Here is a 144,179-nt window from a genome sequence, read left to right as displayed (position 1 = left end):
CTATTGAACTCTGATTCTCACATTGGAATGTGGTCCTTCCAGAGGGGAAGAGAAATTCTAAAGCATACCAAAAATCATCCAGAAATCTGGTACACTAGATCTGAGGAAGTTTGAGAAGTGAAATTTGCTGTAGAACTTCATTTATGTTGACTAGCCAGACTTAATTCATTAGAGGAAACTTACCACCTTACTACTTTTAGGCCTTGCAAATGACTAGCCAAGGAGAAACAGAGTGCTTTCTTAGTTTAGAAGAGGGGAAATCGTAACTTATCTAAATCCTACAACAAACATCAAAGGTCTCTTGCAAAGAAAATGAGGAAGATATCTGGGGAGAGTCTTTTGAAGCTGCAGTGAAAACTGGACATCTGCTGCTCCAAGAATCATGGTTAGTACATTCACTAAATGATCATATTTTACACTCAGATATAATGATGGTTTTCTCTAAAGTTCAGCAAAAGATAGGTCTGAATTTCTAAAATGTTTTGATTACTGGTTAGAATTCAACCTCAGACATCTTTCTTATGCTTAGAGTGAAGACACAGGGAGTCACCTACATTTTCGCAGAGTGACTAGACCACCAACCCATGTGTTTCTCCCTTAAAAGTTCATGTAAACTGGTATTTGTATTTTCTTTCTTTTTTTCTCTTTTTAAACTTTTTTTATTGTATAGCATAATATATATTCACAGAAAAGAAATAAAAAAACAATAGCTTTCAAAGCACTCTTCAAAAAGTGATAGGACATATCCCAGAGTTTGTCATGGGCTACCATATGATCCTCGCATATTTTTCCTTCTAGCTGCTCCAGAATATAGGAGGCTAGAGGGCTTAAATATGTTTTTATCACCACAATTGACTTTTTTTTTCCTTCTTTTTTTGTGAACAACAACATATATACAAAAAAGCTATAAATTTCCCAGCACAGCACCATAATTAATCGTAGAACATGTTTCAGACTTTGACGTGGTTTTCAATTTCACAATTTTAAGTTTTTACTTCTGGCTGCTCTAAAATACCAGAGACTAAAAGAGATACCAATTTAATGATTCACCATTCATATTCATTTGTTAAATCCTATCTTCTATGTATAAATCCATCATCACCTTTTATTTTTCCATACCTACCATTAGGGTTGTTTGGGCTATGGCAATTCTAAATGTTTGATATTGGAAGGGTCTGTCACTAATATGGGGTAGGGAGATGGAACTATCTGATGTTCTGGAGAGGCTGGGCTGGGTTTCAGGATTTATCTGGACCAGGGACCCATCTGGAGGTTGTAGGTTTCTGGAAAGTTACTCTAGTGCCTGGAACCCTTGTGGAATCCTATATATTGCCCTAGGTGTTCTTTAGGATTGGCTGGAATGGTCCTGGTTGGGGGTTAGCAAGTTATGATAGGTAGCAAGGTCTACCTGAAGCTTGTACAACAGCAACCTCCAGAGTAGCCTCTTGACTCTATTTAAACTGTCACTGATACTTTATTCATTATACTTCTTTTCCCCCATTTGGTCAGGATGGAATTGTTGATTCCATGGTGACAGGTCTGGATTCATCCCTGGGAGTCCTCTCCCACATCACCAGGGAGACTTTCACCCCTGGATGTCATGTCCCATGTAGAGGGGAGGGCAATCATTTCACTTGCAGAGTTGGGCTTAGAGAGAGTGAGGCCACATCTGAGCAACAACAAAAGAGGTCCTCCAGAAGTAACTCTTGGGCATACCTATAGGTAGTCTAAGCGTCTATGCTACCTACATAAGCTTCACAAGAGTAAGCCTCATGATCGAGGGCATGGCCTATTGATTTGGGTGTCCCTAGAGTTTGACACTGTATCAGGGGGTTTCCTGATGGTAAGGTTTAATAATTCTGTAGTCTTTCTCCCCTCCCTCAGGGGACCTTGCCAATACTTTTTGATTATCTGGTTAATATACTGTGGGATGTTTCCAGGCATTACAATAATCTATACAGGATTAAAGGACCTCTTCTCATTCTGTGCTGTCTGTGTTTCAGTTGTTCAAATGAGCTATTGGTATTTGTATTTTGATCATAACATGAATGCTATATTTACCCATTTAAAAGCAAACATCTAGATACTCCTTTTTGTTTTTGTTTTGAAACGCTTTAGGATCTAGAGCACTGAAAAAGTCATCTCAGTGGGAAAAAACGAAACAAAACAGAAAACAGAATAGTTCGGTATTACAGTCCAGGGCCAAATTTTGGGACAAGAAAGATTTTTGTTTGTTTCACAAGTGTGGAGGTTATTCCCAAATGCTAGAAACAATTATGCTCTGTCATTGATCAGCAAACACTTCTGAGTGGCTACTGTGTGTACTTAGAGGGGTATTTTTTTCAAAATGTTTGCAAAATATCTCTTCCAGTCTGTTTGGATCCTGTGCTGTCCCAGTGATTTTATTTTACATTTGTAATTTGAGCTACATTTCAGTGTTGATTTATTACATGTATGAGAATACCCTTTGCCAGGGGTTATAAAAGGGAAAGACAAGCCCTTTACTTATTCAGCAGTGTTATAACAGTGACTCTCAACTTTGAAATTGTCCAAGCTTAGAGCATGATCTTGCCAATTTCTGTACAACTTATTTCAAACTTTTCCCAGCCCCGGATATTTGAACATTTGCATAGTAATTTTTCCTACTTACTTTTATTGCTCTTGGTCCCAAGATTATAAAGTGAAGCTGCTCAGAGTCAGAAAACTTCAAGTAACCAATTGAGGACCCTAGGCATAAATTTAAGGCATCCTATGTTACTTTATTTCCACATATATATTTGTGCTTGTCATTTGACAGCATAGAGCACCAAATGAAGTAAGTGGAGAATGACTGAGATATGAGGGTGTGTGCACTGCACATTCAGACCTTATCAGCTCCCAGATCAGTTATCTGTTTGAAGAAAATTACATTGCATCTGTCAATAGATTTAATAACTCAGTGCCTGTGATTTGAAAATAGATAATCACACAAATTCAGGAAGCTAGACCATATGCCATTCCAGTTTTCTATTCTCTTATTCACCTTAATTTTCTAGATGAGTGAAATTATCTAGTCCTGGACTCAAAATGGCATATACGGAAATAGAGCCTGCAGGAATCCAGTCGCCTCTGATGTTAGCCTGGGGCAGGTTGTGGCTGCAGGGTTATGTCTGCGACCCTGGCATCTAATTGAAATGGGCAGAGTTTGGAAAATTGTAAACCTGGATAATGCAAGTGATTAGTGGATGGAAAATAATAAAGGGCGGATGTGGAATCACTGGGGGACTGACTACTGAGAGACTGTGAGGCTGTGGAAGCTAAGAAATCAGGACCTAAGGAATAATTCTGCATCTCTAGATATGAACCATGAAGGATAGAGACTAAATGTTAGAGCTTAGTCGGCGTTACCTTTTCCTGGAAACAGTTGATCTCTCATTCCTATTAATCTGGGGTGATATTTCTATTTATTGAACCAGTTTTCTACTCTCAAATAATATGGTTATTGTGTCAGTAATGATTTTAGCTATGAGTATGGGATGACAATTTCAAGACTTAAACAACTACGTGTACCTCATTTTCACATATCAAGAAGACCAGACATAGGCAATTTGGGGTAAAAATTTGACTGCTCGGTGATATTACCAAAGACCCAAAACCTTTCCACTTTTCCGCTCTTGTCCTAATGCTTGCTTGCAGGTGGTTTCCAGGTGTCCCTGCATCTGTGGACTTCCTCATCCCTGAACAAGGAAGAAAGGGAGAGTCTGTACCATTGGCACCTTCTCCTTCACATCAGGAGAAGCAAAACCTGCCCTAGAGACCCCCACTAGTCCTGTGCTTTTATCTCATTAGCAGAGCTGCATCACATAGCCGTCTTGAACTTAAGGCTGGGAAGGTGAACATCTCACTTGGGGCTGGGTGCACAGTGCCTGAAAATAATTGGAATTTTGTGAACAAGGAGGGAAAAAAGAAGGATGATCAGAAGGGTAACAAGCAGGGAATACCATAACCATCCACCTAAGATTTACGGTGGGACAAGAGTAAGTGTTAGACAACTGTGCTGTTTCCTATCAGCGTGAGGAAGGGGTGGTCTCAGGAATGCTGGTGGTAGGAGTCATGGAGGCAACCAGTGCAATCCATCTTCACATGTTCTTTTTAATGTGAATGGACTTGGATCTTTTTGGAATTTGTATCAGATCAAGCAAAACCACAAGGATACAGCACAGAGAGCTGACTTTGCAGGAACAGGAAACTGAATCCATATTTCCAACCTGGTTCTTGTCTGGGATTGCCCTCTGGATTTCTATAAAGTCTAAAGTGAGCTTCAATCTTCCTCTCTCTCTCTCTTTTCTTTTCCAAATTTATTGTCTTTTTGGAGCTCTGGTTTCTGTGGGCTGGGAGTAATAATGAAACCATGTTCTTAGAGGAGGAGTTGCCATATTAACAGCATATCACCTTTTACTTTAATCCCATAAACAAGAACTGGAAAACAGGATAACTCATTTATTAGGTGAATTTTTCATCTATACCACGTTACTATAATTTTTTTTTTCCCCCTTAGAGGTTCACAGAGTTTGATCTCTATCTAATATATCCCCAGAAAAGCTAAAGAGGGAAGTTGGAGGTGGAGCTTATTGTCTGATTTTGCAGATATGGATCCTGAGACACAAAGGCTTTTTCCAGAGTAACAAAGCAATGTCACCACTGCAAATGTGACTACAGAACTCTTTCCATTCAGTCACATTGCCTTGCTGCAAATAGTAGTCTCTCTGAAAGCTAAATCATTATTTCAAATGAAGACAAGGCCTTTTGTCAAGTATTTCCTATTGAAATAATGAGTTCTGGAGTGATCAATTAGAGTGCGCAAAAGGCCACAGCCAGCAGATTTTCAGAATGTTGGGCTTTTATTGGAGATTCATAAGGGTTGGGTGATGTCACCATTTTTTGTTCCTGCATCTTTTAAGTGAGAGGGAACTTGTTTCCAATTTCCCATTTGTGCCCTTCAGTCTTGTACCCAACTACTGACTGACCAGATATTGGTGTTTAAAATTGCAATGTTTGAGTGCCTTATTTTTTTTCTTTCCTTTATTCGCTCTTTCTAAACCTCTTTAGGGGGTGCCGCTAATTCCCAGCACTGTTACAGGGGTGAGAATACAAGGCAGACAAGATTGCTTCTCTCCCAGGTCTTCCCTTCTAGCAAAAGGAGAACACAAAAAGCAAATACAATTTGTACTTCAGGTGAGCCAAACTAGAAATGCAGTGAGCAGAAAGATAACTTTGGAGTTTTTCCTACCACTTTTCCCGTTGGACCTGTTGCTTGGACTATTTCATCTCTGCCCATTGATGAAACCCAGAGCTGGTCATTTATTTTTTGCCCCAGTCATTTTGGTCACAAGAACAGTCTCCAAAATGTTTGAAAGACACTGCTCTAAAGTGAAGACGAGGTTGGTATGCTGAAGGAACAGAAAAGCGAAACACACCATTGTGGCCTAACTTAATGGGAGAAAGTGGGGAGTGGGAGGAGAGGACAGAGAAGGGGGTGCTGGCCAGGCCACGGACCAGGAGTGGAGTGTCACACCCAGTGTAAGAGGCAGCACTGGAGAGTTTTGAGCAGGGAAGTGACATGACCTGATGGATGCATAGTTAAGAGATGGCAGAATTTTGTGTGGGAATGGACTACGGGGGAAGCAAGAGAGGGAAACGAGTTGAGGAGGCTTTTGAACTGGTCCAGGTGAGGTGTGATAGTGAAGTGGATGGAACTGGAGATGAATAAGGAAGATGCAAGTCCTTCAGGTGAACCCTTCTTTCTTACAGTCCATGAGACCTATCTCAGGGACAGCTGCAGGAAGTACTTAGGAAATAGCATGGATTCATTAATGACTTTAAAGAATTGTAGTTTATATGATTTGGAGAAAAATGTCTTTTTATGGGCTTAGTTAACTTGTCTAATATCTCAAATCCCCTTTTAGGTCTTAGAATATAAGTATATGGTAAAGACATAAAATCAGTCTAAGGTAAACTTCTCCCTTACTCAGATCTCTTCTAATTGTCACACTTTGGGCACAATTCAGCCTTCAGTTTTTATGCATAGGAAAGAAACTTCTTTAAATATTGCAAGGATATGGGGCAGTGCAATGGTGGCTCAGTGGCAGAGTTCTTGCCTGCCATGCCAGAGACCCAGGTTCGATTCCTGGAGCCTGACAATGTCAAAAAGAAAAAAAATTGCAAGGGTGTGGTTTACTCTATTGACTTAAAATTAAGTAATTCTTCTCCCCTCCCCTCCTCTTTCTTTCTATCTTTTCCCTTCCTTCCTTCCACCTTCCCTCTCTGTGCCGCCCACCCTCACCTCTCTCTCTCTTTCATAAAGAAACAAGTGACTAGGAAATTAGAGGACTTGGTTTCATTTACTTTGGGAGAAAATCCAAGGGGTGGTACCATCATTTTTCATATTTATGTCTATACACATATTTGTAGAAAATTATTTTGAGGATGGAAAAAGGAGATTCAGTGATCATTTTAAAGAAACAATCCCTGACAAAACCATAGACCACCACAACAACTGGCATAAAACATTAGCACAGTGTATGGTTTCAAAGCAGAATTTCTAAAGTAAAAACCATGATTAAAGTTAGAATAATATGAGCCGTGTGCAGCCCTATCTGCCCTGGTATAAGACTCCCGCTTTCAGTACTCGACTCTGCTGCTTCCAGATTCTGCAAAGTGAAAATCCTCCAAGAAAGAGGGCTCTTCCATGGGGTGGGGTGTGTGGGGCATGGGTGGGGCCTGATCTTATAAACCAGCGAAAGCCAGCAAACACCTCTCTATTCTTAATGTTAAAAAACTTCAGTGGGAGCTTGAGGTAATACATTTTCTGACATTAAAAAAAGTCTTGATGGGCTTTTTGACAGAAAGATACTAGTTTAATTTTTCTCATCCTTCAGACTCCTTCTTCAAAAAAAATATTTTTTTTTTTGGGGGGGGGTGCATGGTCTGGGAATCGAACCTGAGTGTCCTGCATGGAAGGTGAGCATTCAACTCCTTCTTCAAAATTTAAGGTGAAGGAATGAGGGTAAAATCTTTTTTGACTTTCACTTTTCTCATTAGACTTTACTGTCTTCTCTAGTCTAAACATTCTGCACCCTGTTTGCCTCTTACCCTTCTGTCTGTCTCATCCTCTTTTACTTTCCTTTATAGCATGTGCTTTCATTTCTTCCTCTGTTCTCCTTCTGTACCGCGCAGCACCCTAGAACCTCTTCCCCTTCTCTGTCTTCTTCTCCATTCCATTGTGATCCCAAGCCGGGTAGTGCTGGTTTGAAAGGATTATGTGTCCTAGAAAAGCCAAATTTTATTGCTGATCCATCTTGTGGATCTTTGAATCCCTATTCAGTACTGTAGGTTGAAAGCTTGATTAGGTTATCTCCATGGAGATGTGACACACCCAATTGTGGGTATTAACCTTTGATTAGAGGGAGATGTGACTCCACCTATTACAGGTGGGTTTTGATTAGTTTACTGGAATCCTTTAAAAGAGGAAACATTTTTGGAGAAAGCAGCAGAGCCACGAGATCCATGAGTGTCACAGATCCACGAAAGTCCACGCAGCCAGACCTTTGGAGATGAAGAAGGAAAACATCCCTGGGGGAGCTTCATGAAACTAGAAGTCTGGAAAGGAAGCTAGCAGGTGTAGAGAAACCCTGAACTTCATTGGTCTTTCTTGAGTGAAAGTAACCTCTTGTTGGTGCCTTAATTTGCACATTTTTATAGAGTTGCTTTAATTGGGCAGTTTCATGGCCTTAGAACTGTGAGCTTGCAACTTATTAAATTCCCTTTCTTAAAAGTCATTCTGTTTCTGGTATTTCACATTCCAACAGCTAGCAAACTAGAACACAGGTATTATTAGTTGAAAATAATTGCAGATGTTTGTTTCTTTTAGCCTTCTGAATCCATTTTGAGGAAGATGGATGTGGAAGTTACTCCAAAGTTACAGATGAATTCAAGTCAATGGAGCCTTTTGTTGATCCATGAGCAGCCCAAGGACAAATTAGCTGCCTCCTGCTAAAATAGAAACAGCAATAGATTGGTTCCTGAGTAGGTATGATGGGCTGTCACACCTGTAACCACAGAACACCCACCTGCAAGGAAATGGACCCGATAAAATAAATTTTAAGGTCCTTAAACTCCATTTAGCCATCCATGTTTCCAACAGTGAGGATGCTCCTTATTACACATTCTGGCCAGGGAAAACAGGCTCCTTATAAATGAACTAATTCTTCCACCTCTCTGTGAATATCTGGGTCCAGTAAGTCTCTAATGAGATTCAAAAGCCCTCGCCCAGGAGTATGTAAGTATCCCTATCCCTCTTGGGAAGGGATGTGTTAGGCCTTACATGCAATCCAAAAGAAAGACTGCCATAAACTGAGCTTGCTACTGGAATGGCCCCACTATCCCATTTTGGACCTCTGCTCCAACCTCACAGTCCAACCTCAGTTTTTGTTTCTGGCCCCACTGCCGTGGATGCAGTTCCCTCTTTGACATAGGCTGCCTGCCTGTGTTCTGTTCATGCTGTCTCGGGAAATGACCAGTTGCCAGCGCTCTCCTCTGCTAGTGAGCTGACTTCCTTTGGGCCAGATCCAACACAACTCTAGGAAACTCATTCAAAAGAAAGGAAAAAAAAAAAAAAAAAAAAAAAACCAATGAGTCTTGTGAGATTTTTCTTTTCCTTTAAGGCTTCTTCTTTGTGAATGATCAAATCATTCCAGTGTCCTCAGAGGCCTTAGGGCTATGATCCAGACTGGACTTCTCTCCCGCTTGCAGGCAGCAGGCTGGCTGGCCACAGGCCCTTTTCTTTGGTGCACTCTTCCAGGGCGCTGCTTGAGATTTCTCCTAAGATGTTCCTATTTTTTCAAGGCAAATGAAACTTCATGGATCATTTCTTCCTTCTTTGCTAGAAGCAAAGCCCGGCCCAAGGGAGGGTGTGGGAAATGTAGAAAGTCACTTCTCAGCACCCACAGAGGAAAGTGCTGACCCAGCCAGAGGCACGGGGGACCTGAGCTGGGTGCTCAGAGCGGACTCTCCTGCACGTACCCCTTAGGTAGAGCATGATTCCTTCTGATCAATTGCTGCGTGTAAGGAATGTAACAATCTCACGTTCCCTCTCCTTTCTCTCACTCTTGAGCTCTCTCTCTCTTTTTTAAAATAGGAACAGAGAGTTTTCACATCTAGCCCAGATGCTACTATTTTTCTGTTATGTGCACATATTGAGTTGAAATGCAACAGATGTTTCCAAAGGGTTTAAAACTAAAATCCTCGCTAAAGACCATGACAAACAAATCACACACCTAACTTTAGACCCTTTCTTTGCTCAAACTCTTGGCAGAAATATTTTTTAGGGTCAGGTGGGGGTGGGGTGGAGTGAGGAAGAATTCTGTAATAAAATGGTAATGAAAAGACAATAGCGATAATCATGATTATTTACTGACTGAGCTGGAGTTTTTAATTATTCAAAATCCTTTTCCATCATCTATTTTATTTGACACTCAAAACTACTGCAGGGTGACAGGTCTAATTGCCCCCATTTTACTTATGGAGATATGGAAGCACAAACCGAATAAGGGAATTGTCTGAGAATTAAGCTGATCACACTGGAAGATGAGAACTTGGTTAGATGATGAAATCCTAAAATCTTTGGGCAAAAAAAATCTTGAAAAGAATTTCTTCAATAACCGAAATTTCTCAGCCTTTACCAACAAAAGAAGTCCTAGTATAAGTACCACCCACATTTTCTTGGACTCCAGCCCTTCCTCCTTTATTTTTTAGGAGTTCCCAGGGTACCTCACATGTGTTCATCAATGGTTTTCTTATTCTCTGTCCCCTCTTAGATGTCTGAAGCCACACGTCCCCAACCTTGCAGCAGAGCCTTTTGTGCAAGCACCTTTCCTTGCTGAGCCCTTCAGGAAGACTCAGTCCCTGGCCTTAGTCCCCTTTGACCCCTTAGAGTGAATTGTGCAGGACACAGTACCAATGGGACAGCCCTTCTATCTTCCAGAGAACCCTGAAGTCCCTTTTACCAACAGTTCTCTAGTTTTTACATAAAGCCTTTCTCTCCCTGGGGTCTGAGCTTGGGCCAGGTCACATACCCTCTTATTGTCCTCTCCCTTTCTCGGGCCCATCAGTTAGTATGACAAAGCCTGATTTGGGGTCACTGGGAGCACCCCACTCTGCTTGCCATTCTGCTTGAGCTCTTAGATATTTAAAGAACTTGAAATGGAGTGAAATGCTGCCAGAGTAGCAGAAAAACTTGCATGCTTCCAAATTCAGGTTTTGTCCTGGCATCTGTTAGGTCTTTGCTGACACTTCTCCCCACAGGGCCAAATATTAGCTCAACTCTGCAATTGAGATGTGAGCAGCTCTCTCACACAACTGTCTAGTTGAAGACGGGACAGAACCAAATGGCAAGCACTGTGGACTCCTTATCATTCCTCCTATCTCAGAGTCTGTGCACACCAGCTCCTCCAAGGGGGAGGCTCTTTGCTAGCATGGCCCGATGCCCCATTTCCTTCATCCCTCTGTACCAAAGTAGCATTGTCAAGGAGACTTTTCTTAAATACAGTATTTAAAATTGCCGCCTCCCAGTTCTGGCCCTAACAACCCAACATCTGCTTAATTTTCCTCCATAACATTTTTCAATTTAGAATATTCTAAATTAAGTGCCGGGTTTTGTCTGTTTGTCTTTTGTTTTTGTCTGGTTTCTTCCATTAGAACATAAGCTCCATGAAGTCATTCATTTCTGTTTGTTTTGATCCCTGTTTGTTCTCAGCTCCTAGAATAGTATCTGAAATGTAGTAGGTGCTCAAAAATATTTTCTGAATAAATTAAGAGGTAAGAGGCAGGGAAGACAATAAAGTAAACAATTGTTTTTGGAGAAATCAGAGTAACCAATATGTTATCTAATGGTCTCTAAATATAAGAATTGAAAGACTCCCATCATCAAAGACCAGTTTTCTTAAAATGGCATTAAAAGCTAAGAATAGAAGGTGGAGCTTGTCCTCATCAGTAGGACTATCTTAGTTCTTTTGCCATAGCGGGCTGATGAACAGAGGCTTTTAGCCACATTTCTCAGGACAACGGTCCAATCTTTCATTGCTGCCCCCAGTCTGATGGCTAATGTATTCCTCAAGTCAAAATTTATCTGTGAAGTTAAGAAGGGTATGGAGAAAATAAAAACTCTCCTCCAAACCCATGCCCTGCCCTTTTTTCAACTCCATCTAATAATCAAGAGTCCAAACAATGAGAACGTTTAAGTGCTAGACATAATTTCTTATAATAATTATTGATGAAATGGAAGTACCTTCAGAATCATCAAATAAATATCAACTTGTCGTTGGAGTAATTTTTAGTGTAGGGACTTTTTATTCAAAGTGTGGCCCATGTACAGGCAGCAGCATCGGCCTCACCTGGGAGTTTGTTAGAAATGCAGAATCTCAGGCCTGCCCTGGCCTACTGAATCAGAATCTGTATTTTAACATGATCCAAAAGACTTAAATGCACTGTAAGGTTGCAAAAGCACTGGCTTAGAGCATTCATTCATCCAAACAATATGTTATTTCCCAACCATTAGGCACATTGACCTTCACTGTTATTTCAGAGATTCAACATGTGTCCTATTCCATAAAAGTAATTTTTGAATCTTGGCACCTAAAAATGATTATGACAGTTACTTTCATTTTTCTCTAGAAAGCCAGTTTATTCAGAAAGATTTGCTAATTTTCAGACTGGAGGTTTTTGAAATCAGGGCATCAGAACCAAGAGTCCGTGCAATTTAAAATTCAATGGTAACTTGTAGAAATGAAGAACTTGAAACGCAACCAAAGCAAAAATGGTGCTTTGAATTTTAAGCATCCTTGTTCTGTGCTCTCAGAATATTTAGACCCCTGTTGGGTGTTGTCAACCTAATGAAAGGAAAGCGCATGAAGTGGATTAATGTCATTCAACATGTCTATTTCCTCCCTAACCCCACCCCACCCCTTACCAAACTAATTCCAGCACTACTTAGCTCCAAATTCCTTCACTGTGTTATCCCCATAACTGATAGCTGCCACTGTTCCTCAAGAATGCAACTTGGAGTTCAACTGATATTCATTTCAGATCATTGCCATTCCCCTCTCCCCCATTCCCCAAGCTCTTCTAATAATATACACGCACATACACACAAGTAACATCAATAAAATTTTCTCTCTGTGGAGCTGAGATGCCAAGTCTAATCAATTGAGTAATCAACTTTAGCTTGCATGTCATTTTATTGGACTAATTTCTGTATGATATATTCATGGAGCATAAGTGAGGTGTAAATAATTTTAGATTAATATTTTAAGAAATATTTCATATAGGCCACTTGCCCTAATGGAAATACGGCTGCCTCTGTCTTCAAGAATGACCAATTCTTGAGTCATTTTCCCTGTGTGGGATCAGGAACCCTGAGAAATCAGAACTTGAAGTTTAATGATCGCTGTAGTTCAATCTTCTCATTTGACAAATGGGGAAGTTGAGGATTCAAAAATTTAACTGATCCACCCAAGGTTACATGGCCTGTTGGTGTCAAGCTGAGAGGAGAATTGGGTGGTACTGCCTCACTGAATTACATGGACACAATAGGAGTGGTGCTGGCTGCCAGCCTAGACTGGATGGCCTTTATTTAAAAATACAAGCAGGTGTGCAGCAAGTGTCTTCTCACTTAACCTGCTAGTTGACAACTCCTGTTGTGGGAAGCACCCGTCACACTAAAAAATGAAAGCATTTCAAAATAAGCAAATGGCATCGGGGGTTTCTATCTCTGATAGTGTTAACGAGTGGCTGAAATTGGCCCTGAAACATCCACAAAGTATTGGTGACCTCTCCCGGGAATGCCTCCACAGCACTTTGACTTCTTGTGAACAACTCTTTCCTATTCCTGTTGCCTTAAAGACAAAGCATAGAAAAACCAGGCTGGATGCCTCAATTTGGGCCAAATGACCTGTGTAATAGCAGTAGTTGCAATTGATTCCAGAGGACACACACTCTTTGCCTTTTCCATTTTTACATTATGAGGCAAATGGGAAGAAGAATGAATATGTGGGGCAGGGAGTGAAAAAATCACTGGATAGACAGCAGCCTGGATACATGAGCCCTTAACCCAGGGCAGATTAAAGCACTTTTTGACATGTAATAGAACTGAGATCAGACATCACAATTCTGAGCATCATTAGAGGATGTACCACAGGGGGTTCTTAGCATTAATCAGAGGTGATTATGAGGCCCTTGCCATGTGTGAATATCACTCATGCATACAGACTCACAAACCTTCTCCAGCAAAATGATGGAAGGGGCTGAATCATAAAATGATGATGGTAAACTGCTGCTTCAGGACAGCTGTTCACTGTTGTTGGACGAGCTGGACTTAAAGGCATAAATGAGTGAGAGGAGAGAGAGAGAGAGAGAAGGGGAGAGAATTTGTTTTGTTTGTATTTGCATGATATGTCTCGTGCTTTAGAATCAATTTGAACTCGGTCATATCTGAAAAAAGAGGGGAGATTTTGATTCCAAATATGATCAAGTACATGGCTTATTAAACTCTAAGTTTAGAATTTTAGATAGTAAAGGCAGCGGTCAGGGAAGTTTTCCAGTTTACACAGGTGAGCAATAAGCATCTTTCTGGACCCAAATGCATCATGTTCTGCTGTCTCCATAGGGTGCCTGGCCTGGGGGTGACATGATGGGGGGGACAGGAGGCTGGTGTGAGGTCGGGCTTGGCAATTGGCAGCTGCCCCTCCACACTGGACAGGTTGAGGCACTGGGTGTGCAGGGAAAATGAAACACACTCCTAATATCATTTTCCGGAAAATAAATAAGTTATGGACCCTATATTTGTTCTACTAGAGAATAGGGTCAAGAATCCTTTGTCAAATTTGTTTGTGAGTAATTACAAGGTGGATGAAATATAATCTCATTTACATTTCATCAAGCCTCTTCTCTTCCCTTTTTGTTTTGTAAACTACTCTTCCAATCCAGATACTTGGTGACAATCCTATGTATGCCTAAGTTTTTAAACTCATACACATTTTTAAAAATGTCCCCCATATGTTTTTTATTCAATTATACTAAAACATTTTAAATATTGTGTTTGTAAAAGTAAGAAGTGCCAGATGAACCATTTATAGGCTTTTGCAAATATATTTTCCTCTTAGAAATGAGATGTAGTTATTTGTCAAAGGAAAGACTTAAAAAGACCAGTTTGCCTCAAAATTTTATAACCTAGAATATTAAAAGTGACTAGAATTACCTCTCCCATCATTCAGCTTCCACTGCATCCTTCAGTTCCAAATAGAGATATGGGGTTCTCTCCAAACCCAGGCTTCCAATGGCAGTGAGACTTGGCATTTGCTGTATACAGCATTAACTCCCTCACTCAAATGTATCAGTATTAGTTTCTTTGTTCATAGAATTTTCACCCAAGCAAGAGCAGGGACTGTATCCTTTTTTTAAAATTTCTAGATGTTTTATTTTTCCAACCTCTTCTGAATAGACTTAGAAAGTGCCATTGGTCATTGACCACAAGTCAGCAAGTTGCTTCATTTTGTGGCTCTTCATTAAGCTCACTTTTTCTCTTAAGTGGAATCCTGAGCCTCAGGCCACTCAAACAGTGCCTGGCTGGACTCTTCAGGTAGAAAGTAGAAATTCTCTTTTTCACACCAGTGGCCATCAGTAGACATTCAAATATCTATTGAATGATAACCTCAACTCAGTTGTGGTCATGGTTGCAAATCATGTGAAGTCATAGGAGAGGAGCTTTGTGCAGAAAGTCAGGACACCTTTAAATTAGGGATGGTTGCCAGATTTAGCAAACAAAAATGCCAGACATCCAATTAAATTCGACTTTCAGATAAACAATATTCTTTTTTGGTAAGCATATGGCACATACGTATAATAAAAATTAGCTGTTATTTATCTGAAATTCAAATTTAACTCAATCTCCCATTTTTTATCTGGCAATTCGAAATTAGTAGAAAGGAGTAAGACCATGTTATGTGGCCACTGGGGTCAGAGTATGGTCCAACACTAAGACTCTTGTGGCAGGAGGACTTGTCATGAGAAGAAATGCATCAGGTTACCTTACTGGAATCAAAACTGCATAGGGAAAAATCTAATCAACTGCTCTAGATGAAGGTCCAAGAGTTCAAGCTCTGCTGAGGAAGCAGATGCAACAAAGAGAAAGCGTGGTTAAAAAAACAAATCTAAATCAGATGACCAAGCTTGACAGCTTTCTGTGTGAGGATGTTCTCCATTACCCATGTGTGTCTTTCTTCCTTTATTCTCCCTAAATTGCCCATAAAGATGGATGTGGCTTGCTATCTAGTGATGCTGTAGGAAGTTGAGCCTTAATCAAGAAAAGATGGCCATTTGTCTTGGGCACTAATACTAACCAGTTTCTCTTCTGGTTAGCATTTAGATGGTGTCACAGTCTTTCTTATGCAGCCAGGACTTAATGTACATAACAACCTTGCTAAATCTGTCAAGGAAATAGGCATCGACCCACAAATAGGGTCCCATAAGTTCTGGGCACCTTGCTTCATATAGTCATGCTGCTGAGGTCAGAGGATGAGGGAGACACTGGGGCAGGATCCAGGAACCCTGGAACCCTGGAGCATTCTGCTTCACAATCCATTTCTCAGTTTTCTTGCCCTCACAGTAGAGATAATAATCCTGGCCCTTCCTCTCTAAGCAGATGTGCAAGTCACCTCACAGGAAGAGAACACTAGATAAGCACAGCAAAAGTTATTTCCCTTTTCTCATTTCTGCTGCCCTCTTCTTATTGGTGGAATGGCTGCGTGACCCCGTTAGCTCAGGACAGTCCAGATTTATGCCTGTTGCCCCAGCGTAATCACTAATAGTGCCCCTTTCACTCTCAACTCGGAAGATTTATAATGTAACTTGAGTTATGAAAGCCATGTTGGGAACCTCCAACTCAGGCTATATTTGACAACAGAGAATATTTGGAATTAGGATCTGGTAATTTTAATTTGTCGGAGGTCACATAATTACAAAATAGCTACTAAGCATCCAGCCTTCCGATCTCAAGCTCAGCACTGTTTCTCCACCCAGTTCCACTTTAACTCAGAAAGTTGATGATGACATTCCAGAAGATCTTTTTCTCTCCTTCCTATAATCTCTTAGAACAGGGTTTCTCAACCATGACACTATTAACATTTGGAGCCAGATCATTCTTTGTTGGTAGAGGGGCTGTCCTGTGCATTGTAGGATGTGTGGCAGTGTCCTCAACCTCTACCCACAAAGTGCTAGTAACAGCACCTCCCTCCCCAGTGTAACAAACAAAATTGTCTTCAGGTATTTCTAAATATCCCCTGGGAGGCCAAAATCGGTCCCACCGAGAATCACTGCTCTCACAGAAAGGGGCTAAGATTTCCAGGAGATAAGCTTTGCTTTGGCTGCTTTCCAGTGGTCATAACTGGAACAAGGCCTATTGTTTTTCACATGCGACTCATACTCCACGTGAACTAGGTGGCAGCCAAGGACTGGGAGAGTCAGACAAATGTGCACAAATGGTGCTGCTTACACTGTTTATTAGCCTGACTGGTCCCCAGGCAATGACATCTGCATGTTACAATACTGGAGAGATCTCAACTAGGTCTTTATGAAAGCAACAGAGGGTGCATTGATAATTATCAAGCTCATCTCTTGTAATGAGGACACTATATGGTTTGAGATCTGTCCTTATATCTAAACCTAAGAAACTGGAGATACTTAATGGAATAGTTGATGCCTGTCTGGAACCTCCTCTGCCCTGAGCAAGGATGTCTGCTTCATGCTTCCAGGGACTTTGTGCCATTAAGTCTTTGTATTTGCTCATCCCTTACAGAATCTACAAGCTTTAAGTCTGGGATTCTTATCAACCAATGTCTAGTATGCGCTTCAAATGCCATCAGTGCTTTCCATAACTGAGAATCTGAGTACTGTCCCCGTTCTTTTGGTGAGATGAGTGTCCTCTACTTTATTTTATTTTATTTTTTATTTTTTGGCATGGGCAGGCTCTGGGAGTTGAACCCGAGTCTCTGGCATGGCAGGCAAGAACTCTGCCACTGAACCACCATTGCACCACCCAAGTGTCCTCTACTTTAAAATCCGTTTGTCAAGGGGTAAAAATAACCTAGCTGGCCTTTTGGAGTAAGATCTGATTTCTCACTGTAGAAAAACATGGATGTTATTTGAGTGCCTGCAAATCTTGGAAATAGAGAGAAAGGGTATCACTGTATGTCACTTTATGCTTATAATATGGGGCAGAGGGAACATCAAGCTTCTGTAGGGTACCGCCTATGCTTGTTGGTCCTCTTCAATTCTAGATTAGGGTGGAGGAATATAGAACAGGTCTCAAGTTCCTTAGGGGCGTTAACATTGATAAGGAATTATGAATAATTAACCTGGTCACTCACCAATAACGACAATAACAATAAAGAACTATAGTGTTTTGAAGGTCAGTTAGTTTGGGAGAAAACAGAGACTATGGGTTAGGTGCAACAGTGCTTCATAGAGTTTCCCAACTTTAAAAGTGTTCTGTGCCTTTACAGAACTTGAGAATGATAAGCCATCATCTTGCTCAGCTGAGCTGAACATTGGTTGTCAATTCTGAAGAATCTCTAAGGTAGGAAATTCTAGTAGCTTCATTTTTTCAACCTGCAATTAACATCTTCAAATACTAAAATAGATTGGTACCCAGCAATGAAGTGTGCATGTTGGAGAGAGAAAGAGATTGTCCACAGGAGTGAGAAATGGAGTTGCAGCCAGGAAAGGAGCAAGTAAAAAAGGATTTGGATATATTTACCCCATGAACCTGCACAGCCAGGCTATGAGTTTGCTGTGGAAGGGACACTGGAACATGGAACAAGTACCATGGGGCCCTCAAGCCAAAGTCTTCCAACTGAATAAATGAGCTAATTGTATGATATCAGCCAGTAGATGTCTCTTTCTGTTATAACCCTTCTGATCATTACCTTGGCCATCAGACAGTTCTGCTACATTACTCGACTGTACTGCCGAGAGAGAATCAACGACATTGAAACTACTCCATTGCTTTTATGAACTGGCTCTGGGAGACTAGAGTCCATTTCCATTACTGAGATGTGTTGTGTGCCTAACCAAATGCTTTTGGAAGCATATAATTAGACATTGTAGGCTGTGATTGTTTAAAGACGTTACACAATCAGGTTTTGGACTTTGTGCTGTGAAATGTCTTGTCACGTGAAAATTATGCTTACTTTAGAGAGTACCCTGAACTTATTTTAGTTGAAAGTTTGTACGGGGCAGGACTTCCGTTCTGGAATTCATACTACCTAGTGGCAATGGTAATGTCTTAACATTTGGGCAATCCTTTAGACACAACCTGTGGGCAGTCTGGGTAATCTCAGCTTCACACATTCCCTACCTCAGGGGGAAAAAATAATCATACCTTAATCATGTCCAAGAAACCAGGTGGGTGCTTTTGAAACTTAAACCTTCTGGTTCTTAAAATGCAAGCACCAACATACATAGTTTGTATGTGCTGATACAAAGCACATTTGAAACCTGAAAGCGTTTAAGAGTTAAACAATACAGTATCCAGTATCTGGAATAAATTACTGAAAATGCTGATAAAAAGAGAATGTATTTATTATGCATTTTAAGGCCCTAAGGAGAGCCCTAAAGTAAAAAGATCTTTTTCAGATGAAGTATATAAATGGCTTGGTGAGGATGAAAGGGAAATATATAAGGAGATCTTGTCTAGATCTTCCCAGGTGGTCAAAAGTAGAGATCGGGTGAATTTTAACTCAGGTGACACCACATCTGAGGAAGGAGATGATGGTTAGTGCCCATAGAGTCCTCATCATACTTCTAGAAGGTTCTAACTCAGGGATGACCTCATTAGGGAGTTGCTGTCTATAAGGTATAAATGCATTGCAATGGGAAAGTGGTTTCTGGGAAGACAGGGTTCAGGAGTTGATTTCTCGATGCCAACCTTGATATTCAAAGTATGGACCATGGATCAGCAGCACCAGCAATTCCTGGAGCTTGTTAGAAATGCAGAATCCCAGGCTTTACCCCAGACCTGCTGAATCAGAGTCTACATTCTAACAAGATCCCGAAGTGATTTGTTTGCACTTTAAATTTGAGACCTTCTGGGCCCTACCACAAATACACCAAAGACAAAAGTTATGTCGAGTTATTTTTTTTATTCATTCATCTACTTAAAGAGCCTTTTCTTGAATGTCTGTTTTGTGTGAGACTTAGGGCCAAGCCCTGGGAAGACACTACTGAATAAGACAGACAGGATTCCTGCCATCACATTTTATTTTCATATTTACTTAATATAGAATTACATTATGCTACCTATGAACTAGGCACAATTTGAAGTGCTTCACATATATTAACTATTTTACTTATCATAACAACTCTGTGAGGCACATACTTTTTTTTTCATTTCAGAGATAAGGAAATGGAGGCACAGAGAAGTTAAGAAATTTTTCAAGGTCATCTAGTTCATTAGTGGCAGAGTCAGGATTTGAAGCTGTACAGTCTGGCCTTCAAGTCCGATCTTTTAAACAATATGTTATGCTACCAAGAAATAAACTATTTACAACCTATGATTTTCCTTTTAAGGAAATAAACAGGATTTTGTGATTGGAAAAAAGGAGGAGGGAATAACCTTAGATAGGCTGGTCAGGGAAGGTCCCTTTGAGGAGATGATAGTTAAGCTGAGATCTGTAGGAGAAGAAGGACCCAGCCATGTGAAGAGACCTCAGGAGTGAGCCCAAAGCAGATGGAATAGTAAGTTCAAAGGACCTGAAGTAGAAGGAATGTGGTCCAGCCCTCATGGCTGGAGCCAGCAGGTGGTGGAGAGATCAGAGGCTCATTGGCTCAGGAGGCAGACAGGGTGAGAACCTGGGTCTTGGAGGCCGGGAAGGAGTTGGGAAATTATCCAGGTGTCCTGGGAAGCCATAAAGGGCTTGAGCAAGATTGAGGTGACCCAATTTGCATATTTAAAAGGTCACCCTGATTGCTGAGAGGAGAGTGGATTGTAGAGGGTAGGAGTGGAAGCAAGAGAACCTGCCCAGAGCCTATTTGAATGGTGCCATGCAGATGGGCATGGCTCTCAATGCCAGTGGAGAAGAGAACACAGATTCCAAATCTGATGTGGAGCCAGGACCAATAGGATTGATTCCTTGGATGTGTGTATACCTGTGTGTATATGTGTGTGTGCGTGTGTGTGTTTCTGTGGGACACACAGTAAAATGGAGGAATTGGATTGCACCAGGGTTTCAAACCTGAGCATGTTGGTAGTGCGGCACTGCTGTTTACTGGGGTGGGGAAAACCCGGGATGAGCAGGTATGGGTAGGTGGGAATCACATATGCCTCACATGATATGTTCAAAGTGAGATGCTTTTGGGACTTCCAAGTAGAGATATCAGAGAGGCATCTATATATTTCTGGCATTTAGCTTTGGATCTGGAACAAAGCCAGCACCTAATCAACATTTGCTGAATGAATTTCAAGAGATCTCCTGATACTTCATCTCATCTTCATACTTCATACTTGATCTCCTGGTATGAAAAGATGACACTCCCTAGGTGTTTACTGTTGCCTGAAAGTTACTTTAGCAAAGATCAAAGCTTTACAGAGTTGGGAATGACATAAAAATGTAAAACCAAAACCAACAAGCAAAGAAACCACAGGTTTTGGAGAGTTAACACATTAACTTAATTTACACTGATGCTACATGACAGACACCAGGACCTTCCTGAAAGCAGATTTTTATAAATAGACTTTGGGGATTACAATGGAGAATAGGGCCAAGATGTAAGTGCCTTGTAAGTGTGTTTTATTGCATAGTGTGTGCAGTGGCCAGCACAACTACTCAAAGAATGCTATTTTGGACAAGATATCCAATATATATTTTGCCCAAGGCCAACACTTTTCCATTAAAGTAAGTTCTATGACTACAAATTCTGTTGAGAATTTGAACATTGAAAGTCATTCACCTCCTCAATAGCCACATCATACACACTCCATACTTGATTGTTGTTCTAGTTTGCTAGCTGCCAGAATGCAATATACCAGAAACAGAACAGCTTTTAAAAAGGGAAATTTATTAAGTTGCAAACTTACAGTTCTAAGATCATGAAAATGTCCACATTAAAGCATCAACAGGAGGCTACCTTCACTCAAGAAAGGCTGATGAAGTTTGGGATTTCCCTCTCAGCTGGAAGAGCACATGGTGAAGTCTGCTAGCTTTCTCTCCTGGCTTCTTGTTTCATGAAGCTTCCCTGGGGGTGTTTTCCTTCTTCATCTCCAAAGGTCTCTAGCTTTGTGGTCTCTAAAGGTTTTTCCAAAATGGCTTGAATGGGTGGAGACATCTCCATGGAAACCATCTAATTAAAAATTACCACTCACAGTTGGGTGGGTCATATCTCCATGGGAACAATTAAAAAGATTCCACCCAATAGCACTGAATGAGGATTAAAGAACATGGCTTTTTGGGGGGTACATAATAGCTTCAAACCAGCACAGTTGTATTCTTAGCTTATCTAGTCAATGATTTCATACATATCACTGCTGCAGAATTATTCACACTACACTGAGATGTACAGTTTTTTAATTAAATATATTTTGATACTTCCTGAGTTTTGATTGGTGGAATGAAAAAAATACATCCTAGTTTTAGTGCCATCTGATTTCAGTTTTAGTACATTCTATAACTGGTCCCATTCAGTTGAATGAAATTGGTTCATTTAGTTTCCTCCCTCCCCTTCTGTGTTCTTTTAAAATGGTGTCTGAGATTGTCATAGCCTTTGGAGGGAGCAGTCTGTCTACAGTCTTCCTTGGGTGAGTGTTGACTGGTGTCCACTGCAACATGGTTTAGCTGGTTGAATTCTCTGGGCATTTTGCAGCTGATGTCGACTGATCTCTTCTTGACCCTTGCTGCCTCTGTAGACCTCTCCCAGTCTCCATCACATCCTCTGAAGTATTCCTGACCCAGGTCACCTAGCCCACAGTCTGTAGGGCCACATTGCTTCCTGGAAAAGCCCTAATCAGGGTCTATACTGTATAGGAACCAGTGGATTCTTTAGGAGTCCTTCTTGGCAATTTGACAATGACAATCTGCCCCATTAGCTCTCAAGGGGTGCCCCCTCTCCCTACCTCAACATGCTGGATTAGGTTGTGCAGAGGACATGTATGACTACCTACTTTCTTACCTCTGTGCCCTTTCTTCACCCACACATGCCTCCAAAGAAGAGGAGGCTTTGCCTTGACATCTCTTTTCTCTTAAAATGTCACTGTCTTCCCTATTTTAATGAAACTGAAATGGAAAAGGGTATGAGCATAAGGAAACATATGTTGGAAAATATTTTTCAAAAGATACTGCCTATAAATGCCTGGAATCTATAAGTGCTAATGAGAGGTGGTACAGTATAAGGCAATGGAATGTCTCAAGATATTCTTGACGACAAAGTGCATCCATCTAGTAGTAAGAAAATTGGCCCCTGGAGGAAGAATATAACATTTCTTTGTTCTTTTGTTGCCATATTCACTGATGAATACAAGCTCACCTCTCCAGCAACTTTGAGCAATGTCTAAGAGACTGAAATCGATTCAATTGAGCAAGTACTTCTGTAACCTACTGTGTGCCCTGGAGGAGAAAAAAGATAAAAGGTAATTTTACCATTCACAAATAACCTACAAAAGTCTTAGGGAAGCCTGACTAGTATTTATGAAGCAACAGACAAACCCAAGTGGAAGATTTATTGGTGCAAGTGGAGGGCATGGATTGTAACTGCGAGAAGAACTTCAAGGAGTGGGAGACCATTTTGGGCTTGGAGATCTCTAGAAATGATGGTCCATATGCTGGTGTTCTAGTTTGCTAGCTGCTGGAATGCAATATACCAGAAACAGAAAGGCTTTTAAAAGGGGAATTTAATAAATTGATAGTTTACAGTTCTAAGGCCAAGAAAATGTCCCAATTAAAGCAAGTCTATAGAAATGTCCAATCTAAGGCATCCAGGGAAAGATACCTTGGTTCAAGAAGCCCAATGAAGTTCAGGGTTTCTCTCTCAAGTGAAAGGGCACATGGAGAACACAGCCAGAGTTTCTCTCTCATCTAGGAATGCACATGGTGAACACGGTCAGGGTTCCTCTCTCATCTGGAAGGACACATGGTGAGCATGGTGTCATCTGCTAGCTTCTTCTCCTGGCTTCCTGCTTCATGAAGCTCCCCAGGAGGCATTTTCCTTCTTCATCTCCAAAGGTTGCTGGCTGACAGACTCTGCTTCTCGTGGCTACGTCGTCCTTCTCTGCTCTCTCTGAAGCTCATTCTCCAAAATGTTTTCTTTTTTATAGAACTTCAGAAATGAATCAAGACCCACCCAAATGGGTGGAGACACACCTCTACCTAATCCAGTTTAACAACCACTTTTGATTAAATCATATCTCCAGGGAGATGATCTAATTACATTTCAAACATATAATACTGAATAGGGATTAGAAGAAATGGCCGCCTTTACAAAATGAGATTAAGATTAAAACATGTCTTTTCTAGGGTACATACATCATTTCAAACCAGCACAGCTGGGTATTGAGAACGGCTGTGTTGTAGAGAGGCAGCAGAGTGTGGGTACCGATTCACCTGTTTGTGTGGAGGTAGGACTAGGAGCAGTAAGAGCCAAGACTTTGAAGAATGACTGAAGATAACCATGCTATCCATAATGGCAGCCATTAGCCATATGTGGTTACTGAGCCTTGAAATGTGGCTAATCCAAAATGAAATGTACTGTAAGTGCATACTACATACCAGATTTTGAAGTTTTAATATGAAAAAAAATACAATGGCTCATTAATAATATCATATATTGATCTTGTTTTAAACTGATAGTTTTGGATATATTGGATTAAAGAATACTATTAAAATTAATTTTCCCTGTTTCTTTTTATCTTTCAAAAATGAGGCTAACAAATTTGAAATTATATTTGTGGCTTACATTAACTTTCTGTTAGCCAGCGTTGGGAGAGAGAAAGATGTCAAGGAAGAGATTGCCTTATTGAAGAAATAGTCTCTTGTAATCTTTTTTAATGTTAAAAAACTTCCAAAGATTCTACAAAAAAGTAAGCTTTCATTATTGATTTGGTAATATTTCTAAATGAACCCATTTTGTTTAAACCTCCAACAGTTTCATACATATGAAAAAACCCCACAGATATGGGTAATAAAATGCTTTGTACATAAGAACCCATGATTCTGTGCACTGACCCAGAGATCCCCTAGAAGTCTACTGCTGTAACTTTGGAGCTAAAGCTGAGTAATGACCATTGGAGGAGTTGGAAGGAGAAGGCTGGCTGTATATTGGGTAGAACCTGGGTGTTAGGCATAGGAATTTGGAGTTTATTTCCTAATGAGTAAGGAATCATATAACCCCACTCTTCTACCCTTCCCTTTGATTGCCGAATGAGTGTAGCTTTTTGATGTACCCTTGTTTTGTCCTGGTGCTGAGTTTCACTGTTCCTGCAGCTTGGATATTGCTGTAGGTGCCCTTGATCTGTGGAGTAGGAAATTGAGGGGAATTCTAAGAGATAGGGTCAAACCTTTTTGGGTGTCCTCAAACCTCTTTTAGAAACACTGTCCAGTATCTGGTCAAACCTGTCAATTGTGGAGGCTTGGGTGACAGCTATGGAGTTGCTGTTATCTTGTAACCAGAGACCCCATTGCCCTCTTGTCTTCCAAAGATCTTAAAATCCCCTACCCATCCTCTGTTAAATGCCTAACTCCCATTTTCAATGGCCAGCTCCTTCCTGGAAGACGCAATACATTCAATTTACCAGTCAGATAAAAGATAACATGACCCTTTGTCCAAAACTTGTTCCTCTTAAGGCTGCTATCTGGGAGGCAAGTGTGAGTGGCGCTGTCCTCAGAGTTGCAAAAGACATGCCACTGCAGGGTGTCATATGAGGTTGGTGATAATTATTGTCAATAAGGCCCATGCTGGAGGGGTTAAAAGGAGACATTATCAATGCAGATGACCTTGCTACTGTTTAGGACCCAGAGATTTATTCTCTGAATTCTTCAAGCCTTTCTCAGGAGATTTCATCCTGTAAGTCATGCTGACAGATTTATCCTGAGCTCCTGTCATCGATGGCATTTTCTCACTAAGCAGGTAGTAGGAAAAAGCTGAGGAAGGTAACTGCCAGCTGAGAGGTCATTGGTGAATCGGTGCCATGAAGTGGACATAAATTCTACATATTCTACAAAGCCTTAGCTATTGCTTGTGCCTTATCCTAGATTTTTCCTTTGTGATAGTATTTGCTGTCAGCATTAGCATTACTGTATGTAGTGGTAATTAGAGATTTAGACATTGCCAATACAGCCTGTGAAAACCACAATTCCTCTCCCAGGTGAGGTGATAAGGAGAGGTGGTGGTGGTGGTGGGGGTGCTTACATCCACTGAAACAGGCTGGGTAAAATCCCATGATAGCAGACTTCCAGCTAACACTTCAAGATATCCTGTCCCCACCCCCAACATCACCACGACCCATGGCCAATAGAAAAGAGTCTTATTTGACCTTTGTTCGACACTTGTGGCAAAAGATTTGTAGGGAGGGAGCTAAAGAATAAAAGAAATAATAGAATTTGAGTTCTACGAAGTCCTGTAAAAGTGTTGAGCTCAAAGTTTTTCAGCCTTTCTTTTGCTATGTGATCCTTAGTTCAAGCCAAATCATTATAGGTAACATTTGTTTAGTTCAAACTATAAATCCTGAACCGAACTAAATGTTTTACACATATTATGTCATTTAGTCTTCATGAAAACCTAGGAAGTAGGTGTAATTATTGTCATTTCCACACAAGTGAATCAAAACACAGAAGGATTAAGGAACTTGCCCAAGGTCACACAGCTAAGAAGAAGTGGAGCTGGGGTCAGAGCCTGGGCAGCTGGTGTCAGAGCTGGTGCTACACGAACTTGACATGATGGGGAGACTCTTCAGAGACATATTCTTCAACACTATGCTGTACTGGGGGAATAAATTAATGGAACACACAAAAAAATCAAGGCACTACTGTTTGAAGCTGGGGTAGAGTGGGGCCCAGACTTGACCTACCCACCCCTCACCCCTCCAGGGCCTTTCTGATCTTATTTGTTTCCTTGTGTTCATAGTTGATGAAATTGAGAAGTTGTATTTGAAAGGTGCCGGGCATTGTCCAGGGTCATCTTGATTCCTGGGCCACTGCTGACAAACAAACCTCCAAACAGCAAGAAATCCAATTTCACCTGGAATCCTGTAGACCAGGTTTTTCAGGACTAAGAAGTAGTTGAGTGGGCCAAGACCAAAGAATAAGTAGGGTGTTCTGCAGAAATGCAAAATTATGGCAGAACGAGGAACTCGGTACCAACTTTCCAAGGCCCTGCCAACAGCTGATGTTTATGCCAAAGCCTGCATCTCCCAAGGTGCTGCCCACTAAATATTTGAGGCTCTATTCCTAGAATTTTCTCAGACAGCCTCAGTTGTCACCAGGACTGTGCCTTGAAGGTATTCTCTCTGCCTGGCTGACATTTTAAAGCCTGGTTTCTTTTGCCTGGGTGTGCAAAGAACCCTTCAAGAGGAGCTACTCTTACTTTTTAACAGAAAATCCACTTTTGCAGTTCTTCCTCCTGTTATTTCTTCTCCTCCTTCTCAATAAAATTGACTTGATGGTTTTTTATTCAAACATTCTTAAGAGTACTTAAATCTATCCTGAGTTTGGAAGGGTTTGCCCAAGTTATCAGTTGCCAAATTCAGCCTGGTTTACTTCATCAGCCGAATCAGCTGCCCTGCCTGCTCTGCATGACCCAAAGGATTAAAGCCTGAACACCTCCTTCCTGGCCTGGGGAGGGGGTTGAAAGGGGCCCTCGGAATATGGAGGGTGGAGGCAAGAGCTGGGGAGATGGTGGGTTCTCTTTTGTATCCCCATGCTCTGATTCAGAATATGGACACTTGTCTTACCAAGGGCCAGGTCAGGATACAAAGATAAGAGCTAATGGTTTTATATATCTAAAAGGATGAATTATTTATCAAAAACTTTCAAAAGTTCGTTCATACAACCTGTGCAGTCATACAGAGCCCCGTGCTCAGAACCCTGGGCTTGCTTTAATGCTCTGCTGTCACCATCTTGACATTCTTCATAATTTTTGAACAACGGGCTCCACATTTTCATTTTATACTGGGCTCTGCAAATCATGTAGCTTATCCTGCCTGTCACTCAGTTTGAGCTACATGTGTTTGTAGTGAGGATGGGGTGGGAAAGCCATGTTTGTAAGGGAATTATGCACTCTCCTTTGCAGTCTTGTTACAAACAACTGTCACAGAAGAAAATACGTTTTATTTAGAATTAAAAAAAAATCTGTGCTGCATGAGACCCATTGGGTTATGTTGGATTGGAATATACTGACTTTGGTATCTCACCTTTATGAATTAAAAGCTGAGCCATTTTTCAGTGCCCTGTGCTATTTGGGATGATACATCCTGAGACTCCAAAATATGACCTTTTCTAACCAGTACTTGCCTTGCTGGTAATCGAGTTGCTGTGGGTCAGGCACAGTCACTTCATCTGTTGTTTTCCCCTTGAGTACAGAGCAAGACTCTATAATGAAGTGAGTAGGGTGTTTCCCTGCTATTTTTCATCATTCTATATTTAAAATAGATCATCAAATTACTCCAAGAAATTTCAGGTCATTACATTCAAAAGAGCCAGTGTTATTTTTCAAGGTAAATGTTGAGAAATGCCAACGACATAACAAATTAGTTTATGTGTATAACCTCTAGTAAAGTCATAATAAAAGATATTTTGAGCTTTTGAAAGAAAAAATTAGGTAGTAAATGTTCCATTATATAATCACAATTATTAGTAAGATTATCAACATAAGGCTTAGGTATTATACTGATGAAAAATAACAAGAGAATTAGAGAAAAATCTAAGTAGCTAAATTAGAAAATAAAAAAAGATAATGTAATTCCTAATCTGATTTGTCAAGGAAGGTAAAAAAAACCAGAGGTTTACTTTATTCTGCAATTTAAAGTCAGGCCAAGGGCCATTATGCTCTATGATCTATTCTGTAACTATTATTATTGATGGATATATGCCAAGGACTATGCATGGGTGAGTAGGTTCGACCTGTCACCTGCTCTCTCAGCCTTCTCAGGGAAGCACTGTGTGTTGACCCTTATTCTGGTATGTTTTGCAATGTGCTCAGGAGTACTTGAGGGTTCTTCAGCACAGATATTGAAAAGTCAAGTGTCTCCAGGGAGCTATGCAGGCTACCAAAATGTGTGCTGCACCCTGGGTGGGGGACACATCCAAGCTCCAGTGGGCAGCCCTACTCAGTGCCTGACAGTAGTTGATCGGAAAAAATGCCTTCAGAAGCTCTGTTTCAAAAAGAATAGGACATCTTCGCTGGGAGATTTAGAATGTTTGCTACTGAATCAAACACTTTAAAGTTCTGCTGTGCACAAAGCAAATGAACATAATCATGGCTTTCCCAGCTCTGGCCAGAACCCTGCTATGTGTACTCGTGGGTGCCAGTATGGGGATGAGGGCAGAGGGAAGGGCAGGCATTTTAGGGATGTTATTTTCAGCCCTCAAATTGTTTTCGTAAACTAGAGTAAACTAATCCCTTCTTAAATTAGGTTATGGGGACAATCTTTATTCTCATTCTGATTTAGTTGACACTGGTATCATCAGGTTCCTTCCTCATGGATTCCATTTTCCTAACTACAGAAAAGAAAGGAAAACTGCCTGATCTTCACTTCACATCAAATACTAGAAAATAAAGGAGTAGATATAGAAATTTCCAACAAAGAAGTGTGCAATGAATCATTACCTTTTGGAGAAAGAAGGAAAGAATACATGTACATAACTTTTGGTTATTATTTGGCTTAATTGACAGAAAAGATGCACATATCATCCTGCCATGTTTCCTGGAATGGGCACTGTTCTGGTTTGCTAGCTGCTGAAATGCGATATACCAGAACTAGAATGACTTTTAAAAAGTGGAATTTATTAAGTTGCAAGTTTGCGGTTCTAAAGCTGTGAAAATATCCCAATTAAAGCAAGTCTATCAAAGTGTTCAAATTAAGGCACCAACAAGAGGTTACCTTCACTCAAGAACGGCTGATGAAATTCAGGATTACTCTCAACTGGAAAGGCACATGGTGAAGTCTGCTAACTTTCTCTCCAAGCTTCTTGTTTCACACAGCATCCCCCTGGGTGTTTTCCTTCCTTATCTCTAAAGGTCTCTGGCTTTCATGGTTCTCATGGCTTTCTGGACTCTCAAGCTCTCTCCAAAAATGTTTCCTCTTTTAAAGGATTTCAGTAAAATAATCAAGACTCACCTGGAATGGGTGGAGTCACATCTTCCTCTAATCAAAAGTTAATACCCACAATTGGATGAGTCACATCTCTGTGGAGATAATCTAATAAAGTGCTGAATAGGGATTAAAGAAACGGCTGCCTCCATGAGATGGGTCAGGATTAAAACATGGCTTTTCTAGGGTACATCATCCTTTCAAACCAGCACAGGCACATTCTAATGAGAGAATGACCTAAGTGACTATAGATGTCCCTCACTTTCCACCCTGAAAGTCTGAAATAAAAATGATTGGATTCTTAGAATGTATGGACTATTTTGCTTTTTGGTGAGCTGGTTGGACAAAGTCAAGAAGTATTTATCAGGGGGAAGAGAGAAATGAGACAAAATAAAATTTTAGTGGCTGAGAGATTTCTAATAGAGTCGAGAGTTTATCCTGGAAGTTATTCTTATGAATTATACAGAGATCCCTTTTAGTTTATGGTGAATTATAGTGGCTTGAGGGAAGTGCCTGAAACTGTTGAGCTGTGTTCCAATAGTCTTGATTCTTGAAGACAATTATATAATTATATAGCTTTTAAAATGTGTCTTTGTGATTGTAAAAGCCTTGTGTCTGATGAGTAAAAAAAATAAGGACAAATAATAAATAAATAATGGGTGGTAGACAAGGGGTAAAAAAAAATTGGGTGTATTGAAATACTAGCAGTCAATGAGTGGGAGGGGTATGGGATATAGGATGTAAGTGGTTTTTCTTTCTTCTTTTCATTTCTTTTTCTGGAGTGATACAAATGTAAAAATGATCTTGGTGATGAATACACAACTATGTGATGATATTGTGAGCCATTGACTGCAAACTTTGAATGGACTATATGTGTGTGAAGATAGCTCAATAAAAATATTAAATAAAAATTTTTTTATCAGATTAGCAAATAAAAAGCTTTTAAAGCCACTCTCATTTACCTCTGTATTTTAATCATTTCAGTGTAAAATTTATAGTTTTGACTATTAAATTTTATGGTGTTAAATAACCAGAATATTGAAGTAAGCTGGGGTCTCCCAATATCAAATTTCATAGATTACCCATCTTTCATTATTCTCCAAAGGAAATTTAAATTGATTTATTTCAAAGGAAACATGTAGCTGTGTGTGTATGTGTGTGTCCTTTTCCAAAGAGCTGCTTTTGATGTTTATAGGCTCAATGCTATGGCCAAAGTTCACTAAATAACACCTACCTCAGGGATGCTAAATTCTTGCTATTTTCTCTAAATTTCTCCCTTCCTCTTTGCTTCGGTTTTTTTTTTTTTTTTAACTTTTTTTATTAATTAAAAAAAATTAACAAAAAACATTTAGAAATCATTCCATTCTACATATATAATCAGTAATTCTTAATATCATCACATAGTTGCATATTCATCATTTCTTAGTAAATTTGCATTGATTTAGAAAAAGAAATAAAAAGACAACAGAAAAATAAATAAAATGATAATAGAGAAAAAAAACTATACGTACCATACCCCTTACCCCTCGCTTTCATTTACCACTATTTCAAACTGAATTTATTTTAACATTTGTTCCCCCTATTATTTATTTTTATTCCATATGTTCTACTCTTCTGTTGATATAGTAGCTAAAAGGAGCATCAGACATAAGGTTTTCACATTCACAGAGTCTCATTGTGAAAGCTATATCATTGTTCAATCATCATCAAGAAACATGGCTACTGGAACACAGCACTACATTTTCAGGCAATTCCCTCCAGCCTCTCCACTACATCTTGAACAACAAGGTGATATCTACTTAATGCGTAAGAATAACCTCCAGGATAACCTCTCGACTCTGTTTGGAATCTCTCAGCCATTGACACTTTGCCTCCTTTTACTCTTCCCCCTTTTGGTCGAGAAGGTTCTCTCAGTCTCTTGATGTTAATTCTCAGCTCATTCTAGGGTTTTTCTCAGTCCTTTGATGCTGAGTCTCAGCTCATTCCAGGATCTTTGTCCTACGTTGCCAGGAAGGTCCACACCCCTGGGAGTCATGTCCCACGCAGAGAGGGGGAGGGTGGTGAGACTGCTCATCGTATTGGCTGGAGAGAGAGGCCACATCTGAGCAACAAAAGAGGCTCTCTTGGGTATGACTCTTAGGCCTAAATTTTAAGTAGACTTGACCTAACTTTTGTGGGGTTAAGTTTCATGTGAACAAACCCCAAGACTGGGGGCTCAGCCTATAACTTTGGTTGTCCACGCTGCTTCTGAGAATATCAAGAATTCAACTTTCGGAAGTTGAATTTCTCCCCACTTTCACCATTCCCCGAAGGCAGCTTGCAAATACTTTTCCAGTCACTGAGCGAATCAGTCTGGGATTCATCAGGGCATCACGCTGGACAAACCAACAAAATCTCATGTCCTACCTGAGATTCCAAGTAATTATGGTGTTCAATCAAACTATCTGCATGAGTTATATTAGGAAATGCTCTAGTCAAAATCTAAATTTTGTAACAAATAAACATTTTTTGCTTTAGTCTCAAACATAATGTGACATTTTAAAGTATTAGTTATCCTCTATTTTCAGCACCCTGCAATAATGACAATCCTTTGTTGTTCCTCATACAAAAACATTTAAAAATTTGTACATTGTACATTTCACTATAATTATACACTCTAGGCATTCCTAGATTATACCATCTCGATCTTTAACATCTATCTTTCTTTCTGATTTCATTTATGTCCCCATCCCTCCTCCCTCTATCATTCTCACATGCAGCTTCATTCAGTGTTTTAACATAATTACTTTACAGTTAGGTAATATTGTGCTGTCCATTTCTGAGTTTTTGTATCAGTCCTGTTGCACAGTCTGTGTCCCTTCAGCTCCAATTACCCACTATCTTACCCTATTTCTATCTCCTGATGGTCTCTGTTACCAATGACATATTCCAAGTTTATTCACTAATGTCGATTCATATCAGTGAGACCATACAGTATTTGTCCTTTAGTTTTTGGCTAGTCTCATTCAGCATAATGTTCTCTAGGTCCATCCATGTTGTTACATGCTTCATAAGTTTATTCTGTCTTAGAGCTGCATAATATTCCATCGTATGTATATACCACAGTTTGTTTAGCCACTCTTCTGTTGATGGACATTTTGGCTGTTTCCATCTCTTTGCAATTGTAAATAATGCTGCTATAAACATTGGTGTGCAAATGTCCATTTGTGTCTTTGCCCTTAAGTCCTCTGAGTAGATACCTAGCAATGGTATTGCTGGGTCATATGACAATTCTATATTCAGCTTTTTGAGGAACCACCAAACTGCCTTCCACAGTGGTTGCACCATTTGACATTCCCACCAACAGTGGATAAGTGTGCCTCTTTCACCGCATCCTCTCCAGCACTTGTCATTTTCTGTTTTGTTGATAATGGCCATTCTGGTGGGTGTGAGATGATATCTCATTGTGGTTTTGATTTGCGTTTCTCTAATGGCCAGAGATATTGAGCATCTCTTCATGTGCCTTTTGGCCATTTGTATTTCCTCTTCTGAGAAGTGTCTGTTCAAGTCTTTTTCCCATTTTGTAATTGGGTTGGCTGTCTTTTTGTTGTTGAGTTGAACAATATCTTTATAAATTCTGGATACTAGACCTTTATCTGATATGTCGTTTCCAAATATTGTCTCCCATTGTGTAGGCTGTCTTTTTACTTTCTTGATGAAGTTCTTTGATGCACAAAAGTGTTTAATTTTGAGGAGCTCCCATTTAATTATTTCTTTCTTCAGTGCTCTTGCTTTAGGTGTAAGGTCCATAAAACCACCTCCAATTATAAGATTCATAAGATATCTCCCTACATTTTTCTCTAGCTGTTTTATGGTCTTAGACTTAATGTTTAGATCTTTGATCCATTTTGAGTTAACTTTTGTATAGGGTGTGAGATATGGGTCCTCTTTGATTCTTTTGCATATAGATATCCAGTTCTCTAGGCACCATTTATTGAAGAGACTGTTCTGTCCCAGGTTGAGTTGGTTTGACTGCCTTATCAAAGATCAAATGTCCATAGATGAGAGGGTCTGTATCTGAGCACTCTATATGATTCCATTGGTCAATATATCTATCTTTATGCCAGTACCATGCTGTTTTGACCACTGTGGCTTCATAATATGCCTTAAAGTCCAGCAGTGTGAGACCTCCAGCTTCGTTTTTTTTCCTCAAGATACTTTTAGCAATTCGGGGCACGCTGCCCTTCCAGATAAATTTGCTTATTGGTTTTTCTATTTCTGAAAAATAAGTTGTTGGGATTTTGATTGGAATTGCATTGAATCTGTAAATCAATTTAGGTAGAATTGACATCTTAACTATATTTAGTCTTCCAAGCCATAAACATGGTATGCCCTTCCATCTATTTAGGTCTTCTGTGATTTCTTTTAACAATTTCTTGTAGTTTTCTTTGTATAGGTCTTTTGTCTCTTTAGTTAAATTTATTCCTAAGTATTTTATTCTTTTAGTTGCAATTGTAAATGGAATTCGTTTCTTGATTTCCCCCTCAGCTTGTTCATTGCTAGTGTATGGAAACACTACAGATTTTTGAATGTTGATCTTGTAACTTGCCACTTTGCTGTACTTGTTTATTAGCTCTAGTAGTTTTGCTGTGGATTTTTCAGGGTTTTCGACGTATAGTATTATATCATCTGCAAACAGTGAGTTTTACTTCTTTCTTTCCAATTTTGATGCCTTGTATTTCTTTTTCTTGTCTAATTGCTCTGGCTAGAACTTCCAACACAATGTTGAATAATAGTGGTGATAGTGGACATCCTTGTCTTGTTCCTGATCTTAGGGGGAAAGTTTTCTATTTTTCCCCATTGAGGATGATATTAGCTGTGTGTTTTTCATATATTCCCTTTATCATTTTAAGGAAGTTCCCTTGTATCCCTATCCTTTGAAGTGTTTTCAACAGGAAAGGATGTTGAATCTTGTCAAATGCCTTCTCTGCATCAATTGAGATGATCATATGATTTTTCTGCTTTGATTTGTTGATATGGTGTATTAAATTAATTGATTTTCTTATGTTGAACCATCCTTGCATACCTGGGATGAATCCTACTTGGTCATGATGTATAATTCTTTTAATGTGTTGCTGGATTCAATTTGCTAGAATTTTGTTGAGGATTTTTGCATCTATATTCATTAGAGAGATTGGTCTGTAGTTTTCTTTTTTTGTAATATCTTTGCCTGGTTTTGGTATGAGGGTGATGTTGGCTTCATAGAATGAATTAGGTAGCTTTCCCTCCACTTCAATTTTTTTGAAGAGTTTGAGAGGGTTGGTACTAATTCTTTCTGGAATGTTTGGTAGAATTCACATGTGAAGCAGTCTGGTCCTGGACTTTTCTTTTTGGGAAGCTTTTGAATGACTGATTCAATTTCTTTACTTGTGATTGGTTTGTTGAGGTCATCTATTTCTTCTTGAGTCAAAGTTGGTTGTTCATGCCTTTCTAGGAACTTGTCCATTTCATCTACATTGTTGTATTTATTAGCATAAAGTTGTTCATAATATCCTGTTATTACCTCCTTTATATCTGTGAGGTCAGTGATTATGTCTCCTCTTCCATTTCTGATCTTATTTATTTGCGTCCTCTCTCTTCTTCTTTTTGTCAATCTTGCTAAGGGCCCATCAATCTTGTTGATTTTCTCATAGAACCAACTTCTGGTCTTATTGATTTTCTCTATTGTTTTCATGTTCTCAATTTCATTTATTTGTGCGCTAATCTTTGTTATTTCTTTCCTTTTGCTTGCTTTGGGGTTAGTTTGCTGTTCTTTCTCCAGTTCTTCCAAGTGGACAGTTAATTCCCGAATTTTTGCCCTTTCTTCTTTTTTGATATAGGTATTTAGGGCAATAAATTTCCCTCTTAGCACTGCCTTTGCTGCATCCCATAGGTTTTGATATGTTGTGTTTTCATTTTCATTCGCCTCGAGATATTTACTAATTTCTTCTTTGACCCACTGGTTGTTTAAGAGTGTGTTGTTGAGCCTCCATGTATTTGTGAATTTTCTGGCACTCTGCCTATTATTTTTTTTTTTTTTTTTTTTTTTTTTTTTTTTTTAAAGGAAAGACAGAGAGAAGGAAGGAAGGATAGAAGGAAGGAAGGAAGGAGGAAAGGGAAACATTTTTAAACATTTTCTTTGTTTTATTGTATTCTGTTTCTCCGTTTTTGTTACATGGGGTGGGGCCGGGAATCGAACCGAGGTCCTCCGGCATAGCAGGCAAGCACTTTGCCCGCTGAGCCACCGCGGCCCGCCCTCTGCCTATTATTGATTTCCAACTTCATTCCTTTATGATCTGAGAAAGTGTTGTGTATGATTTCAATCTTTTAAAATTTGTTGAGACTTGCTTTGTGACCCAGCATATGGTCTATCTTTGAGAATGATCCATGAGCACTTGAGAAAAAGGTGTATCCTGCTGTTGTGGGGTGTAATGTCCTATAAATGTCTGTTAAGTCTAGCTCATTTATTGTAGTATTCAAATTCTCTGTTTCTTTATTGATCCTCTGTGTAAATGTTCTGTCCATTGATGAGAGTAGGGAATTGAAGTCTCCAACTATTATGGTAGATGTGTCTATTTCCCTTTTCAGTATTTGCAGTGTATTCCTCACGTATTTTGGGGCATTCTGGTTCGGTGCGTAAATATTTATGATTGCTATGTCTTCTTGTTGAATTGTTCCTTTTATTAGTAGATAGTGTCCTTCTTTGTCTCTTTTAACTGTTTTACATTTGAAGTCTAATTTGTTGGATATTAGTATAGCCACTCCTGCTCTTTTCTGGTTGTTATTTGCATGAAATATCTTTTCCCAACCTCTCACTTTCAACCTATGTTTATCTTTGGGTCTAAGATGTGTTTCCTGTAGACAGCATATAGAAGGATCCTGTTTTTTAATTCATTCTGCCAGTCTATGTCTTTTGATTGGGGAGTTCAGTCCTTTAACATTTAGTGTTATTACTGTTTGGGTAGTGCTTTCCTCTACCATTTTGCCTTTTGTGTTTTATATATCATATCTAATTTTCCTTCTTTCTACACTCTTCTCCATACCTCTCTTCTGTCTTTTTGTATCTGACTCTAGTGCTCCCTTTAGTATTTCTTGCAGAGCTGGTCTCTTGGTCACAAATTCTCTCAGTGACTTTTTGTCTGAAAATGTTTTAATTTCTCCCTCATTTTTGAAGGACAATTTTGCTTGATATAGAATTCTTGGTTGGCAGTTTTTCTCTTTTAGTAATTTAAATATATCATCCCACTGTCTTCTTGCCTCCATGGTTTCTGCTGAGAAATCTACACATAGTCTTATTGGGTTTCCCTTGTATGTTATGAATTGCTTTTCTCTTGCTGCTTTCAAGATCCTCTCTTTCTCTTTGACCTCTGACATTCTAACTAGTAAGTATCTTGGAGAACATGTATTTGGATCTATTCTCTTTGGGGTGTGCTGCACTTCTTGGATCTGTAATTTTAGGTCTTTCATAAGAGTTAGGAAATTTTCAGTGATAATTTCTTCCATTAGTTTTTCTCCTCCTTTTCCCTTCTCTTCTCCTTCCAGGTCACCCACAATACATATATTTGTGTGCGTCATATTATCATTCAATTCCCTGTGCCTCGCTCATATTTTCCCTTTCTTTTCCTGATAGTTTCTGTTTCTTTTTGGATTTCAGATGTTCCATCCTCCAGTTCACTAATTCTAACCTCTGTCTCTTGAAATCTACCATTGTAGGTTTCCATTGTTTTTTTCATCTCTTCTACTGTATCTTTCATTCCCATAAGTTCTGTGATTTGTTTTTTCAGACTTTCCATTTCTTCTTTTTGTTCATTCCTTGCCTTCTTCATGTCCTCCCTCAATTCCTTGATTTGGTTTTTGATGAGGTTTTCCATTTCTGTTTGTATATTCAGAATTAGTTGTCTCAGCTCCTGTATCTCATTTGAACTATTGGTTTGTTCCTTTGACCGGGCCATATCTTCAATTTTCCTGGTGTGATTTGTTATTTTTTGCTGTTGTCTGGGCATCTAATTACCTTAATTAGTTTATTCTGGAGATTGCTTTCACTTATCTTAGCTAGGGTTTTCTTGCTAGATGAGTTTGTTGTCTCTCTGTTCATTGACCTTCAGTTCAGCTTTTTCTGGGCCTCTAGCTTAAGTTTTGTTTAACAGAGGGTAATTTTTCAGTTCTTGTTTTCTTGTTTCTAGTCCTGCTTGTAAGGTGCCTTTTCCCTCCCCACCCTTAGAAGGATCTACATAGGTATTACAGACTCCAGCTGGGTTTTCTGGACTAAGCTGGCCTCCTTTCAGGGGGAAGGAATCACCTGCATCAGTTTTCCCTGAGTGTGAGACCCAGCAGGTTGAAAGACTTTCCTGTGAATTCTCTGGGCTCTGTTTTTCTTATCCTGCCCAGTATGTGGTGCTTGTCTGTCTGCGGGTCCCACCAGCAAAAGATGTTGTGGCTCCTTTAACTTTGGAAGGCTCTCCCTGCTGGGGGCCTGATGGAGACAGAGGAAAGGTGGTAGGCTGGTTTTAATGGCTTCAAATTGTGAAGCCCTGGGGTCTGAATTCCTTGAGAGAGGGATTCCACCTGAGTTGCGTTTCACCCCTCCTGTGGGGAAGGTTCAGGTGGGAGACAGCCCTGAAAGCAGCCTGTTTCTGCATATGCTTGGGGCAGTTGCCACCTGTGTAATCCTGCCGCTGAATCCAGAGGCAGCCAAGCCTCCATAGAAACAGCCACAGAAGGCTCTGTTTCATCCCCTTTCCTCTTTTTTGGTTAGCCCAATAGGTGACCTCCGCCTTGACCAGTTTTGCCTGAGCTGGGGGCCTAATTTTAGTAGTCAGAATTTGTTTATTAATGCCACTATTGGTGTTTGGTTGGACTCAGTCTCTGCTACTGTTAGAGTTTCTTTCCTTTCCCTCTGGGAAGCCACCTGTGGGGAAGGGGCACCGGGCGCCAGCTGCTGCGGCTTAGGGAACTGCGCGCGGCTTGGGGAACTCACTGTTCCGGAGCCTCGCAGCCGGTCCAGCTGGTCCAGACTGGGGTATGCTGTGTGTCTGGTCACTGTCGTGGCTCCGGGAGCTGTTCTGTACTGTTTCTGGTTATTTAGTAGTTGCTCTGGAGGACGAACTAAAACGTGCGCACCTTACTAAGCTGCCATCTTGGCCCCCCTTTGCTTTGGTTTTATGCTATACCTCCTCACCAGTTTGTTTGTCTCCTAAGACTCTAATCAATAAGGCCAAGTTTAAATCATTCTTTTCAGATCCTGTTAATGATTTGCCTCTTTCTCTTTAATTTTACTATTTCAAATCATCTTTTCTGGATTATTATTTGCCCTCAACTATTTTTCTCTTCCCCTGCTTACTTCTTTCATAACTCAAAAACTTTCTCAATTTCTTGCAAATTAGATTACTTTTTCTACTTTCAACCCCACTTAATTAAATGATTTCTCTCATTTTTTAAGGTTATTTCCTTGTTTCCAGCCCATTTTTTGCCTTGTTCAGCCAATGGCCTTCATCATTTCTTTGCCTCATCCTTTCTCCTGAGAAATCCACTCACAATTCCTCCTTTCTCCTTTTCTTCCCTCCCATCTCCCCTCTCCTTTTCTCTTATCTAGACTTCTTCTGAGCTGTTTTCAAGAAGTGTTTAAGGCAGATTGCAAAGATATTGACAACATAGTAAAATAAACTAAAAAATTACAAAGTGAGGCACAAGGAGAAATCCGAATAGAAAATGTTACATGAATGAGGGTTGAGATTAGTACACAAACTTGAGCCATGCAGTCCTGATTCCCCTCGAGAATCTTCCCTGGAAGCTGCTCAGAGAAGGCTTCCCAGGGACTAGGGGTCAGAAGGCACTGTGGCTGCCATTTTGTTGGTGCCATTGCTGAAGACCAAAGGCTGGGATGAGAATAACTGGCCTGTGACAGTGTCCAAATGCCAGTTACTTTATTACCGACACACAGCCCTTGTTGACAACTGCTTTTTAATAGGGACATCCCAGTTGTGAAGAACCGGTTGCATTGTCACCCCTCATGTGCATTGAAGCCTCATCACAAGGTAACCCAAGAGTTGGCCATGCATTATCCTCAACTGATATCATGTCACCTCTGCAGGGCTGTGTCTCCCTCTCCTTTTCTAGTTTTTAAATGCCCTGTGGGAATGTTCCTGAGGTCCCTTCCACCAATTCCCTCAGGTTCTGGGCTGGAAGCTGAATCTGCCCTTGGTGTTTTTTGGGAACATTGCAATTTCTTGGTGGCTGGTTCTACTATTGAGCTTGATTTCTTTAAGCATCTCTTCTGCTTCCTCCTGGAAATTTATGCCTTTTTCTGGCATTTGCCCCTGTCCTCTGTGAACACTTGGGTGGTGAATTCATTTAACTATTATTATTTTTTGCCTCTTCTGACAAGAAATTTTCCTTGCCATTTCTCTGAGGCCCTGCTCTCTCTTTCTCTGACCTCTTGTTTCTTACATACTTAAAAATGTCTTATTTATTTCAACCTCTTCTGTAATTTATCTTCCATTCATTCTCCATCTTTGCTTTTTTTTAATCATTTTATACATGATCTTGATTTTCCCCTCTAAAAGTTGAGGCCCTCCTCTATCTTATACTTTATCACTTACATCGATGCCCATTCCTTACCTCTGACTGGTTTTCCCCCCACTGACTTCCTCTCCCCTCATCTCCTCCCACTCTCAGGCCTTTTGTATTTATTACCATACATTTCTTATTGACTAGAAATCACTTGTCTTACTTTTTTACTTTTTTTCCCTTCCATCCTATTGCTTTATCAGACCATCACTCTTGTCATAATTTTTCTACCAACTAAACTATTCTGACCTGAGATGATTTGCCACTAACTCTAGCCCAGCTCCAGTTATGACACAAATTGTCATCCTTTCCTTCTTTCTCCCTCCTTGCAAAAAACAGCCTAGTTCATTCAAGTTCCTATCCATCATGTTGAGAAATCACTTTACAATCATATGGATGACTTATGGTTGCAAATAAAAAGTCCTCAGTGTCTCACTCCTTGCAAGTTTTTACTTTTCCAGCACAATTTGGGTAAATCCAAGATGTTAAAATTGTTAGGTAGCACCAATTGTCATGAAAATCCACCTTCCACTTCTGGAATATTTCTTTGTTAGTTCTCAATAGGCCTGAGAATGATCATATAGAAATATAGGGCTTAGACTCTTTCTTATTCTGATTTATGAATATAAGCTCACATTTTTTAAAAAGAAAGATCTATTGTATTTCAGTTGATTCTGTTTCTGGGTTTTTGTGTGGGCATGTGTAGGTTGATATGCTGCCCATCACCAGGGCTACTTTCTGCATTGTTCACGATGACATTGTCCCAAGCACATCCTCTCATGTGCAAAGCCAGGGCTCATCCATCTATGGCCTGATCTTGCTCCAGAGCTATTACAGAACTGCTCTGCTTCGGAATAAGAAATAGGTCTAAATATACCTTGGTGGGGTATGCCTTACCCAGATAACCTTTGTGATTCTATTCATTTCTTTATTCACTCATTTCAAAGACTGTCTGAAGAAAGAGACTGAGCTGAGAATGTAATCACTTTGACCCAGTCCATGTCCCCACAGGTTAGTAGAACTAATTTTTCCAAGGACATGGTACACCCTTATTTATTATATCTTGACTTTATTATTTTTGACTTGATAAGAAATTTATTCAACTGTGATTTTCCCATACATAGTCATTAAAGCACCCATTGCTTGTAGAAGGGAGTCTGTAGCTGTGGGTTTTACTTTAGGTGCCACTCTAGGTAATCTTAGGGTAAATGACTTAAACTTTGGTGTCTCCTTCAGTATATATATCTTGTGGATAGTGTTTTAATCCTTTATCTCTGTCTCCCAGTGATGCCTTGAAACATAAGATGCATTTATGCTGATAGATTTTAAAGCCTTGCCTGGTAGATTTCCAATCACCAATTCTTTGCAATCTCTACTCTCTGAAGTTTTCTGGGATTTCCAGCAGATGGTCTCTGACATGTTAGATCTAACCTGTCCTATTGTCTTGCAGAGAGTTATAAAAGCCAGAGACTTTTTTTGGAATAGTCATTTCCAGTTTTTCTGATTACCAGTCTCATTTTCAAAATGAATACCTTTGTGATATCATGTCAAATCATCTGTTATTCTATGAAGGATACCTTGTGTATATACAATGCAAGGTCATTCTTCTCAATCCTTGGATTATTTCTTAAAAGTGAGTGTTTGTAGGACATTGTCAGGACTTTGGAGAAGTTTCTCTTTCCTCCTCCAAGGAAATCATTAAACAACTTCCACTTACTTGTTGCAGTTTCTAACTTTTTTTTTTTTTTGCAGGAAAGCATTTTATTCCACAATTAAATAGAAGGCTTTGTATGAAAATACACTTTGAAGAAGTAACATAGATTTAAATTTATAACAAGTTTTAAAAGATTGATAGTAGATTCTTGCCAGGGCAGATTTCAGATGTGGTTATGTGATGGAGAGAATACCTACCACTGGAAGGTGGGAAAAAGGCTTAGAGAATGGGAAAGGGATGGACACAGAAAGGAGAGCTTTGCGAGTGGAGAAAGCTGAAAATAGATTCTGCCAATCTTTAAATTTTGTCTCCATGCTTTCTTAGTCCCTTTCATCTCTGGATCTCAGCTGCTTTTTGAGAGCCCCAATTTACTTTTCAGGGCCCCTGATTCTGTAGATTCCATGGCACTATACTTTCCTCTGGCCAGAGTTTGACAACAGTTGAGACAAGATCTGCAAAGCAGTGTGGTAGAGATTGGTCCAATGCTATGGTAGAATCATCAGAGAATAACCCAGGCTTCTACACCCATCTAAGCCTGGGGAATGTCGGAGAACTCCCATCTAGTGGCTTCTGCTCTTGCCCCTGCCCCTCAGCACAGAAGTTTTAGTTGAGCAAATGCAATTGGAAGGGCCAGGATTTCCCTACTTACCACTAAAAATGATATGGGTTATCAGCCAGCTATTATCATAATAATGGTCCACCATAAACTACCCACAAACCAAGTGACATACGAAATTAAGCATTTATTTCTTGCTCACATGTCTGAGGCTGGCTGGTCTTGGCTCAACTGGGTTCAGTTTGATGCATGATTGATTAAGACCTACTTCATTTGTCTCTTGTTATTCTGGGACCTGCAGCTCCCAGAAGCCATGCTTATGGGATGGCAGATACATAAGATTACAAACCCACTGGGCAAGCACATTTCAAGCAGTTCTTCCTAAGTACGACAAGCCAAAGTAAGTCATGATGACCAAGTACAGAGTCAAGGGGTGGGAAAGTCCGCTTTGCGGGCCAGGAGGCCACAGCAAGGTGGGCCTGTTTATTACCAGTATGGGGGACTGGAAAGTTGGGACTAACAATTAAATATACTGCGGGCTGTGATCAAATGACATCAAAATTATTGGACATCTTCAAAAATTAAGACACTTAAATGGGTGGTTAGACTTGCAAAGGGCAAATGTTAATCAGAATATTGAACATTAACTTTTACAGTAACTTGTAAAATGACAGAATATTTGATATTATTGCAAGCTCTTTTGCATTCAATCTTATTTGGGATCTCAGACCAAATATAAAATATATAATGCGTGTAAGTGTGTGTGTGTGTGTGTGTGCATAATTTTTTCATTTAATCATCTGTTGAGCACTTACTGTAAGCTTAGCATTTTTTTTTTTTTTTTTTTTTTTAAGAGAGAGGGAGGAAGGGAAGGAAAGACAGAGAGAAGGAAGGAAGGGAGGAAGAAAGGGAAACATCTTTAAACATTTTTCTTGTTTTATTATATTTTGTTTGTTTGTTTGTTTTTGTTTTTTACATGGGCTGGGGCCGGGAATCGAACCGGGGTCCTCCGGCATGGCAGGCAAGCACTCTTGCCCGCTGAGCCACCGCGGCCCGCCCCTAAGCTTAGCATTTTATGTACATTATCTTATTTAATCCATACACCTGTTCTAATGAATATGGTATTTTGATTCCCTTTTGCATGAGAAGACTGAGCCTGAGAGAGCTTGTACAACTCGACCAAAGTCACATAGCTTGGTAGAGGCAGAGACAAACCCTGGTCTGGTAGCTTCCAAGCCTTTTCTCTTATCAACTGCACTATGTACTGCCTCCTGAGTGTGTAGAATCAATAGCCCAGTGAAGGAGATAGAGAAACAGACACATTAAATGAATCCCCAGCTGACACGATGCACTAGACATGGTACCAAGGCAAACGTTGTCAGTCCCACAGTTGCTTCAATGCTGGACTCTGTTGGGCCACCTAGATTTGTTTATTTTTAAACCATGTTGTTGTCTTGTCCCTTCTTGCTGCTGCCTCGTGCTCTGTGGGTTCTCAGTCCTCCCCTAGAGCTATCAGGAGGAGACTCCATCACAACGCTCGGCTTCCCACCTCTCCACCAGTTTGGGTTTATTTCTGTTTAGACACAGATGTGGCTGGCAGTGCTGTTGACAGTTACATGCTGAATGCATTTCGGGTTGTTCTGCCCTGCAAAAGGAAATCGAAGTAGAGGACACTCTCACTGTCTTTAGGAGGCACGTTCTAGAAAGCCCGAGAACAGACAATGCTGGGTATTACCTCTGCCGGGGCCTGCAGAGCAGGGGTGGAATGGTGGCACAGGGTTGATGCGTGTTTACGTACGTTCCATCATGAAATGGCTTTCTAGGACACTCTCAGAGGGGATAGAAGTCACAGGGCAGCCTGAGGGAATGAATAAATTGGGCAAACAACAGCTCAACTCACCATATTTGGGTTATTGGGGCTTTTGTGTCCACATTGATGAGTTATTTCTCTTTCACTATACCTCCTTCTTTTTCTCTGCTCAGAAGTTGCAACTTCTGAGGCACCCACCTTACTTTGCTAAACTTTGAGTAACTTTGGAAGTCAAGGGCTCTCCCCGTCTGCCTTATTAATAACTCCCAAGAGCTTATCCGTGACAGAATGTTGTTCTGAATACCAGGCTGTTCTCGGTGTGAACTGCTCTTCTCTGCTGCCCAAAACCGAAGGCAAGGAGGCAGCCTGAGGCCAGGATTTGGATAGAAGAACCTGGAGGGGTCCAGGCATCAGTGTCACTGAGGCACCAGGGCCTAGGAAATCCTGGTTTCCAGTGTTGCAAGGTTAAAAGAAGTAGGGACATGAGATGAAATGCACACACGTGTAATAGAAAGGGGCCTGAACTGACAGTGGACAGACTCAAGAGGTTGTTCTGTTTCCACCACTCATAGCTGTGTAGGTTTGAGCAACCCAGACTCTCTGAGTTTTTGTCTTATGCAAAAAAGTGACAGGAGAGCCTAGAACTGCTTGCCTTAAAAAGTTGTTTTGAGGGTCAAATGAGGTAAAATATGTGAAAGCATTTCTTAGGCTAACAAGTACTGTATAAATATAAGGGTTTAATATTCCTTCTTAATCCTGCCATTCCACTGCCCTCTTCTCTCAAAGAACAGAAAAATGTTGGCACAGGGTAATTTTCACAGTTTGAAAGGAGGAATTAGTTGTTGCCTTTGCATCCTTCCCCGCTAACATCTGTCACCCCAGCTCTGACAGTTGCTTCCAAGTTTCCACCATCGAAAGCAACAAAACAGGACTGGGTCAGCCCCCGATGCCTCAAACCTTATTTAAAATACTAGCATCTCTTCTCCTTCCATATGCTTGGAAAGGGGCCATGAACGAAGATAATCTTTCTATCCTGTTTTTCTTCTGATTTGGTTTCTTTCTATCCCCCACCTTAATATTAACAAATTATAAAACACAACCAGAGCACCAACACAAGAACAGCATTTGTAACCCCTTCCCCACCTAACACATTATTCCCTTTTGCCCTAAACTTTTCAGGGGATTGTTTCACTTTTACAAACCCCGTCCAAGAAGATTTCCCATTCAGTAATATTAATAATAACATATTTTTGGACTTTGACTTGAAATTACATTAAGTGCCAAAAAGCTCTAGTTGCTATTCTGTTGAAATAATATCAGGTTTCCTGTGATGCTTTACATAGCTATCATCTCTGTGACATGATACGTCCATGATTTATTGACCTACTAAAAGTGCTGTCATTGACTTGTCATAATAAACTTTTAAAATATTAAAGCTTAAAAAGTTGAGCAATAGCTCAAACCAGTATAGAGCCTCAATTTGGTTGTGGATTTGTGCTTAGTAATCTGAAGTTTGCCTTTTACTCCTTTAAAATGAAAGCTCTGCCTTGGTCCCCTTCCATCCTTTCCCTGTTCTCTCCGTTCCCCAGGGTTAGTTGTCACCAAGCAGGCTGGCAGAGAGTACGGGACAGCATGTAAGAGACTCCAAACATGGGAGATTGACAGCCAGCTTCAGCCTGAGGGTCAATGCTATGTCTGAAAAAGCTTTCTGGACTCAGCAGAGACAAATCCAAACAGCATGATCAAGACCCAACTAACTACCTTTGTGGACAGGCATTGTATCCACTGGGGAAGGGTGGTTTAATTTTTTTTCAGAAAGGGACAAATATACAATCCTATGTATTAATTTCTTAGAGCTTTTTAAGCCAACTATTACAAACTGGGTGGCGTAAAAAATTTATTCTCTCATTGTTCCAAAAACCAGAAGTCTGAAATCAAGATGTTGGCAGGGCCATGTGCTCTCCGAATTCTCTAGGGGAGGATCCTTCCTTGCCTCTGCCAGCATCTGGTAGTGCCAGCCATTCCTTGGTTGCATCACCCGCCAGCTATATTGAATTAAGGGAACACCCAAATCCAGTATGACTTCATCTCTAACTAATTACATCTGCAAATACCCTATTTCCAAATAAGGTCACATGCTGAAATTCTCGGTAGACATGAAGTCTGAGAGAATACTACTCAACCCAGTACAGTACACCTGGACTCTGAGTTTGTTTTCCATGCATATGGGAGCAGGGAGGAATTTTTACATGGGAAATATTCGGGCACAACTGAGACACTTGCAGTCAACTGGAAGGTTTGCAGTCAAGACACAGTATCCATTTCAGGAACCTGTACCTCTAAGCCCTGGCATGCTTGTTGGCTTTTAGACTCTACTCCTTCAGACTGACCCTGATGGCCTGACTACGATTATCCATTACAATGCTCATACTCGGGCTCTCATCTCCTCGGGCTCAGCTGATAAGCTGGTGCAGATGGGAAACGGCCATGAGAACCTCCTCAAATAATACACATGTACTTAAAAGAGTGTTTGAAGAAATCCAGGTTATCTAATCCATTTGTCATAAAGGAAGACAGACAAAGGTACAAGTCCTACATACATGGGCTCTTTAGATGTGAGGTAGTTGTGGGATAAGGGACCAAGGAAAGTAAGAGAGAGAAGGGAAAAAGCTAAAGAGGACTGAAAAAAGTTCAAACGAAAAAGTCAAGTGATAAAACAATCTCAAATAAGGAAACGCAATGAAGCATTTATGGGCATTTCATTTTATACACTGAATAAACACATACAACCAAAACCCTAACAGATTGATTAGCTGTCTCCAAATTGCCCTTGAGACTCTAACCTGAATGCAGTCTTTTTGACTAGGTACAATTTTATTATATGAACTATTAAGAACAAATTTGTATTCTTTACCCACAGAAAATTCAACTGTATAGAAGGTTTTGGTGAGAGAGATTTTTAAAAATCTAGAAAAATTTTAAATCATTTGTAATGATAATTCTTTTTAATTTGAAGGGAACAGATTTTGAGGAGAAACAAATTGCATATCTGTAACAGTACATAATGCATATCTTTGATGCTCCATTGCATTTTAAAGTCACTTTCATGTTAAAAGCATAAATATGCAAATATATAAAAATATATAAAGAATTCTGAATGTTCACAAAATGATCATGTTCCATTCATTTGGAGGTGTGAAGACAACCAACAAAAAATGAGTGTGCCTAAAACAAAGTATGCTGTATTAAAACTTGTACTAACAGATAAAAGGTTACGGTTTGGAGCAGGAAATGCTTAAATGTTAATTTCAGGAAGCCAAAAATGTGCTTGAGAAAGACTTTGGATTTTTTTGTTATGATTTCATATTTCTAGAATAAACACAAAAGATTGCAGACACTAACTTTCCTTATTCAACTCACCCGTTCATGATTAATGCTTGGTATTGTGAATTGTCAATGGACCAAAAATGCTGAAAGTAGCAGGTTCGATTATTTTCTCCTAGATTTGAATGCTATGAAATCAGTCTCTAAATCTCCATCATAGAATTGTTCAGAGAATGAGATGAGATAAGAAAGCATGTGGGAGAAATAAAGACTACAAACAGCTCTATAAACATAAAATGATAACATTTTTTGTTACCTGATCACTGAAATTACTCCAGTACCTCATGGCTACTCCAGTTCTTAAGCTGCTCGAGAACAGGAATTTCTGAAGATTGGAAATCCACAAGCTATGGAAATCTACACTCTGTCTCTTTGAAAGGAGATGGAATGTTTTGGGCCTTGAAAGATGAGTGAGATTAGGAAGGAAAGTGGCAAGGACTTCTTAACAAGAGGAACATCAGTGGGGATGGATAAGAGTGAAAGTGTACCCTTTCTATAGTCTGCAGGTCTGGCTCAGTGCCAAGGACTGGGCGGTCATCTGATGCAGGTGGCACCCCTCCCGATTCCTTCTTGAGCTCCTGCACGCTTCTCATTGTTGACAGAGTGAGGGAAAGTCTGGCTTACAGTGCCTAAGAGCATCGGTAATATTTGTGCAGGGTGACACCCCATGGGAAAAGCCTTTGCCCATACTTGAAGTTAATGTCTTATTGACAGAACTCTTTCTTGGAGCTGGAATGCAAGAGGTCCCATGGCTCTTATGTTGTTCTCCTCAGGAGAAGCTGGTGAGAAACCAGGGCCAGATTTATGACACACAGGGAGCCTGGCACAGGACACAGACATTTGGTCTGGCTCCTTCAAGAAGCCAATGGATTGGGCCTCAGGTGAATCAAACATAGAGTCCAAATTCCTAGGCTTTTCTGAGATTGTCCATCTTTGGACTAAATTTAAAGGTTTAAGGGGGCCTTTTTCTTGAGAAAGGGCTGGGAGGGGAGTAGGCTATAAAGGGGGAAAGATGTTAATGTTTCATTGTTTTTCCAATGGACTTTCACTTGGTAAAAGGATTTGCAGGTCCAAATAGAAACAGAGAGAAAACAATTAGGTTCAAGAAAGTCAGTGAAACCCTCTGTTAGGTGACATGGAAACTAAACAATGGCTAGATTGAATGATACTAATATAATATCATATTTTCATTTTTCAACCAGTTGTTAGAACCTTGTAGAAATGTGGGCACGATGAGGGACTTAGATTAATTCCATAAACTGCATACTCTGTAAAATGGAAAATAAAATACATCAGAGAAAGCCCTAACACTCTAAAAGAAAATGCATAGAATCTACACAAACAACCACAGAAAAATACGCTTTTCATTAAATATGTCAAGGAAAAAATGTGAAGGGTAAAACTACAGATTCAATAAACTGCACAGTGGCTTTGTGAAGGACAAGCATGTGTCTTCTGAGGAGGTCTGGTGAGTCTTCGCAATACAACATGAGCTGTTGTGTTCTCTCTTCTTTGATGTGAAATCCAATTGAGAGAGAGGCAGCTAGGAGGAAACATTTATTAAAAATAAGTGAAGGAAATGATTGAATAAATAAATGGGGGAGAAGGGTGGAATCTTCCTTACAGAAGAAATCCAAATAATCCCTGTCTCCCCCCACTACCCACCCCCAGGAGAGAAAGTTAAAGCTTAATTCCCACCTTTCCTCTTGAGTGGTGACCTGGCAGACACCACCTCAACCAAGTGTTCAAGGTAAACATCGTCAGCAATAAATCAGGTTGACACCATGTACCTTCAGATATGATGGAATGAGCAGGGCATTTCACCTCCTTGGTACTTCTCCAAATACCCATAACTCTATTCTAGTCAAGAAAACACATCAGATAAACCAAAAGTCAGAAACATTCTACAAAATACCTGACCATTATTCCTCCAAACTGCCAGAGCTGTGGGAAGTAAGGAAAGACTGAGAGACTTTTCGCAAACAGAAGAGACTGAAGAGACATAGTGACTAAACGTATTGTCTCTCCTGGATGAAATCCTGAATTGGAAAAAGAGCATGATTGGAAAAACTGGTGAAATCCAACTGAAATCTGGAGTTTAGTAAATAGTAATATACCAACACTGGTTTCTTAGTTTTGACGCAATCGTCATAGCAACATGAGATGTAAACATTAAGGGAAACTGGGCAAGGGTTATATGGGAATTCTCTGGATTATCTTTTCCACTTTTGTGTAAATCTTAAATTATTTCAAATGATCACTACTTTTCCCCATCGCCCATATCTATTCTATTCCAGATTCCACGAATCTCAGATTTCTACCTTTTATCTAAATTGCTGTGTTTCATGACAAAAGAAGCTGTTCTTTACCAAGTAAAAGCAGACAATGGAATCTTCTTTCACCTCTAAAAGTACTTAAAAAAATATTCATGGCTTTTTCTTTGATGCCATGAGGTCCAAGTATATTTATGAAATTCCTGAGTTATCTCTTATTTGTAAAGTTATGGGGAAATATTTTTGAAACATCACAAAGCAAGTGATGAGAACTCCCAAAGACAAGATTTGAAGGCACATAAACAGCTAAATTCTCAAGTAAAAGACATACTGAAAGCAAAACACCACCAGATTTCAAATACCAACAATCCATGTAGTTCTGTGACAGAACCTACATACTGAGCACAATATTTCTGAATATCCAAGCAAAGGACAAAGGGTCAAAGATATATTTCTTCTTATTTAAGGACCTTCTTTCATTTTATTGCAGGGCCCTGGGGTAGCCTCTCGGCTTCAGCCCAGTGTTCACCAATCACGTGCTAATAACTAAAGCTGAAAGAGGGCTCTGCCCTAATGCCATTATGTTCAAGAGCCATGATTGATTGTGTTATAGTATGTTTTTGAAACCTAATTACTGTCTGAGTGAGTATCTGAACTCATTAATCTCTAGTCCTGTAAATAAGTAAAATTGACTAAATAACTGGATTTCTCTAATGATGGCTTAGGTTATCTTTGGACCTACTGCCTTGCCTTACCCTCTTCAGGGCAGCAAATTATTTTGCTTAATGGTAATTGCTCCCCAGTTTTGAAATCAATTTGTAAAAGTCGGCTTATAAAACAATTTTCTGTGTTGCCTTGTGACGGCTTGGTCCCTATTCTATCTTTGTGGTATAATGAGCATGTCCTGAGATGTGTTACACAAACCATTGTGTTTGCTGGTGACCCTCCTTGGTGGAAAGGGTCACATAACTTAATTAGATAAGGGGCTATGGGAGGCAAGACCGGAAAAGTGGCTTTGTTTTCACCTCCCTGAACCCTACCATGTATTTTCTCCCCATCAAAATAGAAAAGAATTTTATTTAGCATGGCCTGTTTCATATACTTCAAATGAGGTAGGAATCAGTGGAGATGATTTTCTTCTCCTTTCCCTGATAACCCTTTGGCATAACTAGAGACTGAGTGCTTCTCTGTTTCTTTTCCTTCATGTTTTCTTCCCTGTTACCATTTTGATAGCCATTAGAACTGTTCCCAGATAGTAGCTTGATGAGGAAGAAGATTAAGCAGTGCTCAGATGCATGATGGGACTCCCACTTCCAACCAATACGGCTTATCAGGGACAAGATAATGCTCCATCAGAAACAATCATCCTCATGCCTAACCCCCAAAATGAGAAGAAACATTAACTTTTAAGACATTGGACACTGGGCAACAAAAGACAATGTGATTCATGAAAGATGAGAACAGGAAGGTTGAACCCTGTGATTTCTGTCCATCATTGAGAATATTTCCGGACTGTGGCACAGGGAGTAGCAGAGTCCTGGAATGAGGATATGAAACTGAGAATCCAGGGAGACCAAGGTATCTAGAGCTTAAAGAGCAGAGTGCCAGAGAGGAAAATGCTGCACGAAGAGAGAATTCTGCAGATCTGCAGAGGGCTCCCTTCAACTAGTCATTAAAGTAGTGAACAGCACATGTGTGTGAATAAACTACCCAGAAAAAGGAAAGAGCTGCCTCAAAGGATTAGAAGAAATAGTACCTGGCACTCACAATGGGTGAAGAATAGTTCCTGTCCTCACCAGATACACCGGAAAGCCTCACAATTTAGGGGGCATTGAGTAGAGGTTTTAGAGAAGCTTGCTTCAGTAGCAGGGAAATGCCTAGCTAAACTTCAAAGCAAGTCAGGAATAAATTAAACTTTCCATGTAGATTAACTTTATACCAGAACAAAGTTCAAGAATATTTATAGGAATAAAACTAGGTCAAGCACCCAACAAGATAAAATTCACAATTTCTGGTACACAATAAAAATTCCCAGGCATGCAAAGAAATAGGAATTTCTGACCCATTTGAGGTGAAAAAAATATCGAGGAACCAAAACTGACAATGATTTTAGAATTAGAAGACAAGGGCAATATAAACCATTATGACTATATTCCATATGTTCAAGAAGCTAGAGGAGAGACTGATCATCTTTAGCAGAGATGTGGAAGACCTGAAAAAAGAAAAAAACCCAAACAAACTTTAAAAGACGAAAACTATAATGCCTGAGATGAAAAAAAAAATACACTCTATGAGACTGTCAGAAAATTAGTTACTGCAGAGGAAAAGATTAGTGAACCCAAAGACATAGAGATTAAAATTCTCCAAAAGCAAACACAGTTGAGACAAAAGCTCAAGAAAATTTAGACAGCATCAGTGAACTATGGAACAACTTCATGTGGCATATGTGTTATTGGATTTCTCAAAAGGGAATGAGATGGGGCATAAATATTTGAATGATTAAAAGGTCCCAGATTTTCCGAGAAGCTCAATGAACTCCAAGCACAAGAAACATAAAGAAAACTATACCAAATTAGATCAGATTGTTCAAAACTAATGATAAATGAAAAAATCTTAAGAGCAGTCATAGAAAAGAGATGCATTATATACAGAAGGACAAAGATAAGGATGTCGGTAGATTTATCATAAGAAACAATGCAAACAAGAAAACAGTGGAGCAACATATTTAATATTCCAAAAACAAACAAACAAACAAAAACTGTCAACTTAGAATTCTATACCCGGTGAAAATATCTTTCAAAGAGAAGGTAAAATGAAAACACTTTCAGACATACAAAAGCTGAAAAAATTTATCACCAGGAGACCTGTGCTACCAGAAATGTTAAAGAAAATCCTTCAGGAAAAAAGTTAATGATATCAGATGGAGAGCTATACAATGTGACAAAGAGCACAAGAAATATTAACTACATGGGTAAATATGTATTTTTTCTGTTAGTAGTTAAGTATTTTTAAAAGATAATGAGTTGTTCTGAAAAATAATAACAAGAGTGTGGGGTTTATAAAATATGTAGTAGTAAAATATATGACAATAAGAGTGTAAAGGTCAGGAGGAGAGAAATGGAAGTATATGTGTGCATCATGAATCCACTCATAAACCAACACTTTAATATTTAATAAGGGTTCTACATACTGTTTCTTGAGCGTCCACTATGCAGTAGACATTATTCCAGTGGTTAAAGATGTAATGGAGATAAAAAATGATATAACACCTGACTTCATGGGTGGTACATTTTCACTGAGTAGGAAGATAGCAGACAAGTAAACAGATAAGCAACTTAATTATCTGATATAAGTGCCATAAATGAAATAAACACGATGCTATAGCAGAGGATAACAAGGCGGGTAGGGATATCTTAGATAGGGTTATCAAGAAAGTTCTTTGTGTCAAGGGGTCATGTGTGCTATAACCTGAGGGATGCGAAGTCAGCCTCCTTGAAAATCATGGGAGAGGATTCCAGATAGAGATAACTCCTGGTGAAGGGCCTGAAGCTGGGTAAGGTCAGCCCTCTCTAAGGAGGCGTCAGTGTGGCTAGAGTATAGTGAGAGAGGGGTATAGAGTTGTGAGATGGTGCTGGTGAGAGGGGCAGAAGCCACAGCACGCATGGGCTTGAGGCCATGGTTAGAAGTTTGGACTTCATTCTAAGCACAGTGGGAAGACATTAAAGAGCTTTCAGCATGGGAGTGAGCTGGTTTACCTTAAATGAGAAGAACAATTTAGTTGTACTATGAAGATTGGAAGGTATGGAACAGGAATAGAAACAAGGAAGCTGTTATTTAGGAGGTTCTTTCTAGGCGGAGGAGATGATGGAATGAAAAGACACAGTTGCAAGTGAAAGGAAGTGACTAGATTAAAGATATATTTTGGAAGAACTGACAGGACTTGATGACGTATTGGACGTAGAGGTCAGGGAAAGGAGGGAAATAGCATGTAGTGGAGCTGGGATTTAACCCAGGTCTGTCTGAGCCCAAAATCTTCTTCGTATTCAGTGCTAGCATTATTATATTAAACATCCATTATGAATGACATATCTTATTAGCGAAGAGGATATAAAAAGGTATACAACCATAGTGTTTGCCATCAAGGACAAAGATAGCTGACAGCGAATGAAACATAGCTAGGAACTAAACGATATCAACAAGTGTTATAGGAGTTCAGAGGAATGGAAGGGGATGGGCCAAGAATATAACCTCAGAGGAGTGTGCTTTGGCAGGGAAGGAGAGAAAGCACTATGCAGAGGGCAAGCTATTTGAGCAAAGGTATGGAGATGGGAATTTGCATAGGGAATTCAATATGGAGATGGAAATTTAGTGAATAATAGGTAAACCAGATGACATATTAGTAAATAAGCCACAAAGAGAGGTGGGTTGGAATAGGTAGCTGTGGATGGGCAGTTGGGTAGCTTAAAATGATTGAAAGATAGTGTGAAAACCTGTAAATGGCAACCTTCAGATAAAACCGATTTATCATCATTGTGAAGCTATTGATTCAGATTAGAGAATCGATGTCATATATTTTATGCGCCATAGCAGTCATTTTAAGTAAAAGTTAGGTACAGCAGTGCTTCGTTGCCAAGCACTTAGACACAGCCTGAGACAAGTGGTGAAACGAGGATTTGAAATTTTACTGATTATTTGAGGTTTTCTACCACTTAATAGAAATGAAAAGTGTCTATTTTTCCTTTTCCTCTTCATTCTCCTTCCCTTTCTTTTTCTCCTTCTCTTTTGAAAAGAAATGTGCTACTGGTTATTCTGATTGTGCTGATCATCAGTGATCTGTGGTGGCAGCACTTTCTTGGGCATTATCAGAATGTTCCGATGTTGCAAATGGTGATAAATCACTTCTGGGTACGCACAGCTGGGTCCTCAAATCTGTGGCAGAACCCAAAGGCACCAAAGCCTAACCCAGCCGGTTGACTCGCTCCGCAGGTCCTGTGGAAGACAGCGTCCGCTTCGCCATTTTACGGAGTCAGGGAGAGAGTCCACCGAGAAATGACCCCCTGGAATCTTTTGATTTGGTTCTGTAACTGAAAGGTGGCCTTTGCCAAGGTAATCTCAGGCCCCAACCTCAGAAGTAAGGTCTGAAATTCACAATTTATGAACGCAGTGGCAAATTACTTCCAACTGAGTCTTCTACAGTGAAACACTCACCTCTTTCCATGTGTTTCCAGCTGTGTAGTAAGAAGAAATGAATCATTCCTGAAGAAATAACAACTGAATCCTGTCCTATTTCTTTCTTTTTTTACGGATCAAACCCCAAACTGTGTTTAAATAAGGGACAGTTGGCGTCAGTGAATTTCCTCTTCATGTCTGCTTGCATCCCACTTCCGGTAGTCTGAGCTTGTCCAGGCTCTAAATACTTTTTTACCTATAAATCACTGGGGCAGTATGTTATTCATCACACTCCAGCTGTGTATACACAAACAAACACACACACACACACACACACACACACACACACACAGATACACTTCACAATTCCTGGACGACAGGTCATGCTTAAGCTCATCAAATGATTCTTATTCTGAAAAAAAAAAGTCAAATAATTTATTTGGGAACATATATAGTTTGAAAATTAATTTTATGCATTTTTAAAAAACTTTATGACTAGCTTGGTGATAGCAGATGGAGGGAACATGATAGCATTTTGACTTTCAAAATTAAGTGATATTATCAGGTCTATGTAACCAAAAATATTAGTGCAAATAAATATATAAAATATATCTCTACAGATTGCTGTTTGTTTTGTACACAAACTTCTACTTCCCCACAGGGGTCACATATTTTAAATTTGTACCTTACCAGAGACAATAAGATACATTTCTGACATTTGGTTCATATCACATTTCAGGTTCACAGCTTCAATGGAGGCCAGTGTTCAATTAACGCATTACATAAGACAGGCTGCTTTCCTTTGGGAGAAGGTAATTGTTAAGCCACTCTCTAAGACCTGTGGCATGTTCAACAAATGAGGCAGAAGGTCACTGTTTGGACACTAATATAGACCAAGTCTCCTACCCCAGACCTCCGCTTGAATGAGATGCATCTGCTTTGGTCTTTGATCATGCTTGGGGGTTCTTGCCTCTATACATTTCCTTGCCCAACTCCATTCTTTGGCCTTCTGCTCCTCTCCATCTCCCCACATTCCTTCCACCCAGCTCTCCAGCCCAGTGAAAACCCCACCTCCCTTGCAAGGTCTGCTGAACACATCAACCTGACTTGATGGCTTCCTCTTTTGAGTTCTTTCCTTTGGCCTTTACATTTGCTGCTTTGGGTCATTTATTATCTTCTCATGTCCATCTCTCTAAGCTCCCAACTAGATGCAAATAGATGAAGAGCAAAGAACGTTACAGCAGGTGATCATTTAGGCCAAAATTTTCAGTCTTTGACTCCTGATCCAGTGCTCTTTCGACAGTGGTCTTTGGCTTTGCTATGCCTTATTAATTTTACAATGTACGTTCCCTTTTGAGAGCATGGATTTATTTTTTATTAACTTATTTATTTATTAATAATTAAGCAAATTTTATTGAGTTTCTATTAGATGCTAGACTGTCTTCTAGGCACTGGAGAGATACTAGTAAACAAGGTAGGCCTTGTCCCCTCTTGCAAGGAACTTGCATTTTAGTGGAGGACACAGAAAATAAATAAGTAAACAAGATAAATTTAAAGAGTTATAAGCACTATGTAGAAAATTAAGCAGGATAGATAGGGTGCTATGATAGAGAGTGAAGGTGGTAGGAAAAGGATACTCAGGGCAGTTAGGGAGGACTTTACAGAGGAGATGACGTTTGAGCAGAGATGTCTTTGATGAGTTGGGGTGATCCTACAGAGATCTGGGAGAAGAACATTCCAGCAGAGTAAAGAGCAAGTGCCCAGGACATGGGTGGGAATGAGATTGGAGTGTTCTAGGAGAAACTATGGATGTGGCTGGAGGGAAGTAAATAACAGGGGGTGGGCCAGGAGAAGAGAGGAATGAGGTCACCAAGGTAGCCAGGGCCATAACATGCATGGCCTTCATACATCCAGTTATAGGTTTGTAGATGATTCTCAAAGGAATCAAAGCCCAGAAGGGTTTGATGTAAGGAAGTAACGATTTTTGCTACACGTATGAAACAGATAATGCTAGCTTATAGGAGGAACTTCCTTTTTTTTTCTTCCTTTGGTTTGGTTTTGTTTTTATCTTTTAAAATTGGGGCTTACTATACATAAAGTGAAGTGCATAAGCCTTAACTGTCCAGTTGCATAAATCATTACATATTTATATACCCATGAAGATCCCAGCACACCCAGAAGGCTCTCTTTTGCTCTTCTCGGTCATTACATTCACCACTATTATAACAACTTCTATCTCTATAGATTGGTTTTGTCCATTTTTGAAAAAGATAAAAAAAGAAATCATATTTTATAATCTTTTGTGTCTGGGAAGTATTGTGATGTAGAATTCCACTGAATGATTTGTCATGATTTATTCATTCTACTACTAAATTGGATACAATTTGGAGCTATTATGTATAAAGTAGCTATTTTCTTCTACATGTCTTTTGATAGATATATGCACTCATTTAGGTTGGATATATACCCAGGAATGGAATTTGAATTGCTGAGTCTTGAGATATATGCATTTAGGAAATGTATAGGTTTAGTAAATGCCATCAAACAGTTTTCCAATATGGTTGTACCAAGTTACACTCCCACTAGCAATGCATGGAAGTTCCAATTGCTTCATATCCTTGCAAACACTTGGTATTATCAGTTCTTTAAATTCTAGCCATTTTGGTGGAGGAGTAGTGGGTAGGGATCTCATTGTGGTTTTCTGTTTTGTTTTGTTTTTGCCTGAGGTAATTGTTTTTATACTATTTTGATCCCATGCCTAACTCTCAGTGGGCATATTACCTTCTCATAGATGCTTAAGATTATGTTGCTGATTCTGTGGTTTGAACTTAAACATTTGGAATTCAGGCTTCCTTTCGTGCATTCCCTATTTCCAACACCACATGATTTTTTCCCCTTGAGATACCCCCAAGAGCAGAATAAAACCCAAGCATGCTGATGTGACATCATCAGTTCATTGTTTTTCAGGAATGTGATATTTCATCTTTTATAGGGTGACCCTATTCCAGGATTGAAGACAAAATAGAAAACAGGGCTTAGGACTTGAAAAGGAAATTTTGGGTCAGGTTCCAGCTTAATGCAGTTTCCATTCTTGGAGCCAAAAGGCCGTCTAGTCAATGCACAAAGGGAGTCTCTGGGACTGTTGGTTTCATTGCATGCTCATTACACCCCTGCTTTGAGCTGGCGGGGATTTTGCCCTAACAATAAAATTAAGGGTGTTTTGCCTCATTTCCTGTTTTGGAAAACAGACTTAGACTTAAACATGGCTAATCGCATATTGTTTTTAAAAATTGGGTTGATAATTCATCATATCATAATTAAGCTAATTAGAATACTATTATTTTCCAGCAGCTTTAATGAGGTCTTCTATTTGGCATTCGTTAAAAGATGGAGAAATTCTGATGACAAACAACTCTATTCAGCTGCATTTTAGTTAATAAGATTTATGCATTAATCTAGCTATACTTTGTTCCCTCGAGTTTGAAAAACCTCTGAAGTTTTCCAGTTTTCGACCACATTTCCCCTGCTCCCCACCCCCAATCTCCTCCTAAGAGAATTCCTGGCGTCTGAGTTAAAATAGGTGGAAACAGTCTCTGTTTCCAGCGGAGGCTCCCCAGCTTGGTTGGAATGCTTGTCTGGTTGTAATAGAGCCTGCTCTTTGGCCAGCAACTCTTAAAATAGCTCCACAGCTTACAGAGCAGAAAATAGAAGTTTGGGCAGCCCCAGCGTTCACTTATAGGGTGTTTCTGGCCGCTTACTTTGGGGGGCACTGTTGCTCCAGCTTGTGAACTTCAGCAGGGCCTGGTGACTGATGACTCTCCATTGCGTAATTTCGTATCTGCACTTCTTGTCAAGTAATCATTACAAATGTTTTGTGGAGGAACGAGCTGGCTCCCAGCAAAAGCCTGCCTCTCTGAAGGAGTGAGGGCCTGAGGGGTCGGATTTGGTCTGTCCCTGGTAAAATTTTCCCCTTTGAGAGTGTAATTAAGTGCTAATTAACTAAATGAGTGTAAATGTTGAAGGCTGAGATAAATATCTACATTTCCTTAATCAATTTTTCCCCTCTGAAATTTGATAAAGGAAATTTGGATTTAATGGAGGATATATGTCAATTTTTCTCTTTTCTCTTCTTTTCTTTTTTTTTAAGATTGCAAATCTGGTTTAGAAGGAACTCAGATCTACTGGTTTGGATTTCCACGGGAAAAGTTAACAGCATATAAATATAGAAGAGGTACAATAAAATGCGGATGTGATATTGCAATAATTATGTTAAGAAGGCTTAGTGGAGCTACCTTTTTGAAACATCTGGTTTGTTTCTGTTCTTTTCACATCCTGCAGATGTTACTGAACCCATGAAATACACTGACAGGAGAATACATTAGCCCACGAAGTCATTCCAATGAAGACAGCAAAGGGTAGCCTCTTAACTTTCAAAAAACCCAGTTAGAAAAGAATTCTGCTTTCAGAGCAAGCAGAGATTAGGCCAATAACTGAGCGGGTCCCAGAGCCTTCTAAAACTGTCAAGAATGATCTGTTCTTGCCAAAGGGGAAAAGAGACACTTTGGGGAGGGCCAGCCAGAGTGACAAATGGGAATCTTTGTAATTCAAGGACTTTTTCCTTACCTTCCATGGTTAGTGATTAAAAATGAGGCTGAGGAAGGAGAAAGGAAGCCCACTCCTTCCGTTCTTAGCCGATCAAGGATCAAAATGGGTCTAACGGTCCTGGAGCCCAGCTACTCTGCCTCCCCTTCCGACCTCCAGGAGCCCGAAGGGAAACCGAGAGGTGGGGAGATTGCCTATGGGGCGGAAGCAAGAGGCTTGGGCAGGGGATGCGTAACTGAGGTGCCATCTGTGGCATGGGGTTGATGACAGCTGTAGGATGCTCTCATACTCCTTTGTCAACACCCTGCCAGAGCAGGAAAAGATAGGCAGGCGCATGGAGGCTGAGCCCCGGGAGAGCACGGGAAGGCATCGCTGCAGGGGAGGGCACAGGGAGTTTGACTTTATTAAATAAGAGTTGGTTGCCTATGAGATTAACACCTTGAAATCAATGCAAAGTTAAGAAATATTTTGGCCTCGAGCCCATTTGGCAGGAGGACCAGGAAACCAGAATGGTCAGCCCGATGGGGCCTTAAAGGGCCAATGCCACATTGAATTTCTGGCCTGCTGTGATCTCTAAATTACCCCACTGTTTGCATCACTCTTTTGGGTTATGGCATCACGTAGTCAGAAGACCCCTATTAAATTGTGTAACAGATGTGCTTCTGGCCTGGCAGACAAGATTGAAAGAAGGACAAACACATGTAAACCCATCAGTGAGGATCAAGTATTTCTCTGGTTTGGCTCTGAGTCATTGAACTCAGTGGCTGATATCCAGTCCTATCCACTTTTTCCCCTTTGTTTGCAGAGGGATAAATTCCTAGGGTGGCTCACAGAGGGGATATCTACCATATTCTCATAGGGTTACCAGCCCCAGGTCACTTGCCTCCAGAGCCATCCATTTCAACAACTTTGGGTCTGGCTCCACTGGGTACCTCGCTCCTGACTGTACCATATGCCCCTGCCTGTGGGCCAGGGAGAGCTTTTCCTGAAATCACAGTAGAGCTCTGCCTTCCCAGAGAATGATTTCCGGTCTTCTCGCCCCCTCCCCCACAACTCCCCGGGTTAGCCCACCCTTCTTTTCCTTTTCTTGTGCAACTGGCAAATTTCTGTTTTTTATTCTTCAGCCATATTTTATACTCAGTTAACAGATGAAGCCCAATATGACCCAGTTTTCAATTCCCTTTGGGAACTCGGACACTAATGTAAATGTGCGAACTTCAGGAAAGACGTCTAGCTTCATTGCCACTATCCTCATCATTACTGTTTATACTTTTTCTGCCTTTCAGAGTCGGGCGTGCTTTCCCGTCTCTCATGACCACTGATCCTATCGTGCCCACAGCAATACTGATACAGGTAGGACAGGGATTTTGATGTTGAGATGATAGGTGAAGAAATCGATGCTAACAGAAAGTAAAGCTATTTATTCACAGCCATGCAGCTAGCAACACTAGGGTTCCACCTAAACTTTAATTCCGAGTTTAGTGCTTTTTCTGGGTATAACAAGCCCTTATCAATGCTTTAAGGTAATAGGAACTTACAAAGATAGAATGTAGAACAGGTATACTTTTGTAGGGTAGCGTGAATATACCATAGGTGGGAGAAGGTTGGATTCTAGACAGAAATGGAGTCCAGAGCTGCTTTTCCCTAAAATGTGTTCGTCAAGATTTCAATAGCTGCACCAGTAGAAAAAGAGTTCTATAGCCAAATAGGCTTGATAAGTATCAGATTAAACAAAGTCACACAATCCACACCTCGATTGCAGCGTTCTCAGAGCCTTTGACACACATTATGTATTTCCAAAGCAGGGATCAGGTGTGCTGTGAGCATTTCACAGACATGTTTGACACAGGGTGCTTCTCGGCTTACTCAGAAGAATACACTTTGGGAAAGGCAGGTCAGGCACATCATCACACACTGCCTGAGAGGGTGGGTTGGTGAGAGATGGAAGGGAAGGCTGAGAACTGTTCAGATGTCAGGGAAAGATCTACAAGTCATATTTATTCTGCTACCTTATTATCAAATCAAAGAATTTGATCACCCAATTTAGTATGCTTTATGTTAAGGTTTGAGCAGCGGTGGAACGGGTGTGTCAGAGTTCCAGATACGGAGTTTTATTGGAGGGAAAGCTGGCTGGACCAAAGGAGGAGATAATATTGTGAGAAGAACGTGCAGGAATGGGGTGGGAGAGTGAGCTCTGGTCTTGACCTTCACTAACTAGTCTCAGCTATGTGACCCTGGTCAAGTCACTACACCATCTGGATTCCAATTTCCTCAACTATAAAATGAGGGAATGGACTAAACAGTTCCTTCCATATCAAGATTGAATGAATCTATAACTAAACTTTATATATGTATAGAGGGTAATAAAGGATGTTGAAGGCAGAGAGAGGTTGGAGAGTTGATTTCTTATGGAAGCTATGAGATGCGACTTCAGCATTGTCAAAGGGGAAAGAGGAACAGCCAGGCAGAATCGGAAGTGATTTGCCATGCAGATACCAGAGAGGCAAGGAGCATTAAAGTCGAACTTTAAAGTTAACAGGCCCAGACCTCAATCTGAAAGCCAGAGAAGAATCACCAAACAGCCACTGCTGGCCTCGATGGGAAAACAGAGATTACCTTACCAGAGAGACAGCAGGCTTTGGAGAAAAAAAAAAGAGGCCAAGCCTTCCCTAAGGGGGAGTGAAGAAGACTAATCAGAGGATTGATGAAACTGCTGAGAAGGAAGACAAACTCATCAAAGAGATGAGCAAGCTTGGTCTCAGCAATTGGCAGAGGTGTCAAGGAAACCAAGGGCAATAATTAAACCAAGTGTGAGGGAAAGCTTAGAAATGGGGAGGGAGAGAGATTGGAGGATGGCAGAAATAGGGAAAGGTCTGTCTGAATGTGGCTCCCTGGCAACAGATGTCAGCACCCACAGCATGAGGAGAGGAGGTTGATACGATGTTCTCTTCTACTCACAACCCAAAAGATACAAAAAAACTAATTCCACCCTGTTCACCACAGAGGGAGGATGGCCACGGGTATGAGCTCTGGGACAGTCTGACCATCAAAGTGGGTTTGGTCAATAGCCATTCAGCTTTAGGGAACCACATGGGAGTGAATTTGACTTTTCTCCACCATCAACTCCCTGTATGATCTGAAAGTCATTTCTCCCATACAAGGGGTTTGAACGCACTGGAAAGTGGAAAGTGGAGGGATGGAAAGATTGAATGTGAAGGATGCACATTCAGGAGGACAAGCCTAATTTTTTTTATTTAAAGCTCGTGTACCTTAAAATTTGAAGTTCTGAGCCTTCTGTAAATTTCAGCTGCCTAGTTTCTCTGTTCTACAAAATTACCAAATCCCTCCCCTGCCAGTGAGATATAGAAAGTTGGACAATGCAAGGTTACCTTGGTGATCAGTGTTTGTGGGTGACTGGACAGAGAAAGAGAAGGCAGTGAGTTAGAAATTTTATTTCAACAGTGCTCAGGCCAGACCTTGCTTGGACATCTTCCACTTGTACAACGGGTTACAGAAGCCTTGGCCATCACCCAGCAGGTCAGTTCACTCAGAGTTGTCCTTTGTTCTGGAGAAGGTGTAGAGAATAATAGGGCAGGCACCCCTCTGCTCTTCTCTAATCTCACTGAACTCTCCAATGTCTAAATAAAACAAATATTAGGTCTACACATGTTAGAAGTCTCCTGGACTTAGGCCTTGGTTTCAGGAGCACTAGAGTTTCTCAGCAGATCCTAAGGTTAGGAGTTTTCTGCAGCCAGATTGTCTACATTTGGTAGCCCAAAGCACGGCCACACTGTTTAGTAGAAGCGTCCTTACATAAGGAACACAAACTAAGAAGGAGCCTATGAGTTCTCTGCCATAACAGCTCATTGCAAACAGAAAGACTCCAGGTTGGGCTCTGGGCACAGACAGGGAGGTGTCTACCTTTGAGGGGTTCACAAAGGACATGCCCTTATTTAAATATGGAATAGCATTTTCTTAGAAAGTCTCTTGGCAAATACTACACTTAATTTGAGCAGTGTGGAAATATTTCCATCGCAGATCATGGTAATATTAAGATGAAAAATGGAAAAACTCAGCTAGCTAACAACACATTTCTGAATATCTGGATTCTTCACTGCATGTCCACAGAACATCTGTTCAGCTAGTTAGCACCTTCTAGTTTGGCAGGAAATTATGGATTCTTGCCATCATACATATCTGAGATGCTGTGAGGAAATGTGGGTGAGAACAACCCATTCAAGCTCATCTTTTGTGAGCAGGCTGCAAGTCAGCCTGTTTTGCCCTGAAATTGCGTATCTATCCTTGGACAACAACTGGCTTTTAACTCTTGCCTCTTGTGTGTTCAGTGGCTTAAGAAATATGTGTTAATGAAAATTGGACCTTGCCAGGCAACTCAGATCTTCTTTTCCTGATCAAAGAGCCATGTTGACTTCTTTCTCTAGATAGCCTCATTCCTTACCAACTGGAAGTGACCTTTTTCTTCTCCCAAAGCCCATCTCTTCTCACTCCCTAATAGACTGTATCTCCTCAAGGTCAAAATTCCATCCCGTAGCCTTTTTATCCAGTCTACGCCTTAGTGCTGTGTACATAGGAGGGATTTTACAGATATTGGTTGAGCAGATGCTTTTTGTTAAGGAAGCCACATGGACTTTTCTATGCTAAGCCAGACCAGCCTGCCCCAGGTTCTCTTCTTTTCTACTTTAGACTGCTTTAGTTTTCCTCTTTTTATCTGCCACCACATTTCATGCCCCTAGATGTTACATTTCTTGCAAGTTGGTCTGAGGAGCCACAATGAGTCAGCTCCTTTCTTCCTTTTTGCCTCTTAAGACAAGTCCTCTCCCACTGGAAAGTTTTCCCTTTTTGATCACTCTAGAAAATCTTGTACAAAAACTTATAATGTTCTTATAGTTGTATTCCTGTACTGTAGTTCTAACTCCCTCTGAAGTTGCCAGCTAAAGAATGTGCAGTGTTTATTGCTATAACCTGAATATAATTAATGTACCATATGGCCTTGTCTAGGCATAATATATATTCATAGAAAGAGCAGACTATCAGGGACAAAACAGTAGAAAGATGTTTAAATCTTACTTATCTTGTGGAGCAGGGATTGACAGACTACAGCTTCCCTGCCCACCATTTGTTCATTTGCTTATGCACTTTCAACCTACAATGGCAAAGTTGAGTAGTTGGGGGCATATGGCCCACAGAGCCAGAAATATTTATTTGGCCCTTTATAGGAAAAATTTGCTGACCACTGTCTTAGAAGATGACAAGGAAGAAAGCATTCCTATTGTACAGAAAAACACCTTTCTCCCTGTTGCCACCACACTCAGTGTCCTTTGGCACAACAGTTGGTATCAAATAGGAAAATAATCCTTTATGTTCTCTCAATTTCCTATCAAAAACACCTTCCCTGAAATCCAGCCTCACTAGCTCCTACCTCATCCATCCTCACTTACCCTCCTTTGAATCAAGTTATTCTCTCCTACTATTAATTCTCTCTCTCTTTTTTTTCCTAAATGCTGTCTCTGCCACTTACAGTTTTCAGCTCTTTCTACTGTTTCCCACAAACAATTTTAGAAAAGGTCCTGGATTGTAGCCTGCAGATATGGGGTCTTCCCCAGAAGAAGTGTCCAGAGAGGAGGTGGGCTGGCTCGTAAAACTCAGATATGTTGTTCCTGTTGTTCAAGGAATCGTGTTTAGCAGAGTTACCCTCTTGGAGATGCGTGCACCACCCACTCACCTTTATGCACTCCTGCCCCTATCGACTGAATCCCGGTGCTCATCTGCTCCCCTGGCAGATAGCCTTACAGAGAAGACCGACCACTCCCCGCTTATGTCTCTCAGGTGGGGAATCATCTCTCTTTGGCTTTTTGACAGGTGGACACCCATTTCCCAGGGACTCTGCCCCTTCTAGGCACAATCCTTTTAGGACATCTCCTCATTCCTCTCCCAGCATTCATCTTTATGCGTGTATTTGATACTTGGTGCACGCACGCCCGCACATACGTGTGTATGTGTCTGTGTCAGTGTACATGCATGTCTACACATACATAAATATACATATCTTAGCAACCTCTTCTCTTGGCTTAAAAAGTGAATTTTGTAAATTGCAGGAGAGTTAAGATACAAAATTATATAAATAAGAAAAAATGCTCCTACAATCCTACCTACAGAAATAACTAGTATTAACCGCATATTTAGTGTTGTATCTCTTTTCATTTAGGGCTGTATCCTGTGTCTTCTCTTTTGGACTGCACTTCTATACCCTTCCTTGCAGTTGAATAACTGTTTTCAAGGGGTGGGGGTTGAGGGAAACCAGCTTTTTCTAATCAGATCATAAATTCCTTGAGTGCAGGGAGAGTTTCTCCTTTCTTACCTGTTTCTCCCTTCCCCACCCCCATCTCATTTTCTCCAATGGCTGATGTCATTTAGTAGCACTGAATGATGCCTGATAAATATTTTCTGAGTGGAATCGAATAGAAGGATGTGAGGCACACTCACAGAAGGAAACCTCAGTGCCTGATCTTCCTGTCTTGTTCTTGCCCCCTGGAGAAAGTCACATCTTGAAACAGTTGTGAATGGTTCTTTGGTGGGTGCACAGCAACACACCTGCTGAGTTAAGAGCCTGATGCATCATCTGCCTGGTTATCTTGCTAGTCATGCTGAACTGAATGCCCCTTTCAAATCAAACAGATCCAAACCAAGTCTGGTTCCTCATCTTGGTCTTGGGCTAGTGTTTTCTCTGCAGATAGACTTCCTGTCTCTTTTATAAAATTTGTTATAATGGCCTTACAAAAACAGTGTTCACAGAATACTTCCCCACCACGCCTGTCTTTTCTCATAGGAGTTTTATTACATATTGCCAAGTAAATTAGTTTTGGCCCCTTGTCTTATTTATATAATAAAACCTAGCAAAGATATCAACCACAGGATGAATTAATAACAAGGCATAACCCTGCCAGATATTTCCTTGGGGAAACAAACCAAACAACAAAACTACCCCCAAAAACACTTGTTCTTATCTATTTCAGTACTTGATTTGGCAAGCTTCAATGATCTGCTTTTCTAACTGATCTGATGTTTTTGTTGGTGTTTTCTAATGTGTTCCTTTGCAAAAGTTAATGTCCCTTTGCTTTAGCGTCCGAAGTTCTCTCTTCTGTCCCCTTCTTCCTTACAGCCTCCACCGCCCCCAATCCTTTACACGAAGAACTGCAAAGGTCACTGAAATTAATGAAAAACACAATCATAACAACATGAAACTGGAGGCCCAATTTGCCTCCAGGGGTCTCCATTTGGGCATATCGCATTGCATGATATGATGTAAGGTCTTCACAGGGGTTAATCCAAATGTGACCTCAACCCTTACTCAAAACACCTGGTGGACTGCCGTTCCTTCAAGATGGGGTGCCTTTCTTAGGCTGCTAGGTCTGTAACGAATTTAGCTAATAATTATTCCTACCACTTGGGCGAGTGTGTTCTCCTTTTCAAAGCACTTTCACCTCTATTATCTCATTTGATCCTTACTCAGCTCTGGGAAACATTTCCCATTTTACGGATGAGGAAAATCCAGCAAGAAATTGACTTACTCCTGGTAACCTGACCTTTCTGTCTCTGTCTCATTCTTTCTCTCAACTATTCTAAACGACTCACTAAAGTTTAAGCATCTTATTTGTGCTTTCTACTTGACATTATTTTTAAAGTTAAAAAAGAAAATACAATCATTTCAAAATGTTCCTCTGATTTTACATTAGGAGTTGGGTTCTCATGTCAATTACCTTATTCCACAACCTATGGTTTAAAGAGATCCAAAGTTAGAAAGAAATCTAAATGTCACTCAGCCCGTGCCCTAGTGTCTGGGCTCCTGCATTCAAAGAGGCACAGGCTGGGATGATCTGAGAGTGACGGACATCTATTCTGTTGGAATAGTTTTTCCATATCTAGACTTTTTATATAGCCTTCATCAGGTATAACTATCTTTTGAGTAAGAAATCTACCTTATATCTCATCCAAATCCTTCCCTCTGCAATATGTATCCCTTTCAGCTTATACTGCTCTCAAGAAAGTTCTATTGCCTAGTAGCTGATTCTGCTACCCTTGTTTGAGCTTTTTCTCCTCAAATATGACCTTTATTTATTTATTTATTTATTTATTTTGCATTGGATCACCTACACTGCATGCAAGTGGGTATCCTGGAATTCATTGTTCTGATAAAGTTATAGATTCTCTAACAAAAGCCTGAATGTCTCAGAGACAGGTCTTAGAGTAAAAGGGAACTAACTTCTCTTTGGAGTCATGTTTCTTGAATTTCAATTTCAGAGAACCTGGAGGTATTGAGACCGTTCCTAGGATCAGGGATGAAAGAGCCTTGGCTACAGCAGGCTTCCCTGTAGTTAAACTGAGCTACAGAGCTGCAAGCTATACTGAACTCATGCAGTCTCATTTTTCTGGTCTTTGTCATCCTCTAGGCTCTAATAAACTCTTGCTTAAGTGCATCTGCCTCATCTCAGTTGTCAGCCATAGGGAATTCAGGAAAAGTTTGTGTCCATGCTTGGAACAGAGCATTCTCCTCTCTCAGGGTTAATGTAGTTGAGCCAGATATCTGAAGGGAAGTTGAATTTCAGGTGCTACAGATCAAATTGAGTGGTCTAATCACCAATCTCTATTGGAGAGCCTCCATCCATTGTTCATCTTAATGGATCTACATTTTATTTTACTGAAGATGATGGTAGGTCTTTTTATATTTTTCCTAAAATAAAGAAACTTGTTGTTAACCCATTCAGCATATTTATCAAGTGTTCAGCCTCTGCAATGCATATGATGATTCAAAGATTCATATGGTAATTTTTCTGCTCCTAAGGAGCTAGCAATTGATTAGTGGATACAACCTATGCATCAATGCTATAATGCTGAGGATGGCAGAGAGGCCTAGATTGCTCTGGGCAGCTACTTTCAGGTTCTGGTAGAGGGAACTCTGGGCAATTCTCATGGTACAGGTGGCATTTGAACTGGGCTGAGGGACCAGGCATTTTTGGATGAGGAAGTGGCCTAGGCAAAAGAACAGAGGCAGAGCATTTTCAGGATGTGGCGAGTTCATGGAAGGAACTGGTGGGAGAGAGAGTTGGCCCAGCAAGATTAGAGCCAGATCATGGATGTCATGGGCAGCTTCAAACGCCAGTATCAGCAATTGCCACAATATTTAATCACTTGCTGGTATAAGTGGTGGATTCCAAACACAGTGGTAGGTTCAGGAGCATTATGATATAGGTCGTTAAGTAGAAAGTGAATGGACTATACAATTGGGTAGATTGACTGAAAATTCTCTGCCTGCTGCTTCAGGGTTTATGTCCCTGGGCAAACGAGACAACCCTGCTGGGTGTCAGTTTACACTTCCATAAACTGGGGTAAAATAAAACCTGCCTGATAGGGTCCTTACAAGCATTAAATGGAGCAACACGTGTAATAGACACACAAGTTTTGAATTTATTTTTATCCCTACCTTGAAAATTGGCAGAGTATTACCTAGAGATTCCTTTCAAGCTTTCCCATAGATATCCCAGAGTCCTGGGATTGATCCTATCCTTTAACTTACCTGCACATAGCTTGGCTTCTACCTGATAACCCAGAGATATCTTGTTGTATGTTCTAGAAGTGGGGTGATAAATATGGCCCATGAGCTTAGTACCTTTCTTCTACAGCCTGTGAGCTATGAACAGTTTTTGTTTTGTTTGTTTCATTTTTTTGCATGGGCAGGCACCGGGAATCGAACCCCAGTCTCCAGGCATGGAAGGCGAGAATTCTGCCACTGAGCCACCACCGCACTGCCTGAGAATAGTTTTTAATGGTTGAGAAAAAAATCAAAATACTAGTATTTTGTGGCATATGAAAATACATGGAATTCAATTTTCAGTGCTTTTAAGTGAAGTTTTGTTTTGTTTTGTTTTTTGAAAACAAGTGAAAAGAAACCACCAATCTTCCATAGTGGCTGCACCATTGTACATTCCCACCGGCAATGCATGTGTCCACATCCCCTCCAACATTTATAGTTTCCTGTTTGTTTAATAGCAGCCATTCTTATAGGTATGAGGGGGTATCTCATTATAATCTTGATCTGCATTTCCCTTGTAGTAAATTAAAATGAAGATCTTTTCCTGTGCTTTTGAGCCATCTATATTCACCTTCAGAAAAAATGCCTATTTATATCTTTAGCTCATTTTATAATTGAGTTGTTTGTTCTTTTGTTGTTGAGTCATGTGATTTCTTTGTGCACACATGATATGAAGCCTTTGTCCGATATGTGATTTCTAAATATTTTCTCCCATTGAGTTGGCTGTCTCTTCATTGACAAAGTCTTTAGAGGTACAGAAGCATTTGATTTTGAGGAGTTCCCATTTATCTATTTTTTTCTTTTGTTGCTTATGCTTTGGGTGTAAAGTTTAGGAAGCTACCCCCTATTATTTATTTATAAAACTTTAAATAAAGTTTTAACAAAACACATTTGTCTGTTTGTTTTCATGCTACAATGGCAGAGTCAAATAGTTGCAAGAGCCCTTGTGACTGGCAAACCTAAAATATTTACTATCTGGCCCTTCACAGTAAAAACTTGATGACTCCTGTTCTAGATTATGCCTTTCCATTTTCTGTTCAACAGTTGTGAGGAATTTATACAGTATGAATGCTGACTAAGAAATGGTAGGAAATTCTTACTCATGTTTCCTTTTAGGTCTTTAAAAGGTTACATGAGGAAATTTTGGGCTCTCCTTCCAGAATGATCATTTCCAGTGTGCCCAAGTCCATATTGCTCATTGCCTCCTATCCATGGGAGCATCCAAGGCACAGTAAGAAGAGTATTTGAGATCATGGTGATGAATCACTACTATGTGATGATATTTTGAGCATTGATTGTACACCATGTATGGAATTATGTGTGTGACGAATTCTCAATCGAAATATTTTAAAAGAAGAAGAGTATTTGACCTATTATGTCATTTTAATTTGCAAAGCAGGATGTGAAATTTCACTATAGGAGAATAATTTATTGCAAAAATTTAACTAATGTAAAACAATTAATGAGAAAGAAATAAAAATCCCTGTTGTTTCCTAATTTGAATTCAGGCTTTAAGGCCTGAAAAAAACCCATGTTTATTTTGATAAGAATGAAGCTTCTCTTGTGGATAAGGATAAATCTCTTCAAGTTGCCTGTAGTAGTTGCCCATGTAGTAGGTGTCCATGTAGGACCTGGATCCATGAAAGTCTATTCATCTTCTATCCTTGGATGAATTTCAACAAAGTAACAAATAAAGAATGAGGGTTTATTTTTTCCAGCATTAGTATAACTTTTATTTCATTGTTTGGTTTTATTAAGGCAAAAATCATACAATATTAATGTTGGGATTTTCTTTCTTCTATAGATCTAATATTTTGTCAATGCTCCTCATATAACGTTTTCTCTCTTTTAAGACTAGATACTGGCATATCTTTACCTCTTGATTTACTTAAACTTAATTTTTATTTAATTATTCTATGTCCACTTCTTTTCTCCCTCTGAATGCAAAATTTTATTTAAAATAAATGATTTTTAAAACCTGATTAAACAAAAGATTTGCACATACTGGGAGGATGATAAATAGACTAACCATTTGTTCACAACAATTTCTGATTCCATCTCTACCAAGGAATGAGGTTTTGATACCCATGACATCTAAGGGATCAAACCATCCCTTAACTAGTACTGGAGCTACTTTAGTATCAAAGAAACCTGTTAGAAATATCCTTTGCCTATAACCGAACTGGCATTTTTATGGTACTGAGCTATTGAATGGGTCTGAGTAGGGAGGGCCAATAATGTAGTCCATGGACATTGTCAACCCACCTTGGAACCATTCAAATCCACCAACAGCATTTCAGAGATTCATTAATCTATTAAGTATTTATAAAGTAATAAATACTAATACTCAAGATGTGTTGTGATCTATGGAAGATATATGGTTAAATAATGATTTTGCTTAGGCAAAATGTTTTCATTTACTCTTTAATAACGTCCTATGAAATAGGTATATTTTTCTCCTTCCCTCCCTCCCTCCCTCTCTTCCTTCCTTCCTTCCTTCCCTCCCTCCAGATGACATGGTCACAAAGATGTCCACTTAAGTGATTTGGACCATAAGCTGTAGGATTTCAACTACATTTAAAATCTGTAACAAATGTAAGCCGAGGATACACTCAATACCCAAAAGAAAAGCTCCATTGCCAGACTGAAAGGGTCAAGATAATATCATGAAAGTTCACTTCTGGAAAGAGACTGAAACTTTACTCTGAATTTGTTCCATGCAGAAGACAAGGAAGGATTTTCTTCTTTAGCAAAGAGAGTCTTGTGGATGAAGGCCCAGAGTTAAGTGAGCCCTGGGTGTCTGGGCACCCTTGGGGAGAACAAAATGGCCAGAGAACAGGGCCTGAGGTAGGTGTAGCAGTGAGAGTTGTGTCTAGAGAGGAGCAGGGACCTTACTATCAGTGTCTTTGTAGTTCATACCAGGGAGTGTGCTCTTTTACCTGAGGGCACAGTAATACCACAATGATTTAGAAATGGCAATAAGAATCTTTGTGGAAGATGAATTTGAGTGAAGCAGAATGGGTTATTAGAAGACCAGTTCATGATAATTCAGACAAGGGAAGCAATGCTGTATAAAAACCCTGGTGGAAACTGGGTTTTGCCCTTTCGATCACTGACCCTTCTGACCTATCCTTCGCTCAATGCCTTCTTCTTCTTCACGTGCCCACATGGCTGTTTCTCCTTCTGGCTTGTAAGCTCTGGAGAGGAGAGCATATGCTCATGTTGCACTTATGGGTCTTGTGGAATGCTGCATGCACAATAGATACTCTGTGAAGTTGCTGAACAAAACGCATTATTGAATTAATCTTTCTATCTCGAGAGTCTAGCACAGTCTGGCACACAGTAGGTGTTTAGTCCATGGACCTGGTAAAGAAGTGAATCATCACCCTCCAATTAGAGCTGTGCCTATAATTAGTTTGAAGCAGTTGGTGCTGCCACATCCTGCCAACACCATACCCTCTCCAAGTCTCCTCTTCTGAGAAACCCGACATCCAAGCCAATAAAATAAATGTATTAGATATTTCTTCTTTTGTTTCTTCCAAGTTCTCCAGTCATATCTTTCCTTTCAGAGACCTGTTTACCGTGTACAAACCAAATCAGGTAGATATGCTTATAGTAAAATAGAAGACTAAGATCGAGGGCTAGCTTCACTTTTATTAAAGTGACAGTTAATAAAACCTTTTTTCCCCAGATGCATTAAATCAATCAGTAAATAGATTTTAATTTTATAAAGAAAAACCTCCAATGTTCACTATTCTTAATGGAATGACCTATCTAGGAAAGAGACGGTCCCATCTCCACAAATGTTGGGACACAAGGAGTGGGCATCATCTGATAAGGGGCACAGGACACTCTTGGCTTGGGGAAGCTGGACGCTTAATGGTGGCTTCCATCTCGAGGGTCCTGGGGACTTATAACTGGATGTTTTTGTTCATTGTGACTTTAAATGTTGGCCACATAGCACATACCTTTCAAAGAAGATAAGTTCAGCAAATGCTCATGCAAGCGTGAAAAGGGCTTAAGAGGGAGTGGATGTTATCTCACCTTCCAAACTAAAATCAAAAAAGTGTAATTATCTTTTTGGTACCTGAGCCACTTGGAATTCATACCTTGGCCCTTTATGAAATGCATAGGTCTTTTTTTTCTCATTCCAGTAGTTCTTACACAAGATGCCCATTTCTTGAAAATAATAATTATAATAATAAAAAAAAACCCAGGAAAAAAAAAGATAGCATCCCAGAAGTTCAGCCTAAAACTTCTCGAGTATGGACTGATTAGTTTGGTTCTGGGATGTCTGTAATTTACCATGGGTTTGTTTTAACTCTCATCTCATAGGTTATTTCAAAAATTATAATTAAGGGTTCACATGAAATTTTAAAAGGGATTAGGCCAGGGGCAAAGAAATTTGGGATCTTGTCCTGGTACTATTACAAGCCAGCTATGTGAAGCCCTTCATGGCTCTACATCTTGCTCTCCTCATTTACTTGACAAAGTAGTCATGATAATTGGGTGGTGTTCTAGTGTGCTAGCTGCCGGAATGCAACACACCAGAGACAGATTAGCTTTTAATAAAAGGGGATTTATTTTGTTAGTTCTTCAGAGGAAAGGCAGCTAACTTTCATCTGAGGTACTTTCTTACGTGGGAAGGCTCAGGATATCTCTGCTGGTCTTCTCTCCAGGCCTCTGGGTTCCAACAACTTTCTCTAGGGTGATTCCTTTCTGCATCTCCAAAGGCCTGGGCTGAGCTGCGAATGCTGAGATAAAGTATGCTTGGGCTGTGCTATGTTGCGCTCTCTCATTTAAGCACCAGTCAATTAAGTCAAACATCATTCACTGCAGCAGGCACACCTCCTAGCCGACTGCAGATGTAATGATCAACAGATGAGGTTCACATACCATTGACTCATGTCCACAGCAACAAAACCAGATGCCTTAACCTGGCCAAGTTGACAGCTGAATCTAACTACCACAGGTGGTATCTCCATATTCTTATATTCTATAAGTTGAAAATCAATTCTCTTGTGAGAAAGTTTTGACAAGCACGAAACATCTATGTGGACCTACCTAGAGATGCTGGTCCTCCACAATGGGCACTCACAGCTTTCTCTTAGCTCTGCTGGACACTGTGCACTGCCTTTTGGTTTTCCCTTAAGACACATATGACATGTAGCTCTCCAGGGAAGTGCAATTGCTCAACATATTAGCATTATTTTGAGGTCAATATATGAGTTTTACAAGTCATTGAAACATCTCATTTTTGCTGAGTTCCTGTGGAGGAAATAAAGATAAACATTTCTTTCTTTTTGGGTGGTGTTTATATTATTCACAAGAAACATGATTGATAACACATAAGCAGGAGGTGATGGTATATTGATGTGAGACTTACACAAAGTAATCCCACATGGAGAAATATCCTATAACACAACCATTAAGGATGGCTTGACCAAAGTGTTCCTTTTCCTCCAAGGAAAAATATATCTTTTAATAACTGAATAATTCATCTATTTTGATTCTTCAGACTAGATTATGACCTGAAGTTACTGCAGTACTACAGGAAATCAAGTTTGATTTTGTAATATAGTCAAATGAGTACTTTAGAGTGCCATGTCTGAGATCAATAAGGAAGCAGTAACTACATTTACTGTCATATGATGATATTGATGTAAAAACATAATGGTCAAAATTATAAAATCAATTTCATAATTTAATCAGAAATGTTTATTGATACTGTTAAAGTTGAATTCAATAGCTTCTGGTATGTAGTTAATTTCCTACCTGTCAGAAAAATGTATTGAAATGTTCTTTCTTGAAAATGATTGGGAGTTAATTCAGTAGAGAAAACAGCAAAGTTTTATACTAACAGATAGAGATTTCTTCTCTCTCCAACTCTTATTGCTAGAGAATACTAGAAGTTTTTTTGCTTGGTTCTTCTAACTATTCCAAAACAAGGAGAGGTCCATTGGGCACCCAAGTGGTTGGGATGGTCATCCCCTAAAATAATAATCAACTGTCTTTTAATTTAAGAGTTTTAATTTAACTGTAAGACTCCAAAACTGAATGGGCAACACATGCACAGAGGTGCTGGAGTTGTGTGAGAGCTCAATAGCCCCTTATGAAATGCTAACTAGTTTAAAAAATAAATGAGAAGAAAGAGAAAGCTCCAGAGACTGAAATTCTTTGATGATTTTACTTTGCCACTAGCTACGAGTTCTGATCTTTATTCACGTTAAGTTGAAAGTATCTTAATTGAACCAAAAGTCACTTAAAGGAATGTCTGTAAGTGTGACATATGTTTGAAATAATGAGAACCTGTCCAACCCATCCTATTTAAAGGAGATAAAGATCAAATTCTGAAGGTTTATCCATTCTTTCAGAACTATGAAACTTCTGTAGATTGTGATAAATCAACACAATTTTGAAATTCTGCAGGATTCTTTAGAAATTATCATTTTCTTGTTCGAAATCTAACAATACAAAGTAGGTAAAGTCAAATTTCCTTGAAGTGGCATTTAATTGTTTTCACTCTGGCCAAACTCTTTTCTGGCTCATCTTCCTGCTCTTTTATCACTGCTCTTCTATCTTTCTGCTCTTTGGTCAAACTTACCTTTGGACTCTCCCTCAAATGGTCCCTGCTCTTTTCTTTGTTGGTGACTGTTCATCATCTTGTCGACCTAGCACTTTGGGTATTAATTCATATTCTATTCTGCATTTTACTTGCATCTTCTTTTTGGTATATGCATCTTGCCTTACCAACCAGACTGTAAGATCTCTGAGATTGGTACTGGGTCGGTATCCTCCCGAACATTAAGCAATTGCCCAACTCATAGTACTTGCTCAAAGAGTGTTTGATCAACTGAATGTTCTGTGAAATTGTTTAGATTAGAGTTCTCAGAGGCAGTATTTGGGATTGCAGCCAAATTTGGGCTTTGGGTGTGCTTGAATTCATTGCAATGAGTCAGAATAGAAAATCATTCTTAATTAGAATCATAAAGTATCTGTACAGGATGGAACTGTCACCCCATTCACCCTCTCATTGGACAAATGAGGATATGAAGGCCTAGAGAGTTCACAGAGGTATTTAGCTTAAAAGCATGGAAGCATGATCTTCAGGGTAAGAGAAACATGAGTTCAAGTCCCACCTCGTCCTTTACTAACAGGGAAACTTTAAGCAAATTATTTACCTCTTATAAATCTCAGTTTTCTCAACTGTAAAGATGAGAAGAATAGCACGCACCTCATGATACTGCTGTGTTAAAATAGATAATCCACGTAGAATATTTAGCAAAACTCCATTTATATTGTAGGTACTCATTAATAATTGTGTTTTCTTTACTGTTATTATATATGGGGATATGGGGTCCTGAAGGAGTTAAATAACTTGCCCAAGACCACACAGTAAGTAAGTTGAAGTATTGAGGTTCAAACCCAGGTCCTTCAAACTTTCAGCATCTGAGAGAATATTGCAAGGACCCATGAAATAAAGAAAAAACACTTTTTTCTTTGCTCCCACTTTCTAATCTTCCACCAGTTCATTTAACTGGTAGAGCATAACAAGAAGCCAGCTGTAAAGGATGTTTGGGCAATGCAGTTTGTGGGCTTCAGCCAGTGATGCAGAATAGAGGATAGAAAGGCAAGTAGTAGGATTGAGAAACAATAGATAAATAACAGGCAAGAGAAAACATTACAAGAATTAGGAGCTTCAAGAGGAAGAGAAATGGTTTTGGAGAAAATGAGTTGTTTTAGTTATGGGAAACAGATATCACAAGGACAGTAAATGCGTCAGCTCTCAGAAATGCTTTAATAATAGGATTCATTATTTGTTGGAATAGATCCATAAAAGTTAATTAAATCCCATTTCCTATGATCATGTTCTTAACATTAACAGAAAAGTTAATTGAAGAAAAATATAATAAATATAACAACAGGGTAATATGTACATATCAGCTTCTACATATTTCTCTTGTTATCAGGTGCTACTTAACAGAATTACATTTTCATTCATCTACAGAACCTCTAATAATTGAGAAGGAGTCACTCAAATGATGAAGATCCATAGGTTTATGAAATGTAATTCTGTTCTTTTTCCTTGTTATAACAAATATATAGTATCTTTAGGGAATGGAACACTGATACTTTGGCAAGAAAAGTTCTCAAGCTACCAGTATTTCTCTAAATTTGGTAGTAAAAACCTTTACTTCTTGCCCTTTAGAAGAAAATAGGGAAGAACTATTGATCACTTTCTGAGTAGTCATTTTTCTCTAGGTCCAGTTTTTCCTATGCTACTTAATTTTTCCCCTTTTCTTTATTCAGTTAAAATAAAAAGCATTTTTTATATTGTAAGACCGTTGGACAGTTCTGTAAGCAGACCAGGGATGCTCTTTGGAAATTTTCCACCTGTCAACTTTTCCTTTACCTGCAAACATAAAGCCTGTATAATAAAGTTCAGGGTCTATGACTGAAAAGGCTATCTCCTAAAAAAAATTCATTTCTTACCAATTTTTTTTTGGTGGTGGGTACTATTGTGTTAAGAGAAGAAGGTAGTCGTTACTATTTTTATCAAAACCATTTTTCACCCTATGATCCAAATTTTAATGGTCTTCTCTAATTTTCATTGTCATCCCTGGTAAATATGTGACAAATATAAAAAACAGCATATGGAATTTTTCTTCTTGTATCAATTATCCAGTTTTTTTCCCCATTTGGTACCTTATATCATGTTCTTTTTTTGTTTGAAGTCTTTCCAACTCATAACCATCTCTGCAATCTTTGCAAAAGTGACTTTGCCTAGATATCCCAGTCTTCTTGCTCATATGAGTTAGGATTGGATGGAGGGGTTCCTGCTTTATTTATCCAGGGAAGGAGAGAGATACAGTGAGCAGGACCACTAAAATGGACTTACGCATCCCTTGCCAGCTCCCCTTCTGCAAAGAAGTGTCTGCTAAAGCCCTTGGTTCCTTGGTTCACAACCTGGTTTTGAGTGTTCAGGACCCTCCATGCTCAGTTCCAAAAATCCACTGCCAATAGCCAAATGAACTGCCTTCACAGTAACTAGGACAGAGCCCAGTGGTGCTCAACAATTTCTGTGCTTCCCCTCTTCTTCCTGGGCACACAGGAAGATCACATTCCCCAGCCGCCTTGAATCTAGATGGAGTCTTGGGACTGGTTCTAGTCAATGGGGTGTGAACAGTTGTCTGGACCCTAAAATCTCTCGAGATTCTATACTCACCTGCTTTCCTCATTTCCTGGTCAGATGCAGAAGATTCAGTAGAAGTCTACAAGTCAGAACCACTTATTAGGTGCAGTGCCGCCTGCCTGGAGGAGAACCACCTGTCTTACATCAGGAGGAAATTATTGTTGGGCTGAGCAGCTGAGATGTACCATCATCATTATCATCAACATCATTGTCCTACTAGCCGGTCTTACTTATCTGACTAATACATAAAATCTTGAAGAAAACCCATTTGAAAAATTAGGAACCTGAACCTTAAAAAGATGAAGTAGATTTATCAACGCTCCATAGCTAGTAAGTGGCAAAATGAGGTTTACATTACCATATTTAAGTAAATTTAACCTCACAGGTTATACTGTTAATCGCTAATTAATACTCTGATTGCCACCATGGCTCAGATAATTAGAGATGTTCTAGGCCAGTTAAGAAGATCTACCAACTGCTATCTAGACCAATGGACAGGGTCAAGAAGAGAGGTCAATGGAGCCAGCCTCTTGCTTCAGGAATACTCCAAACGGGGTCAGAATTTTTCAATGCATAAACTCAGGAAACCTTTTCATTTGTCTGTGAAATGAAAGAAACCTAAAGAAGGGGTGATATACATGTTTTTCTTTGTTCTTTAAACCTTATGGCTTAATTAAGCATGAGGTTGCAAATGATATACAAGATAAGCAAACCAAAACAGTCTTCTGAAACTCATTGCTTAAACTACAGCCCATTGATATAAAACCTACCTCTTTTGATCATGATGATTAGGGTTTCAGATTCTAGCTCTGGATCCTTGCTCTCCATTCACTCCTCTGGCCCCCTTGACTTTGGCCACTGCATTGAGGCCCACTTTGGTTTATTCAGATTTCAGTTTTTCAACAACTCTCATCTTTGCTCAGTCTGCTAATTTTTTAAAAGAAATTCTTTTCTCTAGACTTGCTCAATGATATTTCACCCCTGGAAAATTTCAGCCCTCTTTTCAGGGAATGAAAATATTGAGAAAATATTTTTGGAAAAAGCAAACAATGAGGAAAAATGAAGGGCGGTGTTAAGAATTATAATCTGTGTTGCATTCTTTTCTAAGTGCTACTGAACATACAAGACTCCCTGGCCTTAAAATGGGTTCAGATTTAAGTTCTGCCTTATCTGCTAGAACCTATATAATTTGTCACAGACTTAGTCAAAGCAAATAACTATACAATTCAGATTCAATCAGCAATATGGAATGGGGGCTCAGCCAGAGGCGAGTGCCTTTATCCTCACACTTTGAGTCGAGCTTACTGTTTACTGATGGCGATATTTGGAACTTGATGGGACACCAGATGTTCCAGCAGCCTTTCCTTAATGTGGAGTTCTATGATCAGAAAGCTGAGTGGCTGTATTTGCATATGAAACTGTTTTCTATGGCAGTGCTGGGAATATTAAGTGGGGGTATTCCATGGAGCTCTGGAGACTTGCGTCCTTAGCAATGATTTAGGAAGACCTGTTGCAAATGACTGCAGTTAAATTGGCAAGCTGTGCAGCTGATGGCCTTGATGTGGGCCTTAGGAGTGTCTCTCAAGTCAGCTAGAACTTATGGCCCTGCATTGTTCTCATGGATGGATTGAAAAGCGGCAAAGACCCTACTTACAATCTAGTTGTGTAAGTAAGTCATACATACACAGAAACATTACAAGGCAACATTTAAATAAGGTGTTACAGACTGTTTATATAAGGAATGGAAGGGATTGGAGATGAAGCAAAAGTGATTTTTGCTTTGTCTTCTTTTCTATATACTGGAAAATATCCCAAAAGAGTAAGAAAAAGTGATATTAGTGTCTGACTACCTTTTGCTGTTTTACTTTCAATATCCAGGTGAGTTAGTCATGATTTTAAAAGTGACAATAAGCTAAATATGATTGCTTTTAATATAGCAGTTTATTAGGATGCAAAGATGAAAAATCAGGTATTCTTTTTTTGTTAGGGAATTTGGATGTCATTTGCCTTATATAAACCCCTCAGAATGTGTGTGTGCCTATTCCGCCTTAAAGTATTAGGCAGTCCCTAAATCTTTAGAGATTAAAGGTATCCAATATCTCCATTTATTTTATCTTCCTACCATCTATCTACCTGCAAATATGCTAGTATCTGCATTCTCATTATGGGTCTTCATTTTTGTGAGAGAATCCCAAATCGTGAAATGATTCATTCAGACTCAATTTTTGCAGTCAACTTGATCGGACTGACAATGATCGGGAATCCAAAAAGTATCAGTCTAGGGAATCTTTTGACAATATGAAATTCTGCTATAATTTCAGAATCTGGTTTTGTTTTGTAGACCCTACACATGAATGCTATACATAAAACACAAGGAATACATGGACCATAAGCAAAATGCATAGGCAAAAATGAGAGGCAGTGCAAAAACCCTGCTCAGCCTCTGAAACAATGAGGAATTCTTTTGAGGGATTTTAGACAATGCAGAAAAACAGTTACCAAAAGCCGCAGGAATGCCAGGCTAAAGCCCCGGCTGCAGAATCTGAGTTTAAGGAGATGATGATGGATTACCCAATTCTTACTGAAGACCTACTCAGAATCCCGTGGTGAATGAAGTCCTGGTCCACACGTTTCTCACAAGAGTGCAGTAAGTAATTGAGAATGAGCAAAGAAAGGGAATAAAGTTGAAACTAGAACTAAAGGGGATGAACTATGAAGATGGGCTCAGTTCCTTAATCTTTTAAAGACATTTTCCAGGTGGTTCGACTGAGCTGTGTAACATTTCCAAACATGTAGATAAATCTCCTCATCTATCATGATGTCACTGATGACCCTAAAAATCTTCAGTCCATGGTTCATCATGAAAACATTTCATGGATGTTTTATGTTTTTCAGCAAAGGAGGGTAAACTCAGGTTTTTGGAATTTACAGATTGCTCATTAGCCATGAGTTCAGGCTGAAGTGCAAGTGTGCTTGCCTTCAACCTTCAGCATGAGGACATTTGAGTAAAAAAACTACAAGATCCTTTATTCAATTTAAAATCATGGCTTGCGTGTTAAATGGCCTTCATTCCATCCCATTGTTTAAATTCATCAAATAGTTACTCTGGAATTATTTCTAACAATTGGGATGACTTCATTTGTGTTTGTTTTCCCTCTCTATTAATCCATGACAAACTGTGAAATTTACCATTTTTACCATAACCAGGCCATGAAATTTGTCATCTCTCTCTGTAATTTACATGGAGCCTTAGCTATAGATACATTTCAGGCCATATGATTGCTTTCTGTCTGAAGCAGAAGGTAGAACAAAGGAGGGGATACACGCAAAATAGAACACTGACAAATTAAGAACAGACATTAGGAAGGGCTTTTAGTTTTGTTCCTTAAGTGCAGTCAAGTCCCCTAAAGTATGCCGACTGTCTCCCAAGGAAAAGGTTGATGGGACAGACTAAGGAGCTATTGTCACATCCAAGAAACAATGAAAGGACACTCCAGGGAAAGGGGAGTGCTTAAAAGAGGAGCTAGCTTGACAAACTGGAGTGAGTTGGAGGGAATGGTGGGAAATCATCTGAGCGATGTTTTCAGGAAGCACTGGGAAGTGGAGTTTTAGAAGCAAGCCACTGTAACAGCAGGAGAGTTTTTAAAGCTTGTTCACACTATTTTCATGGGGTGGTGAATTTCCCCTCCTCTTTCCACTCCTCCTTCTCCAACATTAAACATTAGTTAGGTTTTTCCATGTCAGATGGATGAAAGGTCTTCCGGACAATTTGTGTTGAAAATTAGACTAGACATTTTGCAAGGAACTTGTTGTATCTGTTTTTAATGATCTTCTTGGATGAAGAAAGGAGGGAAAGAAAAGAGTTTCAACTGTCCATTTGTTTGTTTTGCAAAATATACTATAGTCCTTGAACTGCTGCCTCTGGTCAGCTTGGTTATTAAAACTGTGGCCATGGTTTATATTATTTTAATTGACAAATATTGCAAACTGGTATATGTTTAAATTATCAACATTCTAATGCGTTATTTCTCCTCTTCTCTTTTTTCTTCTTAAGCTTATAACGTCCTTCCCTACTAGAGCGAAGATAGATAGATGTTCCATCATTTTTTTCTAGTTTGTAAAGTTTGAGGTACACTTGTAACTTGGGTTCATCTGGAAATTACTGTGTCCATGTTGTGAACTGTAAACTCTGATATTGTACTCATTCTTTCCACATTTCTTTAATTTTCCAAAATGTACTTAGCTATTTCATTTGTATTCTTCCTCATAAATTTTCTTAAAAACATTTGTATTGTGAAATATAACATATATACAAAAAAACAGTAAATTTCAAAGTATGTTGTAACAAGTAGCTATAGAACAGATTTCAATATTTGGTATGGGTTACAGTTCCACAATTTCAGGTTTTCTTTATATAGGTCTCTTGCATATACTGCTAGAATTACTTTGTAGTATTTAGTGGCTTGTAGTGCTATTATGAATGTCATAATTTTCATAATATTTTCTAACGAGCATGAAGAAAAGTTATTTATTTCCACATAGTCATAGCATATGCAAACACTTTTCCTAAAATTTCTTATTAATTCCAACTTTGGAACTTTAGCATATTTTTAAAAATATTATCCATAGTGGTAAATCTCACAGAAATTTTGGCTGTGAGAAACTGGAAGGATCTTAAAGGTCATCCTACCCTCTTTTTATAGACGATCCATCAGGGAGTCTCAGCACAACATTCTAAACATTATCGGGTGGGCCACGGTGGCTTAGCAGTCAGAGTTCTCGCCTGCCATGCTGGAGACCTGGGTTCGATTCCCGGTGCCTGCCCATGTAAATAAATAAATAAACATCATTAAATGAAGTCCCTGCAAAGACTCCACCCCAAAGACAGGTCAGCTCAATATATAGACATGATCTAATATTTTTGAAAAATTGCAGTGATGAAAAAATAGTAACCACTTATCGAGGTTCAGGCACTATGCTAGACTGTTTAATGTGAACTATCTCATTTTATTCTTACAATTATTTGAAATCCAAATGATCCATTCCTATGTTACATGGGAAGGAACAGAAGCTCAAAGAGTTCAGGAAACTTGCTCGAGGTCATGGGCTTGAACTTGAAGTTCTGTCCTCTTCCCACTCCACCGGGCAGTCCTCCACTCAGTCTTTTTCAAGGGCCTGGGGACTTAACAAGTGACTTATTGGAGTTCTAGGTTGCCCTCGGTTACCATGATTCTTAGTTTTTTGTTAATGATTGAAAGGATTGATCAGGGTTTTTATTGCAGAGAACAGATTTCTTTATCACCACCCCTACATGCACACACACAAAGAAACACAAATTAATAATAAATCTAGAAATTATGTAAATGGTTTCATTGGCTAGGTGTAAAGGCCAATCTAGTAAAAAATGGTTGAAATGTTAAGCATATTTTGAGCATCTACTATGTACATTATTGGAGATTTAAAAGAAAAGCAAATTGGCTCCTATCCAGGAAATTTACATCTACAGTTTCATAATCCCTGTGATGGAAAGGACTTGGATATCATCTGATCAGAGTACCTGATGCACCTTCCCCAATGAGTTGTTGTCCAGTCTCTCCTCGACTAGCTCCCACGACAACCCCAATTGATTAAAAGCCCTTCTTTTCTCAACCCTGCCTCCTGCTGTCTTCTATTCACCTCTACCCACGTACATTTTAGAGTCATGCAGAATAAGTCAAATTCCTTTAAATATTTGAGGACAACTACTAAAGGGCACATTCACCTTTCCCAGCAAAATCTCTTCTCTAGCCCTAGTTTTCTCCAGCTGTTATCACATGAGCCTCTTCCCTTCCTGGACTCCTTCCTCTAAATGTGGTTCTCTGAAATGTAGGTTCTAGGTCTGAACAGGGTGGTTAGGATGTGATCTGAACTGTACACAGTAGAGAGGGCCTCTAGGGTCATTTGATCTGAATACTATCCTCCTATCAATGTGGTCAAACATGTAGCATTAAAAATATATATATACTTTACCTTGAGTGGATTTAAATTTATAGAAATATCGCACAGAGAGTGCAGTCCCCATATATTGCTCTCATCCCACAGTTTCCCCTATTATTAACATCTTGTCTTAGTGTAGTATATTTGCTACAACCAATGGACCAATATTTATAAATGTTTAGTAGTTAAAATTCATAGTAGAGTTCACTCTTTATGTACAGAATTCTATGGGGTTCCAACAAATGCATAATGCCATGTATAGAACAATACGGTACCATATAGAATAGTTTCACTGTCCTAAAAATGCCCTTCGCTCCATCTATTTATCCCACCCCATCCCCAAACCATGACAACCACTGATCTTTTTACTGTCTCTGTGGTTTTGTCTTTTCAGCAATATCATATAGTTGAAATAATACAGTATGAAGTGTTTTTAGACTGGGTTCTTCTACTTTAATAATATGTATTTAAGTTTCTTACCATGTCTTTTTGTGGCATGATTGCTCATTTCTTCTTACTGCTGAATCATATTCCATTGTATGGATGTGCCACGGTTTATCCATTCATGTATGGAAGAACATTTTGCTTGCTTCCAATTTTTGGCATTTATGAAAAAAGTTGTTATAGATATTTGTGCATATACAAGTTTTCATGCAAAAAAAAATCCTTTGGGTAAATACCTAGGAGTACATTTGCTGGATCATATCGTAAGCTGATGTTCAGCTTTCTAAGAAACTGCCAAACTGTCTTCCAAAATGCCTGCCATTCCCACCTGCAATGAATTCCTACCTGTTGCTTCACATCTTCATCAGCATTTAGCCTCATAGTGTTTTGGCTGTTAGACATTTTAGTAAATATGTAGTGATATCTCATTGTTGTTTTAATTTGCAGCTCCCTAATAACATAAGATGCTGAGCGTCTTTTCATATACTTACTTGTCATCTGTATATCTTCATTGGTGAGGAGTTTGTTCAGATCTTTTGCCCATATTTTAATTCGTTTTCTTATTATTGAATTTTAAGTGTTCTTTACATACCTCGGATACATGAACTTTGTCAGATATATATTTTGCAAATATTTTCTCCCAGTCTGTGCTTGTAATTTCATTCTCTTAACAGTGTCCTGTGCAGAGCAGAGTTTTAATTTTGATGAAATCCAGTTTATCATGTTTTTCTTTCATGGATTATGCTTTTGGGGTTGTATCTAAGAAGAAATTGCCAAACCCAAGTTCACCTAGATTTTCTCCTATGTGGTCTTCTAAAAGTTTTCTAGTATTGCTTTTAATATTTAGGTCTATGATCCATTTTGAGTTGATTTTTGTGAAAGGTGTAAGGTCTGTGCCTAGATTCATTTTTTTTTTTTTTTTTTTGCCTGTGGATGTCCAATTTTTTCAGCACCATTTGTTGAAAGGGCTATCCTTTTATCCTTGAAATGCCTTTGCTCGTTTAGCAACGATCAAGTGATTATATTTTTGTGGGTCTACTTCTGGAAACTCTAGACAGTTCAATTGATCTATTTGTCTTTTTTTTTTTTTTTTACCAAGAGCATATTGTCTTGATTAATGTAGCTTTATTGATTTATCATGACAGCTTTGTTACAATATGTCTTGAAGTTGGGTAGTGTCAGACCTCCAACTTTGTTCTTCTTCAGTATTGTGTTGGCTATTCTGGGTCTTTTGTTCTTTCCATATAAATTTTAGAATCAGTTTGTCACTATTTCCAACATAACTTGCTGAGATTTTGATTGGTGTTATTTTGATCTATATAGTAGTTCAAGAAGAATTCACATCTGAACAATATTGTCTTTCTACCTATGAACATGAAATAGAATATCTTTCCATTTATTTAGATCTTTGATTTTTTTCACTAGAGTTTTACAGTTTTCTTCATATAGATCTTGTATATATTTTGCTAGACTTATACCTAAATATTTCATTTTATTTGGTGGTAATGCAAATGGTGTTGTGTTTTTTATTTCCAATTACATTTGTTCATTGTTAGTATATAGGAAAGCAATAGACTTTTGTACATTAACCTTGTATCCTGAAACTCTCTTATAGTTGTTTATTAGTTACAGGAGTTTTTTGTCAATTCTTTTGGGATTTTCTGTGTAGACAATCATATCATCTGTGAACAAAGACAGTTCTACTTTTTCCTTCCCAATCTATATACCTTTTCTTGTCTTATTGCATTAGCTAGAACTTCTAGTACAATGTTGAATAAGGGTGGTAAGTGGGAACATCTTTGTCTTATTTCCAATCTTAATGTAAAAGCATCTAACTTCTCACCATTAAGTATTACTGTGGCTGTAGGCATTTTGTAGACGTTCTTTAACAAATTGAAGCTACCTGCTGTTTCTAATTTTCTAAGAGATTTGATCATGATTAAGGGTTGAATTTTCTTAAATGCTTTTTCTGTATGTATTGATAGGATCATATGATTTTTCTTCTTTAGCTTCTTGATGTGGTATAATTAATTTTCAAGTGTTTAACCAGCTTACACACATGGAATAAATCCCATATGGTCATAATGCAAATAATTCTTTTTATACACTGTTGAGTTAGATTTGCCTATATTTTGATGCGGATTTTTGCATCCTTGCTCATGAGAGACATTGTTCTGTAATTTTCCTGTTTTATAATGTTTTTGTTCAGTTTTGCTATTAGGATAATGCCACCCTCATAAAGTGAGTTGGGAAATGTCCTTTCTGCTTCTTTTTTTCTGGAAGAGGTTGTAGAGAGTTATCATTATTCTCTAAATGTTTGGTGGAATTCACCAGTGAAACCTCCTGGGCCTGCTGGTTTATCCTTTAGAAGCCTATTAATTGATGATTAAAATCCTTTAATATATAAACTTACCCAGATCATCTATTCCTCTTTTTGTAAGATTTGGTAGAGTGTGTCTCTGAAGTAATTTGTCCATTTCATTTAAGTTATCAAATTTGTGGGCACAGAAATGTTTATAATATTCCTTTATCATTTTCATGTTCATGGTGTTAGTAGTGATGGTCCTTCTTTCATTTCTGATATAGTAATTTATCACTTCTCTTTATTTTTCTTGATTAGCCTGGGTAGAGTTTTATCAGTTTTACTGATCTTTCTTCAGAGAAAAATATTTTGGTTTCATTGATTTTCTCTATTGCTTTCCTGTTTTCAATGTTATTGAATTCTGCTCTAATTTTGATTATTTTTTCACTTATGCTTACTTTGGATTTACTTCTCTCTTCTTTTTCTGATTTCCTAAGGTGGAAGCTTAGAGTGTTGATTTTAGAGCTTTCCTCTTTTCTAATATATTCACTCGGTGCTACTCATTTCCCTGTAAGTACTACTTTTACTACATCCCACAAGTTTTAATAAGTTGTATTTTATTTTCATTTAGTTCAAAATATTTTGAAATTTCTACTGAAACTTCTTCGGCCCATGGGTTATTTGGAAATGTGTGGTTTCTTCTCCAAATTCATTGGGATTTTCTAGACGTCTTTCTGTTACACTGATTTCTGTTTCTATGCTATTGTGGCCTCAGAGAATACTTTGCATGATTTCTATTCTTTTAAATTTGTTGAGGTACGTTTTATGGATCAGGACCAAAATCTTTTTTCACAATCACACTTTACCATTGACAGTCCAGTTGCCATAAACTTTTTGGTTGTCTTCTCTGTTCTCATCTTAGTAAATAGCACACCATTTACCCAGTTGCTCCAGCCACAAACTAGAGATTGTCTTTCACTCCTTTTCTGCAAGCCATCTGTTGGCATGTCCCATATACTCTTACTTCAAATTATATCATCACTCCCACATTATACCTCAGTCCAAGTCACTTTCATTTCTCTCCTGGGCTGATGGAATAGCCTCTTAACTTGTCTCAGTTTCTTCTCCAAGCTTGTATTTAAAATATTCTCCACATAGAAGAAAGAACAATCTTCTTAAAATGTAAATCAGATTATTCCATTCCCTACTCAAAACTCTTTAGGATCTCCCAATTCCCAGAAGACCCTCCGTGATCTGGCCCCTGGTTTCCTGTTCTCCTTCACTCTTCCCTTGTTCCTCTGCTCCAGTGGCATAGTACTTCTTTCTTCTATGAGCACACCAAGTCCCTGCCTTCCTCGAGACTCTTATACATATGGTCTCCTATGCCTGGAATGTTCTCCCTGGTCCCTTGCCTGGCTTTTCCTTTAATTCATTATGACACCTACTTAGAAAGTCCATATTTGATGACTCTGGCTAAAATAGAGCCCCCACATCTCCTTGCAGTCACATTCTACTTCCTTACTCTGCTTTATTTTTCTTCCTGATACTTATCACCATATGCCATTTTATGTTTATTTGTTTAATTTCTGTCTCTATCACTAGAATGTCAGCTCCAGGAGAGTGAGGACTTTCTCTATCTTGCTTTCTGCATACCCTTAGTGCTTAAAGCAATTCCTGACACATACTTGATTGTTCCTGCCACTAGAAGCTTTCTGACATATATTTGATAATGAATGAGTTATTGAATGAATGGATTTTATTGAATTTGTTGTCAAGATAAACCCCTTAGTTCTCTTTCTTCTAAGATCTCCTTTATGCATTGTGGTTTTTCTAAAGAGCCCAGTAAATTTATCTTGAAGATACAATTTCTTCTGAGCTACAGGATTTAAATTCATTTGCTCCAGTTGCTAGTTTCATATTTTCCTCTCTTGGCTCAGGCTCTACTTTACCTAAATTTGTCCATTGTCTTCTTTCTACTCTGAACATCTTTCTCTTTGGCAAATGAGATGAAATCTGGGACAATCTACTTAATTCTGATATACACTAATGTATCATCAGCCACCTAACTCAGCAGGCCCTGTCTTCCTCTGTACTCTTGTTTTAAAATAGAAAACAAACAAATAAAAATAACTTTCCACTAAGCAGTTTCCCTAAGTATTCCATCTTTCTGGGCCCACTTGATTTCAGAAAGCAGCTCAGCTTATTATATATGAAGCAATAAGAGAAAAGCATGGGTATTTTATAATTAGGTGACATGGCACAGAGACTATAAAGCTTTCAGAAAATGGAATGACTGCAGATGCTTCCCAAGTTTTAAACATGCTGGTGTGTGTTGAAGACTAAAATAATGGAATTTTTAGAAATAGTATAGCTAAAATAATTAACAGGGATTGGTGCTGGTAATTCTGTCGGACCACATGGCCAGGTCTTACAGTTTAATCATCACCCAAAAAAACATCAAGCTCCATGAGAGGTCAAGGGCAGAGTGGCAGAGAGTAATGAAGGTTGCCAGACAGTCTTGCACATATTCTCGAGGGTGAGGTCGATACCATCCCAGCAGCAATGTAAACGAACCATCTTGAGAGATTAATGGTTTGCTGCTTTCCTAGTTCAAAGACCCAGCAACAGTCTTCTCAGTATAACTTTATAGCTGAAGGACAGAAGCACTGAGTATGTGTCTGTGCTCATGCATGTATATGTGTGAGCTTGTGAATGTATGTGCCTACCGAGCGTACATTTCTGTATGTATCATATGGGAAGGGGTTTGCTCTTGTATTATCACTAAATCTATTTTTTCTTTCTTTCTTGTTTTCCTTATCAGTGAGATTTCCTCCATTCTTCAAAGTAATTGCAAAGTTAATCCTAATGATTCTAAACAGTAGGGGGGCGGAGGGGCTAGGGTGGGAAATAAGGTTCTGCAGTTGAAACATTTGCATGAGATGGCTCTTAGGATCTAGGGATAGTTGACTCGGAAGCTCAGGGAGAGACTTAGGACGACTATGTATTGTGGGGACAGGGCCTGATGGGCATCTTTTGATCTTTTTGTTTTTGCACTCTGACAGCCTAACTTATTGGTGAGGCTGGCTGAGAGGTGGCAAACATTGTGGAGCATAAAAATTACACCACAAGGCAAAGTTTTGCTTTTTCAACAGCAACTATGCAGTTGGGCTAACCTAACTCTCATTTCCTGCTCCCAGCATTGCTGATCTTCCTGACTTCTCCCACGTCTGCACTCAGACACGTCTTATTCTGCGTCCCGTCTACGTTTACGGACTCGAGGGCGACCTCATTCTTGCAAAAACGCCTGCCGGCAGTGCTCAAGATGCATGCCCCCATAACCGGGAGCGCGCGCCCCGAGGCGCTGCTGAGTGGCAGCTGGGTCGGCCAGCTCCCTCGGCTTCGCGGTACTCTCCTAACAGTTTTTTTTTTAACAAACAAAAAACTATATTTCAGGTGCAGCTTCATTCAGTGTTCCAACATAATTACATTACACTTAGGTATTATTGTGCTGTCCATTTTTGAGTTTTTGTATCTAGTCCTGTTGCACAGTCTGTATCCCTTCAGCTCCAATTACCCATTATCTTACCCTGTTTCTAACTCCTGCTGGTCTCTGTTACCAATGATATATTCCAAGCTGATTCTCGAATGTCGGTTCACATCAGTGGGACCATACAGTATTTGTCCTTTAGTTTTTGGCTAGACTCACTCAGCATAATGTTCTCTAGGTCCATCCATGTTATTACATGCTTCATAAGCTTAGTCTGTCTTAAAGCTGCATAATATTCCATCGTAGGTATACGCCACAGTTTGTTTAGCCACTCGTCTGTTGATGGACATTTTGGCTGTTTCCATCTCTTTGCAATTGTAGATAATGCTGCTATAAACACTGGTGTGCAAATGTCCGTTTGTGTCTTTGCCCTTAAGTCCTTTGAGTAGATACCTAGCAGTGGTATTGCTGGGTCGTAATCCATTCTGCCATTCTATGTCTTTTGATTGGGAAATTCAGTCCATTAACTTTTAGTGTTATTACTGTTTGGATAATATTTTCCTCTACCATTTTGCCTTTTGTATTATATATATCATATCTGATTTTCCTTCTTTCTACACTCTTCTCCATACCTCTCTCTTCTGTCTTTTCGTATCTGACTCTAGTGCTTCCTTTAGTATTTCTTGCAGAGCTGGTCTTTTGGTCACAAATTCTCTCAGTGACTTTTTGTCTATAAATGTTTTAATTTCTCCTTCATTTTTGAAGAACAATTTTGCTGGATATAGAAGTCTTGGTTGGCAGTTTTTCTCTTTTAGTAATTTAAATATATCATCCCACTGTCTTCTAGCTTCCATGGTTTCTGCTGAGAAATCTACACATAGTCTTATTGGGTTTCCCTTGTATGTTATGGATTGCTTTTCTCTTGCTGCTTTCAAGATCCTCTCTTTCTCTTTGACCTCTGACATTCTAACTAGTAAGTGTCTTGGAGAACGCCTATTTGGGTCTATTCTCTTTGGGGTGCACTGCACTTCTTGGATCTGCAAATTTAGGTCTTTCATAAGAGTTGGGAAATTTTCAGTGATAATTTCTTCCATTAGTTTTTCTCCTCCTTTTCCCTTCTCTTCTCCTTCTGGGACACCCACAACACATATATTTGTGTGCTTCATATTGTCATTCAGTTCCCTGATCCCCTGCTCAAGTTTTTCCATTCTTTTTCCTATAGTTTCTGTTTGTTTTTGGAATTCAGATGTTCCATCCTTCAGTTCAGTAATTGTAGCTTCTGTCTCTTTAGATCTACCATTGTAGGTATCCATTGTTTTTTCCATTTTTTCTTCTTTGTCCTTCACTCCCATAAGTTCTGTGATTTGTTTTTTCAGATTTTCTATTTCTTCTTTTTGTTCAGCCCATGTCTTCTTCATGTCCTCCTTCAATTTATTGATTTGGTTTTTGAAGAGTTTTTCCATTTCTGTTCGTATATTCAGCATTAGTTGTCTCAGTTCCTGTATCTCATTTGAACTATTGGTTTGTTCCTTTGACTGGGCCATATCTTCAATTTTCCGAGCGTCATCCATTATTTTCTGCTGGTGTCTGGGCATTTGATCAGATTTCCCTGGGTGTGGGACCCGGCTGGTTGAAAGGTTTTTCTGTGAAATCTCTGGGTTCTGTTTTTCTTTTCCTGCCCAGTAGGTGGCGCTCGTGGTGCTCGTCTGTCTGCGGGGCCCACCAGTAAAAGATGCTGTGGCTCCTTTAACTTGCCAATTCGAATCTCGCAGTCGGCCCGGGAAACTGCGCGTGGAGGGGGGGTCGCCGGCCGCCGCGGCTTGGGGGAGTGCCGGTCCAAATTGCCCAGCTGGCCCGAGATGCCAAGTGTGGCGGGAGGGCCCCGCTATCCAACGTTCCCAGTCAGACCAGGGAGCCACGTGCGTGGAAGGGACCCCAGTCGCCAGCTGCCCCGGCCGGGAAAATGCATGCCCCTCAGGTATCTCACCGCAGTGGATTCTCCCTGCCCGTTCAGCCATTCCAGAATGGGGTATGCTGTCTTTTTGGTCTCTGTCATGGCTCCGGGAGCTGTTTCGTATTGTTTCTGGTTCTTTAGTTGCTTTTCTGGAGGAGGAACTAAGACCCACGCGTCTTACTAAGCCGCCATCTTCTCCGGAACTCTCCTAACAGTTTTTAGCACATGTTTGTCTAGACATTTTCAGAGCCCATGAGCAGCTCTGTTTTAAATATTTAACCTTCTATGAAGATGTCTGAGGCTTTCTGAAGTTACATCTGTGGTTTATAAAATAGGACTCTGATAACGCAAATCTCAACAGAATGATCAAAAGACCAAATGGCAAGCCACTCATTTGCCGTCTTTTCAATTTTATTCTTGGACTTTATTGGTAAACAGTTAGCTCTCAGCTTTTGACTTATTTGCCAATCAGTCATTACGTATTGCGCATTGTAAGTAGTAAAAGTCTTAGAAACCTTCCCTGCAGACTGACGGTTTTATTGGGAGACACTGTGGAGTAGCAGTTTTGGGGTGTATAATGTGCCGACACTTAGCATTGCTCTTTGAATGCATTATCTCATTTAAGCCACATAGTAATCCTATTAGGTAGGAGTTATTTCCCTCATTACTCTGCTAAGAAACCTGAGGTTCGCGTGACTGAGGAACTTGGCCAGACCACTCTTCCACAGGAGCCAGGATTCATGCCCAATTCTTTGAGTTCACGTCAGGATGGGGCTCCGAAGCTTAGTGTATGGACAACAACCAACCCTGCATCACCTCTCTGGCTCTAACTTCGGTGGAGTACAAAATCAGTGCTGTCAGAGTGAAGGAAGAAAGGCTTGTGAGGAGGAGAGTCATCAGGGGGCTTCTCCTACTTAATCTGCAGAAGTGGGACTTGGTCTGAGCTAATTCAGGTTGTTTGGAGTGTCCTCAAACAGGAATAACTCACACTGGCTCAGGATTAAATTCCTCAATCTGTTTCTAAAAGATTCCTTCTATTAGCACAACTGAACATGTATAGAGATGGAGTCTTGGGGTTTTTGTTGTCATTGTTTTTAATCTTGATCCCTATCACCATAACTACTTAGAACATGGGATCATTGCTTTGCTTTAGTTTACAAAGTTAAATCTGTGCAGGAAGCAGACTCAGTAACTCTTCACATTCTTTGGTGCTGTTGTACTGTAATTTAGCATCATACCGCCTATATTTGAATCTTAGAGCTTAGGTGGGGGGTATAGTTCCTTGTGACTCAGTTTCCTTATCTGTACCTTCCTTGTAGGAGAATTGTGAGAATGAATAGAAATCTAAAATCTGAGAAGAGTGACTTGTACATAGTAAGTGCCTAATGTATGCTGACACTACCATTAAAAAAAATAGTTGTAAGTTACCATTGTGGGGATGATTGAGCTTATCTTTCCTCTTGCCACTGACAAGTCACTCTCAATATCCATTAAATAAAAGACACAAATAAAAGATTTTTATATAATGCAACTTGGGCCTTTGATGCCAAAGACAATAATCACAGCATGAACCTAAGTTCATTATAGAATATCAAAACTGTAACAAACCAAGGAAGTCACCAGGGTTGGCCTTTCTGGTCTTATAGATGAGTAAATAGACCAGAAATTCACACCATCCAAGAGGGGCAGCCAGGCAGGATTTTTTTCCCTATTTGAGAGACACAATTGTCAGGGGTTCTCAGACTTGTAATACTCCAGGCACCCCCCATTAGTTGAGTGGGAGGATGTAAAATCCCCAAACACATTGAAAGAACAATTCACCTTGATTCTCCTAAACTTAGCAGTAAACCTTGGCCACACAACATTTTTCTGGGAATGATCATGATAACCAGAAACAAACAGCCAAGGCTGCCACACTTATCAACTCCAGGGCCACAATTTCCATTGTGGTCTATGAACTAGCTTAGTGTGCCTTGGATCAGCCAAAAGAATGTGGGTCATCAGATCTGGGAGTGCTAGGAATTGTCAAGAGAGGGCACTAGCCGAATCTGTTGTACTCATTATTAAATGGCTGCAGGTGGAGACACCCTGTGATTTAGGTGTAGTTCTTACTAATTTTTTGGGAAAGAAATGGAAGTGAGTATTTACTGAAGACCTCGATCCCTGCAGGCATGATCCAGCGGGATGCCTTTGTGGAGCAAACTCTGTCATGGAGATGTATAAATAATTTAGGAACAATGAATTGATTTGGTGAAAACAATTCATTATTTTCCCATGTGAATATTTCATTATTTCAGCACTATTTGTTGAATTTTTGTTGTTTTTTTGTTTGTTGCTTTGTTTTGGCAGAAGTGCATGGACCAGGAATCGAACCCAGGTCTCCCGCATGCAGGCAAGAATTCTACCACTGAATTACTCTTGCACCCCTGAGAACAATCATTTTGAATTAGGTGATGCAATTAAGTAGCTGGGCAGACAGCTATTTTTGTTAACAATGTCTCTGTGTGCTGTGGGAGAGAACATGTGCTCATAAAACATATCTTAGAATTTTTTTCATAGCTACTTTGCCTTCTGTAGATACGGGTCAACATTATTCTCTCTTAATGAAATGGGGCAGTCAAGAAAATAATGCAATGTGTTGGATGAATAAACTAGCTAGGTAAAATGTGAAATTGCCAAATAATGCCATAGATTTTAGCAGTGTTTACACGAATGTGCAGAATTCTGAATTTTGTGCAAAATTTACAAGTGGGTGACCAGATTAAATCAATCAAAGACTACACCAGTTTTACAACTCACTGGTGAGCCTCATTCAAGCCATCCCCTGCCTCACAGCCAATGATAAATAGTAGTCTTTGCTCCATGTGTGCATTTTAATAAATGATTAGCATTTTCTTTTTCCCTGAAATGAACTACTAATTCCTTTATTTTTCGTAGAAATATTAAAAAAATTAAAAGTTCAATCTATACCTGGGATGTCATTTTCATAGTTCCATTGGTCAGAGTTTAAAAAAAGAGAGAATATTTGATGCCGTGGGAACATTTTGATTGTTTATCCTCAAATATGTCTCAGTGGATTAAGATTGCGCAAAAGAAAAAAAAAAGCCACGCCCAAAGTGACAATTTGTAGACCAAGCCCAGAGCAATCTGAGCTGCCAGGAACGTTAAAGTTCATTAAGCAGATGCCAGTGCAGCAACACTCTCAACAATCATTATCCAGTCATGTGAGTCTCTCAACCATAGTCCTGCGTTTGAGTTCTTAGAAAAACCTTCTCATTGATGTTGGGGTATTGCACTCAGGCTGAGAGGCTAAGGACTTTAATTGAAAGGCAAACATATTGGTTTTATATCTTGTGCTTTCTAGAGGGTATCGTTTTTAAAAAAAAGTGACAATAGTGAGAAAATGGAGGAACAGGGAAATCCGCTCACCTGTGACTTTATTAAACAACCCACCAGCTGTTTATAGCAGAATGCATCAGTCCAGCCTAGGAGAAGTCTTTATGTGTAAAAGGGAAGGCCTCGCTGGAGGATTAAATAAGTGGAACTGGGTGAAATGCTACACTTGCTTGTGATGGTGTGAAACTTACCTTTGCAAGCTATTGGTATTATTTTCTGTTGTTTTCTTAAAGATTAGCCTTAGGGAATTTAAATGATTTGGCATAAAATCTCTGGCATGATATTTAATCAATCACATCTCGGTTTTCAGACAATGGTAGGGCTGCAGTCAGCTGTGGAGAAGACAGGTGCAGCTGAGAGGCCGGGACTGAGCTGCGGTCTTCACGCATTTGTGTGGGCTTCTTCTCAGGAGGACCCAGATGGCTGGGAACTGGCTGCATCCTTGAGCAGTCTGGTCAGCCTGCCCATGCTTCCTGTGTTTGTTCATAGTCCATCCTGAATGAAGTTCTTCTTTGCAGGCAAACTGAACCCTTGAAGGAGTGAGAGCAAATAAATATGATTTAAAGAGGTCTACTCCTTCGGAAAAAATTTGGGGATTGTGAAATCCATGATTCCATGGAAAACCATGATGAAATTTGTGTAGGCTAGTAAAAATGCCTGTGGGCCAGACTAAGTCTTTGACATTTTAGTTAGCAGGTTACACGTCAACTAGAAAGATCAAATATTATACATATGCATGATGTCTAATTACACAATGTTTTGAGATGATAGGTCAAGGAGGGAGTATAATGAGCATATAAGTCAGAATCTTTAAAATGATATATGAAAACATAATTAATAAAAGATAGGATAGTAATGATAATAGGATATAAGAGCCTAACTAGTATTTGACCCTTATTATGTGTCAGGAATATTCAAATCCTCACAAAACTCTGTGACTTAGCAAATTTCTCGGAATTGAAAGCCTGGGTTCGAATCCCAGCTCCCTCACCTACTGATTTCATGACCTTGGCAAGTCTTTCAGCCTCTCCGTACCTCAGTTTCCTTACCAGGAAGTGATCGCATGCCAAGTATTTTAAAAAGTGCCTGGCATATTAAAAGTATGAAATGAAAGTTAGATATTCTTATTATATATGATGGTAGAATAGAGAAATGATGGGGTTGAGGACATTAGATGCATCTGAAATCTACAAATGGTATATTTGCTAATATCTGCATGCTAAAATCTAACATGTTTATAGGTAGACAAACTTGCACAGAATTTCCCTGAATTTTATGAAGCTGAAGTTCAGCTGAAAACACCACACTCAGTCTCATTTGGCAAATCTATGACCAATTTTGCCAAGGGGAATATGAGAAAAGAAAAGGGAGTCTTGATATTTGCCATGTGTCTTCTTCAACGACAATATTTTTGGTTCTTTATTGAGTTTGGATTAAATAAAGCTATCTCAGATGTGACACTTCCTCTAGAAATGATGGCATGAAAACTGGTGGGAAAGCAGAAAATGTACCCAGACTGAGCGACCCAAGAGAATTTAGGATGAGCCCAACGCACATGGGGTGTGAGAGACTTCATAGCCTTGACTGTCCCTGGACATATTACATCATGTCTCAGGCTACAGGAATTATCTTTCAGAAATACTTTTTGACTTACTGTACTACTGGGATCTACATACAGAAAATCAATGTATATTTGGTTTCCATTCTCAACAACTGTAGCTAAAACACACTTCAGTACACTCAATGTGTCATTAAAGGTCAACTGCTGCCAACAGATCTTAGATTTCCTGTAACCCGGCACAGGACATTTAGGTGCCATGAGAGCGCAAGTCACAAGGGAACTATTGGTAAAGTCTTTGATTTTAAGTGACTTCTTGATTTAATGTTTCACTGTTGAGTCTCCCAACTTTTCCTACCAGTTCTTGTGAAACTGAATTTGTTTCAGACTGTAGTTAGCATGCCACTTTTAGCATTTGATTTTCTTTCTTTTTCCATCTTTGCTTCTTGCTGTTTCTGAGAGTGTTTCTTTAGCCCAGGTAATTTGGTTAAATAAGATATTTCAAAATCTTCACACAATTATTATTAGGTAAGAATTGTGTGAATCTTGATCAAGAGAACTCCCATAGTCTGAAACCCACAAAATAGGCTGCGCATAGTAGTTTTCTGCTTATAGGCTCAGTCTTACAACTCCAAGTGTGGAAAACAAAGAACCACAGATGAATTTTTTTTTTATTAATTAACGGAAAAAAAGAAATTAACCCAACATTTAGAAATCATACCATTCTACATATGCAATCAGTAATTCTTAACATCATCACATAGATGCATGATCATCGTTTCTTAGTACATTTGCATCGGTTTAGAAGAACTAGCAACACAACCGAAAAAGATATAGAATGTTAATATAGAGAAAAAAAATAAAAGTAATAATAGTAAGAACAAAACAAAGCAAAACAAAACAAAACAAAAACCTATAGCTTGGATGCAGCTTCATTCAGTGTTTCAACATGATTACTTTACAGTTAGGTATTATTGTGCTGTCCATTTTTGAGTTTTTGTATCTAGTCCTGTTGCACAGTCTGTATCCCTTCCGCTCCAATTACCCGTTATCTTACCCTGTTTCTAACTCCTGCTGAACTCTGTTACCAAAGACATACTCCAAGTTTATTCTTGAATGTCGATTCACATCATTGGGACCATACAGTATTTGTCTTTTAGTTTTTGGCTAGACTCACTCAGCATAATGTTCTCTAGGTCCATCCATGTTATTACATGCTTCATAATTTTATCCTGTCTTAAAGCTGCATAATATTCCATCGTATGTATATACCACAGTTTGTTTAGCCACTCGTCTGTTGATGGACATTTTGGCTGTTTCCATCTCTTTGCAATTGTAAATAACACTGCTATAAACATTGGTGTGCAAATGTCCGTTTGAGTTTTTGCCCTTAATTCCTTTCAGTAGATTCCCAGCAATGGTATTGCTGGGTCGTATGGCAATTCTATATTCAGCTTTTTGAGGAACCGCCAAACTGCCTTCCACAGTGGTTGCACCATTTGACATTCCCACCAACAGTGGATAAGTGTGCCTCTTTCACCACATCCTCTCCAGCACTTGTCATTTTCTGTTTTGTTGATAATGGCCATTCTGGTGGGTGTGAGATGATATCTCATTGTGGTTTTGATTTGCATTTCTCTAATGGCCAGGGACATTGGGCATCTCTTCATGTGCCTTTTGGCCATTTGTATGTCCTCCTCTGAGAGGTGTCTATTCAAGTCTTTTTCCCATTTTGTAATTGGGTTGGCTGTCTTTTTGTTGTTGAGTTGAACAATCCATTATAAATTCTGGATACTAGACCTTTATCTGATATGTCGTTTCCAAATATTGATTCCCATTGTGTAGGCTGTCTTTCTACTTTCTTGATGAAGTTCTTTGATGCACAAAAGTGTTTAATTTTGAGGAGTTCCCATTTATTTATTTCCTTCTTCAGTGCTCTTGCTTTAGGTGTAAGGTCCATAAAACTGCCTCCAATTGTAAGATTCATAAGGTATCTCCCTACATTTTCCTCTAACTGTTTTATGGTCTTAGACCTAATGTTTAGATCTTTGATCCATTTTGAGTTAACTTTTGTGTAGGGTGTGAGATATGGGTCTTCTTTCATTCCTTTGCATATGGATATCCAGTTCTCTAGGCACCATTTATTGAAGAGACTGTTCTGTCCCAGGTGTATTGGCTTGACTGCCTTATCAAAGATCAAATGTCCATAGATGAGAGGGTCTATATCTGAGCCCTCTATTCGATTCCATTGGTCGATATATCTATCTTTATGCCAATACCATGCTGTTTTGACCACTGTGGCTTCATAATATGCCTTAAAGTCAGGCAGTGCAAGACCTCCAGCTTCGTTTTTTTTCCTCAAGATGTTTTTAACAATTCGGGGCACCCTGCCCTTCCAGATAAATTTGCTTATTGGTTTTTCTATTTCTGAAAAATAAGTTGTTGGGATTTTGATTGGTATTGCATTGAATCTGTAGATCAGTTTAGGTAGGATTGACATCTTAACTATATTTAGTCTTCCAATCCATGAACACAGTATGCCCTTCCATCTATTTAGGTCTTCTGTGATTTCTTTTAGCAGTTTTTTGTAGTTTTCTTTATATAGGTTTTTTGTCTCTTTAGTTAAAGTTATTCCTAGGTATTTTATTCTTTTAGTTGCAATTGTAAATGGGATTCGTTTCTTGATTTCCCCCTCCGTTTGTTCATCGCTAGTGTATAGAAATGCTACAGATTTTTGAATGTTGATCTTGTAGCCTGCTACTTTGCTGTACTCATATATTAGCTCTAGTAATTTTGTTGTGGATTTTTCCGGGTTTTCGACGTATAGTATCATATCGTCTGCAAACAGTGATAGTTTTACTTCTTCCTTTCCAATTTTGATGCCTTGTATTTCTTTTTCTTGTCTAATTGCTCTGGCTAGAACCTCCAACACAATGTTGAGTAATAGTGGTGATAGTGGACATCCTTGTCTTGTTCCTGATCTTAGGGGGAAAGTTTTCAATTTTTCCCCATTGAGGATGATATTAGCTGTATGTTTTTCATATATTCCCTCTATCATTTTAAGGAAGTTCCCTTGTATTCCTATCCTTTGAAATGTTTTCAACAGGAAAGGATGTTGAATCTTGTCAAATGCCTTCTCTGCATCAATTGAGATGATCATGTGATTTTTCTGCTTTGATTTGTTGATATGGTGTATTAAATTAATTGATTTTCTTATGTTGAACCATCCTTGCATACCTGGGATTATACATCCTACTTGGTCATGATGTATAATTCTTTTAATTGTTGGATACGATTTGCTAGAATTTTATTGAGGATTTTTGCATCTGTATTCATTAGAGAGATTGGCCTGTAGTTTTCTTTTTTTGTAATATCTTTGTCTGGTCTTGGTATGAGGGTGATGTTGGCTTCATAGAATGAATTAGGCAGTTTTCCCTCCGCTTCAATTTTTTTGAAGAGTTTGAGGAGAGTTGGTACTAATTCTTTCTGGAATGTTTGGTAGAATTCACATGTGAAGCCGTCTGGTCCTGGACTTTTCTTTTTAGGAAGCTTTTGAATGACTAATTCAATTTCTTTACTTGTGATTGGTTTGTTGAGGTCATCTATGTCTTCTTGAGTCAAAGTTGGTTGTTCATGTCTTTCCAGGAACCCATCCATTTCATCTAAATTGTTGTATTTATTAGCGTAAAGTTGTTCATAGTATCCTGTTATTACCTCCTTTATTTCTGTGAGGTCAGTAGTTATGTCTCCTCTTCCATTTCTGATCTTATTTATTTGCATCCTCTCTCTTCTTCTTTTTGTCAATCTTGCTAAGGGCCCATCAATCTTATTGATTTTCTCATAGAACCAACTTCTGGCCTTATTGATTTTCTCTATTGTTTTCATATTTTCAATTTCATTTATTTCTGCTCTAATTTTTATTATTTCTTTCCTTTTGCTTGCTTTGGGATTAGTTTGCTGTTCTTTCTCCAGTTCTTCCAAGTGGACAGTTAATTCCTGCATTTTTGCCTTTTCTTCTTTTCTGATATAGGCATTTAGGGCAATAAATTTCCCTCTTAGCACTGCCTTTGCTGCGTCCCATAAGTTTTGATATGTTGTGTTTTCATTTTCATTTGCCTCGAGGTATTTGCTAATTTCTCTAGCAATTTCTTCTTTGACCCACTCGTTGTTTAGGAGTGTGTTGTTGAGCCTCCACGTATTTGTGAATTTTCTGGCACTCCGCCTATTATTGATTTCCAACTTCATTCCTTTATGATCCGAGAAAGTGTTGTGTATGACTTCAATCTTTTTAAATTTGTTAAGACTTGCTTTGTGACCCAGCATATGGTCTATCTTTGAGAATGATCCATGAGCACTTGAGAAAAAGGTGTATCCTGCTGTTGTGGGATGTAATGTCCTATAAATGTCTATTAAGTCTAGCTCATTTATAGTAATATTCAGATTCTCTATTTCTTCATTGATCCTCTGTCTAGATGTTCTGTCCATTGATGAGAGTGGTGAATTGAAGTCTCCTACTATTATGGTATATGTGTCTATTTCCCTTTTCAGTGTTTGCAGTGTATTCCTCACGTATTTTGGGGCATTCTGGTTCGGTGCGTAAATATTTATGATTGTTATGTCTTCTTGTTTAATTGTTCCTTTTATTAGTAGATAGTGTCCTTCTTTGTCTCTTTTAACTGTTTTACATTTGAAGTCTAATTTGTTGGATATTAGTATAGCCACTCCTGCTCTTTTCTGGTTGTTATTTGCATGAAATATCTTTTCCCAACCTTTCACTTTCAACCTATGTTTATCTTTGGGTCTAAGATGTGTTTCCTGTAGACAGCATATAGAAGGATCCTGTTTTTTTAATCCATTCTGCCAGTCTATGTCTTTTGATTGGGGAATTCAGTCCATTAACATTTAGTGTTATTACTGTTTGAATAAGATTTTCCTCTACCATTTTGCCTTTTGTATTATATATATCATGTCTGACTTTCCTTCTTTCTACACTCTTTTCCATACCTCTCTCTTCTGTCTTTTTGTATCTGACTCTAGTGTTCCCTTTAGTATTTCTTGCAGAGCTGGTCTCTTGGTCACAAATTCTCTCAGTGACTTTTTGTCTGAGAATGTTTTAATTTCTCCCTCATTTTTGAAGGACAATTTTGCTGGATATAGGAGTCTTGGTTGGCAGTTTTTCTCTTTTAGTAATTTAAATATATCATCCCACTGTCTTCTAGCTTCCATGGTTTCTGCTGAGAAATCTACACATAGTCTTATTGGGTTTCCCTTGTATGTTATGGATTGCTTTTCTCTTGCTGCTTTCAAGATCCTCTCTTTCTCTTTGACCTCTGACATTCTAACTAGTAAGTGTCTTGGAGAACGCCTATTTGGGTCTAATCTCTTTGAGGTGTGCTGCACTTCTTGGATCTGTAATTTTAGGTCTTTCATAAGAGTTAGGAAATTTTCAGTGATAATTTCTTCCATTAGTTTTTCTCTTCCTTTTCCCTTCTCTTCTCCTTCTGGGACACCCACAACACGTATATTTGTGTGGTTCATATTGTCCTTGAGTTCCCTGATACCCTGTTCAAATTTTTCCATTCTTTTCTGGATAGTTTCTGTTTCTTTTTGGAATTCAGATGTTCCATCCTCCAAATCACTAATTCTATCTTCTGTCTCTTTAAATCTATCATTGTAGGTATCCATTGTTTTTTCCATCTTTTCTACTTTATCCTTCACTTCCATAAGTTCTGTGATTTGTTTTTTCAGTTTTTCTATTTCTTCTTTTTGTTCAGCCCATGTCTTCTTCATGTCCTCCCTCAATTTCTCGATTTCCTTTTTGAAGAGGTTTTCCATTTCTGTTCGTATATTCAGCATTAGTTGTCTCAGCTCTTGTATCTCATTTGAACTATTGGTTTTTTCATTTGACTGGGCCATAGTCTCAATCTTCTGAGCATGGACCGTTATCTTCTGCTGCTGGCGTCTGGGCATTTAGTCAGGTTTCCCTGGGTATCGGACCCAACAAGGTTGTAAGATTTTTCTGTGAAATCTCTGGGTTCTGTTTTTCTTATCCTGCCCAGTAGGTGGCGCTCGTGGCACACGTTTGTCTCACGTGTTTGGAAGGGATCCCCCAGGTCACCGATCTCCACGGCCTGGGGATTTCCGATGCAGTTCTCTCCGTTGGTTCGGCGGGCCGCATGTGGTGGGGGTGTCAGCTGCCGCAGCTTGAGGGGACCCTGTGGCTGGTCGCCGGCCGCAGCGGGCCCGGGGACTTCGCCACCGGACCAGGAAGTCGCCCGTGGGGGAGGGGCGTCGGTCACCGACCGCCTTGGCCTGTGGAATTCCCCACCGGACCAGGAAGCCGCCTGCAGGGGAGGGCCACCATGGCTTGGGTAGCCCTCTGATCTGAGACTCGTAGCTGGACCAGGAAGCTGCCCACAAAAGAGGGGCGCTGGTCACCTTGGCTTGGGAAACTTGCCTCTCCGAGACTCTCAGCCGGCCCAGGAAGGAGAGAGGGAGGAGCTCCGGCCGCCACAGCTGCCGCTGCTCGGGAATTCGCACGCCGCTCGGGGATCTCACCACAACCGAGTCTCACAGTCAGACTAGCCAGTCCAGACTGGGTTACGCTGTGTGTCCATTCCCTGCCGTGGCCCCGGGAGCTGTTCTGCACTGTTTCAGTTCACCTAGTGGTTGCTTTGGAGGAGGAACTAAGACGCACGTACCTTACTAAGCCGCCATCTTGGCCCCCTCTCAGCAGCAATATTGACAGATGATTTTTATGCCAACTAGGTTGAAATGAATTATCTAGTCCAAACCATTAAAAATAAAAAAATCAATCAGTCATCACATAAAGAAGCGAGCAACTTATTGGATAGCTAGCATTATTTACTAATGTCTTGAGCATGCTAATTAGCAGAAAGGTGAGCTGGTGACAATTCCGACCATGTAGGCCCCCACAGGAAATTTTATTAACTTGGCTGGTCTATAAACTCTATACTCATGAGTTAATTCTTCGATACAGGTTATGCAATCAGGATGGAGAATTATCCACTGAAGCTGACCTTCTGGAAATCTTTACTTTCAATCGGTATAATGTAATGTGGTTGAGAAAAAAAAGTGACCAAATGCCATGTTTTTGCAAAGCTAAAAAGAATTTTACAAATGTAAAGCAGTATTATAAAGATCTATCTATATCTTTCTATCTACAGGTGTCATCTATCTGACTTTCTATCTATTATCTAAACCTGAGGAATCTGATAAATGTTTGGATTTTCAGTATTATGACCTGCAATCTTTTTATAAATAGCCATCCAGCCCATCATAGTGGAGCCCAACTTCAGTTTCAAAGATTGTATTTTAGTATTTTTTTCAATGAATGATTTTCTTCTTCTTACCCTTCTTTATTTTGATACTGTATCTTAGAGATCAATTACTACTGTTAATCAACTGGAAGAGTAAATAAAGTTAATGTCATAGACCCATCAAGGGTCAGTTTTGTCATCTAACATGAACTGTCAAAGGCGGAACATTTGTGTGTCCACGCCATAAATTGCTCTGCATGATGTTATGACTGTTGTTATTTGCAGAAAACTTTATATTTTTGTTAGGTCAAGAAGCCTATAATTCTCAAAATGATCCCTGAATCTTATTTAATGCAGAAAACCACAAAAGAAGCTGGGTTGAACTTTGGTGTCTGCAAGTTGGAAAGTAATAACATTCCCCATCTTTTCTGTAAGTGACTTGTGCCATGTGATGAATGCAGACCCTTCTCTCACAAGGGTTTCTTAATATTATACACTTGTAGCAAATAAGGTTAGAACCTTTAAAATATAGCATTTAGTAATGTGCTGGAAATAGCTTCTTCTCGATTCTTTTAAAGGTCACCACATTTGCTTTCCAGGCGTCATTTTAGCTCAAGCCTCCACCGAGTGGAACTGAGAACATGCTAGCCTTTGCGCCTTCAATTTTCCCAGGCTTGAGAGTAAAATGGCAGGGTCTTTCACAGAAAGTGTGGGATGTGTGTGTATGCGTGTGAATGTGCTCTTGTGAATTTAGATGTATAAATGCATTGCCAAGATAATCTTAATACTGGTTATATGTGCATATAAAACTGCTTTTTCCAGTTGAAGGGATGGTTGGACTTGTCTTATCAGCAATACAGAAGCTGCTTAGCTATATGGTAGTAAAATTTTGGTGACAGCTATAAAGGAAAGCAAATTCTGGAGAAAGCACTCAGTTATTTGTACTTGGCCCCAGCACTCTGAGGCCTATCTTATACCAAACCAAAGCTTATTAGCAAGACTCTAGAACAAACTATTCTCAGCCTAAAAGCTTTGCTACAGTTCCACTAAAAAATAAGATAAAAGAACTCATTTTGCCATTGAGATAAAGGAAGAAAAAACAGTTAATCATAGTACAGTTACCAAAATTAGGATTGGAATGGGAGATCACAGGAAAGAATATTTCACACCAACTGATGCAAATCAAGCCCAGGCTGGCAGTAAGAGAAGGAATGCCTTCTTTGGCAAAGTAACCTTCATCTTTGTCAGCAGCACCAACGTCATTACACTCATATCACCATTATTCGCACCATCATTGACTTCATCTTCACCATGCTTATAGCCAGCAGCCATAGTTCCTTTTAGATATGGACTAAAGAGTAAAAGTCACCTGTATATGTTAATAGCCTTCTTCCCTTTTCCATGCCCTAGCCAAATCTGGTGCCTTTCTACCCATTAAAGACCCTATCTAGAATTCCAAACCCAAGCTCTAAATCCTCTTTCTCCTTTCAAGACCTCCCTTCTCTCTCCTGCTTCAGAATTCACCAAAAGGAGCTATTTCTGAGCTACCAATAATTTTTCATTTGTGATTATCTGCTTTTGTTGTTAGCCATATTTTCGAAAGTGCATAGCTTATCATTTCACTTAGTATAGGTGCCTTTAAGACAAAGACTAAGTATTTTGAATACTGGTATAAACATCATGTATATGATATCTAATAAATATCCAACAAATATTTATCAATAGATTGCAATTTTATAGGAAAGGTGAAGAATTTGTTCACAGCAGAAATGTTCCCATAAGTGATATTAATTTAGCCAAATAAGCTTGTGCATGGAGACTATACCATAAACACTCATGAATGGGAATACCATGAGTGCCTGGGGGCTCAAGTAAATCGGAATTTGTAATAAGTGGAGAACATATCTCAGAAGAAGGAGAACTTGGCCTGACTGTAAAATGTTCATTGCATGTGACACATAGGTTTGGCAAAGTTTATGAGGAGGGCTGGAGAAAATTTTGTCAGGAGAATATACAAGTGAAACTAGAGGATTAAACCAGTAGCACAAAGCATGAGAGATTTATATGGGAGAGTAGACTGCTGAACAGTATTGAAAAGCAAGGTCAAGAGTTTTCATTGGGTTGGATGGATGATGGTTGTCCTTAGAACAGTTTGGATAATTGAAGGGTGTCATCCAGACAGCACATGTAAAGGATTGTTTTGGTGGCAATAAAAAGAGAGCAGGAAGAAGAGGTTACCATAACTCCAGGTAGAGTAACCTGGATCTGAGCAGGGGCTTGAGAGAAGGAGAGGAGATGAATAATATGCAGAGGAAAACATTTGGCCTTGCAATCTGATCTGTATATGAGACAAAGGAGTGAAAGGATGGCATTGTCAGCTATACAGAATCCTTAGGGGAAGAGGAAGGATTTTCCTTTGCCCCATCCCAGGGTGGGAAGGATGGCCATTGAAATGTAATAATATTAACTGGATTAAATAATATTAACTGGATTAAATAATCCCAGTTAATCATGGGAGTAGGAGTATAGAAGATGAAACTTTCCCAAGACCCAGAGAGAATGCTCCTTAGGTTCTAGCTCATGGACAATGATGGAAAGACTAGACTACATAGACTTCGTGTTGGTTGGTTGACTTATCTTTAGACCTGCAGGAGAGAGATGGTGCAGAAAGCTACTGATCAGAAATGAGGATATCTGGGTTCTAGACCAGGCCTCATCTTTTAAATTGCCGGTCACTAACTTCTCTGAGCTTTTGAAAAACAAGAGGAGCAGACTAAAAGATTTCTAAGCAAGTTTTCATATTCTGTGTTCTATACTGAATTTCAGCATATTGTTGTTTGAGATCTGACAGTATACTGTTCTTGGAAAATAAAACTTTTGTGGATTCAGCCCTGACTGCTGTACAGAACTTCTAGATTCTGAGATCATTGTATCCAACAGTTGCATTTTGTAATATATATTGATTTGCATCAAATTTTGTTTCAGGGATATTTTTATCAAGGTTATTTATAATTTACTTTATTACAGTGGCGCTGTGTCAAAGATGACAAAGATGAGGAGGATGAAGATATTTGAAGACAGACAGGAAGAAAGCAGAGAGCTTGGAAGAGAATCACATTTTGGCCTGCTTTGTTCATGTGGGACTTTTTGGAGTGTGGGCTGAAGTAGGTTCATCAGTGAAATATCCAGAGATATATTTATATCTTTTCAAATGAGTACAGTGTGTATGCATGCAAAACCACATTATGTGCAATTTACTTCCTTCAATTTTGAAATGTTAGCTTGTGAGTTTCATAATAACACCCAGCATGCAAATGAACTCGCTCAGTTTTGTTTATTTATTTGTTGTAACTTAAATGGCAAATCTCTGGAGCTTGAAATGCCCTAGGCTCTTTCCAGTGAACCCACCTACCTACCTGCACACACACACACACACACACACACACACACACACACACACTCAGACACAGAGATATAAAATGTGGGAAACTGTATGACTACATCTCCTTGACTGATGGTTCAAAATGCCGTCCACACATGAATCAAATCAAGCTCCTAGTTCCAACTACTAATTTACAGGAAAGGAGAGAGGAAAGTGTAAAACTATACCATAAGGGTAAACCTATACAATCAGCAATGGAAAAACTACATGGTATATTACTTAGTTTCTTCAACTAAAATGTTGTAAGAAGGAAAAAGAGAAATAAGATGGAACCATAGATTAAAAGAGACTTCAGATACTTGTAAATGAGTTGCAGCATGTGGACCTCATATGGATTCTGTTGGGGATTGAATCATGTTTCCCACAAAATGCATGTTCAGGTCCCAGGCCCTGGACCTATAGGCATGAACCCATTTGTAAATAGGACGGTTGCAGATATTATTAGTTAAGGTGTGCCCAAACTGGATAAGGATGGTCCACTGGGGCTGAAGTCCTTATAAGGAAAGGAAATTGGACAGAGGAGAAGCCAGGGAGAGCAGTCAGAAGCTGGAAGTCAGCAGAACCCAAAAGAGAAAGGAAAAGATGCTGCCATGTGCATTACCATGTGTTGCAAAAATTAAGGAACTCCAAAGATTGCCAGCCAGTCAGAAGATACCAACTATGAGAGGAAGCAAGCTTTGCAGCCTCTGAAACCAGGAACCAATAAATTCCTATTGTTAAGCTAACCCACTGTCTGATATTTGTTTTATCAGCTGAGAAACTAAAACAGATCCTAATTAGAGCAAACCCACTTAAAAATTATGACATTTAAGAGACAATTCTAAATGTGAGCCCTGACTAGAAAATTGATAATTATTCAAGAACTATTGTGAATTTTTAAAGGTGTGATAAATGGCATTTGTTTCTTTTTAGAGTTATGATATTTCAGAGATACATACTGAAATAGTCACAGGTGAAATAATATGATGTATAATTTACTTCAGTGTAAGGTGGGGGAAGGGAAAGGAAGGGTTACAAATAAGATTGGCCCTGAATTGATTATTGTTGAACCTCGGTGATGAAGATGCTGTAGTTCCTTGTATTATTTCGTGCTTGATGATCTCCCAAATAAGAACAATTTTTAAAACACCAATAATTTTCATTGAGCATTTCCATAGATTTTTAGAGCTCTATTAGCACTTCCAAAAAATTGGAACCCTTTTAGGGGTGTTCCAATCCAAGGGATACAGATATTGTTACCCTTTAGGTAGAAGGTATTACTAATTGAACAAGGATACTCTTGACTTTGTCAGCAGTTGTCCTGTTCCCACCAGGAGGACAGGGTTTAGGATGGAGCTCATACAGAGATTTGCTGAGCAGAAAGATGGAAAGAAATTCTGCCCTTTGGAGACATATCTGAACCACTGGATCAATTAAAACTGAAGCTGTCTTTCCTTGAGATTTCAGTTCTGAAAGTCTATAAATCTCTATTATTGTTGAAGCCAAATGTGATTAATTTTGTTTTATTTGTAGCTAGGAGCATCTTCATATAAATTGGATATTTTATCCCTATTGTCAGAGAAATACTGAGGCTATAATATTTCAATGAAAAAGCCAAGGGTGAGTGTACCCTACTCACTTTTCCTCTTGAATTTGGATTATGCCCTGTTGTAGTCAGATTCATGTGTCAACTTGGCTAGGTGGTGCTGCCCGGTTATCTGGTCGGGCAAGTGCTGGCCTGTCTGTTGCTATGTGGATATTCATGAACTTGAATCATGATTACATCAGCTGCATCCACAGCTGATTGTAATCAGCTAAGGGGAGTGTCTTCTGCAATGAGTACTGCTTAATCTAACACTGGAAGGCTTTTAAGGAGGATTCAGAAGAGACAGTCAGCTGGGAAGCCTCTCCTGTGGAGTTCGTCCATACCCTTCATCAGGGTCACTAGCTCCACAGCCTGCCCTATGGATTTTGGACTCTTCCTTTCCCATGGTTGTCCAGCCAGCCTTTCCTAAGAGTTCATTGAGGAACTTCATTGGAGTTACCAGTTTGTGGCCTGCCCTACAGACCTCAGACCCTTACATTCCCACAGTTGCCCAGCCAGCCTCTCCTAAGAGTTCATTGAGGACGTTCATAGGAGCTGCCAGCTTGTGGCCTGCCCTACAGACCTTGGACTCTACATTCCCATGGATGCATGAAACATTTTTATAAATTTTATATCTACAGCTATTTCCTACTGATTCTGTTTCTCTAGAGAACCCTAACTAATACATGGCCCATATCAGATGTATTAAAGCAAGATTGAGACGATCTACTGGGAGGCATCAAATCTAAGCATATTAGGTGATTAGGCAGACCCAAAGGCATGATTTCATGATTCTTTTTCTGTCTGGTGGACCCAGAAAATTCTAAATAGTACCAAATCAAAGGTTGGGATGATAACCTCAAGATCTGCAGAGTACCCTGCATGACATCACTAGATGCAGAGAGCTCAGAGAAGAAAGGAAGCTGGGTTTAAACTCCCGTTGTTACTGTTTCCTCTTTTGAAAAACCTGAGTCAGTTGTATATGTCAGCATGGATTGTTCCGTTAGATTAGATTGTTGCATGAGGATGGACCAAGTTTGCTTTATTTACCATTATATTTGTTAATTATATTGATTAAATACTGTCTGCATGCTCTGCACTATGTAGGCACTGGGGAACTCTTCTAGTGGTTGGATTTCAGACAATATGGAAATAGACAAGCAAATCTATATATATAGTCTCTCAGATAGTAATAAGGGCTATGGAGAAAAAGAAAGTGAAATAAAGGGGGCAGGGAGTACCTGGGAAGAGAGATAAAATATATAGTTGTCAAGAAGGTAACATCCAAATGGAGAGCTCACAGACATGAAGGAGAGAGCCATGTGGCTATCTGGAGGAAGAGCATTCTGTAAGAGGAAAGAGCCTACGCAAAGGGCCTGTGGTGGGTATGAGTTGAGCATGTTTTAAGAATGTTAAAAAAGATCAAGGTGGCTACAAAGGAGTAGTTGATGGGCACCCTAGGGGATGAGGTACTGAGGAGCCAGGTTATGAAAGGTCTTGGAGGCCAGTCTAAGGACTTCTTCTGAACTACCATTTTTTAGAATGCTAAGAGATGCTAAATTTGGTAGCAATCATCCTTCGGACACTTTGTAATCCAACAGTCTCCCCCTGCTCCAGACTTCTCTCCTCTACCCCCATCCCCAAAACTAGCCCACTGACCCACCCTCAGAAATGGATGTTAACAATCTATTGTGTAATAAACTGTACTTTTTTCTAAATTTATATAAACTTATACCTTTTACCGTACATATAGAATATGTGTTTATAATTCCTTGTACTTATGAAAATAGGATTATATTGTAGATTACTTGCCACCACTTGCTTTATTTATGTAACAATATTTTCTTGTATGTAACTCCATGCCAATACACAGGCCGCTAATGCAGCCTCTTTATCTTGCCATTTTGTAGTTCCTCCTTTTCTTACATCACTCATGATGAATGATGGAAAAGAGGAAGACCTGTGATCTAAGTGGGTACTCCCAAAGTTTTCTTTTGTGGTATTCCAGAACATAGAACTCAGTGGAAATAATGAAGAAGTTATTTCCCACAAATACAGTCCACATATGACTCTGAACCAGAATTTTCTTTCTTATTCTTCTGTCTATATTAAAGTATCTTTCCAGTTATCTATCATCTATCCATCATTATCTGTCTATCTCTGGTTTTCAAAGGCCTCAAACATTGTTTTGCCTGAAAATTTGGGACAAAGTCACAAAAAGGTAAATATCAGAGAGAACATGAAATTTTATAATCAAAGGTGCTTAGAATATATGATCCGGTTCTCTTTTTAGTGATTCAGTAAGTTTATACTGAATTCCCAGTGGATACTAGGAAAGATGCTGTTAGTTGGAGATAAAAAGTTGCCTGGGACACTGTTCCAATAGTCATCCTAATAGAAGAGGAGATGCAGAGCAATCACAAGGCTTTCCCAAGAACCAGCAAAGTTACAGCAGATGCAGCAAAACCCCTGGCTCTGCGTTCAGGGCTCCTCCCATTGTATCTCATGGTCTACAGCAGTTTCTCACGGTATGTAGCTGAAAAGGTCTGGTCCGAGTGCTGTCATTTGTATGAATAAGGTCTGTACAGGGGGTGAAATACTAGTTAGCTCCCATTTATTGGAAGCTGGTAATTTATTCTGAAAAATCTTAGTGTAAAAATCTAATTTCAACCCATTTTCTCAGAGGGTAAATTTGATCCCATTTCCTTTTCTCAGGGCTCTGGTATTAACATATTAAACTGATGAGTGAATCAATTATTTAAAGCTGGCAATTTTTTTATTATGTACAATTAAATGTTTAATCAGGACATTCTGGTCTTTAATCTTCTGGAAACATCAGTCACCAGAGGATGAATGAAATGGCTGGGTGGAACTTTATTAACAATCTCTTTACTCAGAGGACTAGAGAGAAAGCTGGTGCCCTACCGGTGAAAGTGAACAGGAACGGGTCACAGAAGAGGCAGAAAATGACAACACACCTGACCAGGAGCAACTGAAGATAATGACTTTAAGTTTCGGAACACACATTTGATGGTAGAGAAGGGTAACTACCACCAGCCTGAGGACATGGTTCCTGAACTCTCTATTGCAAAATAGAACTGAAATTTAGGGCAGGTAAAGCACTGCTTGGTTTTCTCTAGATCTTCCAAGGTATTTGACCACATTTTAGGTATTAACCAATTGCCTCTCTATTCATAGACCATTTCAAAGATCACCTGAATATTATTCAACCAACGCATATACCAATTTTCAGGGGATGCTTTTGACTTCAAAAGTGCATATTAAACTTATATTTACTTATGTAGTATTTACCAAGTTCATTGTATTTCCTGGCATATCACTATATGCCTTAAAGGACAAACCATTCTCAAACTGAGAGCCAGTCTTAATGAAAAGATCTCATAGAATGTCCAGGAGTCATTCAAAGGAAGATAGATCAGGTAGAAACCAGAGGTTAAATAATTCATTCATTCTTTCATTCCATGAATATTTATTCAATGCCTACTGTGTATCAGAAAGCACTGGATATATAATGGACAAGGAGGCAGTCATGACTCCTGCTCTCTCAAAACTTACTGTATAGAATTATAAACAAACTAGAAATTACAGTGCCATGTAGTAAATAATAGGAAAAGCATATGTACTGAATGCTATGGAAATACTCAGAAAGGGAGGTGAGGGAAGATTATTAGAAGAAAGTGTATAGAAACTGACAGGAGCAGAATTAGTAGAAGTGAATCTTCTTATCCAGTAGAATGTAGATGAGAGACTCAGACTAACCAATTAAACGAAAATAGTCGAAAGTTTTGGATAGACATTTTTAAAATCTTATTTTTTTATATGTGTCAGTAAGTAGGCAAGAAATGTTCACTAGGCAAAAAACTAGTGAAAACAGAAACTCAGAGATATAAGCAGAACATTGGAGCTAGCTTTTACCCTAGTAAACCAGCTTTTGCTCCTAGGACATTTTCTAAACAATGAACTTGAGCTTCTGCTTCATAGACTCACAGTGAACAAGTCACAATGAAGACATCTGACATGGGTCCCTACAATGTGAAGAGTCCAATAGGCCAACCATAAGGATGAAGCTGGGTTATTGAAGGTCAGTTGCCACCTTTTGAGGGTAAACTAGATATAAACATATATCTTCTAGACACCTTTCCTCCACCTTTTCTCCCTTGAGAAATAATAATCTCAAGCCTGCCCCATACACCTTAAAATGCTGAAATCTCACAATTCAGGTGATCAAAAAAAAAAAAAAATCTCAAGATGAGATGTTAGGTTACTGTGGCTTCAGGTCTTAGTGTGCTCTCAGTTGTCTAGCAGTAGCAATCACAAATCATTTCTGGGAATTCATCTTTAACCCCAATATGCAATACACAAAGAAACGAGCACCATGAGAGAAAGCCAGCAGAAGCAAAGGGCAGCATAGTCAGATCTACAAAAGCTCCGTGTACTGGAACAATTTAAAACAATTATGGTTCCCAGGTTAAAAAAATAGAACAAGGCTAAAAGTATGTTTAATGTGCATAGACTATAAAAATGGACTAACAGAATTGAAAAGTTAACAAACAAAATTCATGGAAATGAAAAATAGAGCAATTGAAATGGAAATCTCAATGAAAGAAATTGAAATTGAAATCTTAACAGAGGAAATTGAAATCTCAATGGAGGAGTTCAAGAGCAGGCATATCGATTTCCCAGCTTCACCTGGTAGTAGGATGATCAAGTGAGTGGGTTCTAGTCAATAGATGCAAAAATTACATGGGACTCTTTTAGGACCAATTTCTAAAACATGTTTCATGTGTGTGTTCCTCCATGCTCTTTCCTTCCAACTGGGTTGGGTTGAAATGATTTTGTAAAGCCACACATTGAAGAGGCAGAATATCCAGAAGGAGGAGTGTAACTGTCCTTGTAATTATGTACCTTCTCCCCATTTAGCAAGGGAAAATGACAAAATTTTGCATGTTGAGCTTTCCCATGTTTGGGTCCATTTGTTACCACAGTCAAACTCATTATAACTAATGCCATGAATTACAGGAAATATTTTAAAGATAATAAAAACATTAATTCTAATTTTCTACAATATCATTTCAAAGTATAAATGAAGCTAGAACAATTCTGATATCAAAAAGGACAATAGCAATTGTAAAAAATAAAATCACCTATGAACATAGCTGCAAAATTCTAAGTAAAATAACAACAAACCAAATCCAGCAATATGTGTGAATTAAAATATATCACAAAGAAGTTGGGCTTATTCCAAGAATATAGAGTTGATTTAATATTGGCAAATCAACTAATTTAAATACTACATTATTAGAGATGGAGAGAAAATCTTATGATCAATTCAATAGATGCAGGAAAAGCATTTGATAAAATTCCACATCTGTATATGATTTTTAAAAAAGACTCATCAATCTAAAAATGGAAAGAAACTTTGTGACCTGATATAAAATAACTATAGAAAACCTAAAGCAAATTTCATAGTCAATGGGGAAATATTGAAAGCATTCCTTCTAAGACTGGGAATAAATCAGGAATATTCACTATCACTATTTCCATACAACGTTGCATGTGAAGTTCTAGTCAGTAAAGAAAGTGACACAGTGAAAAGGAATAAAAGGTACAAATATTGGAAAGTAAAAAATGGAACTGGCATTGGCAAATTATACAATTGTTCATATAGAAAAGAAAAAATATACGGATACATTAATAAAAATTAATAGAGTTTAGAAAATTTGTTGGATACAAAACAAAAATTCAAACATCAAGGGAATTTCTATTTAGACATGAATTCAATGTTTAATCATTAAAAGCTAATGTTTACAAGAGATAAAGAAATATATAATACCTAGGAATAAATTTCACAAAAGCCCTGTAAAGTTCATGAAAATATTAAAGAATGGCTAACTAAACTGAGAGTTACCTCATGTTCTTGGATAAGAAGAGTAGATATCATAAAGTTGCCAGTTGTCTCTAAATAAAATTAATTTCAGTACAGTTATAATTTTAAAAAGCTTTGTTTGGTGGTTGGGGGGATGGAATTTATAAAGTTAATTCTAAATATTATGTGGAAGAGAAAAGACTGAAAGATAGCTAAGAGACTTTTGAAGAAGAAGATGGTCTAAGATAGGGAGAGACATGTTCTAAAATACACACACACAGTCATATAGATACATACACATGCACACACAAACAATGACTCCTGGTATTGACCTAAGAAAAAAAGACCAAGGAAAGAGACTATGGTGCAGAAACATCCACTTACATGGAAGTTTCAGAGCACTGCAAATAAACGCAGTAATTATGGATTATTAAATGAAGAGTGCTGGCTTCTGAAGTGAAAAAAATGAAGTATCTGCATGCATCATACACAGAAGTCAAACCCAGGAAGATTAGAGACTTAAATGAGAATTTAAAAAATTTGAAATTCAGGAAAAAGTGTTTTGATCTTGGGGTTAGTAAAGTGTTTTTAAATAAGACTGAAAAATGCATTAACCATAAAAATTTTTTTGATAAATTCAACCATATTAAATTGAAGAATTTCTTCTAAAGATCTCATAGAGGGACTGAAAAGGCAAGGTTCAAACCTAAAGATATTTACAATGTATATAAATATAAACAATTTGTACCTGCATAATATAAAGGATTTCAGCAAATTCATTAATAAAGACAAACAACTGTGCAGAAAAAATGGGCAGAAGATGTGAACAGGCATTTCACAAAAAACAAGAATGACCTCTAAACATATATAACTATATTTAACATCATTAATAATCATGGAAATGAGAAATGAAACATCATAAAGTGCCATATCCCTGCTTTTGTTCCATGGTACTTATCACTAGTTGACACACTATACCTTTTAAGTAATTGTTTATTTTCTGTCTTCCCCACTAGAAAATAAGCTGCAAGACGGCAGGGAGTTTTTACTCTTTGGTTCACTGCTGTATTCCCTGAACTTAGAACCTTGCTTAGCACAGAGTAGTGTTTAAAAAAATGTCAGTTTGAACGCAGCATAAAATGGGTGAGAGAGGAGCCTGGGGAAGAGTGCAGGGACCAGATCAGGGTGGACTTTTTGCCATGTCAGCATGAATTGAGAATTACATAAGCTGCATTACTTACCAGGTGAGCACACCTCTCATGCTCCTAATAAAAAAAAGTCAACTCTGCTTCACCCTCAGAGGGCACTGGCCGTCATACAAAGCCATTTTAAATCTCAAGTTTCAAGATGCTCCTTAGCCCCGGGTGTGCACACTGTTTGAAATACTATCTTTAGTGCACATACACAGACACACACACACAGACATATGTATCTATGGGAGTTTTTGAAATAAGCAAGAAGAGACAGAATCAATACAATCAACATCTGGATTGTTGGCCCCATGATCTTTTGGAATTAGAAACAATGGATTTATGAACAGCCTTCTTGAGTTCTGTCCTTCAGTAGGATAGAATTTCTATGAGATGTAGCATGCCTATGAGAAATGTATCCAGAATTGACTGGTTTTCCTACCACACACAGCTCTGATTGGCTGACCCTTTTCAAGCAAGATGACTATTCAGAAAGCGGGCAGTGTTAATCCTTTCACAATGCTCAGATGGACCATTTGCAAAAAGAAACATTTTATTACAACAAATGTGTCCTAAATTACCAGTCTCGACACAAGGATTTCACACGTGTGGGCTGCTTAGTTAATACCAGATTCACTTTTATCACAAATCTTGGGCTGATGTGTACTGCTAATAATGTAACAACCAGTAATTGTCAGAAGATCTGTTTGACTGTCATAATGTTTTTTTTAAAAAACCCATCCCAGTCCTAAAACCCATCCTAGACTGATCCCAGTCCCAGACTAAAAAGACAGTCTTCTCGTGCTTTTGACACAACTCTTCAGGTCTTTCAGAACCAGAACCCAGGCCCTGTGGAAAACACAGGACTTAAAACGCATATGCAAGTTGGCACACCAGCTCAAGATGTAATTAAAGACACATTTCTTCATGGATTAAAGTATTTTGTTTAGAAATACATTTTCCATTAAAGTTGTTTTGCACATTTAATTTTTGTTCAGAAATGCTTCCTTGCATGGTTTCCTTTTTATTAAAAAATTATTTAATAGTGTGTGAGGAGGTCTGTTGTGGTTTGTGTTTGTCTAAACCAGTTGTGGCACTTCAAATATTGCTGTATTGGGATCCCCGTAATTCTCTTTTACTGGAAACAGTTCTGTTTTTTTTCACACATGACACAGTTTGCTTCTTCCATTTTCCCTAAATCTGGGTCAATCAGGAGTATAAATCTGTCACTCTTCATATTTACAACTCTGGGAACAAAATGCCACATATTGTAAGGGTTCCCCTTAAAGTCCAGTGATTTTGTGATAGGGTGTCACCATGTCCTCTCATCCTGCTTTTCTGGGACAGCCACTCCCGTGTTGGAGCTTGTCAAGAACCAAACGTCTCCCAGACAGTAGACCATTCAAAAAGTAGATGTCACGTTCCGTTGTGCAGCCTTATTCTGGTGAGCACAGCTTTGCCTCACTGGTGGAAATTGAAGCGTGAAGCCAATTTTTATGCTCTAGATGGCAAAAAAATGCAGCTAATTCTGAAGGGTTTCTCCTTCTTTCCCTGGCAGCTGGTATGTTTACACAGTGGGGATGAAAGGCCTGACATCTGTGTTTACATTTCTACGTAGCAGGGTCCCCCCAAACCCCCAGTTAGGAATCATTTATATCCAAGCACCTCTGCCCCAGAATTACAACAGCGAAGTCTTTTAAGTCCTCTTCGGCGAGGGGCTTTGATCTCCCTGTGCAAAATGCTCTCTGATGAGTTGTGATTGGAAGAGGAGGGCTGGGAAGGTTTTTTACTTTGACAGCTTCCTCTCCTCTCTCCACCCCCACCCATATAAGAACATGACCCAGACCTTTAAGTACCCAAACCTCTTTCTATAAATTCCATTGAATCCTCAGAATAAAGTTAAAAGAGCCTGGAATGGCCAGAGCAGTGGTCTCAAAAGAATTTGCACTTTAAAAGAGCACCCCAGTTGATGATTTCTGATTAGTATCCCCTGGGTTCCTTATTACAAGTAGAAATTCTAGAACCCTACTCAACTCTGGGAAGTGAGTCTCCAGGTGTGGTCTCAGGAATTTGTATTTTTGACAAATGCTTGAGATGAATCTTATGCATATCATTATTTGAGATGCCTTGATCCAGTTGGAGATTTGGCAGTGGGCAGGCTTTTAATTTGAGGGCTTGGATATACTAGTCTTTGTTGCAAAATACTGTATATCATCCTCTGACCCTTTGAGTGAAATGATGGTGGTCTCCCCAAGTCTGAATCAGTGTAAGCTGATAAAATGAAGTCATCTTCTTTAAACCTTTGAATGTGTTATTTCAATTTTTCTCACTACACAATACCACTTTTCTATTCATAAATTTTTATCTTGTAAACTGAGGTCAAGTGGCTTAGAAGGTTAAGAAATATTTATGGAAGCAAAACTTGTGAGATTTGATCTTGGACCTGTACTAAGTTTTCATAGCTTGGTTTTATGCTTTACCCTATCTTCTGAAATGCCACCATGCTTTTTTAATTGAAAAAATTTTTGAGATAGTTATAGAGTCACACACAGATATAAGAAATGATACAGAAAGATCCTGTGTACCATTTATCCAGTTTCCTCCAGTGGTGATATTTACAGAACTCCAGCACAGTATCACAACCAGAATATTGACATTGATGCAACCTGTAAATCTTACTCATCTTTCCCCACTTTTACCTGTACTCATTTATGTGTGTGTTTATATTTAATTCTCTATGATTTTATTACATGAGCAGGTTCTTATATGCACCACCACAGTCAAGGTACTAAACCATTCCATCATCACAAGACTGTCTTGGGTTGTCCCTTTGTCAGCAGAGCCATCTTCCTCCCGCATCCCAACCCCTGGCAGCCCTTAATCCAGTCTCCATTTCTAAAATTTTGTCATTTGAAAAATGTTACATAAATGGAATCATACAGCATTTTATCTTTGGGCATTGGTTTATTACACTTAGTTTTAATTCCCTGGAGAGTCATCCAAGCTGTTGCAAGTATCAATAGTTTGTTCATATTTATTGCTAAGTAGTATTCCATGGTATAGACATATCACAGTTTCTTTTACCTTTTACTCGTTGATAGATATCAAGTAGGATTATTTTTAATATGCTGCTAAAAATATGCATGTACAGGTTTTGTGTGAACACAACACTATACTTTTATATCAGTCTCCTTGACTTGAAAGTCTAGCATAGCCATAATCTTTCTAATTATCTTCAGCTATCCTTATACTATCCCCTTCCTAGATGCCAAAGCAACGCCTGCCTGCACCAAGCATTTTAGCATGTGCCAATAGCTCGTGTTGTGGTTCTTGCCTCCTCAATGAGATTGAAAGCTATTTGAGAGCAGGGACCATATTTTATTCCAATTTTGTATAGTTTGTAGTGCTTACTATAGCTTTAGACAAGCAGCAGATGAACCAACCAGACAGACAGACCTCCTTCTCCTCTTCCTCCTTCTCCTTCTCCTTTCCTTCTCCTTCATCTTCCTGCTTCTAATAACTGCAAAGAGAAGTTAATACACACAGGAGTTTGTTGCTAGTTCTGTCCCTTACACTGCTGTGCTAGTTTTGTTTCCATTTTCAATTGTAAAGAAAAGGCATTTGTTAATCTACCTAAAGAGCTCTATTTGTAATTTTGGATGTCTGCAAAAGGAAAATGCTCATAGCCTAAGGTTCTGCAGTAAAAAGCAAAATGTGTGTAATTCCTAAATACTTATGGAATTTCAAGTACAAATTCACTTAAAGTATTAATGATTTCAATGAAGACAAACATTTAAAAATCGACAAATCACTAGACTTGCGGTAAAATTGCAAGCAATGCCTTAATTAATATATTTGCTGATTATTTTCCTTGACAAAAACCATGGCAGTTAAGTCTAATGGTGCCTCAAAGAGCAATTGAACGGTGAAAAAGGCAGGCAATCAGTGACTTGAGGTCATCTAACCAAAATAATGCTTTCTTCCTACTCTCCTCCATCAAACTAAACATCAGTTATCAATATTATATTATTAATATCATTATTAGGTCTAGTTTGTTGATCTGCATAAATTCAAATATTCTGGGGGCATTGTAAAGTACACTATAAAATAAAGTTCAAGGCAGTGTGATTAGAAATGTTATTTAGATTTCAATGGTTCTTGAATATACCTGTTTTGGTTCTAGATGCACATAGGAGACTTCTTTTTGAGCCACTTTCAGACCATGGGGCCACAGGTGGGTGGCTGCCTTGTCTAGTTTGTGAAGAAGATTGGCACTAGAAGCTCTATTTTCTAGGTAAAGAGCTTATATAAATTATCCAAGATCTCATTGCTAGTAAATGATGAACTTGAAATTAGAAGCTAAGTCTACGTGATTCCAAAAATTTCCATTATTTCTTCTGGCAAATACTAGAGAAAGATAATCAGAATAAATGAGTCACTACTAACTTTAACCCTCTCCACCAAGCATTTTTCATATTCTGAGAATAACTCCCTCCCTTGAGAAATAAAGAGTAAGTAAGTCAGCAAATTCCTTGAGGAACACAAAATATGTAATTGCTATTCGTCACTTGTCTTACTCAGGACAAGATTAATTAACACTGATCTTTTGATTTGCATAGGCCTAACTGATGGCCTAATAATTGCTTCTTAAAAAAAAAAACTCTTCTGAGAAAATACCATGTGAATGAATCCGAACTCTCTTCACTTCTTCCTACTGCCTGAACTTGTTTTAAACAAAAGAAGCCTGTGATTAAAAAAAAAAAAAAAACCAAACATTTCAAATCTGTGGTGAAAACTCTTTTCATCATGCACACAGATTCCATCAAAGTCTAAGGAATACTGCAGTTTATTAAGATGTATATTTTCAAGCTTGATGTAAATGACAAGGTCTCAAGCTGCAGCCTGACTCCAGGCCAAAATTAGAGACAGTTCCCAAATTCCTTGAAGATACACCCAGGAAGAAGCATTGCATGTAGGCTGTTGATTTGTCAAAAACTTATTTTCCGTGACAACCTCCATTGAGGACAGAGGAAAGTCAGCCTAGAGTTCACATCACCTTGGACAGCGGCTAGAATACTACAATAAAGAGATCACGAACAGTGATTTTTACCAGTAGAAATGAGAAAAATAAAGAATTGTTAAAATGACAAAATACCATGAGTCATCAAGGGTTGGCCTAATTAAATAACAGCACAATATAAACCAGAGATTTATCATCTACCAGCTACGTATAAGGGTTTATCAAAATAATGAAAATTGACCTGCAGCCTCTGCTCTACTGCTTCTTTTAACATTTATTTGGAGGTTAGCATAAGGAAATGTGCCGCCAATCCTAACTAACCTCTGTATTCTTCCTGGTGTAACTTCATCTTTGGTGGAGCATTGATTGAACTCTCCTGCCCAGCGGACAGAGTGGTGATTTTTTTCTAGAGTCTTATGGCTTTCCTCTACTGCAGTCTGCCCTAGGGTGTGTTGCTTTGCTCATTCTTGTTCCCTATCAGTATTAGCATCTAAAAGTTTCTTTTGGCAAAAAATTTCAGAGCACCAGGACTCTAAGTATTGCTCTCCAGTGCCTTTGAATGTGTGCATTCAGTAGGATCCTTGTATCCCAGCCCTCAGGCTGTTAACATTGCATCAGCCAGATGGACCTGAGGCCATGCAATCTTGGACTATGCCTGCGAGAGAATTGAGCTGGAAGATGGCAGACTTTTTTTGTAACATGCTTTTTTTCTGAAGACAGCCTCTGACCTCCTCTTGTTTTGTCCTTCTAGGCCTCTGACTGCCCAAAGTCTAAGGACACATGGGGGCCCATACAAAGTGACCACTAACTGTACAGGCCTAATAGCCACCATTAGTCTAGTTCTGCTTGTTCTCTTTTTTACCCCAAATTTATTTCTCATCTCAAATGGTTAAAAACATTTATCTTCAAATCAGCTTCACCTGTAGCAACTATGCTAGCCCCGGCATTAGTCACCTCAGGTCCTTTGGGTAATATTAGCTGTTGTTCCACTTTTCTGCCTCCCACCCAACTCCCTGACAGTTTGGTTCCATTCTTCTTAATGTCTCAAATGTGGAACTATGATCCCTTCCAGATATTCCATCCCTCCAGCTGGTGGAAGCTCCTTTTAGAACACTCTGCTGCCTCCAATCCTTCTGATTAATTATCTGCGATAACTGTTGTGGTGATGAATGCCAAGCCCCTGTCTGAAAAATTCCATCCCAACCTTGAGTCTAGTACAGGTCATTCCCTTCCCTTGGCTGTCTCTTCAGGACATGGATGACGGTGAAGGAACATGCAGTATTACTTGGCTGATGTTCTCCTTTTCAAGTGCAGCAGAATTTGGTGCCCATAAGTGTAAACTCCCCTATATCACCATTATAATTTTCTTTTTTTTCCTCATTACATGGAAGCCATCCAGCATTCCCTGATTTTTACCTCTGTCTTTGACTAGGGCCAGATGTATAACAGGTTAGACTATTTTAATCAATCACTAAAAACCAGGTGGCAAATGATTAAGACAAATTCAACGAATTGGCTCCTACCTAGATACAGCCTTCATAACTCTGTTTTCCATAGATGTTCAGTAACTGCCACTATGTTCACATGAGTTGTTAAATCAAGTCCTCCCTCTTTCTATCTCTATCTCCTTTTTGGTCCTGACCCTTTCAAGGTTTTGTATTGATTTCTTTTATGAAAAAAGAATCTGATTAAATTTTAGCAAAGAAAAGATACCTTTTCCCATGGAAATGCATTTATTCATCCACTCAATAACATTAACTGAGTATCTCCTGTATGCTGGAAACAAGGTATGGAAGCCTAGTGGACAATCCTTTCAATGGAATTAAGATATCGGTGGATTAAAGACAGATTTGAGATCCAGAATCTGTTTCAAGCTTAGTGGTTATGCTGCTTGTTAGCTGGTTAACAAGAATCAAAACAACCATAGGGGAAATGATGGGCACCTCAGACTCGGGTTCTAGCCTGGCCTCAGCTGCCATATTAGTTGTGAAGCCTTCAATGAGATATATAGCAAGGATAATAAAAAACTTTATTTTTCAGTCTTATATCGAAGTTTAAACAAGTAAAAATGTGAGAATGTTGAGTAGAAGTATCTTTCCAGCTCAAAGGAAGCGTTAAATAACTGTAAGTTTATTTTTCTTTCTCATTAGCCCTCTGAGTATTTTCCAAAACATTGGGAGCTTGGTCATTGATTAAGTTACTCAACCTTTCTGAATTTTCTTTTCTTTGTTTGCATAAATAGGCATAATATTAATAAATAGGCCTCTAATATCACTCTGAGGAATAAACGAGAGTATTCAGACAACAAAAAAGTATTTGGCACCTTCTATGTGCCAGGCATTATGCTAAGCATTTGGTATACTACAGTGAATGAAACATATTCCCTTCCTTCTGGGAGTTGGCAAGGCATACTGTCAATAGATAAGCAAGTAAATAAAAATATAATTAAAAGTTCATGGGCTGGCCACTATGGCTCAGTGGCAGAGTTCCTGCCTGCCATGCTGTAGACCTGGGTTCAATTCCCTGGTGCTTGCCCATGAAAAAAAAAATTATGAAATGTGAACATAGTGCCTAGACAGAGCTGCTGTTTGAAAAGTGCAAATTATTATCTCTGCCAATAGTTATTAACATATCAATGGTGAGTGTTCCCACTATCCATTATTGTTTAACCAATCATCTCAGTATTTAATGACTTAAAGCAACAACAATTATTTATTTTGCTCATGAATCTTCAATTGGGAGAGGACTCGGTGGCATCAGCTGGGGTATCCTATTTGGAGTCTGGAGGATCCTCTTCCAGGATGGTTCCATGTGGCTAGGAAGGTGATGCTGTCTATTAGCTGGTAGCTCAATCAGAACTGTCAGCTGAAGGCCTCAGTTTCTCTCCACATGAGCCTTTCCAAGGGGCTCCTTGCACTTTCTCAGAGCATGGCAACTGGATTCAAAGAGCAGGTATTCCAAGTGACAGAGAGTAGAAGGTGCCCATCTCCTAAGGCCTGGATCTAGAAACTAACAGCATCAATGCTTCCATATTTTATTGGACAAGCAATTGCAGAGACTGCCCAGATCCAAGGATACTTAGATACTTCTTCTCAATAGAAGGAAGATAAAAGAATTTGCAGGCATCTTTAATGTAGTGCAGTGGGTTAGAAAGACAAGCACTAAAATACATCCATTGCTTTTTTAAAAATGCCAGCTTATTTTAAAAGCATCCTTGTTTCATTTTGGATTTTAGAGTGTGGTAGGTAGAATAAATGTCCCCATTCCATGGAGTTTTGAGACAGAAGAATTTTAACTTGCTTCAGGTACCAGCTATACAGTAGCAAACTTGGGAAGTTAATTCCACAGCCTCAAGTACTGTCCATAAGATTGTCCAGTTTGTGGTTGGACTTTGATAAACACTAGGGCTATGGCTTAGGAAGAACATAGTTTTAACGGCCAGGCCAGTGAATCACCAGTACCCATATTTTACAACATCCGGCTGTGGAATGCATCATCATGTCTGTGAAGCTTTGCTTACTTAGATCATTGTTCAGTTTTGGTGTACCACAAATGACTTTTAAGGCTGACTTCCTTTGTCACTGAGAAGGGAAGGAGTAGTCAAAAGCTTAGTACATTTTTTCTGTATTGTAAAGCCATCAGGACTGAATCAGGGAAAAAATCTTCAGCAACAATTGATTTGTTCATCTATCATTCAATTTCAAGTACTCTCATTTTATTAAAATTTATTTGAAAGTTTCTGGATGCCCAGCTTTAGGTTTTATGAGTGTGTCCCCATCTATTTTATAGCCTGCCCCTAGCTAGTTTTCTCTAATTGAATTGTAGTTTGAAAACTATTTCTAGCTAAAATTTGCTAGATACTCTCACTTAACACCAATTCTTCTTAGATATTTGTAGATTCTGAGGCCTAGACTAAAAGATAGAGTTGATTAACTGATGGCTTTAAGATTTGGGAAAGTGTTCTAAACTACAGCTCAAGCGTTCGCATAATCTCCTTTATGCTTGTCTCTGGGTCCTTTCCTCTGAATTTTTAGTCATCTTTTTATTTAGAGAAAGGTTTCAACCATATGTTTCTGATTCATTTGCAAACTAACTTATTTAGAGTTTGCTCATAAAGCTATGTTTTGTAAGACATGCACTAAATTGTACATAATCTATCTTAAACCCTTTCCCTTCTTTAAAGGAGGAAACAATTATTTGCCAAAACTTTGCCTGAAAGGAAAACTGGTTTGTTTCATGCTATTAAAGCCATTGACAGTACTGAATGCCACTCAAGGGATTGCCCCAAACTCCATCTGTCCCTCCATGTTTGCTTCAGAATCAGTAAGATCAGCATATGTGAGCCAGGCGTGGGATTGCCAGGCAGTGCTTGACCGCTTTGCAGTTCAGGTTTCCCCAGAGCTGAAGAACATCCATTTAGCTGCTTATACAGATCGATGGGACCGTTCTCTGAGGCCATATCAGGATTTTAAGAGATTTGAAGATACAAAGTAATATAGGATTGAATCCTCCCTTATTGCAAATTTCTAGAAAATTGAAAGAACAATCGCTCCCCATGGAAAGCTGAGCACCTTCGGAAATCTAAGAAAGAAGCAGTTTGTATGGACCAAATGCAGGTCATTATTATCTCCTCTTTCATGGTAAATAAAAAGAACAAATAAATAGTGAAATTGAAAACCTAAATCCCGGGAAGAGAGCCAGGAGAGAAATAGAGAAGGTGACGTGGGGAATAGATACGATAACAGTGGTTCCAAACCGGGTTAATTATTGGAGTCACCTGGGTCTCCCTGTTTCACTAGTATAGTTTCCTAGACCTTCAGATGGCATGGTCCATGTATCTCTATTTTTAAAAGTTCCACAAGTGATTCTGATAACTACCCAAAATTGGGGGCCACAGAATTAATGGAAATTATTTGTGGACTCTTCACACATGCATACACACATTCATGCACGTACATACAGACATGCACGCACACTGATGGGCATGCACACACACACACACACAAATGCACACTTATCAAAAGGAACTGATGTCCAGTTTGGCCACAGTATTCTATCCTCATCCCCTGTAATCTGACCTTGTCCTTCCTCAAACTTTAGGAATAGATCTTCTCAGGTAAATCAACAGCTTTACTTCTGCATTCGTCTACACAGTACAAAGTACTCTTCTACCAGGTCTCAAACCAGGGCCTAAGGAGAGAGAGAAAAAAGTAGATAGCCATCTAGATATATGACTTGGGAGAAGTGTTTACCTGGCATTAGTCTTTTACTTCTAGCTCAAAGCATTACTATGTGCTTCATAATGAAAGTCCAGTGTCAACACTGGGGTATTGAAAGATGCTTAAATCCTTTAAACCCCAAGCATTTTATGTACGCTCTGTTGTCCTCTGGAATCTTTTCTATATACTCAATGGAATTTCTCAATTGTTCAAATGGAGCTGAGTAAATACGTTGGATGGCACCAATTCCAGTGAATGAAGTAGAGCCTTGAGGTGGTAGATTCATAACATCAGATAATCCATCCAGGCAGGGCAGTGCCTTCTTTACATCTGGCTGGAGGAACACCCAGCACCAAGATTGATGGGTTGTCTCAAGATAATGATTGGGAACAGATCCAACTTGGGTTCAGCAATTAAATTCATCAGGTGAAAGCTCTTCTCATGATTTTACTAGACAAGCATTTCAACAGCCATTAATGAGCCAAGCACTATGCAATTTTATAAATTAAGGGATTCAGGCTATCATTATGTGTAAATCCTCCCCAAATTACCTGCTCTAGTCAAAAGGCATGATCTGAAAAAGGAAACTATAATGTTTTGGAAAATGATGACATTCTGTAAATAATATCTGGCAGCAAAAGGTCTTGGCAAAACTATGGCTCAGCATGCTCCGATTTATTGATACATAAATCAGAAATTAATTATTCCTCAATCATTCTCATACTACTGAAGTGTGACAGCAGAGTCTGAACCCTCTACTAGTACCTAGAATCTTAATTCAGTAAGACAAAATGAATACTGACAATTGAAAAGGAAAGTTAATTCATTTCCTCAAAACTTTCTGAAGAATTGAGTTTACAGTGCCTGGAACATATGAAGATATCAAAGGGTGTGTTGGGTGTGGGGGAGGAGAGGAATGGGAGAATTGGGATTGTTAGAATTTTCATTCTATAAGGGTATTTGCGTGGGTGATAACAAAGGCCAAATACTCAAAGTCTATATTGGCAGGGAGACATTGTTGCTGGAATTAATTTTCATTCAGCTTCCTTGAATATATTCTCTATCTCCAAGGAGTGATGTATTCTCTGACTCTGCTTGTGGAGTCTTTTCCAGGTCATCCCTCCCCTGTCTTCTAACCTTCTGTCCAACCATCACAGAGCTGTGGAACTATTCAAATATCCTGCTTAGGAAAAGATATTTGCTACCCATACTGTTTAGCAAAACACCTTGATGGAGTATTTTGGTTGTGAAACCTTAAGCCCCAAGTGAGGATCTGGATGGAGGAGGTAAAAATGAAGGGAGCCCTGAATTGCTGTTACATAAAACTTAGGAAGCGTCTTTTGTGTGAGCAGCTTGAGAGACAAGGGAGAGGCAAGGAGCGAGGAGATCATGGGAGAGGGGTTGGAACACCAACAAAGTGGGGCATCAGGGCTGGCAGGAGTCATGTGCCAGGGATTTTCCATAACAGCAATGTTGAATATTATATTTTCAGTTGTTTGCTTGCTGTTCTCTGCCGGGATACCACTGAACTTCAGGAGTTTTCTATACGCACCTGCTTGTGTTGGTGATCATTTGGCAGAGGAACTAAAAGGATATGGGGTTATTGCAGTCCACATTAAGGTCAGTCCAGGGTGGTGAGGAGAAACGTCTCAGGAGAGGAGATATTGAGTAGAAATTCAGAAAAAGCCAAAGTTCAAAGTGGCAATGGAATTAAGACACAAGTAAGCCCTTTAGATTTCTTCTACTCTTGTCCACGTTGCCATCACATCTCATGAGGACTACTGAAATAATCCCCCATGGTCTGCCTCCTTCCTCCCTTGTTTTGTTATATAGTTCTTTCTCCAGTTTACCCAGGGTGAAATTTTAAAAGTGTAAATCAAATCATAATACTTTTCCAACTCTTTTGGAATAAAGTCCAAACTCTCTGCCTTGAGCTACAAAACCCTGAATGGTGGCCCATGGCCACCCTTCTGTCCTCTCTCATCCATCCACCTCCTCCCTCCCTCTGATCTGGCCATGCTGGCCTCCCCACAACTTCCCCACATGCCAAAATCCTTCCCATCTTGGGGTGTCTCCTTTGCCTGATATGTGCTTTGCCCATATTTGGGCAAAGGATTTTGGCCTAGCTGGCATCCAGACGTCATTCAGATCTTAGCTTAATTGGCACCTTTGCAAAGATAACTTCTCTAAACATCCTACTTCACATACTTCCTCTTCAACCCCTTACTTTCTATCCCTTACCTTGCTTTATTTTTCTCCAAAGCACTTATCGTCACCTTCAATTTATTTGTTTCTTAATTTACTGTCTGTCTCTCTGTGGTAGTCAGCCCCTAAAACGGCCCCCAGAGGTCCTCGCCTCCAGATGTTCATGTGCTTGTATAATTCTCTGCTATTCTGCATGTGGGCTGAACCTAGTAACTCGCTTCTAGTGAACAGAATACAACAAACATGATGGGGTTATATGACAGAAAGACTGTGGCTCCCATCTCTCCTGATGCTCCTGCCTCCTCTCACTCTCTCACACTCCCCTTCTTCGATCGTCACTCTGGGGGCAGCCTCGTACTGTGTTTGTAAACTGCCCTATGGAGAGGCCCACCCAGTGAAGCGCTGATGTCCCTGGCCCATAGCCAGCAAGGCCGAGGTCTGTAAACAGCCATGGGAGTGAGCCTGGAAGCACATCCTCCCCCAGGTGGGCCTTGAGATGATCTCAGGTCCAGGTGACACTTTGGAGCCTTGTGAGGAACCGAGAAGCAGATACCCTAGCTCAGCCGTGCACTTGACCCACAGAAACTGTGAGATAATATTTATTGTTTTAGATCTCCAAGGTTTGCAGCAGTTTGTCAGGCCATCATCGAGAACTAAAATTCTCCGCTGGAATGGAAGCTCTGTGGGGCAGGGGCTTCCTCCATCCTGTTTAGCACTTTCCTCCATACAGGTAGACAACGCCCTGCACACAGAAGGCTCTCACTCTGCAAATATCTGTTGGATGAGTAAGCAAATATTTGAGGCGGGTGGGGTGGGGGAAGATACCACCTTCCTCAAAATATACGGGCAGTTCATTCTTGAGTGGTGCAGAATTTGTGTTTGGGATGTTGGACTGGTGACATTGTGAATGTAATTAGCAGCATTGAATTATGTATCTGAATGTGGTTAAAAGGGGACAGTTTTAGGAGTTCTACGTGTTGCTAGAACAAAATTGTAAAACAAAAAATAACCACAGAACTGTGCAATACAAACACTGAGCCTTCATGTAAACTATGGACTATAGTTAATATTTCAATTATAATAATATTCTCTCATCAATTGTAAAAAAGCTACCACTAACGTAAATTGTTAAAAATGGGGGCAAGCCTATGGCAACTCTTCATCATGATCTTTCTGTAAGCCTACAAATGTTGTAAAAAAAAAAAAATGAACTGGTAAGGCAATAATAATAATAAAACAAATATGTGGAATGGCAGCCTAAGCCAGTGTTGTTGATTAAAAGCAAGGCTCTTCTGAAGTTCAAGGGGACATCAGAAGTCTTAGGAGACCTCAGGGAAGAGACATTCTGTTAATTCCAGGCTCTCAGTGCTAATCCCCCGACCTGGACTCACTGGATGTGCTCCACAAACCTTCCCTGACTCCCTGGCCAAGCCTGGGCTGAAGGTGGCAGCAAGTGTTACACAATTCCTTGCACATGTGGAGATTGACTTCAACCTTCCCACAGTTTCCTTGTCTGTAAAGAGGGAATACCATTCCTGGCCCCATCGTGCTGTTGGTAATGGACCATAGTATGTTCTCAATAAACAATGGTCTCCTCTCCCTCAGGGAGCTTTTTATCTAAGGGGAGACAAGATACACAATACACACAGCATACAGAAAGGAGATGTCGAACAAGGCGCCATACTAACGAGTAATGTTGGGTTAAGTACCAGATATTATACAGGCAGAAGCTATAATGGAGTAATCCATTTATTTTCCAGTTCTTCCCTCCTGCAATGTGAGGTATTTGGTACACATTTATCACATGAGAATTCTACCCCTAAACTCCCTTCGTCTTCCTCAATAAATGCTAAAAGAGAAAAAAAGAAAAATAAAGGCAGTGGAAAGGATAAAGTGATCCCACTTCTGCTGGGGATGACCTAGAAACACGTAGTAGTGAAAAATGACAAGAGTGTAACAGATTTACTCTACTATTTATTTCATCTTAGCAATAATTTCATGCTGATTGAGGAAAATCTGTTGTTGTCCAAGCCCTGCATCTATTTCTAGGAAAGATAGAGGAGGGCCCCTCAATCTGCAGTTCTCAGGGAGAATCATATCCAAAATAATGGTTTCCTTCTAGTGGCTTACTCTAAATTATACATTTAAAAAAAACAACTCAGATTCTAAGAAAAACCAAAAAATAAAAACATCCTTCCTTTTGCTTCGTGTTTAGCATTCAGAGTGCAGGCACCCTTTTGGAAGGCAAGAGGATGGATGTGAAATCATTTCAGGATTTCTGGCTTTCTGAAAGAAATTTTATTTTCGAAAGAAAGTAACAGCATATTATGAACCACATTGGAATCAGCACGTCTTACCCTCTGGAGAAAAGTGGCTGTGGCTGTCTGCACATACGGGCAGGTCGCTGAAGCTGGTTTTGAAAATCCTCTTCACCCTGAGTGGTCTGACATGGTGACAAATGGCCCATGCCGGGCTTTTGAGGTTTTGACCCCACCAGTGAGTGCCAGGTGGGATGTGGTGAAATTTCTGATTTGTACCTTTCATAGCAGAGGTACTTGCCAAAATGGAGCGTACTTCTGGCCTCCTTCCGTAGGTACAGCCGCAGGTATTCAGTTGGGACCTGTGGGTGAGAAAGACATAAACAGGCGCTATGAATCTGTCAGGAAGGGAGCCACAGGCCGCACAGTAGACGGTGAACCCAGGGACCAGAAGAACAGAGACACCCCTTTCCACCAGCACATCAGGCTCATTCAGTGAATGTTTATTGAGTGTCTGCTCTGTGCCGGATGGAGCCGACAAGTTCTCTTATGCCTGGAGTGAGGGAACAAACTGTGGATTGCAACCTGATGCAAAGGAAGAGCCGCCCTGCCAGGGACAGACATATGCCCTCAAAGGCTGTGCGTCGGTTTTGCCCTCAGGCTCTCTGGGGTGCAGCTTTCACAGTTTTCCCAACTGGCCTGGTTCAGCCCTACACCTTTTGCATTTTGGAGGAAATGTGGCTTTCGCTATAGCCTTGCAAAACCCATCAGTTTTCTTGGTGAAAGTGAAATACCATTTTCCCTAAACTGAAAGCTGAAATTCAGCTCCCTGAATTTATATGTTTGGGTAGCAACGATTGAGTCATAAAGCTAAAAAGCATGTTGAAAATAAATATACTCACACTCTGATTACACTGTTCTAGAAAGATGAAAATATCTCCTATTAAAGCAAACCTTCTGAGTAGAAGGGGCCATTACTTCTTCAGATTAATGTATTATCATGTTTTATTGCTTTCATTGCTAACTATTCTTATCATATCTGACCTAAGTCTCTCGGGCAGGATTTTATATCTATTTTATAACATTTTGCGCTTAGTAAATTGAATAGCAGTTGATCAGCAGCCTCATATGCTAACAGTTATTAAATTGTCACCTAAGTATTTTTCAGGCCCAATTCCTCCGAATTCTTTCTGGGTAACACTAATGCTTGTAAATGAGCATCCTGAATGGGTCACCAAGGACAGTGATGATAGTAAGCTATTACTATGTGCCAGACATTGAACTAATTTTTAAAAAATCTAGATCACCTCAATTACTTCTCACAACAAACCTGTGAAGGTAGTTCAGTCATTCCTCCATTTTATAAAGGGAAAACAGACTTAAGAGAGATTGGGTACTGTGCCGGTTTGAAGCTCTTATGTACCCCAGAAAAACCATGTCCTTTAATCTTCATTCAGTATTGCTGGGTAGGATCTTTTTTATTATTTCCATGGAGGTGTGGCCCACTCAGTTGTGGGTGGTAACTTTTGGTGGTTTCCATGGAGATGTGTCTCCACCCATTCCAGGTGGGTTGCTCACTGGAGCCCTTGAAGCTTGAGAGCCACCAGAACCAACAGTGTCCACACAGCCAGAAATCTTTGGAGATGAAGAAGGAAAATGCCCGTGGGGAAGCTTCATGAATCAAGAAGCTGGGAGAGAAAGCTAGCAGACGTTGCCATGTGCCCTCCCAGCTGAGAGAGAAGCCTCGAACTTCATTGGCTTTCCTTGAGTGAAGGTAAACTCTTGTTGGTGCCTTAATTTGGACATTTTCACAGCCTTAGGACTATGAATTTGCAACTTAATAAATTCCCCCTTTTAAAAGCACTTCCATTTCTGGTATATCGCATTCTGGCAGCTTGCAAACTAAAATGGGTACTTTGTGCTCGACCGCAGCTGGGAAAGTAAAGGAGCTGAGATATGAATATATAACAGAGCCAGAGTTTTCCAACTAATTTACAGGATAATGTTGCTACCTCTCAGGCCAGTAGATTAAAATATTTAATTCAGTGGTACTTAATCAACATAACACTTAAAAAAATAAACATGTTCATGTTCTGTGTAATGCCCATCTGTCATTCAAGTGTTTGCAAAATCAGAAGATATTTTTTTCTGGACTCACACCCTTTTTCCATATATAAACTCTTTTTATAGGCCTTTGTTTTAACCTTCCTCTTCACAGACATAATGGCTGATGATACGTCTAACCCTTTTGCTATTTTTCTTTCATAATACAAATCTTTATACTTATCTGTTTAATCCAGTGGCTCTCAACCTTGGCAGTGTATTAGAATCGCAAAGGTGAGCTTTTATAGATCCTGATGGCTGGGCCATACTCAAAACCAACGAAATCAGAAGCGCTGTGTTTGGTACCCAGGTGATTGCAATAAGCACTGAAGGTTGAACTCACTGATTCCAATAATTCTTCCTGGGACTTTCCCTATGTATCATTTCACATATTGCCACAAGTAGCATCAACTCCTCTAGCTAGAACTCTGAGTTAGCCAACTGACCATCCATTCCCAAATGACTTCTCATAGCCTACCTCTAAGATACAGTCTGAAAAAGCTAAATCTTCTTTTTTCCAGGCAACCTTACAGCAAGATGTCGCACATGATATCATTTTGACCAATGAAAAGAAAGCGATTGTCTGTTGAGGGTTTCTGGGAAGGTTTTTGCATGTCATGATATCCATGATAGATGCCCAGGAACATTCCTAGGATGGATGCTGACATCCATTGTTCTCTGCTGGCCTTAGAGGCACAAACCAACATTTCTGCATCTTTGAGGGGCCACCTGAGACATATCCAGAGGAAGGTTTGAACTTAGTTATGACCTCCAGCTGCTCATGGATGAATACCAAATCTAAGACAAGATATCCCAGGGAAGCCATAGTAGCAGGATCACCTTTCTTCAGAGTTTACGACTATGAAATCTCAGTTATTCAGATCCAGCCTTTTTAGAGGATTCAGGAAGGTCTTTGATGGGAAAGTTCTGCAGATATGCACAATGTGTAAATAATTCTTTTAGCAAGGATCATCTAGACACCAAGAATTGTCTAAGGTTAGTGCTCAAGCCTCTAAGGTTGAAAGACTACAGCTGCATTAGAAACCTCAAGTATAGAGTTTGAATAGGCCACGGACCTTCTTGATTCTGTAAGGAATTAGATCAGCTTGTTTTTCCAGCAAACCATTCTATACTAACACCCTACTGTGCTTATAAATCTGAAATATTCATAAAAGTTCTGGAAGTCTGAGTTAGGGAAAATCCTTCATATAATATAGTTGAATAACTCTGCAATATGAGCTCTGTGCTCCATCTTTTTACTTCAGTTTTCACATTCTGTTTGGGCACTCTGACAATTGGAACCATGGCCTTTGGCATTATGATACATGGAAGACATAGTACTTAGCTAATATTAATCTAGTACAGCGTTTGCTAGAATTTTTTTAGGGGCATTTTCTATTTTTTGTTGGTATAGAAAATGGATTTTTTCATTTTTAACTGTTTTTTATTATTATTGAAAGGTAATTGATTTTTTGTTTATCAATCATATATCCAGCAACTTGCTAAGCTACCTTACTTGTTCCACTGATTTGTCTACAAATTCTTTGGAGTCTTTTATATAGAGAGTCATCATCTGAAAACAGTGAAATTTTGATTTCATCTTTTTAATTCGTAGACCTTTTATTTTTCTGCACAGTGTAGAGCCATCCGGATAATGTTGAATGGAAACGGCAATTCTGTGCCTCTCTTATTCCTGATCCCAAAAGAAATACATTTCAACATCAAATACAATATTTGATATTGATTGTTAATATATCTTTTTATTCCTTACTTGATAAGAGTTTTTATCGTGAATGTTTTTTAATTTTATCAAATGATTTCTTTGCATCTATTGGGTATATTATCTACTTTTCTTCAATCTTTTAAATTTAATTTTATTGAGATATATTCACACACCATACAATCCATCCAATCTTTTACTCTGATGAATCCATCAAGACTTTCTAAAGTTAAGCCAAGTTTGAATTCCTGAAATATAACAATTTTGACATGATCTGTCATATTTACACCCACACATATGTTTATATATATCGCCTAAATTATTTTTGCCAACATTTTGCTCAGAAAGCTTTTTGCATCTATATCCATGAATGGATTGACCTATACTTGCTTTTTTTTTTTCTACATCTCTACATTTGGTTTCTAGGTTATTTAAGTATTATAAAATAAGTTGGGAGGGTGCATGGGTGGTTCCATGGTAGAATGCTTGCCTTCCATGCGGGAGACCTGGGTTTGATTCCTGGACCATGCACCCCCAAAAAACCCTAAAACTAAAATAAGTTGAAGAATATTCCCCTATTTTCTACTGTTTGGAATGCCTCTATGAGATGGAACTGATATGTTCCTTTAAGGTTTTATAGACTTTCTTTCATAAAATTGCCTACATCTGATGTTTTCTTTGTGGATTTATTGCTAAATAATGATTAAGTTTCTTTAAATGTTTTAGGACTGTATAAGTTTTCTAGTTCTTCTTGAGCCAATTTATTATAACAATATTTTCTAAAAAAAGTTTATCTGCTCTATAAAATTATAATATTTTCTCTTTTTAATTTCTATAAGTTCTATAATAAATTTTCTTATACTTTTCATTTTCTTATACTTTGTTGTTCTTGATCAACTTCATGAGAAGTTTGTCTATTTTATTAGTCTCTTCACAGAATCCACTTATGGATATGTTGATTCTCATTATTACATGTTTGTCACCTCCTTATTTAGTTTTGCTATTATTATTATTATTTTTTTAGGTGCATGGGTCTGGGAATTGAAACCAGTCACCCACATGGAAGGCAAGCATTCTACCACTGAGCCACTCATGCATCCGCTATTATTTCAATCCATCTACTTTTTTTAAAACTTTTTTTTATTGCGTAGTATAATATATATACAAAGCAAAGAAATATAAAAGCAATAGTTTTCAAAGCACTCTTCAACAAGTGGTTGCAGGACAAATCCAAAAGTTTGTTATGGTCTGCCATACAATTCTTTAATATTTTTCCTTCTAGCTGCTACAGAATATAGGAGACTAGAGGGCTTAAATACTTTTTTATCATCACAATTGACTTTTTTTCCTTCTTTTTTTGTGAAAAATAACACATATACAAAAAAGCCATAAATATCAAAACACAGTACCACAATTAGTTGTAGAACATATTTCAGGCTTTGAGACGGGTTATAATTTCACAATTTTAAGTTATTACTTCTAGCTGCTCTAAAATACCAAGACTAAAAGAGATATTAAATTAATGATTCAGCATTCGTATTCATTTAAGTTGTATATTCTGTTTATAATTCCACCATCACCTTTGATCTTTCCATAGTTCCTTTTAAGGTTGTTTGGGCTATGGCAATTCTAAATGTTTGATATTGAAACATTACTGTTCCTGTTACTAATATGGGGTAGGGAGATGGAACTATCTGATGTTCTGGAGAGGCTGGGCTGGGTTTTAGGACTTATCTGGATCAGGGACCCATCTGGAGGTTGTAGGTTTCTGGAAAGTTATTCTAGTGCCTGGAATCCTTGTGGAATCTTATATATTGCCTTTGGTGTTCTTTAGGATTGGCTGGAATGGTCCTGGTTGGGGGCTGGCAGGTTATGATAGGTAGCAAGGTCTACCTGAAGCTTGCATAAGAGCAACCTCCAGAGTAGCCTCTCCAGTCTATTTGAACTCTCTCTGCCACTGATACTTTATTAATTACACTTCTTTTCCTCCTTTTGATCAGGATGTAATTGTTAATCCTATGGTGCCAAGTCTGGATTCATCCCTGGGAGTCATTTCCCACATCACCAGGGAAACTTTTTTCAGCCCTGGATGTCATGCGCCATGTAGCCGGTAGGGTAATGATTTCACTTGAAGTGTTGGGCTTAAAGAAACTGAGGCCACATCTGAGCAACAACAGAGGTCCTCCAGAAGTAACTCTTAGTCATGCCTATAGGTAGTCTAAGCTTCTATGCTACCTACATAAGCGTCACAAGAGTAAGCCTCTTGATCGAGGGCACGGTCTATTGGTTTGAATATCCCTAAAGGTTGACACTGTGTCAGGGGATTCCCTGATGGTAAGGTTTAATAGTTCCATTCTCTTTCTCCCCTCCCTCAGGGGACTTTGCCAATACTTTTTGATTATCTGGTTAATATGTTCTAGGATGTTTCCAGGAATTACAATAATCTATACAGGATTAAAGGACCCTTTTCTTATCCTGTGCTTCCTGTATTTCAGTTATTTAAATGAGCTATACAGATAGGTTGAATTAGATTATGCACTACAGAAAATTTCAGTTCCAGATCAAATAAACCTTTCTTCCATTGGCAAAGAGTATGTGTGTTTCTAAAATATAGGCACTTTCTTCCTTACCCCTATGTTCTGAATTACTTTAACCCCAACCTGTTTGGCTTCATTCTTATCTCTAAATATCAGGTTATGTATATAAAACAGCCTCTCAAAATCCAGAAATACTAATCACCACTCCAGACTTAATGTGTTTGCTCTAAAAGCTTATAATCTTGGCCCCTGTTTTATTATAAGCATTTTCTAAAGGTGACCATACCATTGTATTTTTGTTTCTGGCTTATTTTGTCTCACCAATGTCCCACATGTTCATTCACATCATTGCATGCCTACGACATTGTTCCTTTTTGTAGCAGCACAGCCTTCGTTCATAAGTATACGCCATCGTTCGCCAATCTACTTCTCTGTCAGTGCGTCCTTCAGCCACCTGCATTTATTGGGCATCGTGTAGAAGGCCCAAAGTCCACAGTCCATCAACATTTTCAATTTTAGGTAATTTCATTGTACCCAAGAGAAGGAAAACCAATAAACACACCCTTGCCAAACAGGAAATCTAAACCTCCTCTTCACTCTAGTCCCTCCCCCCATTATTTACCTGTTCTGTTGCTGTGGTAGTGCTGATGGTTTCCTTTAGAACATAGCTCATAGCATGCAATGGCAGTTTTCCCCCGTACCCTGGACTTAAACACTCTTCATTCAAGAATCATATCTTTGAAGTAATTCTTGCAAGAATTCATTCATATTTCTAGTGTGGATCAGTGGAACATGTAGGTCCATACAACTTCTTTCAATCTTACTCATCTTCGATATGGTAACATTACTTCTAGACCCACTAGAGAATCACCTTCACTCCTATTTATTCCCTTACATTGGAATTCAACCTCATTAGCTAACTTGTCACCCATCTTTAGCTTCCATGTATCTCTAAGACCCCTATATTCTGTATTATAAGCCTCTGACTATACCTTTCTACTGGTCATAAAAGTGAAATCATACAGTATCTATCCTTTTGCGTCTGGCTAATTTTGCTCTGCATTATGTCCTCAAGGCTCATTCATCTCGTCATGTGCTTCAGGATGTCATTTTGTCTTACTGCCACATAATATTCCATCGTATGCATATACCACATTTTGTTAATCCACTCGTCTGTTGATGGGCATTTGATTTGTTTCCATCTTTTGACAAATGTGAATAATGCTGCTATGAATATCAGTGTGCAAATGTCTGTTTGTGTCATTGCTTTCAGCTCTTCTGGGTATATACCAAGTATCACTATTGCTGTGTCATAGGGCAACTCGATATTTTGTTTCCTAAGGAACTGCCAAACAGTCTTCCATAGTGGCTGCATCATTATACATTCCCACCAGCAGTTCATAAGTGTCCCAATTTCTCTAAATCCTCTCCAACATTTATAGTTTCCTGTTTGTTTAATAGCAGCCATTCTTATAGGTGTGAGATGGTATCTCATTGTAGTCTTGATCGGCATTTCCCTTATTGCTAGTGAAAATGAGCATCTCCTCGTGTTTTTGAGCCATCTGTATTTGCTCTTCAGAAAAATGTCTATTCATAGCTTTAGTCCATTTTATAATTTGGTTGTTCATTCTTTTGTTGTTGAGTTGTATGATTTCTTTGTATATACAGAAAATCAAATCTTTGTCTGATATGTGATTTCCAAATATTTTCTCCCATTGACTTGATTGACTCTTCACCTTTTGGACACAGTCTTTTGAGGTGCAGAGGCATTTGATTTTGAGGAGTTCCCGTTTATCTATTTTTTTGTTGTTGTTGCTTGTGCTTTGAGTGTAAACTTTAGGAAGCTACCTCTTATTACTAGGTCTTGAAGATGTTTCCCTACATTTTCTTCTAGACGCTTTAGGGTGCTAGTTTTTATATTTAGGTGCTTGATCCACTTTGAGTTGATTTTTGTGTAGAGTGTAAGATAGGGGTCCTCTTTCATTCTCTTGGCTATTTATATCCAGTTTTTCCATCCCCAATTATTGAAAAAAACTATTTTGTCCCAGTACAGAGGATTTAGGGGCCTTGTCAAAAATCAGTTAACCATAGATTTGGTGGTCTATCTCTGCATTCTCAATTTTATTCCATTGATCAATGCTTTTGTCTTTATGCCAGTACCATGCTGATTTGATCACTGTGGCTTTATAATAGGTTTTAAAGTCAGAGTGTTAATCCTCCTACTTCGTTCTTCTTTTTTAGGATACTTTTAGTGATTCGAAATCTTCCAAATGAATTTGGTAGTTAGCTTTTCCAAATCTTAGAAGTAGGTTGTTGGAATTTTGATTGGTACTGTGTTGAATCTGTAGATCAATTTGGGGAGAATTGACATCTTAACTATATTTAACCTTTCTATCCATGAGCAGGGAATGTCTTTCCATCTATTTAGATCTCCTTTGATTTCTTTTAGCAACGTTATGTAGTTTTCTGTGCACAAGTCCTTTACGTCCCTAGTTAAGTTCGTTCCTAAGTACTTGATTCTTTTAGTTGCTATTTTGAATGGAATTTTTTCTTTAACTGACTCCTCAGCTTGCTCATTGTTTGTGTATAGAAATGTTACTGATTTTTGCACACTAATTTTATATCCCACCACCTTGTTGAATTTATTAGTTCAGTAACTTTGCTGTAGATTTCTCAGGATCTTCCAAGTATAGAATGATGTCATCTGCAAATAATGAGAGTTTACTTCTTCTTTTCCAATTTGGAGGCCTTTTATTTCTTTGTCCTGCCTGATTGCTCTAGCTAGAACTTCTAGTGCAATGTTGAATAATAGTGGTGACAGTGGGTATTCTTGTTTTATACCTGATCTTAGGGAAAAGGCTTTCAGTCTCTTTCTCCATGAATATGATGCTGGCTATTGGTTTTTCATATATTCCCTTTATCATATTTAGGGAGTTACCTTGAGTCCTATCTTTTGGAGTGTTTTTAACGAAAAGTGTGCTGAATTTTGTAGAATGCTTTTTCAGCATCAATCGAGATGATCGTGTGATTTTTCCTTTTTGATTTGTTAATGTGTTGTATTACATTAATTGATTTTCTTGTGTTGAACCATCCTTGCTTTTCTGGTAGAAACCCCATTTGGTCATGGCATATAATTCTTTTAATGTGTTGCATTTGATTTGCTAACATTTATTGAGAATTTTTGCATCTATGTTCATTAGAGAGATTGGCCTGCAGTTTTCCTTTCTTATATCATCTTTGCCTGGTTTTGGTATTAAATATTAGCTTCACAAAATGAGTTAGGTAGAGTTCCTTTTTCCTCAGTTGTTCGGAAAAGTTTGAGTAGGATTTGGGTTGCTTTTTTCTGGGATGTTTGATAAAATTCCCCTGTAAAACCGTCTGACCCTGGGCTTTTATTGGTAGGAAGACTTTTGATGACTGATTGAATCTCTTTATTTGTGATTGGTTTGTTGAGAAATATTTCTTCCTGAGCCAGTGTAGCTTGTTTGTATATCTCCAGGAATTTGTCCATTTCATCTAAGTTGTCTAGTTTGTAGGTGTATAGTTGTTCATCGTATCCTCTTTCTCTTTCTTTTTTTTTTTTTTTTTTTGCCTCTTTCATTTCTTTAAGGGTCTGTAGTAACACACCTCTTCTCATTTCTGATTTTATTTGCATCCTCTCTCCTTTTTTCTTTGTCAGTCTTGCTAGTGACCCATCAATTTTATTGATGTTCTCAAAGAACCAACCTTTGGTTTTATCGATTCTTTCAATTGTTCTTTTGTTCTTCCATTCATTTATCTCTGCTTTAATCTTTGTCATTCCTCTTCTCCTATTTGCTTTGGGATTTGTTTACTGTTCTTTCTCAAGTTCCTCCAGGTGTGCTGTTAAGTCCTTGATTTTGCTCTTTCTTGTTTTATAATATAGGCATTTAAGGCAATAAATTTTCCTCTCAGCACAGCCTTTGCCACATCCCATAAGTTCTGATAAGTTGTATTCTCATTTTCATTCATCTCCAGTTAGCAGCTGGTTTCTCTAGCAATTTCATCTTTGACCCACTGGTTGTTTAAGAGTGTGTTATTTCATCTCTATGTGTTTGTGAATGTTCTTGTTCTTTGGTGGTTATTGAAATCCAGCTTCATCCCATTGTGATCAGAGAAAGTGCATTGAATAATTTCAATATTTTAAAATTTATAAAGTCCTGTTTTGTGCCCCAGAATATGATCTATCCTGGAGGATGTTCCATGAACACTAGAGAAGAATGTATAACCGTGTGCTTTAGGGTGTAATGACTTATATATGTCAGTTAGGTCTAACTCATTTATCAAGTTATTTAACATCTCTATTTCCTTGTTGATCTTCTGTCTTGTTGTTCTATCTATAGAGGAACGTGATGCATTGAAGTCTCCTACTATTATTGTTGAAACATCTATCTCCCCCTTCAGTTTTGCCAATGTCAGTCTCATGCACTTTGGAGCTCCTTGATTGGGAGCATAAACGTTTATGATTGTTGTATCTTCTTGGTGAATTGACCCTTTAATTAGTATATAAGTCCTTCTTTGTCTCTTATGATGTCTTTACATTTAAAGTGTATTTTATCTGATATTAGTATAGCTACTACTGCCTTCTTTTGATTACAACTTGTGTGGAACATCTTTTTCTATCCTTCACTTTCAATCAATTTGTATCCTAATGTGTAAAATGAGTTTCTTGTAAGCAGCAGATAGCCGGATTATGTTTCTTAATCCATTCTGCCAATCTGAATCTTTTAATTGTTAAATTTAGTCCACTAACATTCAAAGTTATTACTGAAAAGGCATTTCTTGATTCCACTATCTTATCTTTTTTATTTTATTTGTCAGATCTATATATTCTTTTCCCTCTTTCTCTTTGTAGTCTTTAAATTACCCTTAATGGTACTCTTTAATTCTGTGCCCTCCTCCAGGCCTCCCTCTCCTGTCTTTTTTTTTTCAGCCAGCAGAGCTTCTTTTAGTATTTCTTGCAGGGCCAGTCTCTTGTTGACAAATTCTTTCAGGACTTCTTTGTCTGTGAAAATTTTAATCTCTCCCTCAATTTTGAAGGACAATTTGGCAGGTTACAGAATTCTTGCCTGGAAGTCTTTCTCTTTCAGGATCCTGAATATATCATACCACTGCCTTCTCACCTCCAGGGTTCTAGTTGAGTAGTCTGAACTCAGTCTTATTTGATTTCCTGTCTGTAGTAGATTGTTTTTCTCTTGCTGCTTTCAGGACTTTCTGCTTCTCTTCAACATTTGACAGGCTGATTAGTATGTGCCTTGGGGAAGGCCTATTTAGATTTATTCTGTTTGGAGTTCTTTGGGCTTCTTTGACTTGTATATTTATGTCCTTTATGAGGGTTGGGAAGTTTTCCCTCATTATATCCTCAACTGCTCTTCCTAGCCCTTTAGTCCTCACTTCTCCTTCTGGGACAGCAATGATTCTTATATTTGTGTGCTTTGTTTTGTCTATCATTTCCCCAGGTTCCCAGTCATTTTTTTCCCCCATCTTCTTTGCCATTTGCCATTTTGAGTCTTTGAAGTCAATTATCCTGTCCTCTATACCACTTATTCTTCTGTCTCTTCAAATCTGATGTTGTGTGCCTCTACTATGTTTTTGATTTGGTCAACAGAGTCTTTAATCTCTGTGATATCTGCTATTTTTCTATTTATTCTTTCAAATTCCTCTTTGTGCTCTTCTACTGCCTTCTTGATCTCCTTTATGTCACTTGCTACCCAACTTATTTTATTAATTAAAGTTGTATGAATATCTTTGATTAGTTGGTCCAATGTCTATGTCTCCTCTGGTGTTTTTATTTGATCATTAGGCTGGGCTATATCTGTCTGCATTGTGATATGCTTATTGATTTCCTGCTGTTCTTGTGGCATGTAAATATCTTGATTGATTTACTTTGGGAGTTAATTTCTTTCAGTAGTCTAAGGCCTTGTGTTTGCAGGATGGTTGTACAGCAAGGAGCAGGGCACAGGGTGCAGCACTCAGTATGGTTATTTGTTTCAGGGCAGGTGTGGGCACATGTTGGGGATGTTACGCTGATGTTTGTGAACATGGGTGCCCAGTGGCCAGGGAGGACATAACTGTACGGGTGCACTGGTCTGGGGGCGTAACCCTGGTATGCGCTGGTCTAAGGCATGGCCCTTTGTGCACATGCTTCAAGCTATGGCAGCAGGCTGGCATTATGCTTTCATGAATTGGCAGCAGATATGACCCAGCTGCACAGGTCTGCACTTTCTCAGAGCTGGGAAGTGAGGCTGAGGGCTGTGCACATGTGCAATTCTAGGACTGCTGTAACGCATGAGTCCCAGAGCTGAATGAAGTGATTGGGGTCCATGCACATGCGTGGGCCTGTGAGT

The sequence above is a fragment of the Tamandua tetradactyla genome, chromosome 17 (genome assembly GCF_023851605.1).
Source record: "Tamandua tetradactyla isolate mTamTet1 chromosome 17, mTamTet1.pri, whole genome shotgun sequence".
In the NCBI taxonomy this organism is placed as follows: Eukaryota; Metazoa; Chordata; class Mammalia; order Pilosa; family Myrmecophagidae; genus Tamandua; species Tamandua tetradactyla.
Note: the sequence above shows the minus strand (reverse complement) of the source record.